The sequence below is a fragment of the Clarias gariepinus genome, chromosome 27 (genome assembly GCF_024256425.1).
Source record: "Clarias gariepinus isolate MV-2021 ecotype Netherlands chromosome 27, CGAR_prim_01v2, whole genome shotgun sequence".
NCBI lineage: Eukaryota > Metazoa > Chordata > Actinopteri > Siluriformes > Clariidae > Clarias > Clarias gariepinus.
Genome location: NC_071126.1, coordinates 14,812,308 through 14,956,486, shown reverse-complemented (window position 1 = coordinate 14,956,486; position 144,179 = coordinate 14,812,308). Strand labels below are relative to the sequence as shown.

The following is a 144,179-nucleotide window of genomic DNA, read 5'->3' as shown; positions in this document are numbered from 1 at the left end:
CTTTGTTTTGAGGTCAGAGAGACGTGCGTGCGTGTGTGCGTGTGTGTGCTGTGGTGAGTCATTTCACTTTGACACAGCGAACAGAGTACCTTCTTATTAGATGTTTCTTTAAAAAATTACTATTTAATTACCATTAAACCATAAATACTTTTATGAATATACTTTTTTAGGTTTGTGCGTCTCAGTTTGCAGCTCATTCAATGCAAATGCAAAATCATTTTATTTAAATATATATCTAAAATATGTAATGTGTTTTCTTCAAAGCAGAACCGTTCCTCTAGCCATGTAAGTCATGTGTAATTCTGACCAGTACTAAAGTAAAGACCTAGAACTGAGATTGAACAGGCCTTTTTTTTTTTTTTCTAACCAGCATAATAATTTTGCTTAAACCCAATGCCCAAATCCCAGCCACTGGATACAGCGCCGGCCGCAAGCCTGGATAAAATTGGAGGGTTGCATCAGTAAGGTCACAAACCTGTGCCAAGCTGTGTGCGGATCAGATGATCCTCCCAACAGGAGCTGCCGAAAGACTAAAAATTTTGCTAATAACTTTGCTTTAGAAGAATTCCTTACCCTGCCTGACTGCAAGTGTGGTGGTGTAGACCAGAAACAGCAGGATGTAGTTGAGAAAGCACTGGAACACGGGTGTGGTGGCGTGGTAATCAGTGGCCAGGTACTTGCTGGTCAGTCCGATCCCGCAGATGAGCAAAGACAGGACCTGACCCAGCGCCAGTGTGAGAAGGAGCTCTCTGTGGATAAGAACAAACACACAACATGGTCAATACTGCACAAAACAAGAGCACAAAACCATGCATCCATGCTAATTATAATATACTACTACTGCTGCTGCTAATAATAATAAAAATAGTAACAATTATAATAATCTATTTTCACAGAAACATGTCGCTCAGTATCCCTACTCTCTTGAAAAAAAATCACATCAATCAAAATTATGTAGCCCCTTCAAAACTGGCCCCCCAACTCACTTCAAAGTCGATCAATTGAAAATGAAGAGACATCTAGAGCGTGCAGGGAGTGAATCATAAAAAAACTATTTCAATCTGTCCCTCACTGATTCTCACACAATTGGGCGCAGACACCCACACAACGTATGCCACAATCTTTAGCCAGGTCTCCTGAGTGCACCAAGAAAGAATGGAGAAGATTGATCAAGCAGCTGGGGGGGATATGAGAGTTTGATTGGGATCCGAAACGAAATGGATCTTCTCATAGAAAACAATTCACTTTTCACGCTTAATATTTTGCCTAAAATACGTCGACAAAACAACTTTGGAAATAGTGCCATTCTTCCCCTAACTTTTGGTGTACTGGGAGCAAACTTCTAGCTAGGACACATGTCTACGTAGGTGTAAATGCCGCTGCTAGGACAACTGGGCTAAACCATGCCCCTTCCACTCACACACACTCAGCCATCAGCCAAAATTTAGCCTGATATCTAGAAAGATTTCTGAATCATTTCCACCATTTTGCGCTCCTACTCATAATTTCTCCAGAATATGTCTCTATTATTATTATTATCAACCTTTTTTATATACATATTGTCCTTGAATTCACATCATACTTACCTATTTAAGAAGTAATTGCATAAATGTATTTCTGGTCTTAAATTGCTTTACATTGTTTTAATGCAATAAGAATTATTATGTATAATTTATTATGTACATTTTATACAAAATGTATAATGTATATTTTACTATAGTGACACATTTCGATAAATTTTTTTTTTATGATATTCAATAAAAAAATTGAAAAAAAAAAACAAAATAAATAAATTGATGGTATGAGTCTATCAGACAAAGCAGCACAGCCAGGTTTTAAGCACCTCTGTGTCACTGCTAGGTTGAGAAGCAACCAAAAATCTGACACTGACAGTGATGAAGAAAACAAGTCACAGATTGTGTGTGAAAAACAACGGTAGAGGTGCATTGAGTAAAAATGGAGACGCAGGTCTTCCTATCACAGCGTTCACATATAACCACAACACAAACTCATAATCAGCTCAATTCATTCAGCTGAAAACAGAACCCTACGCTGAACAGAAGCTATTGTGATGTTTTCACTCTTCCATCAGCAGGTCAACACAGAAATCAAACTTCCTCTGAAGTGGCAGCTTCAGTAAAGTCTGACCCTTTTAAAAGGTACTGTATGTATGTACTGTGTGTGTAAATATGTGTGTGTGCCTGCACAGGAGAGTAAGGCTGAAGAATACGAGAAAGAAGGAAAGAAGCAAAGGATGGAAGGATTGTCAGAAAACGGAAACAAGCCACAGGGGGATGAAGCTCCTTTTCCCCAAGCCAACACGTGGTGCATACTAAAGCAGGTTGCACTGCAGAGCCACACACACACACACACACACACACAGAGCTAGAGGGCATCACAGCAAAGAAAAAAATGTATGTATTTAAATATCATTTGATTGAAAATAGAAATACGAGGCACCTCATCAAACTTGTACCTAATAAACTGGCGACTCTGAATGTTGTTTGTAAAAATAATAAGGTCATATTCAGCCAAACAACAATTATATAAGGTAATGAAAGATTTGTTAATCTCAGTACTAATTTGGATTAAAGTTGTGGTATAGAGTTCAAACCCCACTTTAAGCAGTAGTAGTGGAAGGACTAACAAGTGTAGTAGCAGTAACAATTGTGTTAGTGGTTGCAGTAGTAGAAGTAGTAAAAGTAGTAATATTGATATTAGTAGTGATCGAATCAGTAGCTTTGTTATTAGTACTGTAGTAGCAGTACTGGCAGGTACAGTGTAGAAGACGTTGCGTAGTTATAATAATAGTGATAGGAGTAGTAACAGCAGTAACAGTAGCAGCAGCTCCAATAATATTACTAACAGGAATAGTACAGTAGTAGTAATCGCAGCGACAGAAGCACCAGCAGTAGAATGAGTAGTAGTAGTAGTAGTAGTACCAAAAGTATTAGTAATAAGAATAATGTTAGTAACAGCAGCAGCAATATCAGCAAAAGCAGAATTTGTAGTAGTGTAAGTGGCAGCACCAGTGACAGCAGTATTAGTAACAGAAGTAGTAGTAATAATAGCAGTAACAGTAGCATCAATAATAGTAATAGCAGCACACACATTATTAGTAGTAGTATACAGTAAGTGGCAGAAGCAATAGTAGTAGAAGTAGTGGCAGCAGCATTAGTAGTGGAAAACAGCAATAATGTTAGAGTAGAGTAATAGCAGCAGATGCAGTAATAATAGTAGTATACAAAGGTGGCAGCAGTAGTGGTAGCAGAAACAGTAGCAGCAGCAGTAATGGCAACAGCAATAGTGTTAGTGACAGAGGTGGCAGCAGCAGTAAGAGCAGCAGCAGTAATAGTGATAGCAAAAGTGGTTGTAACAGAGGTGGCAGCAGCAGTCGTAGTAGCAGTAAGAGCGGCAGCAGTAAGAGCGGCAGCAGTAATAGTGATAGCAAAAGTAGTCGTAACAGAGGTGGCAGCAGCAGTCGTAGTAGCAGTAAGAGCGGCAGCAGTAAGAGCGGCAGCAGTAATAGTGATAGCAAAAGTAGTCGTACCAGAGGTGGCAGCAGCAGTCGTAGTAGCAGTAAGAGCAGCAGCAGTAATAGTGATAGCAAAAGTGGTTGTAACAGAGGTGGCAGCAGCAGTCGTAGTAGCAGTAAGAGCGGCAGCAGTAAGAGCGGCAGCAGTAATAGTGATAGCAAAAGTAGTCGTAACAGAGGTGGCAGCAGCAGTCGTAGTAGCAGTAAAAGGGGCAGCAGTAAGAGCGGCAGCAGTAATAGTGATAGCAAAAGTAGTCGTACCAGAGGTGGCAGCAGCAGTCGTAGTAGCAGTAAGAGCAGCAGCAGTAATAGTGATAGCAAAAGTGGTTGTAACAGAGGTGGCAGCAGCAGTCGTGGTAGCAGTAAGAGGGGCAGCAGTAAGTTACTAGCAGTTACTACTAACAATTTTAGTAGTAACTGTAGTAGTAACAGCAATATATTAACTAAGAAGGAGGACAAAGAAGTGGAGGAGATCGAGGAGGAGAAGGAGGAAAAGTAGTAGTAATAGGACAAGTAGTACTGTAGGTTATTATTGTTTTTATTATCAGATACACAAATGAACCTACAAAATTGTCCCTAAAGGCAATTTTCTTTTACTATAGAGCCATTGTGCTGGTTTAGGATCAGGGCTGACAGCTGCCTCACTCTGTCTATGTCTCTTCCAATTTCACAAAATGTGAGAGGTACAGCCGGCATGTCTCCACAGCTCCCTCAATATGATGACACTACCAGAAATAGCAGAGCTCAGTGAGGTAACCTGAAAAAGCCGATATGGATCCAGTTAAACTCAACCCGGATATCTCGTCCTGGCATTGACACGTTTACTACTATTAATTTTACAGAAACCTGAAGTCTAATTTCAGCATGTTTCCCCAAGGATCAGTGTAGGCGAGAACAGCCAGTTTCCTCAAGTCAATGCAATAGACCAACAAAAAAAAAAAACTAAAATACAAATGTCTCAATTAAAATAAAAACTAAGACATATGATTACATTTATTATACCATAACAGCTTGAAGTTGTACCAAAAATATTATCAACCATAAGTAAAGAGGGAAAAAATATAAAAATCTACTATTCATGCATTTAAACACCATTCAGTGTAAAAGCAGACCTCAAGAAGGAAGAAAACTAAATGTCTCCTCACATTGAAGGCTAAACAACTGTGTGTACTATCGAGATAAACATGCAAAAACAATTAAATAAATAAATTTTTAGATACATGTAAAAATAATGGCAAATTGCACATAGCAGGTGGAAAAAGATGAAGGTTATGCCAGTCCTTGCCTCAGGCATCCATCCTCTCCAGCTGCAGTTACCAGAGACCAACCTGACACTTTCAAACACTGCTACAGAAATTGTGTGCCGCTGGCCTTGGAGAACCATCCACGTGGTGAAATCTTGACATTTTTGAAATTTTCCACTACAAATGCAGCTCTGAAAACTTTCCTGGACTCATATATGATGTGTTCATCAACCAGAAGAAAAAAATGTAACTTTTCTACATTTGGTCACCCGTGCAAAGTGGAAGCAAAGAACATTATGTTTGCGAATTCTAATAAAATTCCATTAAAGGACACCACCACACAAAAGCATAAACTATGAGGGGTGTTCAGGTCAAACTGAGACTTTTGAACCCAGTGCACAATAACAAAATGTGGTTATTAGAGTAAAAACTCACTTTATTTCTCTATATAATTCTCCTGCTACACTATGAATGCACCTATTCCAGTGTTTTACTAGTGCTTGGATGCAATCAAGGTAAAAAGTTTTCTCAGTATGCACGAGCCATGTTCGGACTATATGTATCATGTCTGGCAGACAGGCCTCCCAGGAACTCCTTTAATGACCCAAACATGTAGAAATGGCTTGGACCGGGGTCAGGCTTTGAGCAATCTCAGTCGATATTGTTATTTACTTTTAAAACGCTTGCACCAGTCAAATATTTGACTGCAGTTACAGTAAGAGTCTCATAACTGTACTCTGCTTTGAGTCTTCTGTAAATGTCAATCTTTTTTTTACGCCTTCATTCATGAGAAAGTTATGGTTTGACTTGGATACACATCAGATATAATAATTTAATTAGCATTTATTTCAAAGTATAATAAAATCTAAAAGAATACATAATGCAACTTAACACATAACAATAAAAGTGAACTATTAGACATTTTAATCTTTTTCTAACTATACGCAGGATTCGTTTTATAGACAACACAATGATAGGATATTCAGTAACCCCACTCATCCAATCACAGTAGTAGTCATTACATATTTAATATCCCTTATTTATTCGTTTGATTGTTTATTCGTTAAGGAGCATACATTAACAGTTATGTTTAAAATAATCTTAATCTGATCTAACGTAATCTTTAATGTGACAGGAAATAAAATCCCCAGGGTTAGGGTGGTCACCCACGTCTATATTAATCTATTTATGGGGGGAAAAAACATGTAAATAATGAAAACTGTGTAATCATGCTAATAATTAATCACACCGGTCTTTCTACTCTATTCTCTGAGGTAAATTTCAGTCGCGACATCTAATGAACAAGAGCCTTATCGTTGTCTGTTAATCTTTGTTATGCTAACAGTGCTAAAACAACTGCTGATTAATTAAGCAACGTTTGGTTTGTTGGCTAAATATCCATTTTTTTTTTTTTATTAGCATTCGAACACAGACACTTCCTCACAACAGTACACGTTCACAGACTGTTATTTAAACAGCTTACAAACTAAATGTGTGTTTTGCTATCGCATGTAATTAGCAACTTGAACACAGCCTGATATTGATATCTGGGTAATGAAATTGCTTTTAGCTAGCAAGCTAGCAATTAAAACATCTTTACTGCTTGCACACTTACTGTTCCTGCAGTTGTGCTTATTAAAGTGCCCTTATTCCCCTTATTTGATCTCTGCAGGAAAACCTAGCCAAGCAAAACAATAGAATATTTCCATGTTTTTTTTTTTTTTTTAAGGAATAATTTTCGTTGTTTCTTTCCAAAAAATTGAGGTCTCAGTTCAAGGAAAGTTTATTTTTCAGGTATGTCAAGACATTTAAATGCCTAATTCAAGGATAAGGTAAAATATGTAAAGTACTCTCCCTGGCCAAAAGGTCCACACGCTAATATTTCATTTAACCACCTTAAATATTTATTACAGTTCCCAGAACCACTGTTTCACAATCTGAGTCCTGGAATATGACTGTGCCATCAAGGAAGAAAAACTTCATAGATGTGATACCCTGGTCATTTAAGGCCATCTTCTGACTTGCCACATGATGTTCCTGAGTCTAGACCACAGATCATAACACAGCCTCCAGAGTCTTGTACAGTGGCTACTATGCATGATGGTTATGCATCACTTGATGCACTTCCCTTCTTTCCCTGACACACACAACGCTCTGGAATGCTGTTGATTTTGATTATGATGCAACTTCCACTAAGCGTTTACGTTATCTACAATCATGATCATTCATGATTTTTTTTCATAAACACCAGTTTAGTTCTATCCTTCAAAGTTTTAATAACATTTTGACCAGTTCTACTGTAGAACAGTAATTTGACCCCAGTAACAGGCAGAAAAAACAAGTTTGTTATATTTTTTTAATCTGATTTTTCCATTTCTCCATTCACATCTAACGGGTTTTCCCAGGCTGCCACAGAAATAATTTATTTCCTGAAATTTGCTCACTGCACTATTTAGGATTAATTGGAGCTATTGGTTTTCCAGCTCTCTGATGATTTGGGCTGTAATTGAGTGCTGGGAAATTCTGCGATAAGGGGATTACTCTGATGGAGCAGATATCATAGGGTGTAAAAGGCATTTTTTTCAGACTACTGTGGAAGGCATATTTGCTTATTCTCTCACAGGCACATGCAATAACAGAACTTTGCTCTCAGCATTGCTGGGTGCCATCAAAAAGAATAGCAGGAGTAATTACCTTCATTACATTAAACGCCTGCAAAGCAGAACAAAACAATAGTGCGGGAATAAAAAGGATCGAGCGTTGTCTGTGAGGCGGCTACAAAGGTTTCTGTTGTTCAGTGAAAAAGTAAAAGTTTAAACCAGTAGCCATTGTTTCTAATAGTAATGGAGGAGATGTGTGGAGTGAGCAATGACATTGATGGATCAGGCAGGATAAAACAGTCTTACATCAGATGCTATTTACTTTAATACGAGTCTGTCTCAATCCACCAGAATCACTGGCTGTTATGCAGAAGTTACATCAGATGGTAGAACAAGGACATGCAATAAAAAGCAGCCAATAATGCCTTGGTGTAAATAATCATCTGAGGTTGTACTGTTATAAATCTATGATACGACTTGATACGGACATGCCACATAATGCTTTGCAGTTATTTTGCTAGTTTTGATGATGATAACGGTTGTTTATGAGAAAATGGTGTAGACAAATACAGGGGTTGGACAATGAAACTGAAACGCCTGGTTTTAGACCACAATAATTCAATAGTATGGTGTAGGGCCTCCTTTTGTGGCCAATACAGCATTAATTCATCTTGGAAATGACAGATACAAGTCCTGCACAGTGACCAGAGGGATTTTAAGCCATTCTTCTAGCAAAATAGTGGCCAGGTCACTACGTCATGCTGGTGGAGGAAAACGTTTTCTGACTCGCTCCTTCAAAACACCCCAAAGTGGCTCCATGATATTTAAATCTGGTGACAGTGCAGGCCATGGGAGATGTTCAACTTCACTTTTATGTTCATCAAACAACTCTGTCACCAGTCTTGCTGTGTGTATTGGTGTATTATTATCCTGATACACAGCACTGCCTTCAGAATACAATGTTTGAACCACTGGGTGCACACGGTCCTCCAGAGTGGCTCGGTAGTGCTTGACAGTGACACGACCATCTAGCACAAGTATTGGGCCTAGGGAATGGCATGATATTGCAGCCCAAACCATCACTGATCCAGCCCCATGCTTCACTCTGGGCATGCAACTCTTCTTTGAAACTTCTCCACACCGTAAATCTCCCGGATGTGAGAAGTGAATTTACATTTTAAAAACAGTAAAGGTGGACAAATCAGAGAACAATACATGTTTCACATTGTCCACAGTCCAAAGTTTTCACTGCTGGCATCATTGAAACCGAGGTTTGGCATTGGCACGAGTGACCAAAGGTTTGGCTATGACAGCCCGGTCATGTACATTGACCCTGTTGAGCTTCTGATGAACAGTTTTGATGAAAACAGGTGAGTTGAGGTGCACATTTAATTCTGCAGTGAGTTGGACAGCTGTGGTTTAATGTTTTTTTGGATACAAGGACATCCCTTTCAGACTGCTTCCTCTGTTACTCCTGTTGGATGTGGTTCGTCCTGCTTGGTGGTTTGCTGACATTACCCTGGATACCGTGGCTCTTGTTGCATCACAAAGACTTGCTGGCTTGGTCACAGATGCACCAACAATTTTTCCTTTTTTGATATGTCACCCATACTGTTGTGTGCATTGCAATGTTTTAAGCAAAACTGTGCTATTACTCTGCTAATTAAACCTTCACACTCTGCTCTTACTGGTGAAACGTGCAATCGATGAAAATTGTTGGAATTGAAAACCTCCAACATTAATTTGGCCAGTGTTTTAGTTTAATTGTCCAATCCCAGTACGTTTACTATAGTATCTACAGATTAGTCCGAAAGAAATCCTCTCAACAACCAGGGTGGGCAATTTTAAATAAAATATAATATTATACCTGAAGGCATTGAAATATTACACAATATGTATTAAGATATACAGTATGGGTCTGCTGCCTGTCAGAAAAACAATAGCATTATCATTTTTAAAACCCTATAAGTTTAATGATAATTTTATTTTTATCTTGTGAATTTTAGAAGATTAAATTGTCACGTCAACCCGACTCCATTAAAGCATTCAAGTTCACCTCACTTTTAATGATGCGCACACACACAATATAGTCAGACTCCGAACCACAGTATGATGAGAAATACGGTTCACTGTGCATTTTTCCTGATGTGCCAAGCTTTTCTATTGCTACTGTTATCCTGTTTTTTGACTTTGCTTTCATTCTCTCTCTCGCGCTTGCTGATTGCCTGACCTCTCTGCTCACTCTGCCTTTGCTTCACGCTTTGAAAGTGCTTTCAAATAAAGTCCCATTTTTCAACTGCATCTGTTTTTGGTGAAACACAAATCAGGGTATATGATAATAAACTCCAGTGTATCCAGAGTCATTATGAATCTTAAAAGATGATATCTCAATGTGCAAAATATCCCAAACTCAAAAAAAGGCATTCTGGCCTTGTGTGGCCTATTGGACTAGAATTAGGTCTGTAATGTACTTAATTCTATTTTATTTGTTTAACCTGAACATAGCATTATTTACTATTATTTATTTGTTCTACTTACTGTACATAATTTAAATATACAGTGTATATACACTTATATATATATATATATACAGTGGAACCTCGGATTACGAGCTTAATTCGTTCCGGAAGTGGGCTCGTATTCCAAAACACTCTTAAACCAAATTTAATTTTCCCATAGGAAATAATGGAAACTTAAATTATTCGTTTTACAGCCCAAAAAAATAAATACATAAATATAATTAATACAAAATATAAAGTAAAAATAAAAAAATTTACCTGTACTTTACCTTAAAAAAATGTAAAATTAAACCCCGACAGATAAGGGTTTTCGTTTGTGCATGCAGAGTGTATGTGTGTAAAATGTGCGCGTGCGCGCACACACACACACACACACACACACATTAACGGATAGACCGTTTTTAAAACCATTTAAAAATTAGCAAGGAACATTCCTAGTCACACTCGCGTGAGTGCATACTAACGGGATTACTACTGTAAAGTAAAACAACAACAACAACAAAAATTAAACAGCTCCTCACCTTTGAAAACAATCGCGACAGAGAGGAGTTTGTGTGTTTATTTGGCAACCTGAGAGGATGGGGGATGAAGGGGGGCTCGCTCGCGTTTACAGCTCAGGTTGCCAAACAAACACACAAACTCCCTGCCTTACACAGACACAAACACGCGCACGCAAAAACACTGCAGGCACTAAGACCCAGCAGGGGAGACGATAGGTCTCGGCTTTACAGCTCCCCTTCTCTCAGGTTGCCAAATAAACACACAAACTCTTCTCTGTCGCGACTGTTTTCAAAGGTGAGGAGCTGTTTAATTTTTGTTGTTGTTGTTTTACTTTACAGTAGTAATCCCGTTAGTATGCACTCACGCGAGTGTGACTAGCGATGTTCCTTTCTAATTTTTAAACGGTTTTAAAAACGGTCTCTCCGTTAATGTGTGTGTGTGTGTGTGTGTGTGTGTGTGCGCGCGCACACGCACATCTCACACACACACACACACACACAGCGCGTGTGTGTATTCACCCAGCAGGAGAGACGATTACCTACAATTCTGCTGCAAGAGAGAGAAAAACCGTTGGCTCACTTGTGATGACGTAACGCTCGTTGTTAAAACAAGAAGCGCATGCGTGAAACATGATACTCGGTGCTCGTTAACTAAGACAATGCTCGTTTTTCAAGTAAAAAATTATTAAAAATTGTTGCTCGTCTTGCAAAACACTCGTAAACCACGTTACTCGTAATCCGAGGTTCCACTGTATATATATATATATATATATATATATATATATATATATATCAAACCACTAAATTGACTGCGAATGAAGGTGTACCTCTGATAGCCACAGTAAATTATTTGAAAAGAAAAAAGTTCAATGAGTGGAACACCTGATCCTTGAAAATGGACGATTAACTTGCAAAAGAGAAGCATCTGTCTGTGGGAACTTCACACACAATCACTCATAAACTCTACTTACACATTATAGAAACACAGTCGGGAGTTATTGGCACATTTTATATACAGTCTTGACCCCAATCCAAGCCGTTTCTATTATGTTTAGTCCAAATATTGGAAAATGTGAAGCAGGCAGTCAGATCATGGTTCTGGTCTCCTGAGAAAACTTTTCACCTCTATGGTATCCAAGCACTGGGGTAAGGGTAGTTTTTACTGTTAATCAAAAGTCCTGGTTTGACATGAACACCTCTCTATATGTTTTTTTTTTTAGTGCCGATAAGTATATTTTGCTCTAATTAACCATAATGTCAATATTATATTTACCCTACGAGCCTTTTCGGCAAATTACTTAAAAGTATTTATTCTAGCCCTAAATAATGCAAACCCTCATCCATATTTCTACATTTTAATGTCTCACTGATGGAAAATGCAGTGCTGTACATGCAGATGTAAAGTCTTGCCTAAGAATATGGATGACAAATGTTTATGCTGGCAAATATTTTTTAATTCCAATCTAATTTTGTAACCCTAATTGACTGCTTACTGTCTCAAGGTAACAACTGATTTATCTAGCTATATGTAGCCAAAAAAAAAAACGTGAATAAATGTGTAAAGGAATAGTGATGGTTGGGCAGAAATGAAACAGGACAATCTATATTAATTATCTTTTCTGTCAAACGTGTTCCCAAAATATTAAAAGAAATATTGATTTTCGAGGTGGCAAAATGAACTGTACATGGACTGTTTTTTAAGTTACCCTGAACCCTCTTGAAACACCTTGTAGATGGCTAGCTATCATAATCATGTCAGTACAAAGGCAATCTATAAATGCTTGGTCATATAACAATATCATCTCACTCCCTTCCTTATTCTCTATACCATTTAAACCCCAGAGGATGCAGGGAACACCCTAAATTAGGTGCCAGTCATTTCAGGGCACATAAGCACATGCACTCAAGCGCTCACTCACACACACACTATGGGCAATTTGGAAATGGAAATTAGCCAACCCTGCATGTCTTTGGACTGTGGGTGGAAACCCACCAAGCACGATGGCAACCTACATTCGAACCCTCAGCCCTGGAGGTGCGAGGCCTCACTGCTATCCACTACGCCACCACGTTACCCATATCATGTCATACATCATTAAAAAAATTTATTATGGCTTAATATCATACTGCTAGAAAATGCCACATACTGTCTTATTCAGTATTCATATTTTTAGTATTCATATTTTTACATATCTTAGTAGCTTCCTCTGTGACATGTGAAAAAACATTATCCTGCGTCTTAACCTAAAATACCCCTCGTATATTAGCGTTAGAAATGTTCAAGGACGTGCGCTTCTACAGTATTTCACAGGCTGATAATAAAGTGTAAATGAAGTATTTAGAATTTTTAGGCACTGGTGTGTTCCGTTTTCCCACAGCAGTTCTGTTTAGTCATACTAAATATTGATGCACCTTACATATCTGCTGCTTTTTCCACATCCAGGAAGGGTCTAGACCTGCCTGTGCGATCTTATTGTACAACACAACTAGAGAGGTGAAAACATTTGCATTTAGATGAAAACCAATTTGCTTTCCGCTGAAGCAATTACGGTTAAAATGAAATATGGACGCACTTTTGGTTTTTCTCTGCCTGTGACATGATGCCCAGGAAGGGGGGTGGGGGGGTGGGGGGTGTTTATGGTGTCCTACCTGGATAAATGTTTAAATAAATTTGGATTTCGGCTTCTGTAAATACATTTAGTTTTAACGATTAGGAGAAAAATCTTTTAACAAATGTCGGGGTGGAAAGTAATGGATTATATTTACTCGTGTTACTGTAGTTGTGTGCGCATCTGTGTACTTTTTAAAGTAGTGTTTAAAATATGCAATTTTACTTTTACTTTTTCCAAACTGCTGTTAAAATCACAAGAAAGAAAGTTTGTGCTTGTCCAATATATATATTTATGTAGTCTTGAGGAATAGTTTTCCAGGCTTCCTGAAGGACTTTTTTGACTCTCACTGTCAGTCCAGTCCCTGACCAATTTCAGAGGAATGTCTGTTGTTTGTGACCTGTGAATCCTTAAAACATAAAAAACTCATCTATCTTATAGGAGAACCAATGAGAAACAGGTGGAGATGATGGTAGATGATCAGGCAGGTGGTAAGTATATATTTTTTAATGTATCTTTAGTCACTTTGTGGTCTGGCGCAATAAAACATTTTGTTCAAAATTCTTTCATTTAATCTTCATCATAATTTTTTTAATGAATCATTTAATTTTTATTTAATATGAAGAAATAAAGGTGAGTCAATTTTTAAGACGTTGGATGCACCTGTATACAGTGCCCCCAAAAAAGGGGCGTGGCTTTGCAGTAGCTTATTTACATAGACACTGAAATGGCGCATTTGGAGGAGGAGCGAAAGAAAGGGTATAAAAAGCATTTCACACTTGTATTAACTTGCTAAAAAATATTAAAATCCATTTAAGGGTTATTATAAATTGATTAAATAAATATTCTTTTTATGTTAATATTAATATGTTAATATTGTTTAACTAAGTACAAGCTTTACTGACTGATTCAGTGGCATTTATGGAAGGAGTCTCTGGTATAAGTGCTTGGTTATCAGAACAGGAAAACCTTTTGGACAGAGGATATCCTCTTCCTATCCCTGTTTATTAGTAAAAGAATAAAGAGAGAGAGAGAGAGAGAGAGAGAGAGAGAGAGAGAGGTGCTGGTGAGAGAATGACTGTTTATTGCAGCTATAACATAAACAATAAGAGGAATAAACTTGTCTCTCAGATGTTCCACAACATTAAATTTAACTATGGACCATTAAAATGTGTGGCGTTCTGTACAAACTGTAATTGTCGGTAAATCACTGTAGTAGAAGCAGAATAACAGAATCCAGACCACGCTGTTATAGAGAAACTGCACTTCACTTGCGTATCACTGAGGCAATGATGAATTTATCGAACACGACAGAGTGACCGACTGGGTTATTTTTAAACAAGTCTTAAAGCAGAAAATGACTGTATTGCATAATGAGCTGGAATTCATTTCAGTTTTGTGCTCATTGTTAACCTTTTTGCAGAGCCGCCGTGTCACAGTCGCGCCTTTGAGTAAAGGACAGGGCTTTGTGCTTTGTGAGCTAAATGTCTACCTGGAAAAAAGATTTATTTTGGTGCTATTTAGGGAAGACTCATCGGCTGAGCGTGTATTTTAAATTCTTTAAAAGCAACAAATTTGATGAATCACATGATTTACTTTTTAATTACTGATTTAATTTCTTTTTTTCCCTTCTAAATCCCTTTTAGGTGGCATGGTGGTGTAGTGGTTAGCACTGTCGCCTTGCACCACTGGGGTCCAGGTTCGATTCCCATCTCTGTGTGCATGGAGTGTGCATGTTCTCCCCGTGCTTGGTGGGTTACTTCCGGGTTCTCCGGTTTCCTTCCACAGTCCAAAGACCCCCCAAGCTTTTATTTTTCTCCCACTGCCACATTTCCTAACTGAAACCACCAGGACAAGTTTATCAATAGCAATCCTTCAAGCAGCACAATCTCTCGGTAATCTATTCCATCAGTCCCTTTCTTCGAGAAAGTAAATTACAATGTCCACACAGCTTAATTACGAAGCTGATTTGGGCTCTTGGGGATGAGATAGATATTGGGAGAAAAAAACGTGATAAAAGACCTTTTTCCCACTCTCTTTTCTCATCCCAAGCTCTTTGCTTCCTGTCAAATCGGGAGGCCCAGAGCAAAGACGATTTTCCCCTAAATTACTCTAATCCAGATCAATACAGATCAGCGGGATGAACTACGGAGACTCGGCTGATGGAGTGAGTATAGGCCACATTAAGGGGTGATTTCATTTCCATTCCAAGCAGGTGTTCATCATGAAACCTTCTTTCTCTTACCTCCCTTCATGATTTTGCTAGAAAGAAAACAGCAGGAGTAGAAACCGAAGAGGATACAGCGGTTTGAAGAAATCCAGTTGGCACTTTGTAAGCCTGATGGATGGGGCCCATGTTTATTACCATTTGAATCATCGACTGTTAATTACGTAGTTTCGCCCCTTCAATAGATCTGAAAGATGTAATCCAATAAACATTAAGATATTTATTTTCTATGCAGAAATCCATTCACCCACTTCTAGAGATATACAGCTTTCAGACAGGACATAAAACATTGTCCAAGGGGCGTCAAGTTAGTCGGCGACTTTTGATTGTAGAACAGTAGAACTGTCTTTATTTCTCTATATAATCCCCTGCTACACTAGTGCACCTATCCCAGTGTTTCACTGGTGCTTGATTACCATCAAGTGGTCTTTATTCAGTGCGCCAGAGCCATAATCAGTCTGCCTGTTTCATGTCTGTAACGCTGGCCTCCCAGGAACTCCTTTAATGACCGACTTGGAGCGAGTTCAGGACTGTACGGGGGATGTGGCAATAAGACATGTGCAAGTGGTGTTTGTGTGTACACTTCCCACAGACAGATTCGTCTCTTCTGACGATTTTTAAGGATCAGGCGTTCCGGACATACGATGCAGGACGCATGGACATTCAGTCAAGTCCCAGTTTGACCTGAACATGCTTTGTTTATCAGTATTAAACCTTGATTCGTCTCAACCAAAAACAGTCTGTGTCAGTATAATGAACCGACTTGTAGTGGGATTTTTGATAATTCAATTCCCAAAAATATTGAATTTCACTAAGCTACAGCCAGAATTAATAGACCACAATTTAATTTTCCTACATTTGAATAAAATTATAAAGGAGATTCCCATGTAGTTTTAAAGCGATTACTTTAAAGGGGCTGCCCCTGTTTAGTGTGATCCTACTCTCATATTGCCACTCCATGCCCAAAGATGTCAGAGCGATAATAGGAATATGGAAGAAGGCATCTTAGTAGGGGTGTGTACAGTATCACAAATATAATAATGAGCCTCAAAAAAAAAAAAAAACATGAGGAAAATCATCCGTGCGTGTAGGAGTAAGCCTGCTACACCTGTCTCTTCTAGATCCCTTCGTATGGTGCCAGGAGATGCCAGGTGCCCTGCCAGGTGCCCTCACCGGCCAGCTTTGGCAGCACATGCACAAAAACACACAGTCAGGGGCATCACACAGGCTAAACAATGTTTTACATGGAAGTAGGTCACGTCCCAACGGAGCTTGTCGGCTTACTCCATTCTCATTTGCACAGATAAATGCTATTCAAACGGCCCACGAAAAGGTTTCCCATAAAGCTTTATGGATTATGTTTTAGAGAGCAACTTGGCTACGTGTCACGCAGACGGAACTGTTAAACCAAGTCCCACTGCAGGCATGGCCTCAGCACCACCTGGGTCTGCCGTGCTTCCACTACAACACATAATCACCCAGATAAACACCCGCTAATACAGTGTCTAGCCTCAGCTTTCTTATCTCAGATCTCTCTATCTCTATCTCTATCTCCCTTATGCACACACACACACAAACACACACATGCACAGTAGGTAACCTGTTTTTTATTCATTTATTTTTTTCATATCTTACACATCGAGTAGACACCAAGCTCTTTCTCTTAGATGAGATCAGCATGCCAGCGTTCACGTTTACTATTCACATTCTTATAATGCATGTATTCATGTGCAGTGAAAAGGACAACAATAGCTTAGAAAGGGATAGTAAAGTTCTGCGCCATGCCAAAGAAAAAGCGCAGAATCTCAACTATTTAAGCGATGATGTCATCGTGTCTGAAAAGACTAAGCACCTATTAATTGCAATGCAGTAGGGCTAAGCATTGGCACATCCACTTCAACTGTCAACTAATTTACATTTTATCTCGTAAAATTTTCGGGGACTTTCTGTGTCCTTTTAATGTCCGATCTAAATTTGGTGCCTTACTACACATTGGTAATATGGTGGTGAAGTGGACCCAGAAACCCTGATTTAATCCTAAAACTTAGTTACTGCTTGGTCAAGTGGGTTTCTTGTGGGTTCTCTGTTCTGGTTCACTCACTAACTCACTTATTAATCATCCATACCGCTTTATCTTGTATACAGGAATGAGAGTTACACCCTGGACAAGGTGCCAAAGCATCGCCGGATGCATAGCCATCGCATCTGGGAACGCCAATTTGCCTAATCTGCATGTCTTTGAACTGTTTGAGGAAACCAGAGTACCTGGAGGAACCCCACCAAGCACTGGGAGAAAATGCGCACAGACCCCGAGGCTGGAATCGTACCCAGAAGCTGGAGGTGCAAGGTAACAGTGCTAACCACTAAGCCACTGTGCCAACTTTGCTCTGGTTTCATCTCCCAAAAATTACTCAGTCACTCACTCGTCATCTAGCAGGGGCCTGGAGCCTATCCCAAAAGACCTAGGGCATGAGGCATTGTACTCCCTGGACAGAGTGCCAGTAAATCACAGGACACACACACAACAGGCAATTTGGAAACAAGTCTTTGGGAGGAAACTGGAGTACCCGGAGAAAACCCACCAAGTACGGGGAGAACATACAAACTCCATGCACACAGAGACGGTAATCGAACCCGGACCCTGGACGTGCAAGGCAACGGTGCTAACCACTAAGCCACCATGCCGCCTCTTAATAGTCTTAATAATAAGAGTGTGTACTGTATGTGTGTGCTCCCTCCTAGTGATCCCATGACTCCATTGGATACACCATGACCATGATGGTTACTAAAAGCAGATTTAAGAATTAAAAAAAGAATGAACCTATTTCATGTCATCCTCTTTTCTATTACATGAGTATGTTCTTTAATATTACTCGCTTCTGCGTCCACTTTCCTTAGGACATTCCAGTTTCTCTACTAAGTGGGTGAGTCTCCCTGTGAGGTCGCTGGAAGCCGGTTCACAGCGCTCCTGTCCGCCTCACACGGTGCAGCGCTTCATTTCGCTAATTCACCAAGGGATTAAGAGAGCACAAAGTGAATTTACACACAGGAGGAGAAAAGCCTCTTTAATCTGCGTTCTGTCCGGCCCTGATCGGTTCGAAACTCCAGCGCGGCCCAAGCGTAAAATCCTCTCTCACAGCAATGTGGGGGGATTTTAAGGCAGGCTCGGGAAGCGTGCAGAAAGCCTGTGAGCGCATTAGAAATGCCACAGAAACAGAAAACACTACAGTCACCAAGGCCTGTTCAAAAGCACTCGCAGAATGTGGCTATGATGTTATTTTTGTTGCCCTGTTCTCAGTCGCAAGGCCAATATACTGTATGGCTCAGTTAAAGCAACAAAAAAGACAAAAGGGATTGTAGAGTCTTTTGAAAGCTGTAGCTGTTACTTATATAAGTTTGGTTCTTTAATGAGTATGAAACAGCAGCTCCAGCAGTAGTTCCAAAAGGGAAACCATATGTTTTATAAGAATGGGTTCTAATACTAATACTAATTTGTACACTTTGTCTGGCCAAGGAAACAGTCACACTAAGATTTCATGAACCGCTTCAAAGAAATATAAAACTTGCACAACGTCTGAACTTTTGGTGTAAAGGGACAAAAAAAAGGGATTTTTTTTCTGACTGCATTTCTCTTGTGAAGTTGATGGTCCAGCACTATACTATATTCCAGTTATCCCCTTCGTTGTTTTCTTTGCTTGATGCAGGCCCATAATTGGAAGCTTCTGTAACCAGTGATGGGGGACGTTGCTTTTTAAACAACTAATTACATTACAAAAGTACTGTCTTTAATCAGTTACTTAACCTGACTGGTCGAACTCTCTCAGAGGGGAAAGATGAGAGGTCCTTAGTAGTAGCTTAATGTGGGACCCCCTAGTGACGGGGAGGAATTGGACATGACTAAATTAGGGCGAAAATCGGGGGGAAAAATAAAAAAAGGAGGCATATCTAAGGTCTGTCATCACGTTGCTATACCTAAGCTAAAAAAATGGTTTAATTACTGTAACTGATTAATTACAAAGCACATGATTATAATTAAATTGTAATTAATTGTGCAGACAAAGACACATTGCAGTTGAGCAAATAAGACTTAAATTAGGAAGAAAATTGTGGGAAAAAAAGGTAACTAGTTACCTAGTAATAAAAACTCCTTTGTGATTCCTTATGCATGTTGTTTTAGTCAAGACCTTTATAATTATTCTACCATCATCACTCAGCGAAGTTTGGCCCATAATTTGTTAACTACTAATACCCCTATCTAACCTACGCGGTTTCGCGCGGTGGCCGTACTGTAAGTATGGTCCATCATGATTTGGATGTGATTACTTTTACATCTTTCCGCACGTCGGCCCTTGCATAGTCAAATCGCACAGGTGAGATAGGAGTATAACAGCAGGAATAACAGAGGGGGCAGGTTATCGGAGGCGGCGCTTGTAGGGCGACTTTCACACGCACACGCACTAATGGATTGGAAATCACTGCTGTCTGGCTTACAGATTAAGTCTGAATAACAGATTACATTTTTTTTTTTTAAATAACTAAATAACTGACCTAACGCATTAGATTACTCGTGACATTAAAAAAGTAATCCAAGTACTCTAACGCCTTACTTTGTAATGTGTTACCCCCAACACTGTCTGTAACAGACAGGTAGTGCATTATGCATTATTTTATGCATTTACTATAGTAATAATAGTAATAATGCATAATGCATGCTCCTATTATTATTATTATTATTATTATTGTTATCATTTTAATGAGCTTACTTTTGAGATAAATCACTCCATCCTGTCTATGATTATTTCTCTATAACAGCACGCCCTAGCACGAGTTCTAAATGCTATATCATTATATTTCCACCGACACGCAGCAATTACCACCACGAAGACTTTGACAGTGTAAGATGTAAATTAGTCCTAAAAGTGCATCGTCCTACAGAGAGCTTTACTTGCTCAGGACCTTGATCAAATATTCAGCAGTGTGTTGAGCTGAGACAGGTATCAGGCGTTTGAGCACTGAACAGAATTAATGGCCATTCCAGTAGGACATCCCATACACACTCGTACCAGCAAAGCATCACATCCTTGTTCTATATGCGTGCTGGCGAACTGCTCGACTACTGTGAAAAGGTGTACTGCCTGTGCATAACTCAGCTTCTTTTCACACACACAGGAAATAAATTCATTCCGTGCATATATGAGCCTCCAATAACGAACTGGACTCCATTTTAACTTAAACACATCTTCTGTTATACTGACCTTCCAGTCTCACACAGTATGATGCAGATTAATCCCTGCTATCTGATATCAGAAATGAAGATGGGTTTCTAGTTGAGTAGGGTTGGGTACCGAAAACCCAAGCTTAGCTTGCTAAATTAAACAATTTTCGTTAAAATGCCTAAAACTAAATGGTCGAAAGTGTAGCTATATTTCACCGCGACATGCAGCAAATGTTTTACAGCAGTTGCGTGTAAGGAGAGAAACACGTCAAATCTAATAAAACATTTGAGGGCACACGGAATAAAGTTAAAAGCAGAGGGATGCACCGTGTTTTACAGCCTGCAGACAACAGCTGGCACTAGGTGTGGATGAACCCCAGTACCAGTCATATCAACCGTAGCAAAAAGGAGTCCACCGATTATGATGACGACAGCAGGATTTTCCGCAGGTTAGTCGTAGGCTAATGTAATGTTAAAAGCAAAATGCAAATCTTGCATTCATGCGAACAAATGGTCAAACGATTTGTAAAATACTAATATAAAATGGATTCTGTTTATAATTATGGCCTTCCAGCTAGTACTAGTAGTATTACAACAGTACTTATATGATCATATATACTTTAAACATCTAATCTATTGTTCAATTTTAAGCATAAAATTTTTTGTTCAATAAAAATGTATTCTTGAGTCATCCACCATCATTTTGTGGCTTTTGTAAAGTATCGGCACCATTTTGGCACCGGTACCGTTTTAAAAGTATTAATTTGGCACCAGTATCAAAAAGACCCCAAACGATACCCAACCCTACTGTTGAGTCTGGTTCCTCTCAAGGTTTCTTCCTAGTACCATTTCAGGGAGTTTTTCCTTGCCACTGTCGCCGTCATCCTCGGCTCGCTCATCATGGACAATCTTATCATTTTGATTCATACACATTCACATTTCATACAAACTTAAATAATTCTTTTGATTGTGTAAAGATGCTTTGCGACAATGTCAATGGTTAAAAGCGCTATACAAATAAAATTGAACTGAATTTACACCCACCCTAACAGCAAAGAGAGACATGTACGCCCTGCAAGGCAACGATTTAAACACAGCTGTGAGAAATTTCACTAGAGAAATTTAAAAAAATCATGATTTGGGGATCACTTAAACTCTTGGTGAGGTTGCATGGTTAGTACACCATGCCCCAGTACTAGCACACTACTCTTCTACGTCTCCTAGAGTTCTAATCTGTTATATAAAACTTATAAAATTAACATTGTTTGCGTTCTTACTTCATCAACGACGGCTGTGCAGTTCAGAGGAAGAAATTAGCAAGTTTTTCATGCATATGCAGAGACAGATGGCCTTCATGACCATGCATTCAAACCAAGAGTGTACTACTTCTATAGGACTGTTATACTAAACTAGTACATTAATACATTTTCTGTGGTATTGTAGGAATCTAGTAGAGAAAGTCCCTGAGTTATAAACGAGTTCACATTCCGGAAGCATGTTCGTAAGTCGAATTCATTCGTAAGTCTGACAAAGTGAGCATTTTCGCGTGGTGGCCATAAGTATGGTTTAGAGTTTTTGCAGTTTGTTAAAAATTTACATGTTTAACATGTAAACATGTAAAATTAGGATTACAATATTCACCATCGGGCCAGCTTTACAGGACAGCCATTTTCTATCATCGTACTCCCAGACTGATTTACTGAAACCGGTGAGACTGACTCACCACAACCCCACATGTACACACATACAATTTACTGGACTGTGGACATTTTATACATTCACTTACAAACTGAAAATATAGTATATAATTGTAACTATTGGTATCTGGTGCACTGCAGTGTCTATTTTTTGTACAATGTGAGCTTCTTCCGCGATTTGTTTGCATCTGTGAATGTGTATCTGTGGAAATTCGTAACTCGAATGTTCATAAGTTGGGGACTTACTGTTATATCCTGTTATATCAGTCTAGTACAGCACTATGTCTAATACAGTACTCTTATTTCTTTAGTATTGTGTGCTGATGTAGTACATGACTAACTGTAGCCCTCTGGAGCTGTACTCTGCCTTACGATTTCAAACCTCAGGATCAGTCAATCAAACGCCAATCAGTCACAGCGCCACAAGTTCATTATTGTCTTTTATCATCCGCTGTAATTATACAGACAGAGGCATACAATCTGAAGACAACTGTTAACTTGAAAAGCCTTGTCAAAATGACAAGTAAAAGAAATCCTTAAAAAAAAAAAGACAAAGCAAAATGGATGTCTTTTTCTAAAGCACAACAATGCGACCGTTCGCTTCTTCAGATTTAATTAATGATTTGCCTCCACATGCAATAGGGAGCACAAAGGATGCGGGTTCTAGCCAAGGCACAGCAGCATGACTGACAGCGTGGACACTTGCTGAGAGACAAGCGCATAAAACTTTCATCGAGGATATGTGTGTGCGTGTTTGTGCACTAAAATATATGACTTATGTGCTTTAAGAGGTGCAAAAAAAGAAGAAATAAAATTTCCCTTATGAACATCATTACATCCTTCACTTAATGAAGCAAGATTCAAAGCATTCGTCTGTGTGGGTTCTTTATAAGGGATCAAATCTTTAAAGCACCTCCAGGCTTTTAGTGATGATTTTTTTAATTTGGTTTTACTCTCTGGTTTACAGTCCTGCTGGCCTGCAGGGTCCTTCAACAAACTTCAAATAAATTAAAATTGCTGCAGTGCGGCCTGTATGGACGGGTATAATAGATGCATCATTCATAAAGTAGTATTCATTATTATGGCACTGTGCAAAAGTTTGGGCACTCTAAGAGGTCCAGAGTCTCAGATTCCATTTACAAGGTTTTAGACCTTAATCAGCTTGTTAGACCTGATGCATGGCAAAATCCTGCAGGAAGATTTAGCAGACTCAGGAGTGGTGGTGTTCGTCAACATTCCACAAGACCTTCATAAAAGTGTCAGCAGAAGACAACCTTACCTGCGTCTCCATCATAAAATCCAACGTCAGAAGTATGCAACAGAACATCTACAGAAGACTGATGTGTTTTGGAAACAATTGCTGTGGACTGATGAAGTTAAAATAGAACTCTTTAGCCACAATCAGCAAAGGCATGTTTGGAGAAAAAAGGAGCAGCATTTTATGAAAAATACACCTTGCCAACTTTTAAGCATGGGGCTGGATCTATCATGCTTTGGGGTTGTGTTGCAGCCAGTAGCACATGAATGGATTCCACTAAATACCAGCAAATCCTGGAAGCAAACATCACGCCATCTGTACAAAAGCTAAAGCTGAAGAGAGGATGCCTTCTACACCAGGACAATGATCGTAAACATACCTGGAAATCCACTATGGAATACCTCGAGAGACGCGAGCTGAAGGTTTTGGAATGGCCATCGCAGTTACCTGATTTAAACATCATTGAAAATTTGGGTAGATCTTAAAAGAGCTGTGCATGCAAGACAACCAAAGAATATTACAGAACTAGAAGCCTTTTGCAAGGAAGAATGGGAGAAAATCCCAAGTACAGGAACTGAAAGACTTTTAGCTGGCTATAAAAAGCGTTTGCAAGCTCTTCTGCCAAAAGAGGTGTTACTAAGTACTGATTATGTAGGGTGCCCAAACTTTTGCACAGTGCCACAATAATGCTTAATTTTTTTTATCTTTGTACAATTTATGACATAAAAAGTAACTATGCATCAATGTTTGCTGAAAATATTGTGCATTTTTTCCATTTCCAAAAGAGACTGTGTTAACATCTTTTCGAAATCTGTTATTTATCAAGGGGTGCCCAAACTTTTGCATAAGACTATATAGTAAGATGCAAAAGGTAGCATAATTGCATAATTGTATGTGTTTTTGTGCAAAAAAATAAAAGCAAATCATTTGACCGTAGCAGGTCAAACATGTGGACAATACTAAACACCAATAGGTTGTAAATTTAACTTAAGCAGCAATAACTTGAAGTAATCATTTCCTGTATGACTTCATCAGTCTCTCACTTCGCTTTGCCCATTCTTCTTTACAACATTGCTCCAAGTCATTGAGATTTTTGGGCATTCACTTATGCGCAGCTCTCTCGCCACAGCATTTCAATTTGATTGAGGTCTGGACTTTGACTACGCCATTCCTAAACCTCAAATTCTTTATTTTTGCTGTTCTGATGTAGGTCTCCAGTTGGTATCTTAAACACTGTGGACTTTTCTCCAGCACATCCCACAGATGCTTAATTAGATCAAGATCTGTGGAATTTGGAGAAAACACTTCATCTCTAAAGGCTCTCAGGAACTCTTTTGTTGCGCCATGCTCGAGTGCTGATGCCCACTGTAGGTGCTTTAGTGATGGACAGAGGTCGGCATTGGCACTTTGACTGGTCAACAGCTACTCAGCCCCATATACTGCAAGCTGCAGCGCATATTTTTTGAGAACAGCCAGCATTAACTTATTCATCAATCTTTGCTACAGTCACCCCTCTGGCTACAGTACTCCCCACCCACATCAGTGAGCCTTGGCTGCCTATGACCCTTCCATCAGGTTCACTTGGGCATCTTTTTCTTGATACTAACCAGTGCATATCAGAAAACACCACACAAGACCTGCTGTTTTGAAGATGCTCTGAGCCAGTCATCTAGACATCACAATTTGTCCTTTGTCAAAGTCACTCAAATCCTTATATAAACTTAGAGAAATGGCTTTTCCCTTGCTGTCTAAAGCCTCCTACAGTTTGTATACATCTATTATTCACTAATACTGTATCACTCTGGGAAACATGCATTTTTAATGCAAGAGGTCAGAGGAGAATAGCCAGACTGGTTTGGGGTGATAGAAAGGCAACAGTAACTTAAATAAGATCTCATTTCAACCAAGGTATGTTGAAGAGCATCTCGGAACACACAACACAACAAGACTTGAAGCAGATGGGCTACAGCAGCAGAAGATCACACCACCAATCACCTAAAAACAGGTGCCTGAAGCTACAGTTCTTATTGGTTCACCAAAATTTAACAATGGAAGATTGAAAAAAAACATTGCCTGGTTGCTCTGATGAGTCTCCATTTCTACTGCGACATTTAGATATTAGGGTCAGAATTTGGCATAAACCAAATGAAAGTGTGGCTCCATCCTCAATGGTTCATGCTGCTGGTGCTGTAATAATATGGGGGATAATTTCATGGCAGACTTTGAGCCCCTCAGTACCATTTGAGAATCGTTTACCAATTTAGCTTCGTTAATGCCACATCCTACCTGTGACCACAGGATAATGTGGCATGCCACAAAGCTAAAATCATCCTTAACTGGTTTCTCGAACATGACAATGAGCTCACTGTACTTAAACGGCCTCCACAGTCACCAGACCTCGGTTTAATAGAGCGCCTTTGGGATGTGGTGGAACAGGAGCAACTGCATGATGTCATCATGTCAATATGCACCAAAATCTCTAAGGAATGCTTCCAGCATGTTGTTGAATCTATAGCACAAAAAAAATAAAGGGAAGTTCTGAAGGCAAAAAGGGTTTTAACCTAGTACTAGATAAAATTTAAATTAGAATTGGTGTACCTAATGAAGTATAGGGTAGATAGATGGATGGATGGATGAATGGATGGAGCCGTAAGTCATTATATTATGATTAGTAGTAATGGTTTTATACAATATCTCTTTGGGATTAATAAAGTTCTATCTATCTATCTTTCTATCTGTCTATCTGTCTGTCTGTCTGTCGGTCTATCTAGTTTTCGAATTAATACCATGGTGTCCATATTGCAGTTTTACTCTTGCTTATTTTTTTTTTAAGTAACTGATTTGTGCTTGATAGGTGTCCTGGTATAGTTTTGTAATCTCTATTAAGAAAACAGAGTTTTTAATTAAAGATTATGTAGATACATTATGGGGACATAATAAAGTACATTGGAGTTGCCTTCAGGTCAGTGCTATGAATATTAAGACAGTAACAAGGATATTAATAGTTAGTACATTGCATTTACTGTTAATTAGGTGTCATACAGCAGAACATGACACCGACATCGTCATTGACATGACATTACAGTAAACGGCTTGATTCACATCAGGACACTGAGGATTCAGTTTGACTGGTACATCATTTGTTAATACAGCAAAACAGATATTAAAAAGGCATACATCAAAGAATAAACAAGAATAAATATGTTATGTGTTTCATCTAGAGGCAGTAGGGTGGCTTAGTGGTTAGCTCTGTCGCCTTACACCTCCAGCGTCTGTGTTCGATTCCTGTCCAGATTCGATTCGATTTCCGCCTCTGTGTGTGCATGGAGTTTGCATGTTCTCCCCATGCTTGGTGGGTTCCCTCCTAGTACTACAGTTTCCTCCCTCAGTACAAAGATGTGCAGATTGTGCTAACTGCATAATGCATAAATTCCACAAATTTAATAAATAAACCACAACGTTTTTAATTTCACATTTGTGTGAAATGTATTACTGTACATTTGTGGAATTATTACGCTAAAAGTGCAGATTTGTATTATTTAGATTTATTATGTCTGTGGGTTGTTATTACACTGATGAATGTTATACAGGATATTTAGATGATTCAGCCTATAATTTATTCATATAGCAGGCAAGATGAATTTTCATAGTAGATTACCTTAATTATGCATTCCTTCAATATACTGTACATTACATACAAAGATCACTAAATTGTTTTTATCCCCAATATTTAATGTAAAACTGTGGCACTTGGCACTGTTACCTCGCTTCTCCAGGGTCGTGTGTGGACTTGTGGCATGTTCTCCCCGTGCAGGGATGGTTTCCTTCATGCACTATAGGCGGAATGGTGTTTCCAAATTGCCCAGTTTGTACAGAGATTTCTACAGAGCCTGAATTGAACACAATAGTTGTGTCTGGTGATACAGGAACATGTGTTTCACCTTTATTTCGAATCGATGATTTTATTGTTCTGATACGTTACTGTTTCTATAGCAACCACTAAATCACGAGGACTTGTAAAGCAGGCGGCCTGTATATTCTAAAGTGGAAGTAAATTGTCTTGCAAGACTCTCGACCATGTTAAATGAATAAAAAGAACACTGTATCGTTCATTAATGCATGTTTAATCTATAACTGTACACCACACCATCATGTGGTACTTTCCAATAACAACACTCTTCTGTGTGATGTATTCCTTGTCTAAAATGGACTCCACAGAGAGCCACAGGGAGCACAACCAACATATGGAGTACTTAAACCATCAACGGCACACTGTGTACCCTGTCTAGGGCGATGAGCTGACCTTTACACGCTCGGCTATACAAAGGAGGATTTCGGATCAGCAGGGTGTGTGATCCGTGTCCAGAAACAGGTGTGATGGCTATAAAGTTTAAGAGAACAGAATTTTTGGGTCAATGGGCAAACATCTGATCTGTAAGCAACCCAAAAGCAAAGAAATGTTCAGATATGCAGGACAGGTCTAGGATCGCTCTACATCCACAACAGTTTGGATTGCGACACTCAGTCGAATCAGTGTCACACGTATAGGTTTTCATATTCAACAGCACTACCTTAATTGTTGATTCAGTTATTCGTTCACTAGATATGAAACACTTAATTAGCCGTTCTCTCATCATGATGTATGGCGTTTATCAAATCACAATCAACTCCCAAGCGAGAACTCGACGTGAGTGAACTTACGACGAGAAAGACGCAAGAAAGTGAAATCAACACTCACACTCAAGTCCTACATAAATGCATTCAAATAAAGCTTGATGAATATATTTCATCCAAATTAGATTGAGTGATACTGGCGTGCATGGCTATAAATAAAGTTTGGTTTCATTTGTTCAACTAAAATGTGTCTCTGTCTGCTTAATTAATTACAATTTAATCATAATCATGTGCTTTGTAATTAATCAGTTACAGTAATTAAACCATGTGGTTTTTTTGAGCTTAGGTATAGCAACGTGAAGAGAGACATTAGATATGCTTTTTTTTCGACCAAGTTTTTTATTTAGGGTTAGACAATCTGAAGAAATATGGACTATTAAAATAGTATAAATTGGAGAACGTAGTATGAATAGGAGTTTAGTCCCAATCCTTTGTTCTCGTCACATGGTGTGTGTATAGAATTGCTCTCAATTTCCTTGTTAAACATACTGTAGGAAACCTGCTTGTGGCATGCGATCATTAGGTAGCACCTGGTAGAAAAAGCATCACTCTGATATTAGGGCACAAAGGATCAAGTCAATGAGAAAAGCCTGCATCCTAGAGAAAGAAAGAGCAGCATGCGGCCTATGGTTTTTATTGTTCATTTTTTTTACCATGCATCTACACCAAGCGTGCAAGTGATCTCTATTCATTGATTCCGACCACATTTCTTCCACAGAGTTGACGGCTTAGGACCTTCCATCCAGCTTTCAATAATTTGGTGAAAGATTCTTAACCCAGTTCTAGTGATTTAAAAATTCCTTAGTTGTTTTCTTTGCAAGATGCAGACAAATTATTTGATCCGCCTGAAATTGCAACTTTTTTTGACTGTGTTTGTGTGTATATGGTGGCATGGTGGCTTAGTGGTTAACACTGTTGCCTTGCACCTCCAGGTCCTGGGTTTGATTCCTGTGTTGGGTCTGTGTGCCTAAAGTTTGCATGTTCTCCCTGTGCTTGGTGGGTTTTCCCTGGGTTTTCCGGTTTCCGCCCACAGTCCAACAAGCTTAGGCTAATTGGCAGTTTAAATTGCTGGACGGATTGTGTGTGTGTGTGTGTGTGTGTGTGTATGGATGAATTGGAATTAGGGCTGTGTATCATAGGTAGACTATTAATTCAATTTAAATCCATTTTTAAGCATTTGGATTTTTGATTCAATTAAATTTAATAGCACTAATGTTTATTGTCTTGATATTTCTTACAGGCTTTAAATTATTAAAACCTACTACTGTAAACGCTGAACACTGGGATGCTAATAAACATTTAAACCCTGTGTAGTTTGTCTTATTCATTGTTTAAATGTCATGTCTTATTTAAAAAAAAAAAAGTTATCTTTTCCAATTTTTTTTTCAACTCAACTGTCTATTACAGGGTTAGAGTTACTTGAAAAACTTAACAAGTAGTCGACTTTATCTTAAATCATGTGTGATAGCCTTTCAATCTCATTTAGTTTGAGGTTATTAATGTCGCCCTGGGAGGCCGTGAACCCCTGCTGAAAAGTGGTACTCTCTTGATATAGCCTGATGTCTTTACTCCATGAATAATTCATCTGCTATCAAACCTTAATGCAGATTTGAGGCATTTTAACTTCATGAATAATCCAATTCACCGTACCTGCAATTATCTAAAAGAAACGCATACTGATTGTTGAATTTTAAAACTTAAAAAAAAATTTTTTTTAATATAATAATTTTAGATGAGTCCACAGGGCAGTGAAAAAAATCAGGATGTTAGATGTAGGATGCTTGGTATGAGAGAGTTCGAAAGTGTATTAAATTTGAGCAGTAATAAGCCAAGGACAATAAGTTTCTGAGTTGTTATTGACAGGTTGACGGTGCCATTATTCTTCCTTATTACACTTCATTTCCTGCTCCAGTGCCTGCGATTTCCTCAGACAAACACTTTTCTGCCAGCGAGGACTAGTAGACCGGCGTTTCCCACCCATTCAACTACTTTTTTTTTTTTTTTTAAACTTCGCACATTCAGCTGGAAAATTGAGCTGTGACCATGTACCTTAAAGGTGATACAGCTTATTATTTTTACGCACTGTGTGACACATCTCAAGAAATCTTCAGTACTACACTTAAAATTCTGCATTTTATAATTTTATAACTTTCCATGTGTCTCCAATTTAGAGTCCGATTTTCACCCGCTACTCATTATTATTCATAAGGCCTCATCAATATTCATTAGGTTACTTTCATTATCTAACATCAGTAAATTAGGTACCTAATAGACATGTGCGCAGTCATACTGAACAGTGTGGATTTACACTGCTATCCTGAGAGAAAGAGAAAAAAAACGTAACCTCAAAACCACTGTGTTGGTTCCCAGGCGCAGCGTTGACCCCTAGTTTGCTAGCTGTGTGTACGGTATGGTAATTTCAGGCAAGGACTTATCAAAAAAAATTTTTTATTTACAGATAACACTAGGAAGAAAAGCATCTGAAATGAAATTGTAACACATACACATTTTCACACTGCAGTTTAGAAACATCACACTTGTATACAAAAACTCGAAACTCGTTCGTAGGTCCAATTTGTTCGTATGTCCAATAAACGTTGTCTAGGTTCAAGGATATAAATGCAATTGGCTATACACAGTATATTACAGTACAGTGCTCTTAAGAATCCGATGTTTGAACAATTCATGTTAAAAGAATGAGCAATGCATGTTCGTATCAGCAAAAGTTTGTAACTTAAATGTTTGTATGTTTGTATGTAAGGGCCTTGCTTAAGGGCTCAAAAATGGCAACTTGTTGGTTTGAACTTAGGACCTTCTGACCAGTAGTCCAACACCTTAACATCGTAACCACTGAGCTACTCTGCTACTGCTTCACAAAGCTCAACAAACGGTGCTTTTTTACCAGAAGATCTTTTATGACAAAACTAAAAAAAAAAAAGGGTCAATAAAGAGCTTGTTAAAATTAAGTAAGTAAGTACGATTCATCATGATTCACCCCAAGTTTTGGCACTGTGATTAGGTTTTCATCTTTCCGAGCGTCAGTTCTCGCCTAGTCAAATCGCATAGGTGAGATAGGGGTATAACAACAGGAATAAGAGGGGGGGGGGGGGGGGGGGGGGGTACACACACGCTAATGGATTGGGAATGACGGCTGTCTGGCTCTTGAATTTTAGTACTGTGATTGTAAATTCGTTTAATGTTTCACTTGTATTTTATAAGGTTTTGCCAGCAGTGGTACAGCGCAACAGGGTGCTGGGATGTAAAAATGTAATTTGTTAAAACGTTTTCATTATTTATTAAAGAACATTATGATTATCATATCCTTCTGCATTTAATTCTTATAATAACGCAAAAACACATCGACATCTGCTGACGCAGTTGCACGTCCTGACAATGTTTAATTTTTTATGGTCATTCAGTTTCGTTTATTTCCTTAATAAATCTACTACAAAATTAAAGAACACAAAATATAAAATTAAAGAACACAAAATATAAAATTAAAGAACACAAAATATAAGATGACAAAAAAAACTATATGCGTAGATTTTCTAATTACACATGATAAAATCTAAAGGCTCCTGTGGTAATGTTTACTTTGCTTAAATTCGATCCTAATAAGATTTAATTTAATTAAAATTCTACATTTGTACTATAATTTTAGTTTACTAGTTGTTGCTGTGATTATGAATTTGTTTAACTACAATGTTTCACTTGCTTTTATCCGCTACTGCGTGCAGCTCCAAAGGAGCTGCGGCTTATTAATTCTTGAGAGAATGAACTGATGCCCGAGGTGTCAGTCTGTAGTTATATAGCGCCACTTAGCGGTAAAAGCCAGCAAACGCACAAACTCAAATGCTGTCACCGTGAGGCGTGGCGTTAAAACCAGAATACCGCTTGAGTACCATCTGTATATATGTCTTGTTATGGGTTGTAACAGTCACAGTTACCTTCCTCTTACCTTCCGTCGCTATCGCAAAAAAACGTTTCGATAGCCTTCCTACGTTCACAAACACAAAAAACGCATGCAGCCTAGAATGTTAGACCGGTGAAGTTACATTATTCATCAAAAACACCACATCAACAAAAAGAAAATGCTGTGAGTAAGCACAGACAAAGTGTTACACTGGGAGAACAAAAGGGAATTAAAATGGCTGCAGGTCAGGCATGAGTCTAGCGATATTGATGATTACTCAAAACTCTTGAGCCTGCCTGTGGAACAAACTCACTATAAAGCACTTTAAGGAGCCAGAGCTCAAGTAAAACATTCAATCAGCTGTTTTTAGACAAGGAGGCCATAAAAAATGAAAATGCAGACCCCTGTGGTGCACTTAATAAAGGAAACAAATCTGGAATACATTTCATGGAAATGTCAGAAAAGGCAAAAGTATTTCATTTTTCCTAGCGAAAAAGAGTTTGGTGTTGTATTTTCACAGCTGCCATCACAAGCTGTTTTCCCGTGCATGATGCAGGATTTTCAGTACTAATCCTGACCAACCAGACCAGCTTTATCTATTACATTTTGCTAAAGTATAATTTAGTGTTTTAAATCTGAACCAAAATTAGATCATAATTGAACCAAATATACTGTATTTAATGCAGCTTTACCGGTAAAATCTGGCCCAACCGGTCCATCCTATACCTGAGATATGATCTGTTTCTAATTCATCCATAGGTAAAAGTAACCCGGTGCAGTCCGGTACTGCGAACCACTAAAACATTCAGTGACAGTACGCAGTTCAGTAAGTCTCCTATATACGCACATTCAAGTTACAAACTCTCAAAGATACAAAAGTTCCTTCAAAGAAGTTAGATCACATGTCCGGCGTACATTGTCACAGCGTGCATCCTCTGCAAGTGCAGTACAAGTCCAGGATGTCCTGAAGTAAGTGTAAAAGCAGCGGTGATGAAGCTGGTAATACTAAGAAGCACCAAGCAATAATGAAAGTAACTGAGAGAATGGAGTCAGGTGAAAAGATGGCAGACATTGCTTGTTCTTTTGACATAAATAGTTATATACTGTGTATGGCCAATTGTGTTAGTACTAGAGGACTTATTGTACCTTTAAAGAGGAGAGAGCAGCTGCCCGACAAAACCTACATTTTAAACCAGTCACGGAAGCACTTTCAGCAAGAAAACACATTTTGATATTGTCACTTTAGTAATTGTTGTCGTAAAGACCATTTCTGTTGTTCTGTTCATGGCTAACAAAAACTACAAAGTCAGCTAGCTTCTAACACAAGGTAGAATCCTAAATTTCTCTCTAACGCCTGATCAAGTGCACTACAGTGGACTGTGAGATTTTTGCAAGATGAGCAAAATTTTGCAATTAATTTTAACTTCATAAACGAGCGAAGGCTTCATATACAACTAATACGCATACGCTTTGTCTGGCGAGCGTCACAAGATCACACAGCTGAGCCAATTCTCTCTCTTATTTGAGAGGAGGGAGGGGGCTACTGCGCAAGACAAGTGGAGGGAGAAAGGAGGGAGCAGGAGTAAGTGCAGGTTAATTTGTTTTATTTTGACTTTATATTTGGTATTAATTATTTTTATATTAATATTTTGGGTTGTGGAGCATTTCTATTATTTCTCATAAAGGGAATTCACTTTGATATACAAGTGTTTTGATATACAAGCAGGCTTCCGGAACAAATTATGCTTGCAATCAAGGGTTTAACTGTACTCAGTGTGTAGAACAAGAAATTCTACACCGTACAATACATAGCGCATCAACTTTCCATTTTATGTTATTTGAGATTTAACCCTGGAGCAGCACAATAAGTGAAGACATCAAGAGAAATAAACCATAAACAGATTGAGAGTAGTGTACACCACCTCCATGGTTTATTCCCCTCACCTTTCGGCATAAAGTACCAGGAAAATATTTGGTGTCACAATGTATTAAATCTTAGGAGTGAATAATATTCTTTACAGTAGATAGTGCACTAAAATATTACATTGTGCATTATAAATAGGTTACATAACTGATTTACATGACAACAGCACAAGACACAGCTCAAAATTAATTTAAAATTAAATTAATAAAATTAAACTCAGATTAATGTACCTTCACTTGTTCAGTGATTTGATTAAAAAACATCACCACACAATCAAAAAAAAGCTTTACAGAAATCTAAATATTAATATATTTAGTTAAAATCTCTACTGAACAAGCCAGAGGTGACAGTAGCGAGAAAAAATGTCCTAAGCTAACATTCTTGAGAGAACTAAATTGGGAAACCCGTCCTCTACTAAATGACACATGATAGTGTGATTTTCATTATTACTGGATTGATATACATGTGGCAGAGTGGTGTACAACAACCACTAAACCACAGTGCAGGCCCAAACAACTAATATGGAAAGATTTCTCAACGTGTCTCCTGGAGTATTTGGTTTCCTCCCTCCTACCAAAAACACGTTAGTACATAGATTTAATCTAATTTGCCCCTAGTGGTGAAAGAATGTCTTTAATGTGGGTTAATGTGATGCACTGGCCTCCTATCCAGGCAGTAATACTGCCTCATGCTCAGTAGGTGCATTTTCATGGACCTCAATTTGCTGGTAAAATCAGAATGAGTCAGAATAAAAATTTATCATATTAACATCTCAGTTGGAACAGTTTGACCTGATCTGGGGATGATTTAATGAATTTTCAATGGGAATGAGGGAGGTGGTGAAAATATTTGATAGAACGTTAAACAGATAAATACGAGCCATGTAAACTCGTGATCTAGTCATTTCTTTCCTGTTGGGATATTAATTCTGGCCACTTGGGGTTAATATTTGCTTTCTTGACGAGTTTTCTGGAGGGAAATTTTGCTTTCATTCCTGATGGAAGTTAACTCTATGAGAACGACCATCCACTGGGTCTCTGACTGTGGAAGAGGCACTGATTGGCTGCCTTTCATACAAAGTAAAGCATCTAACCAATCATAGATGAAATTAAATTATTATAGCCAATCATAACGCAGAAGGGGGAACCTGACCTCCAGGCCAGAGAAAAAACATCTGTGTGAACGATATGAACACTGTCTAGGGCGAGGCGGTGCACACACACTTCCAACACTTACATCACGCATACCGTGGTAAATCAATATGTTAATGTAGGTTAGTTTCTTTCAGGAGAAATAAATTCACAGATGACAACAAGATACTATTGTTCGTCTTTTTTATTTCAGTACTGTATATTTTGGAGTACATTACTGTACTTTAATGAGGCGGCACAGTGGTTTAGTGGTTAGCACTGTCGCCTTGTACCGCCAGGGTCCGGGTTCGGTTCCTGACCACATTCGATTCCCGTCTCTGAGTTCCTCCAGGTACTCTGGTTTCCTCCCAAAGTCCAAAGATATGAAGGTTAGGCTAGTTGACATTCCCAAATTGCCTGTAGAGTGTATGTGAGTGTATGTGCCCTGCAATGTATTGGCACCCTGTCCAGGTTGTACCCCGCCTTGTGCCCTAAGTCTCCTGGGACAGGTTCCAGGCCCCCCGCGACCATAAATAAGCGGTATAGACGATAAGTGAATGTACTTTACAGAATATCTTGTCATTTTATTGCTATTATTTCCTTAGGTAAAACTAATCCAGTCTGAATAAGGCACTGAATCGCAACAAAATGAACATCTTAAATCTTTATTTGCTTAAACTCCCAGTGGAGGACTGAAGGTGCTTGTGAGTCTGTATGAAGTCCGTATGAAACAACAGCTCAAAGCGAAATTTCCAGAGTGCCATGGTGCAGGGTGCTGAGCTGACAGGAAGACAGTCAGTAGGCAATTCTACTAGTCTACCTACTTTAGAAGATTTATATTTAATTAAAACGCTAGCAGATCCTTCTTCGACTTCAATGAAAAAACATCACACAGAGGTACAAAAAGCTTAGGGCTTCACACGTTCACAAGTCAGAGAATATTTAAAATCAAGCACATACATCCAAACCTTTTAGCATGATGCCATAAGAGACTCTAAAGCACTATGACAATACTTGAGAGTGACTATAGGAATGCATAATGTACATGCTTTAAATCCTCCTGGAGTCCATTTAACAGATTTCCTCTTCAAGTTATGCTAATGGGAACGCCAGTGCATTAGCACGTCTGTCATTAGCATCAGACGCGTATTAATGCTCATCTGCATCTACTACACGCCTGTCCCACTCCGACAGAAAGCGTATTCAATCTGTAGCTGCAAAGTGAAGAAGTCTTTCATGTCTCCCCGAGAGGCGGTCTATCTTGGTAATGATGCTAAAAATTATTTGACACGCCATGACCTCACATCCTGCGAGACAGAAATAGACCATTAATGAGTCTCTGAGAGACTTCACACTCAAGCTGGTGGATGCTGTCTAACTTTTCCGGTCCTTAAAGAATAGCATCTTTTGTTTAATGATCAGTATTCAATATTGATTTGTCAGTATCTATACGTCACAATAAGCCACAGATCCAGCACGTCCGCAAAAAAAATGTGTGAATGCAGTAAGAATTTGTACAACTTATGCAGTAAAAACTGGTTGCGGCGTAGTAATGTCTCATTTGACATGGAGCTGCTTTGTCTTTGTTATTACATGAGGACGTGGTCGAAATGAAATATTGTCTTGCTTTTCATCTTATCTCTTATCATCTGATCTCATCTTTTCATGTGAGGAGAAAAAAGAAAAAAAAAAACATGTAGGTTTTAAATGCATGATTGATATCGTTGGTATCCGGTTTACTTTTTCGAAATAGCTTTCTCTGACTGGAAACATACATATACATATACTCGAAACTTAGTCTGTATTCGGTTCGGTTTATTCATTCGTATGCTGAAAATGCTTTGTATATGCCAAAAATGATTATTTTTCTAAAATTTTTGTTCTTAAGGTGGAAATTCGTAAGGAAGGACATGTGGGGACATGGGGTCTTGAACTAGGAACTGGAATGCAGTTATGCAGCTGTACATTATAGATACTTGCGAAAAAATTATTTAGTGGGACGTAAAATGAGTAATAGAACACATCAAGATGTTTTGGGAAATTTTTGTCTGTTTGTTTGTGCAGGCATCAAGTAAAAACTACTAAACTAATTTTAATGGGGTTTTCATGGGTATTTTTGGCCAAGTTTAAGGTAACATATAGGCTTTGTTTCATCGCAATTGGCCCACGGGAAGAGAAGAAAAGCTACTTCAAAATTTAAATGTAAAACGCCCTTACATTAAGGGAAAAAAATTTTGAAAAACCTTGAAAAAATGATTAGTTCATCTTAAAATTTACCAGATGACGCTGGGTTTATTACACGTTTATGAATGTGCAGTTGAAATCTACGCGATCCCACACCTTCATTCCACACACTTCAGGGTAACAGGTTAAAATTTTACTCATTCCAATATTCAACAGATCGCGCTTTACCTTTTTCAAAACACGCTTATGAGTGTGCAATTAAATTCTACGCGAATAACGTTGCAGACACATCTAGTACTAAATATAAGCATACTTGGAACACCGCTAATGCAATCAAACTGGTGAATCAGAACTACAGTAACAGAATACTTTCTGAACGTAGGAGCTAGTGTGCTATGTACTGTATCAGACACATCGTATAATGAATTTTATCGCTATGCCGTTACTTACTCTAATCTACCTAAGTTAGCTTACTTTAGCATGCATATTATAAGGTTTAGCTGCTGTTAAATAAATCAGTGTAAATACAGTAATGCTACTGTTTAAGGTTTTAGCGTGAGGGACTTATCACGTCGTCACAGATGGTTAGCTGTCAACATCAAGCGTAATTACAGTGCAATTAAAGTTACATGGAGTATTTTCTTACCAATTTTCCATCTAGCTAAACAATATTACTGATATTTCTTGCTTACTTCTACTGTCATTCCGCCTTTACGTCGCCTGCACATTGTCATGACACAAAATACACAATGTAGACATGACGCAAATAAGATATAATGACTATGTGCTAGCAAAATACTTAGCCTTAATTACAATGACAAGTGCTCAGTGCACATACATCTCAGTTGCCTAGCAACAGTGTTCTCAGGACGAACACTGAGTACATCGTGTTGTTGTCTTTTGATGTTGGCTGCACAATATCAGAATAAATTGCTCACATATTAAAATCGTACTTATAACAAATATAAACTTATGATACTATTTATTATTTTATACTAATAAATTAAATTAATTAAATTGTCTAATACAGTAGTAATTGAAGCCGAGCATTTAGATGTTGATATTCAGCACAGTTCCACTTGACACATAGATATCTACACAATGCACACACATATAACAGTCTTGTAAGTTGATTATAAAGTTCACTTAGCGCCAGACAAACAAATCCTGATGAGTTCAAAAACTGTAACGTCTCAGGAGATAATATTGAGACAAATACAAACCAAACACATTTATAATGCGGACAAGTGCTTTTTAATGAGTCTATGACAAGACACGTTCACTCAAGACTCGAGAGTCCAGCAATTCATCAAGAAACCAGCAGAATCTTACATAAGTGTCTTTGATTATCTAGCGAGTGTCCATTCTTAGGGTTGTTACACAATAGGAACGAGGCGAATAAATGATGAGACAAAGTGAAAATTTCAGAGGCGAATAAAATGCATCGTACACTCTTATCAAAGACAAGTGAAAAGTAATACAAGCTCTAAAAATGCATGCTATGAAATCGAATTCCACATTTTATTTCCATCGCCTCGACACCCTCACCTCACCCTACCCTCTCTTCTCTTTATGATTTCTAATTTTTTCACCGCCTCGACTACAACACATAAGAACAGTAACTACACTGCACCCAGACACACTCAAAATGCAGTGTATAATGCAATTAAATATAGCATCTCTCTGTTATAACAGAACAGTAACATAAAAAAAATGTATGTCTATATTCTTTGTGTTTTTTGTCATTTTTATTGTAAATTAACTGCATTACATGAAACAAACAGCTCACAATGTTGAATTTTTTTTATAAATGACATTCCAACAAGCTGCATTGTGATCGTTCAGAGGTTTTCCTGTCAAATGAGAAAAGCTGATACAATTCACCTGGGGTGAAAAAAAAGGCACATTTTGCTCAGAGAAATTCTGTCACTGTTGTGAAATGTTCTATTGTGAGATTATTGTTGATGTGAAAATAATCACTCTGGAAATTTGCCTCTGGTGTGTAAAGACCTTTATAGGGAAGTACTGTAGACGCTATAAGCTATTTAACAATTAAAGGCTATAATTTAGAAACGCTTGCTATGAATGGAAAATCTTTAATCTTAGGAATCTGTTTTTAAGCTTCACAAATACAGTATAAATAACAACTGAGAATGTACGTTCTTTTGTACATCTATGTGACATACTGTACAGTATATAAACTTTCCGGCAAAAATTAGAAATCAATAGTGACCCAAACAGAGCAAACACGTCAAGACATTAAAACATTATTTTGTTTTAAAGGATAAAGTCCATCAACTTGAGCTTTTTTAAATTAAAATCTTCCCGGAAATTTATTCTGTTAATAAATTATGTTCTTATGTAAACAAGCTGATCATATCATTGGAGTGGAACAGGTGATACTGCATCATAAAATATGAGAAATCTATTGGAAATTCATGATATACAATCCTGATTTACCAGGGGAAAGGGGTGGGACTGTAAGTTTTGTAAAGTTTTGCATATTACTGCAGTCTCAAGACATGTTTCTTCCTTTTCCATTATAATATTCATTATTATAAAATGTCTTCATAGTTTTAAATACACTGATAAGATTTACGAACCAGCGCAACCAAGACTGTTCATAAAGCTGTTAAATGAGTTCCTACTGTACATACTTTAGTGTACTGTATGTAGGGAGTGCATATGTTAAATCGAAATCTGCCAAACTATATAGCCGTGGTCAAAATTTTAGGTAATGATACAAACGTTAATTTTCACAAAGTCTGCTGCTTCAGTGTTTTAAAATCTTTTTGTCAGATGTTTCTATTGGGATACTGAATTATAACTACAAGCATTCATAAATGTCAGTGGTCAGTCCTGTGCCATGTCAACAGTAAAGCATCCTGAGACCATTCATGCGTGGGGTCGCTTCTCAGCCAAGGGAGTGAGCTCGATCCCAATTTTGCCTAAGAACACAGCCATGAATAAAGAATGGTACGAAAACATTCCCTGAGAGCAACTTCTCTTAACCAGATTAAAAAAAGAACAGTACATTTATTCATGACTAAATATTATAGATGTGTAACTATTAAAGAATCTTTGCAAAACAAATCGCTCTGAAATAATCATAGCATAATAAATGGTGCAATTAACAGCAGTGGAAGCACCATCACCGAATAAATTAATAATAAATCTGCAACCTGATAGATAATTGAAGTTGTGTAAAGGGTTTTTAGGGCGTACTATTAAACATTATTTAAGATAATATGGCAATTACATATGTAGGTGATTACACATACACTGTTTATTAGTTGCTTGTGAAAGTTGTCACATGGCAGAGACAACAACAGGGCCAAAAAAACAAAATGAGCAAAACTGAATACAGTAAATGCTTGGTAGGTCAAACAGTAAGTATAGCGCTAAACAAATACTTAGCAGTGAATGAGTGACTGTGACGAGTGTGAGTTTATAGGCTGTGGTGATTAAAGGAGTGAGTCAAGGACTGTGAGCATGACAATGACTGTGGTGTTTCGACGTGTGGGTGTTGTCACAAGGATCCATGTTTACAAATCAATGTGTTTAAACTGATTTTAAAACAGGATAGGATAGGATCATTTTCATAATTTAACCAATCTCTAATATTAAAAGTCCATCAACTTGATGAAGCTCTTCCTGGAAATGTATTCTGCCCCCAGATCACCGTCACTGATGTGCCACGGTCTTTTAACAAAGACAAGCTGATCATATCATTGAAGTGGACCAAGTGCTACTGCATCATAAAATATGAGAGCCAATCATGTTCCGATATGGAAATTCATTACATACAATCCTGATTTACAGGGAAAAGTGATGGGAGTGTTAATTTGAAGAATTTGCATATAATCAGCATCTCTAAGATAAGATGAGATAAGATGAGATAAGTCTGAATTCGTCCCACAGCCGGGAAATTTCTAACTAGACACTTTTCTTCCTTTTCCATTATGATTTTCCTTTCTTTTTTAAATGTCTTCATAGTTTTAAATACACAGATGAAATTTACGATCCAGCGCAACCAAGACTAATGGCCATTACAAGCTGTTCATTCGGCTTGTCCTGACCTCCGTAATGTCCATAAATGGGCAATTTCAATTCAGTACTAAATTTGGTCCAGAGCTGGTGTGTGTCTTTTGTGTGATTTCATCCCCTCACACACAAAATCGCTTTGTCCTTCCTGTTGCAGCATTCATGACCCCATGAGAAGAGGACTGGGGATTTTTTTTTTTTTTCGGGGAATCACTGCCTGACAAATACAGCCATTCATTAACCACGTGCACTATGTGTGTGTTGAACAAGTCTTTACTGAGTCATGGGGCATGAGGGGTACTGGGTTCACTCTGTCGGTCTCTGTCTCCTCTTTTCTCTGTTCAATTCCATCTCTCTTGGTCATTTCCTGCCTTTATCTCTCCTCCCTTACTGCCTTTTTCCATTTTCCTTATAGAATCCTCTATAATCTGGTCAAGGCTTTTTTTCCACACTCACAGATTTCATATTTTTCTCTGAGGAGCTATGAGCAGGTGGATGACCCGGTGGTCGCTCCAAAGGCCTGACCCACTTAACCAAGCCCAGGCCTCATTAGCGACTCGCCACTGGTGTATAGGGGCATTTTGACAGGGGCACTGGGGCTAAAGAGAAAGCCAATCAGCTGAGAATATTTGTGCAGTTTAAGGCTACACTGGTGAGCTAATTAAATCCAGACAGCCATGGGTTCTACTGACTTGTTCCCTCCACAGGTCTCTCTTCATGACCGAAGCCATGAGCACCACCTCGGCTAGAACACGGCTAACACCGTCTCAAAGGCCCATCTGCATGTCTGCAGTCACTGCTCTGCTTTTTTGTTCATACTGGGAAAAATACTGTTTCATGTTAGTTCTTGCCCTTTGTCATATCATGCACAACTAATCAGTAAACCAATCAGTATCATCCACTGAAAAGACAAAAAAATCCTGCTTTTATAATCCTCCATTATCATAAAACTCATTTTATTTCTCTATATAATCCCCTGCTACACTAATGCACCTATCCCAGCGTTTCACTAGAGCTTGGATACCAGCAAGGTAAAAAGTTTTCTCAGCGCATCAGACGGTCTGCTTCACATTTTGGGGTTGCTTTACAAGAATAATTTCAAAGTAATAAAAAGTAATGCTACTTTAGTATTCTACTAATTGAATACAAGAAAAACACATTAACCAGCCGGACGTAGCTCGGCATGATGTGTGTGCTCTCAGGCTCTTTGACGTTTTGATTAACGTTCACCCTCCTGTCACACACAAATGAGGAAGTGTTTATGAATATTAATATACAAGGCTATTAAACGCCTCTGAATCTCATCCATCTCAAAAAATGAGTACTAACATACAGGAGGACATATGGTCTATACTAATAAACAGCTCTAAATGAGCTTCCCCCATATTACCCCCCAATAAGGCAATCTGTCATTGTGTGAAAAGTACAAATGCTCCATTGGTCTCGTTCTGGCTCGGACACTAAAAAGATTGAGGGAAAGCTCTAAGTGTGTGTGTTTCTGTTCTGAATAACCCTCAGAGCCGTGGTGAAGGGTTCAAATAGGCTCTCTACCATCAATGCCCTGATTATGTGCCGATGTTCCTCGCTTTACGTCACTCTTTGGAGGACAGAAAAACACCACTAGGGAAAAATCAGTGCTGGAAAATCGGCCTCAAGCCATCTGCAGACACTGACTCGTAGCATGTAATTCAGTTATTCATCTTCAGTAAGCACATCATCCTGGTCCGTGGATCTTGAGCAAATTCTGAGAATGCTGCATATCTTGGAAGCTTTGATTTTATTTGGTGATCAGTGCGATGTAAAATGGGCGGTACGGTGGCATAGTGGTTAGCACTGTCGCCTTGCACCTGCAGGGTACGGGTTCGATTCCCACCTTGGGCATGGAGTTTACACCTTCTCCCCGTGCTTAGGGGGTTTCCTCCGGGAACTCCGGTTCCCTCCCACAGTCCCCAATTGCCCGTGTATGTGTGTACCCTGTAATGGATAGGCACCCCATCCAGGGTGTACCCCACCTAATACATCAACTCTTTGGAGATAGGCTCCAGGCCCCCGTGACCCTGTACACAAGATAAAGCTGTACTGTATAGATGATGAGTTAGTGAGTCATCTAAAATGTTTAAAAAAAATTGAAATATCTTTTTACATAATATCTCCAAAATACTCCAAACAAATATATTCCTTATATATACTGAGACAAAAAATAGTGTAGTATGTTATTTAAACTTTAAAGGAAAATATAACAAGTCAACAAGTTAGTGTTAGCTTTCTGATGAATAATCCATAGCGCTTATATAAATGTGTCCTCCAGGAACCACACTAGTGGTCAAAATAGTTTCTGAACGTTAGCATATGATTAGACTTGGATTTATAATGTGTTACTGTATCACACACCTGCTGTTATAATCTTTTCATGCTGCTGAGGGCTTAGCAAAGCTACAGGATCTAAGCATATCTGGGTGCTAGATAGCATTTAGCTTAATTAAGTGAGGTACAGTGGTACTTCAACATACAACTAATAAAATAAAACAAAAAAAATAAATAAAATTGTCACCTTAAGAGAAGAAAATGTGCCTCGGCATGTGAAGCATTTTCGGTATACGAGCGACAGAACAAAGTCAAGCTGAACGCCTGCTAAGTTGCGCGTACGTCCGAAACCGCTTACAACTTTTTTTGCGTCAGTGGAAAGCCAAGTGAAGCAAGTTTACATATTTTTTTGTGTTTTTTTTTTTTCCTCCGAAGCGGATTAAATTCATATGTGGAGGTACCACTGTATTAAATGACATAATTTACGTATGTAAATTATATATTACAGTTACTACTACAACCGTCACTAACAAACCAGCTTTAAAATAGGACTGAGTTGATGGTGTAGGGATTAAAACATTGAAAACAGCATCAATACCTTCAAGGTTAGGACAGGGAGAACAGCTGCCATTTTATTCTAGTGAGGCGTGTCAGATGAAGGCTTTCCTGTAAAAGACAGCCCAGCCTTTTTTAATTACCAGGCAAAGCACAATGTTTCTTACTCCATCTGTCTCTATTAATCGTCTACTCTTTTTATAACTCATCTCACTGCTGCTTTTTTTTTTTTTTTTTTTTTTTACAGAACTTTATTTAAAAACTCATCTCATGGAATTTAATGCTTCTTTACTTTAGCTTTATATTCTTCGGTCCTACACACCGAACGTGTTATCAAAGTAGCCATACAGAACAACTGGCATTCACCAGACCTTTTTGCACAAGCAACAGAATATCGATAAAAAACATAACAATGTTGTTGGAGGCAAAGGAGAAAGCGCCTATTGTGTGTGTGTGAAATAGTCAATACAGGATGTCAGAGCAAAACCTGTGTAGTGTAGTCAGTACCGGTGAACTGAAGTGCCGCATGACTAACTTACAAGCCTTTTTAACTGCTCGGGCTGTAGCGATAAAAAGCCGACAGTCAGCAGGGATCTCGATGTGCCAGAGTGCTGCAGGGACTTTTTATAGCCATGGCGGCTCTTTCATTCAAACCTCACGATGATACGCAGATGATAGCCGGAGACCTCTGCATCTAAAACATACATCAAAATGTCTGTCGGGTATTGTGCCATTCCGCACGATGCAATCCCTCTGGACGGAATTTTGCAAGAAGCTATAATGAAATACACGGTTTCTCTTTGAGACGCGCCATCGCTCATATCAAAGGCGATCCAGCTGCCACCCGGTGGCATATGCACAGACAAATTGCACCCACAGTGTCCTTCATTCGGCGGCAAAGCTGACACTTTGACGTGCCACTCTCGACTTCATTTTGATTAATCATTTTCCACTGGAAGCAATCCAGCATCAAGTAAAACCATCCTGTTTGACTCTGTGCGCTGAAAGGATGATTAATTGAGAACCCAAATATTTTATGAATTATCAAATATTTTATGTTTAGCCCAAAGACAGCTCCTCTTGTCTCTTTTTATTAGATGAGCACCATAATCAAAGCGATGGAGCAGTACAGGACTGAGATGCAGTGTTTGGCACACAGACTGACCTCTTGCTTATTAGTTTCAGTCAGTCCTCCAAACATGTGTTGCTGCTTCTCTCAGACAGCTCCAGCGATTTGTGTTTGATCATCTGCTGAGCTGCGAGGCAGGAGTAGCAACACAGCAACTGCAGGGTAACTGAGTACCGAGACATGAGACATGCCTTGCATTTTAACACTGTTTTTATCACATCAGATTGTACGTCCTCACGTTTCGTTCTTAGGGGGAAAAAATCCCTAATCAGGGGAGGATGTAACAACAGATCCTAAATACACCTTCGTCTTGTATTTCCATCTGGAAGATTTTAACATTGCTTTTTTACTTTTTTAGATCGCAGACTAATTATTACGTACTGTAAGAGCTCAGTGATTCTAATTAAGATATCAGGGCCTATAGATTTTACATATCTTTTTTTACCCTTTTAATATTTTTTTTAAAATCTCCCATGATTTATATATTAAAATTTTTTTCTTCAAAATCAGTTTAAGGTCTAGGAAAGAGATCCATTAACCACTTTTTATTCTTCAATTTTTTTTTCTGCCTTTTCTTCAGTACAGCAATACTCTGTTCCGAAAACATGTTCATAAGTCCAATTTGTTCGTAAGTCCGACAAACATTGTCTAGGTACTGGGATACTAACAGAATTGGCTATACAGTATAAAACTAGCATATTCCATGTTCTTGCCCTTGTTTAGAATCGCGCTGATGGTGGTACAATTCATCTTTTTCACTTCGCTCAATTCTCTCAATTATTTTCATTTTTGTCTCCGCCGTTGTTGCTTGCCGCTCTTAGCAGTACCAGTGTCATCGACGCTGCTTTTACACTTGCTTCTCGACATCCTGGGATGACAATGTACGCTGTTTTTTTCCGTGAAAAAACGTGCGCAAATGCATGTCCATGTCTTCGAAGGTTTGTAACTCGAACGTTTATATGTATTTAAAAAGTCTTTGTAACTTTGGCAGATTTATTCATAGCTGGACAAAAAAAAAAATCCTACTATCGTATCCTATGGTAGTAGGATCCACTTGAGTTTGACTTTTGAAATTTACATACAAAGATGCTCAATAATATGAAATTTCAAATCATATAACAGATGATGAGTCAATGCAATTTCACAAACGGATTAAGCTGTCAAGTGTAAATCCCTTATTTATCAACCACATTGTTTTGCCAAGGTTGAATAAAAATTAATCTGTGTTTTAGAAAACATCTGTTGCAGCTGTTTGTTCGTTGCCACAGCACAAATGTATCTGCGTCTTAGTTCTAATACACCTCACTCAGCTCATGTGAAGTCTGATAATTACTTGCTAATTACTTGTCCTAAACTCAAATGTATATTAAGTCATAGACCTGCATCAACATGTGCATTTAACTTAAGAATAAAACAAACAAAAAAAATAAGAAAGAGCATTTCAGCACATCAAGGAAAAAGGAGCATTCCAGTGAAACGCACTGATTAAGACACTTGGATTAAATTGCTTATAAATGTCTTATGAAGCTCGTCAAGACAAATGCGCATTAAGATGCAAACAAAACTGCAAGGCTCATTAAAGTCTTGAGGATTTTACAATGAAGACTGAGTACCAAACTTAATTGCAGCTTGTCCCCTGCTGAGTCAAGCCATGTGAGTCCTTCTGACTGAATCCCTAATTACAGCCAATGATTAAACAGCCAGTCACATCGCTGAGGAAATTTGTTTAATATCCCTCAATATGAGCAGAAATAGGGATCGGGACAAAAAGATATCTGCACCGCTCAGCCTGCTCTTAGATCTCACTACTCACTACTCACCAGCCCGACACTCCTGCTTCCTTTCACACAACAAATAACCACAGTGCTGCTAAATTCTACACAGAAGATGACGATTAACGTTGAATAACGACCCTTTCTAACAGTCCGCCATGAAGTTCTTTACCACAGGAAGGTCTTCAGTATCCGGGTAACAAGCTGCTTATTAACATAATCTGCTTATTAACATATAGAAACTATAAACAGTAAAATTTTCTATGTATAGCTAAATTTTCTATATTTGTACAGCTAAGTTTTTAAATATTTTTTATTTTGTTTTCCTTTTCATAGCTAAAGCTTTTCGATATTTTATTTTTTATTTTATTTCATAATTTATTTCTTATTGATAATCTTTTTTTTTAAGGTCATATAAGTATTTTACTGCATATCATACTTTGTATGACTGTGTATGTGACAAATAAAATTTTAATTTTTAAAATTAAACATATAGAAATAGCAAACTAAATAAAATTTGTAATTCTGTCTATATAAATAAAAGCAGGGTTTTTTTCTGTACATTGGTCAGAACTCGCTCTTGCAATGACATCTTTATGTTTCAAACATTAGAGAACCCGAAACTAGTCTGCGAAAATTTTCTGTCTGTATGTCTGTATGTCTGTCCAGCCAGGTTTTGTCTCAGCATCACACAAAACTGGCTGAACAGAATTTAATGTAACTTTTCCAGTCCTTAAGTAATTGCCTGAAGTTAAACCTGCGCCATAAATGAAATCAAAATGTTAAGTGGAAGGGACGTCATGAGCAGTTATGTGCCAGATCAGAAACCGCATGTTTGAGAAACTGTGGGCGTGTCTTAAATTGACCGCTGGGCAGAAATTTATTGAAACTTACATATCTGCCTGATGGAAGCAAAGTCAGGAAATTACGTCACCTTATGTTACCAAACCCGCATAGAAATAATATATTTATTTCAACAAGAGAGATAATCAATCAGATCAGGTGCTTACACAGTTAATACTTATCTAATGGACAGATTATTAAAGGTTTACACCACACCTCTTATTCCCATTAAAATGTATACAGAGCAGGACTGTTGCAACATAATGGACTTTTATTCCAGTTATATTCCAGTATCAAAGTTTTCCTTCTATTACTGAAATAGTGGTGTTCCTGTAGATGCACCTAGTGACTGCTTATAGCACAACAGTCCCAGACAGGAGTCAGAGGTTAGGGTTAGGGTTAGGGTTAGGGACAGGAGTTCCTGTTCGCACAATTTATCTCAACTTGATTCATGTGAATTCAAACTTACCATTATCACGGTACCATATTGTTATTATTTTTTGTGATGATGCATATTATCAGATTGATTTAGCTCATGTAACATGTAAAATTTTTCGGGGTATTTTAAAAGATGAATTAAAAGACAAACAGCGGCTTCGTCTAAGAGAGCAAATTCCAGAGTTGCCTCTATTTCCTCACGCTGCTCACATGAATGGCTTCGATAGTCCAGAACGACCACAAAAGCCTCACTATGTCTTTTCCTCCATGAATTCAAAGCATTCCACATATTATCTACCAGGTTGCCAGGCTGGGAGGATTTTTTTATGTATTAAATGGCAGCAGTGACTCAGTGCCCAAGCTTTCAAACTAGTGAATGGATCTCGCCAGACTCCTTAAACCTCAGTTAATAGCAGCGGATTAAACTCAGGTGTGAAATGTAACAGAGATAATATTGTCTCAAATAAGCTTTGACACCCTGCACTCACCACTATATAAACATTGTTTACACAGAGTTTTATAGATTAAATACCACACTTGATGTTTAATCATTAGATTTCTCTTTTAACACACCTGAAGGTTTAAGTTCAGTATACCTTCTGTCACACGGCAAGCATGGTGCCATAGTGGTTAGCACAGTCACCTTGCACCTCCAGGGTCTGTGTGCGTGGAGTTTGCATGTTCTCCCTGTGCTGTTGGGTTTCCTCTGGGTACTGAGGTTTCTTCCATGCAGATTAGGCTAGTTGGCGTCCCCAATATTGCCTGTAGTGTAAGTGTGTGCCCTGGGCCGGATTGGTACCCTGTACAGTACAGTGTGTTCCCCTACTCGTTCCCTAAGTCAATGAAATGAATAAATTATAAGACCAAAAAGCAAGACAAAAGACTGAAGTTTTTTCACAGGTTGGAAATCTTTTGGTATTTTTTTTTCCTCTAGGCTCTTTGTGAAGATAACAGTTAAACTTTCTAAACAGTATCCATTTCAAACTTCTTCTTTAAGCTGAAACCAGCTGGACAACTTAGAAACATCTCCCACTAAAAGAATTATGATCAACCTCACGGCTACATATTAAAAAATGTGAACAAAACACTTTCATTCAGCTTGTAGATATAAAAATCTCTCTCTCTCTCTCTCTCTCTCTGATCATATTTTCTCTGTGCAATAGAGGGAAAAAAAGTATGCCGGCTTTTATTGATTGCTACCTGCACAGCTACAATTACTGAGATACCCCGTGTCATTATCACACAATAGACCATCCATACATCATATAATGAGGTGAGTGAGGAAAATCTGGCAAGTCTGTAATTGAAACAAAAGATTTCCAATGAAGGAAATGGCACTTCCGTTTTCTACTGTACACCATAATTGCCTCTTTGCCATCAGCGCTACTTTACCCAAGAGATAGCGCTGAGGAAGACTGCACTGCCTGTAATGGATTCAGAGAAGAAGACTTTTTTTTTTTTTTTTTTTACTCAGTCTTTCACCAGTCAGGCGGTGGATTAATAAAATGTGTGATATCTTACATTTCTGAATCCTGTCTCCGAACACCAGAAGATCTTGGATCAAAGGTTTGTGAAAACGCTGCAATGTCTTGGACAGATAAGCGTCCCGCGTTTCAGCCTGAGCTATCAGGCGAGTAAAGTTCTTGATTTTTTCAACTGTGAAAGGTTTTTTAATGTTACGTTTACATACTTGTCCATTTTAAAAAGAAATATAGCCTCGCTATATGAGATGACGTGGTTTTGGAGTTTGAGCCAAGGTTCGAGGACCATCAGCAGCACCGAAGGTCACAGAGAGACTCAAAGTCATCACAAGCAGAAATCTGACATATCTAAGTGCTTACTAAATGATGATCAATAAAAGAATCAGTATGAGCTGACCGAGCACCGAGCTGATTAAACACTCTTTAAAAAAGGACGATAGAAAATTATATCCTCTCCAAAATGAAGAAACTGTAACCCTGTTTAATCAAGAGACAAAAAAAGAGGGGGACGGTGAACAGGTAAATGCAAAACCACAACTATCCGAAGAACCAGGTTTACTTCTTATGAGCTGTTACTGTAATGCACATATGTACAGTGTTACCACAAAGGCTCCACTTGCATGACTTTTCACACTGAAATTTTGGCTTACAAGCGACCAAACTGAGCCTAGCTAAACCCCGGCTAAATTGCGCGAGTGTTTTGTGGGTTTTTTGCAATTTGTGCAAAATTTTATGAAGATATAATACAATGGGTCCCAAAAATGTTAGCAAGGACGGTAGAAAAAAAGGGAGCCAGAAAAAAGGGGGATTTGTTTTTTTATTAGTTCTGGGGGCGAATTCTTAAGGCGGAAATTCAAAGCATGATATGAATTTTCCTATAAGATAAAAATGCAAATGCAGATAATCAGTTTAAAAATATTACTTATATTACAAAAAAAATGTGTGAAAAACTACATAGCTTTTGAAAGCATGCTGAAGGCAATGTTGGGATCATGGGTTGACTCTTTCGAAACTTGTTTCGCTTTGTTTTCCACTGACACAGAGTCTTATGGACGTATGCGCACTTTAGCCAGCATTCAATTCGATTCGTTAGTTGGTTCGTATATACTGAAAATTGTTTCCATGTCAAGGCAAATTCCTTGTAAAATTTTTATCATTAAGGCGAAAATTTATAGGGAGAGCATTCATATGCACATTCATATGTAACATTATATCAGTGTCCAAATCAGTAGACACAGGACCATTAAAACACAAAAAAGGCATTTTAGACAGGTCTCTAGTGTGAATGCTAAAAAAAATGTGGGAAAAAAACCCATTCATTGCTTTTTGTTCTTTTTCCATTATTGTATTGACTGGGACTGGAACAAGCCAATTAGATACCGCCCACCCCTCCTCCCCCCCTCGTTTGACCTCATATAAGAGCCCTGGCTTGTTGCTCAGCTGCAATCTGCTCTTCTAAGAGTATAACATTCATAACAGCATGTTCAGAGGTGGAGTGAAATAAAGGACGTCTGGGGTATAAAACATGCATTATCTGAGAGGCATTTCAGCTAAAATATTAACACACACACTCAAGCGGGCTCTAAAACCTGTGTTCACTTTTTAAAGACATAAAAAAATAAGAAACCTTTAAAGATTCCTCAGGTCAAATGTTACATTTTAAACATTTAGCTTTACTTGGTGACTAATTCTTACCCTCTCTCTCCCTTTCCTGCCTCCCTTGCCCCTTAATCTCTCTCTCTCTCTCTCTCTCTCTCTCGCTACATATGGCACTTCTAAGACACCAGTGGTCCTGACCCCTTCTGCTCTCCGGAGCTGCCTGATCCATCCTCGTGCCCATCGTCTGTTTGAAGTTGTTGCATGGAGACCACTCACCTCTGCTGAGTACCCATGTGAGTCCATGTGGTCTGATTTAAGATGTGATAACTGAGGACGGTTCCACTTATGAAGATGGCTTTGGACTTTATTGATGCTGACTGTTTCTCTGTGGAAGTGTGTTACTGCAAATGCTTGAATGGGTTTAGGACTAAAACTACAGCTGGTAAGGTGAACAAAATAGATTTTACTTTAACTTAACCACCTTTCCTGTCATGCAATTACTCTTTCGACCTCAGAGCACAGAGATTCTTTTTTACACTTACACTACCTGGTATCACCCAAATGAGAAAGGGTGGACAAACTAATAAATGAACTGACAAAGAACAGGTGAACACAAGCAACAGATCAATGACAGAACACTGTCATGAAAACTGCACATGATAAAACAAAACCTTGAGGAGTGAAAAAACCTAAAGTTTTTTCGAAAATATTATTTGCCTTTTGCGCGTCATTCCACTTCTAAATGGCAAAAAGCAGACATTAGCGACTTAAGTTACGGATTCTAGTCCTCGCCGTCACTAGGGGGCTCCCACTGAGTCGGGAGGGCTGAAGACTATCATGTGTTTCCTCCGAACCATGTGACGTCAGCCGACCGCATCTTTTCAAACTGCTTGCTCATGCACCGTTGCGGGCGGTGTAACACACTGGGAGGACAGCGCTATCCGCTCCTTCCGCTTGCTTGAGCTCACAGACGCCCCTGATTGTCTGTAGAGCCGTAATTAATGTGGGAGCACGAAGTACCTCTCACCCCTCTCCTCCGAGAGAGCTCGGCCAATCAACTCTCTCTAGACCTCCGACTGCGAGAGGTAACAGCATCACCCGGGAATCAAACTCAAGAACCCCTCGATGAAAGGGCGAGCACTTTACCACTGGGCCACTCAGGGGCGATCAACGTTACATCATCATTCTAAGTCAAAGAGCGATACTTAGATACTGAATTCCCACCGATGTTAACCTGCCATTAATGTACGCTAGTTTACTAGCCGCTAGCAAGAGGTAAATAGACACCAAAAGCTTTAAAAACAGATGTGTCCACAATTATAGGTTGCCATTTTTAAGCCTAATATTTGTCTCCTTTTTTTGTAGACTAGAATGTCTCCATCTGTATGCATGCCAAATGCCAAGAAGTCACAATTCCGAAGAAATTTCCGACTTTCCAATCTTGTTGAATCTGAGTCCGGACTGTCTCAGAGGGGCGTTCAAGTCAAACAGGGACTTGTGATGACATTCCTTGTGAATGAAGGCACAAAACCGACTGACATTTGCAGAAATCTTCAAGCAGATTACGGTTATGAGACTCTTAGCTGCAGTAAGGTGTAACCCCTCAGGTAACTGAAATTCCTAATTTTTGAAAATTCACAAATAACTTGTCGGCATCCTAACAAAGAGACACATTTGTCAGTGAAAACTGTACACACAATCATTTACTAACACGACTTTTACAGGAACTCGGCTGGACCTCGCTTCAGGCCGCTTCTACATGTTCGGGTCATTAAAGGAGTTCCTGGGAGGCCAGCGTCTCAGAGGTAAAGCAGGAAGTCATAAATCATGGATCTGGCCTTCTACTTTAAGCGCATTATTGTAGTAGGGGATTATACAGAGAAATAAAAGGAGTATTTAATCTCAGAACTGTGTTCTGCACAATCAGAAGTCAGTAATTCAATTTAAGGAAAGGGTCAGATATCCACTGATCGTCCTCAGCATTCCGAAAGACGTCTTCATGCTGTTCTGTTGAGAAGAGCAACCTTGTTTAAGCCACTAATGGAAAGTCGACAAACCATTAATAATGTATTAATGGTTAAACTTTACTTGCTCATACGTTTATTTTGTACATTCTGTATGCCTGTTTTATAAGCCTTTACAAATTCCTATAAATATCTGTTCACGTAAATCTAGGTACTGTAACAGTATGGAAATGCTCTTCTTCCTTTAACGTGGCATTTTACGCAGCTAGTATAGATCATTTTAATGAAGTCAAATAATGAATTCAGAACAGCTACCGTTTATCAGCAAGAGAGATCTTACAAAGCATTCCTCTATTTAGTGGCTGAGGAGGTTTCCTTCACTACACGCTTCGCTATACAACTTCACAAACGACCGGCAATAATCGCCTCCGTAGCGTCGTTACGTCCTTTTAAACAGCCGTTTCGCTGCTCTCATTCAGAGTACATTACATATACTAATATGCTATTCTGTACAGTGGGTTTAAAGAAGTTAAATAAATGTCACGCGGCTTCTCAGGGGCTCGCACGCAGCAGGATCAGTGGTAATACGCCAGCCCAGGAGGGAATATGAACAGCTCTCAATGTGTAATATATAACAGCTTTTTAACAGGGCTTTCATGCAGATATACTGCAACCAGAGTACAGGATTAGCACTAAGAACCATTCAGTGTGGAGAACTGATGCGACTCGTCACTGAAGTGCCATACGCTTGGACGTGAATCGCGGCCGCTTAGTGGCTCCGGACCACCAGGGGGGTGATGTGGTGGGGGGCCTTGAGGTTGAAAATAGATATGGCACAAAGCATGTTTCAGTACGGCTTGGTGAAAAGGTTTGCATATCAGGTGGTCTGCTTCTAGTGTGAAAATAATAGAGAAGGTCAAGTCATGCCGTGCTGAATTTTGGGCAATGCGATTTTTTCACACCATTTCAAGAAGATCATGTTGTGTTTCATGTTCATAAGTTGAAGCCTGGGTTTAGATTTTCTGCTCTGATTCTGAAAAGAAATACGGTAAGTCAGTGGTACTTCTTCAAGAACTGTCATAGTAGGTCACACCATCATTCAAGGAGATAACTGGTCAACAGAATATGTATTTGCTAAAAATGAATGAGTGCCCCTGGACCTGTACGAGTGTGACTGTGCATTCAGAGTTTTCCGGTGTGATCCCTCACCCAGCCTTTGCAAATCAATTCATGAACAATTCACCTCTATGATGTACCTTCTAGAAGTTAAAGGCACATAAAGTGTGAACACTCGATTCAAAAAGCAAGCTAATTTACACTGCATGGTTATTTTAGTGAAGTGCATTAGTCCTGGGTTGCCAAGTTACATGGAGCTCTGCCATTTATCGTTATTAGTCCGTCCAAATACCACTACTTGGCACTGAGATCTAATTTCTCCCGACAGGGTCTCTTTTTTCTTTTTTACCTTCTTCATCTATTACCTTCGCTACCACATTTAAATAACTTCTCATCCAAAACTAAAAAAAAAGTAGGCACAGGTAAACCTCACGGTGCATGTAGCTCACAAGATGGCACCCCTGTCCCAACACGCCACACACCATGATGCATCTTCAACTTCTTTATAGAAACTGCAATTAATGTTCAAATTTATCTGACAGATCTCCAGATGGTCAGTGAAATGTTCTCTAATGCACCTACTAGTTTCTTTTTTTTAGTTTTTACCAGTGTTGATCGTCCGCCACAAAAAAAATCTAAATGACATAAGAGACACTCTCCTCGAGACCACCAACTAGCAGAAGAGACGCATCTGTCAGTGGGAGCTGTACACACAATCATTCACTAGCATCACTTGCAAATTTTAGGAACTGGACTGGGAGTTTTTGCCACATCCCCCCCATACAGATCTGACCTGATCTCCAGGCCATTTCCACACGTTTTTGCCATTAAAGGAGTTCCTGGGAGGCCAGTGTTTTGGACAGAAAAGAAGCAGTCTGATCATGGCTCTGGTGTACTGAGAAAACTTTTCACCTTGGTATCCAAGCACTATTTTATCACTGCGATAAATGGGACATATTATGTTATACTCTCACACCTCTGGTATGTTATTGTGTGCAATCAAATGTCTGAGTTGGATCTGATCTCTCCTTATAGCATTTGTCTATACAATCTCTGTTAAATAGAGTTTAATACAGAAACAGCAGTATACATATTAGAATGGGTACATTAATATAAACTTGTGGTTTGAAATAAAGAATTTCTGCTGGGATAGAAAACTTTAAGCAGTAATATTTGTGAACTCAGTAGCACTGTGGTCTTTATAGAAATAATTCTAACAGCTCTGGTTAGTACACAGGCATAAACCCCACTCTATGAAACCATCCATTCTGCCTGGAGGACCACCCTCAGTGATTAATGCCTGGCCCAGAGCGGATTCCTCTCTGTTCTCGGATGAGCCGGAGGGAATCTGAGCTCGCCACAAACATTCCACCGTACACCACATTGTTACGCAGATAAAGGAGGGAATAAAGCCGGGCTTGAAAAGCTCCAGCAGATGGTAAGGACAGAGAACGTGAGCGGTCTGAGTCAGGGGCACCAGCTGTCACCCATTGTGGCTTCGTCAGAACACACACACACAAACAAGACCCACATGCACACACCCGTACACACAGCTGGAATTTGATTCTTCATTACACCATCGGTTCGCTTACACTTTCTATGCCACTTTGTCAGAAGAAAAGAAGCGCTCGTCTATGGTAGGACAGAAATGTGCTCCATCACACTGACACACTGTAATCCTGTGCTTTGTAATTGCACTGCATACACTTCTGATACACTCCCCATTAACAAATCCCTCTATCTTTCTCTGTCTCTCTCTCTCTCTTTCTCTCTTAGAAAGACAGTCCAAGCAGACATGTCCTCCAGCTTATTATCTTCTTTCTGTTAAAATTTTCAGCTCATGATTTGCTCACCTTTAGTGTGGAATTCTTAAAGCGCATGACTTATGATAACACACACATACACATGAGACAAAAGATGAGAGATGGGGAAAAAAATTCACAAAAAAAAAATTGCAAAACAAGATTCCAGGTTTTAGCAAGATGATACACAGGATTAAAATGCTTTTTCAGATGCTCACACACACACACACACACACACACAGCACAGGTGCATCAAGAAACAACCTGTTTATATTGCCTAGGCTGTACCATTGTAACATTTCTTTTGCAACACACAATACTGATCTAAAAATGAATCTCTCTCTCTCTCTCACACACACACACACACACACACACAGGTGCATCAGGAAACAACCTGTTTATATTGCCTAGGCTGTAACCTTGTAACATTTCTTTTTGCAACACACAATAACAATTCTGGAAACAAATCACACACACGCACGCACGCACGCACACATGCACGCACGCGCGAGTCTTTAGTCATGCATCACGCATGGGAGATTGAAGAAAGAGCCCACGTCTTGCTCGCGCGTGCACGCACGAGCTCGTGGATGAGCAGCGCGCGCGGGGGGCACGAGCGCTGCGCGTTCTCCGCTCACCTGGTGAAGACTCTGCGCATCCTGTGCAGCAGGCTGGGGGATGCTGGAGCTGCGGCTGCAGGTCCGGACTCCGTGTTAGGAGACACATGATTGTGGAGCTCGGGCTGAATCATTCTCTCTCTGTGCTGGAAATGTGTGTGTGTGTGTGTGTGTGAGTCAGTAAGCGCAGGGCATGGCGATCTGTTTTGTTTCTGTTTTCTTTTCTTTAGCTCTCCATCCTGCTGCTGAGAAAGAAAAGAAAAATCAGGTGTTCATATCCAGGATGCGAACGTAGGACGTGTGTGTGTGTGTGTGTGAACGCCACCGCCGGACTGAAAGACTGCCGCTGCTCTGCTCCAAGACGATGAGCTTTCAATTAAAGTCTTACGGATCTCAGCCACCAGGGGGAGCACTTTCACTGTGACTGTCACTTGGTGCTGTTACACGAAATTAACCAACACAGTCAGGTGTTTAACTCTAAGTTCATTCTAGAAGGTGTCCCAAAAGCCTCTAAACCTAATATGACATAAGATTATATAACATTCTACAACACAACATTCTATAACCTAACACAACACAATATAACATCTTCTTCCATATACTGACGAATCATAATTTAAGGTTTATGTTTATTTCATATTTTACTTCTTTTACGTGTCATTTATATGAAAAAATATAAAGTGTTTGAAATTGGTGTTTATATAATATTTTTGGGTGGCTGGAACGCAATATCCGTGTATTAAGCTATATCACACGAGATGAGGTGTTGTACTGTTGGATACAGCATGACAGTGGTACGGTCGTTGAACCAAAGTGGCAGTCCAAGTGCCAAAGGCATCACTACCGTGCTATATCCAGCAATGCATTATGATCTCGAGTCTGATGTTGCTTTCATACAACAATACCATGAAAACCATTAATTTGGTTCTTTAGTTTCTTTATTTAACCAGTTATTTTGCTCCACCAACACATCCTTCCTCGACTGGAGGAGCTGGCGACCAACAGTGTTAAATTCTTACTAGATACTACATACAGTATGTAGCCAAAAGGTGAGGAGAATAAACCATGGAGGCAGTGGACAGTCCGGTGGAAGTTTTTCACTTATTTAGCATACCGTATATCCTCCTATATAGTGTTTAAAGGAGTTAAAAGAACACTGATGGTTCAGATTTGATTCAGAACGACGTAGAAGCAATTATCCATCCATCCATCTTCAACTTATCCAAAGTCAGGTCGCGGGTGAGAAGCAATTATTAAGGAGTAAAAGTGTTGTTTTAAGATGACATTACGGTATCAGATGCAGGCAGTTGCTCAGTACAAACCTCCTTTTATCTATGTTACATATAGTTAAATGTTCCAGTGCTGTTACCGTCCATTATCACCACTTGTGAAATGTCTCTCGTTCAATCAGATTGCTCAGTCAGAACTAACATAATTCACCATTTATGTCAATTCAATGAATTGCTAGTGGATCAAGGAATTATTACTTCATAAATTCTTTATAACCAGTGAAACTCAATTACTTTAATGGACTTGTTAAAACAACCATTTTTAGATGTTACTTAAAATTCTTATATGTCTAATTTATTTATTTAATTCCGTAAAGCTGCTTTTGATTAGAGAAATAGATTGAAGAGTCAAATGAAAATTATTTGTATTTATATTAATGTATTTATTTGTTTGTTCATTTATTTATCTAAATATGACCTTATTTATGTATTTACTTCCTAACGTACTTGTTTGCTTGTACATATTAAGTACTATATACTTGTATATATCCTCATGTTCATGCTTGTTTATTGACTTATGTACTTGCTTGTTTAGTTATTCTATTACTTGGGCTACGTTAATTACTTATTGATTTACTTATATACTTAAATATGTATTTACTTACTCATTTACGTACTGACTTACTTATTTAATTGCTTACTTACTTAATCATTTATTTACATACTTGCTTACATATTGATTTAATTACTTATACACACTTATTTACTTATGTACTTATTTACAATGATCCGCCACAACACTAAAACCACCAGATGTATTGAATAACACCAGTTATCAATTATATACCAGTAAGTTAGTGAAACGACGCTCATTTATGTCTATTGGGACCAAAGGTCATCCTGTCTGGTCTGATCTCACAGAAAAGCTAATGTAGCACAAATTACTGAAAAGTCAATGCTGGCTATAATAGAAAAGCCCCAGAACTCCCGGTACATCACAACTTCACCTGGTCTACAAATTTCCCAGATCTTAATCCAATCTATGGAATGCGCTAGACGGACAAGTCCAATCCATGGAGGCCACACAGTACAAACCCACAAGATGCAAAGGATCTGCTACTAATTTTCTAATACCAGATGCCATAGCACACCCCAGAGGTCTTGGGAAATCATGCTCAGTGGGGTCAGAGCTGCCCTAGCAGTACGCAATAAAACCTAAATGATATTGGGCATAATGTTTTGCGTTTTATTGCTATGGCTGATTGGTGTACACGCTTATTTACTTATTTATCATTCCTCTATATCATTCGCAGTTGATAAGGAACAGGCCATAGATAAGTACCATGGTGTGCTGTAACTGTGGAATAATGGGCTACTGTATAATGCCTTCTTTTACCAATTTTACTGGAAACCTATTGTCTTTGTTTAAAATCCAGGATGTGCCACCGTTGAAATAAAAGCCTCATCATCATGTCCACTGACTTATGTCACACAAACTTTAACCAAGAAAAAAGTTAATTCAAGATGAGGTTGGATCCCGGCATACCCGTGGAAGGGAAAACAAAACACTAGTTCACTTTAAGTAAGCTGACACACCATTAATTTGCAACCCGAGAGACCACAAGTCTAAACTGTGCAGCTTGCTTGTGAGACAGGGGACAGACGAGTCAAGGTTAACATTGGGAAAATGCCAATATTTGATCTCATGTGCCCTCAACACAGTTCTGTTAATGAGGCTGCTGCACCTCAGACGCAGTTCTGTTTTCTAAATGGGATTCTTGCCAGGTTAGCGTCATGCCAGTTAAATATAATTTCTGAATAGTGTAGTAAGATTTTATTTGAAAAAAAAAAGTGGTAGATTGAGACTTAAGTTAAATATTGAATGAGATAGCTAGTGTCACAAAGCAAGACGGTGGACATAAAATGCAATACACAGACATATTACTTTTTTTATTCTTCAGGACATGAGGAGAAGAAGCTACACCAAATAAAAGACATTAGCAGGGTGTTAGGTGTTTTTTTAAAAGCCTTTTTTCAGAAGATTTGTTACAAAATTTGACAGAGAATAACTCCTATAGATTTCACTGTGATGTTCCACATATTTTAGCTACAAGACTGGACGCCTAGCATAAAATTACAGAAAAAAATAGCAAACTGTTTAGATACACAAAGGTTTTTTATAAATGAGCCAGTGGTCCACTGAGGCTGATATTGGAGAAGCTAAATATCACTGAGATCGCTGGGGAGCGGGATAGTTTTTCAAAGATTTATATCTAATTCCTAATGCTGTTTAAAATAAATACACATATTTATACCGCCCAGCCAAAGAAGTCATCTCCTGGATTTACCTAAGCACATAGCTACAGTAAGAGCCTTCTACTGCATAATTACTGAAGTGTTTAATATGGTTTGGCAACAAGTAATTTAACCCTAACTGATGCAGTGAGCAGCTTCTCATTTCTTAAACAATCATGTCAGAAGACATATCCTGTGTTTGTGGCAAAGATGTTACTCTGTTTCAAAAAGTTCATATTATTGTCCTGCATTAAGCAAAGAAAACTACTTTCTAAAGCTAAAATGCATTATTAAAACCTGGCAGGATAATGGTCAACCATCATCTTCAAGGTAGAAATGTGTTTGGAAAAGCATCCTTAATAAGCATGATGGGATATCAGTTAAGGCCTTAGTGAAATCAAATAAAAAAATAAAAAAAAAAACACCCAGTAGAACTTATAACTGTTTTATAGTGAAAGCAAGAACATTTTTGAATGCACAATACGAAGAGAACTCACAGGGTTTGGGACTAAACAGCTGTGTAGCCTTAAGAAAAACACTTATCAGTAAAGCTTTTTGGGAGCTTAAAGAATGGACTGTGGATCACTGGAAAAAGGTCATGTAGTCTGATGAGTCCAGATTTACTCTGCATCCTGGTACAAACAGGGACAAATGATGTGATGCACCCATCTTACCTAGTGATTACTGTACAAGCCTGTGTGTGGGACAGTGTTATGATCTGGGGTTGCTTCATGTTGTCAGGTCTAGGATTAGCAATGTTATGTGCCCCAAAAATGCGATCAGGTTATCACATATAAGGATTTTGTTTCTTTCCCGATGGCACGGGTATATTCCAAGATGATGCTAGGATTCATCGGGCTCAAATTATGAAAGAGTGAGAGCACGAGACATCATCTTCACACATGGACTGGCCACAACAGCGTCCAGATCTTAAACCCATTGAAAATCTTTGGGCTTTACTCAACTCAGTAATCCGTTTCTCCCATCATTAATACAAGATCTTGGAGAAAAATGGAAGCAACTGAAATAAACTGAAATAAATGTTCTGACATTGCATAAGATCATTTAAATGATGCCATTGCCATAATCAAAGCAAAATGTGGTCCAATAAAATACTAAAATGTGTATTATTTTTTCTCTTTTTGCTGAGCAGTGCATTATACTTATGGAGCAAAACTTTGCATGTTTTATCTTTTATGTTTTGCCTTTTTAAATATTATTATTATTATTATTATTATTATTATTATTATTACAGCTACTACTACTAGTAATAATAATAAGAAGAAGAACATAAATACCAAAACATGCCATTTTTGCATATACAGTAAGTACATAAGTATTTATGTGTATTATTATTATTGTTGTTGTTGTTGTTGTTGTTATTGTAATTTAACACTGCTGCAGCATTTTTTTTTTCAATGCCATTGTTGCCTTAGCCATAAAAACAAGCCTGTGTGTGTTGAGATGCATTCTGGCAGGAGCTTTAATTGAAGGTCATGTGTAGGATACAAAGGTCGTTTCCACAGCGCCGAGATGCCTACCGCCTCTCTGTTGCCATGGAAACACTCATGCATCAGCGTTTTGACCCATGCAGTGCTCATGCTCTCAGTCTAAACACAAAAAACCTGTGGCGGGGGTGCATGTTTTTATACCATGATAGGGACCATGGTGTGTTTCCAACAATAATGGAAATATAAATATTTTGGTTTAAAAAGAAAAACAAACAAAAAACTAAAGAGAGGAAATGTTTCCTTTAAGTTACTGAGGTTAAGGTCAGGCTTAGGTTTGGGGTTAGATGAAGTAAAGCATTAGGTTAGGTGAATTATTTGTAGCGTTGCATTAACTAGCTTTTTACTTAGCTCAAGCATTTATGTCAGGAGAAGGTCTTTAATAGAATAGTAAGATAAAGTGTGAGAATTGTGCGACCTTTTATTATATTAGAGGCTTTAATACAGAACCATGGACAGGTCATGAGATAAATTTTTGTTTCCTTTGTACATGTGAGGGACTTTTTTAAATGTGGGCATGAGGTATAAAATGAACTATTATATTTTGTGTATCTTGTGATTTGTGCATTGATTGAAAGGTAATATACTCATGGATCACTCTTATACGCTCCTGTGAGCAGCGGGCTAAACAATGTCATTGAATCGAAATATGCGTGCACACACACACACACACACACACACACACTAATCAGTGCTGGTGTGTATACCAACATTTCCCCCACATGATTAAACTCGTGTATTGATCTTTGTCCTGAAGCAGCGCCTCAGTGTCAATGCCTCAGTGCCAAGTGGGCGAATGAATGCTCTAGCATGTTCTCATTCAATTCATGAAGGAAAGAAAAGCAGTGAATGCAGAAAGATGTTCTTGTGCATTTTAGTTTTTTTATGTACTATGGTTATTTTTAAAAAAGAAAGAAAGGAATATAATTATCTAACATGCAAGTGCCAAAGCTACTGTAAGGTAATTAAGGCTACACAGCAAAATTCACAGAGCTGCATTAACGCCCCAGTGTATTTACTGTACATATAGGGCCTGCTGGACTCAAATTTAAATAATGGTTTCTAATTTTAGAAGTAACTTAATGGCTGAAATGTCAATTAAATCTATCTGAAATTAAATTAAATTAAAAAATCACTGAAGGGGATTGAATTTATTACCAACCCACTGTATGTTTATATTCTTGTGGGCATAAAGTAGTTTCAGCATAAAGTATAATGAAACTATATAATTTTTTTCACACTTCAGGAAAAGAAAAACAGTATGATCTATATTATATGAATGTTATATTAATAATGCTATAAAATAATATAATAATATTATCATATAAGTATATATACATAACTATATATACTCTATACCCCTCATTTTTTCACATTAAATTTGAGAACCAAAATCTTGGCAAAAATGAAAAAAAAAAAAAAGATAATAGGAAATTATATAAAAAAGAAAGGGGAGGCTCAAGTTTTCTAGTATGTTTAATCATTCGAAATGATATTTTACAAGAATAATATTATAATGAATCAAAATTTTATTTCAATTGAAAATAAAATAACGTTTATTTACAATTGATTAAAACTTAATTATAAAGTAAACATGATCATTTCTTTTAATTTAATCTTTAACACTTTCAAAAAACAGACACGGCAGATGTGAATCCACAAGCTTGCACATGTGTGTGTTTAATAAAATGAAACCAAGGCAATATCCAGTAGCCTTTACTGATAATTGTGTGGCTGAGTGAAACATTATCAATCGGCAAACAGCAGGCTGTCCGAGAGGAAACGATGCATCAGGGTGCCATTAATCTTATAAACCAAGCGGGTGGCGTTAGTGAGACATCGCTGCTCTGCTGAGACAAAAAAAAGCAGCTCTTGAGTGTGTGCTATAAATAGGCCCTCAGATCAATAAAACAGAAACAAGTGAGTCCTTACGTTTATTTATGTGTGTTAATGGGAGCCTGTCTTGACACAAACAGCTCAATAAGCATTCAGCTCGGGCTAATCGATACGTCCCGCTCTAACACGCCGTTCTTTGTATATTCTGCATTGTAAAAGTGAGCATCATTTACGCAGAGGATCAACTCCAGAGCTCAGCTACCTCTTTACAATGTGTCAGTGTGAGGAATGATGCAGGTGATGAAGGTGTACAAACTTTCTGTCAGTGGGCTTCATGCTGCACTGACATGATGAACGGTTTCAATTTTCCACTTACCTTGCAATCTCATAAGAAATGATATGAATTTTCCACTTAGCTCAGCGACTGCAATGTGTTTCTCTCGCAGTCTCTCTACACTTTCTCTCAGGTTTCGCTTCCGGAACCTTCCAGAACGGTGCAGATTACAGGAACACAGCTTCTGCTTAAACATCTCACCATTTCACCATAGGAAATGTTTGGAATTAAGACCATGTTTGGTCCAATTTAACAAATAAAAAGTGCTGTGTGTTGCCAATTTGAGAAATATGTTTCATTCAAATTTATATAAAGACGTGCAAGGAATAAATATTTCACTTGAACCTTGTCAGCTGAAATGCATTACAACATTTTCTGTTAAATTCTCAATTCTGATTGGTCATAAGATTCATTTTCTAACTGTGTGTAAATGTCAATATGAAGCTTACTGATTTGTTCGGTTTTAGAAAAGAAAGAGTCTGAAGTGTCAGGACTTTATAGGAATTAGCTAGGAAGTCTCAGGGTAAGGGTGTGCAAACTTTTGCATTCAAACGAAACGGTTGTTCAAAAGTAACATTAATGTCATGTGTGGTTTATGCTCATATCCAATGATATTAAAGAAAATAATCAATAGGTTGATTCATTTCAAAGTTATACTGAAATTATGTAAAACTTTAAATTTAGATTCTATTTCTAATATCAGTGGTGGGCAATGTACACAAATCCTGTACTTGATCAAAAAATAGAGATATCCTGGCTAAAATAGTACTCAAGTAAAAGTAGAAGTCCTCCATTTACTTTTGTACTCGAGCAAAAGTAAGCTCACGGTAAAAGAAACTCCCTCTCTCTCTCTTATTCCAATTCGTTGCTGCCTGCACACATCTCTGCTTCTGATTTCAAACACCTGCTACATGATCAAATATTTCACTGAGAGAAAGCTAATCAAGCAATTATGCATAATCAACTGGTGGCGATATTCCCAGTTCAAATACTACACATCACTGCTGTTATGTAACGCAACTACATGCACAAACGTAGTGAAGTAGAAAGTACAGATATTGGTGGTAGGATCTAGTGGAGTAAAAGTAAAAAATATCTACTAATAAAAACACTCAAGTAAAGTATAGATACGTGAAAAGTATCACAGTAAGTAGGAATGTTAATGATTTTACTTACCGTTCACCTCTGTATGAGATGAGAAAGATAGGAAATGATATATACAGGAGTAAGTGGTAGCCTAAGCCAAATGGTTAAAGAAAAAAATACATAAAATGTATATAAAAATGTAAAGTGGTAGTGCTTAGTATAGTGCCGTGGCTGTATAAGGTGGTTTTATTAGATCTGGAATCACAGTTTTGGTGTTTATGTGACTTCTGATTGTATGGGAAAGTAATTACGTTTCATTGTGATAGGGGTGAATATTTATGCAATTGCAATAATATTAATTCCTAAAACATGCTACAAGCTGTATCGATTCCCATCATGAGGGGTTATTTTGTGAAGATCCAGGACATTTAAGTCCATTTCTGTCTACACCACATAGAACATAAGATCACCTAAAATATCACTTTAACCACATCTGCATGTTAATTTATTTTCTCTGCATTTCTGTTCTGCATAATACCGTTTACACATTATTCTCTCGCTTGCACAAACACACACATGCACACTTACACTTCACTTAACAGACTGCTGAAGAATGAAATCGTTTACAGCAACACCTGGCTCTGTCCATGACTGTGGACTCGGCACTGATTAGAGGAACACAGCACTGTGCCAGAGTGAAGATTTTCTGCCCAGCTCTGAATAAACAGGAAAGTAAACATGCACAACATCTCACTGCTTCATCATGGGATTTATTTTATTCACAGACTGAAGGCAGAATCCAATTTACAGCATAAAACCAACAGAGGATGAACATATTACTGCAAACAGAGGGGATCTGGTTATTGGTATAAGTATTAAATAAAGTCCTTCTGCTCACATGCTAGCTGCTGGTGCTCTAACATGTTGTGTGAATAATCTATATTCAGTTTTATCTTTTGGTTGCTATTCTTCTTCTTCTTATTATTATTATTATTATTATTATTATTATTATTATGCTATCTCTGAGAGATATACAGTGGGGAAAATATTTATTTGATCCTATGTAGATTTTGTAAGTTTGCTTACATATTACAAAAAGAAAAGAAAAAACACATAATACAAAGGTTATAAATTAATTTGCATTATATTGAGGAAAATTATTATTCGATCCCCAAGCAAAGCATTACCAAGTACTTGGTGTATAAACCTTTGTTAGCAAGCACAGAGGTAAGACGTTTCTTTAACTGGTTGCCAGGTTTGCACATGGCTCATGGATTTTGGTTCACTATTCTTTACAGATCTTCTCTAAATCCTTAAGTTTTCTTGCCTGTCGCTTGGCAACTTAAAGTTTCAGCTCCCTCCATAAATCTTCTATGATGAAGGTTTGAAGACCACTCCATGACCTTAATGTACTACTTCTTGAGCCACCTTTTTGTTCCCTTGGCGATATGTTTTGGATCATTGTCATACTGGAAGACCCATCCATGTACCATCTTTAGAGGGTTCTCATCCAAAATTTGACAATACATGGCCCCGTCCATTAGCCTCTCAATGCGGCAAAGTCGGCCCTGTACCTTTAGCAGAGAAACAGCCCCAGAGCATGACGTTTCCACCTCCATGCTTGACTGTAGAGATGGTGTTCTTAGTGTCATAGTCAGCATTTTTCTTCCTCCAAAAATAGCAAGTCGAGTTAATAAAAAAAAAAAAAAAAAAGCTCAATTTTGGTTCAGGCAAACATCACTGCCTTCTGAGGAGAGGGACCTTGCAACGCTTCAATCCATGTTACCAATGGTTTGTTTGGTGACTGTGGTCCCAACTGCCTCGATCATTAACAAACTCGTCCTGTGTAGTTCTGAACTGATCCCTCACTCCTTTTATGATCATCCCTCATAAGGCGGACTCTTGCATGGAGCTCCAGACCGAGGCCGTTTGATGGTTATTTTGTATTTCACTCCAACAGTTGTTCCTTTTCTCCAAGCTTCTAGCTAATTTTTTTGTACCCCATTCCAGCCTTGTACAGGTCAACAAGCTTGTCCCTGACGTCCTTTGATGGCTCCTTGGTCTTGCCCATGGTGGTGAGGTTTGGATAGAAGATTTTGTTAGAAGCACCTTCTTTAATTATTCTGTGTACCACATGAGCACATAATCAGTTGAATAAGAGAATCAAACACTTTTTACTCACTGAAATGCAACTCAATTTATGGCATTTATATAATTTGGTTATCTAGATTTTTGAGTGATACAGTAATCTGTCTCTATCTTTTAAAATAAACCTATAATAAAAAATTATATATTATTATTTCTTTGTAAGTGGGCGAATTTACACAATCTGCATGGGATTAAATAATTATTTATGTACGCCTGATTATGTTGAGTTTGAGCTGAACTTTTTTTATTACACCGAAAGCGTCGGCACTGCTGAGCAGATGTCTTCTAAATAATCAAATCTGGCTTCGATTAGATCATCTTCTGTAAGCGTGTACTGAATGAATGCTCCAGTGGATAAGAAAAACCCAACAAGTCCAAGAGAAGTGCAGAAGCTTCTCTTCACTGAGCTCCCAAAAGCAGCTGCTAGATACTATAATGTATCAGAACTTCTGTATTTGTTTCTGCACAGTATACTTGTACATTTGAATGCTGTTCTGCTATAATGTTCTGCTATAATCAGAATAGAGATTTCAACAACTAGGAACATAAATACCAGCACAAAGACGTCTCTCGTAAATCTGGGCAGATTTGAACAAACACTGTTTATAACGCAAAGTGTGCTAAAGAAAGCCTAGTGCTGACATGTACAAGAGATTAATCAGGCTAAAGTGTCCAGGTATTGACGCTGTCTCCTGAGCGGACCAGTGTACAGTACATACGTCAGCAACAATGACCTCTAATTGGATTAAGAACTGTCTAACACGTTATTAAAGTTTACAGAATAAAAACATTAATGTACAGTACTTGATGAGAGAGCACCTTAATGCTTCATGGAGTTTCAATCACAACGAATGGACAGTGGAAATTGAAAGTTTTAGTAGTAAAAATAAGAACACAATGGATTGAGATTGGGATAAACAGCTATGTGGCCATAGGAAAACCACTTGTTAGTGAGACTAATCAGTCAAAAGGCTAATCAGTTTGCTAGAAAGCATAAAGATTGGACTTTATGGAAAAAGGTTATGTGGTCTGAGGTTATGAGTCCAGATTTATGATTATGATTTGGAGTTGCTTCAGTCGATCAGGTCTACAGTAGGTATATGTGGCATTAAAATAAAGTCAGCTGACGACCTGAATGACCAGGTTATCACATCTATATGTAACACAGACATATTCCAGGACTCAAATTATGAAAGAAAAAAACTGGCCACCACAATGTAATCAAAAGGTGAACCAAAACTAAACTAAAGGTGGGTGAAGAAAATGCTATTCTTAAAAAAAAAAAAAAAAAAAAAAAAATCCCCAGAGATGTGCTTGTACATGATTTAATGCAGCTTATAATTGTTAAGCAGTTTATTTAGGATTTAAATTAATTGATGTGCAACGATTTCCAACTGTACAGTAACTACCGTTTGTCTGCCTTTTGAGTCCAGTTCCTCTACTATTCCTGTACCCCATGCCCCCCCCCCCCTGCCAGTCACATCTGGATTGTACATTATGGATAGAAAGCAGTACAGCTGGATGTCTGTATAGCTGCTTTGTGGCAATCCCTATCGATAGCATTAGTTTATTATGAATTTTTCGTACATTGTGTAATATTTGAGTTGGATTTATTTAAAGGTTCCATTTATTTCGAAATGTTTTTTCAGTGCAAAGGAAAAAAGACATTCTGGCAAATGATAGCATCTTGAACATTGTCACATATGTACTGTTTCCGGCCTCCGAGTGGTTCGCGAGTTTAATTCCCGGGTGATGCTGTAACTTCTCGCAGAAAGAGTGTACAGCACTGTCCTCCGAGTGTGTTACGCCGCCCCCAACGTTTCGTGAGCGAGCAGTTCGAAAAGATGCAGTCGACTGACGTCACGTGGTTTGGAGGAACCATATGATAGTCTGTAGCCTTAATGTGGGAGCCCAGTAGTGATGGGGAGGAATTGAACACAACTAAATTAGGAAGAAAATTGGAGATAAAATTCAAATTTTGTAAATCATATGTACTATTTCGTATAATAAGATTACAATAAAACAAATACAAGACTTTTACGTTTATGTCTAGACATAATTTACTATTTAAACATTAGCTTCTTTCTAAAAGAAACAAAAAATTAACATTGATATTTTTAAGGCTTAACTTTTTTTTTTTTTTTTTTTAGCAAAAACAGGTTTAATAATCTCACATTTCAGGTCTTGTAATCTTAATGATTTTCACTACATTTTAAATACACTTAACTCGCCAAGATGTCACTTTCTGCTGCATTAAATGTAATTCAATGTCAGAACTCAATCTTCCTTCAGGTTTTTCAGTAACATTTATTAAGCATTCACACTGGACACTATTACATCACCCCCTTTTATACGATGAGCCATGACTAATAAATACACTGTTCGGTTTAAGACTTCCAACAAATGGCAACGTCCTTGTCGTTTACAAGCCTCCGAGGTTAGCATTACGGTGTAAAAATCTGTGCAGTGTCTCCTTCACAACATCCGCATCTAAGGGTTCGTCTCACAGGAATGCCGATTAGGAGATGGGCGATGTGACGATGCTGTAAAGTGACCGTGATAGTGAGAAGACTGGATCCAGATCCAGTAATAAAGACATTACAGATACTCTTACAACCACCTACTCTAGTGTTACAGACACGAGTCTGGATGACGAACCGTTTCCGCAAACAATTTTATAACGAACATTAAAAAAATAATAATAATAATAAATTGCATATTGGGGTGCAAATTTTTTTTTCTCCTCATGTATGCATCATACATTTTCACCACACATAATCATAGACATGTATTTAAATTTTAAAGAAAAAAAAGAAAATTTGACTTATTTAAAAGGTAAACTGAAGGACGGAGTTTTTGGATTGAAAATAAACAGAACAGTATGTGATAACAAAGATTTCAATAATAAATCATAAGTCAAGTTTTGATTTTTTTATACAATCAGTGGCCTGAACACAGACACACTCACATGCACACACACCGTCTCATCGACGACTCATTGATTCGTTGCAAACTGCAGTAGATTATTTCAATTAAGTCATTTATGAGTTTCCCTGCGACGCATGCTCCCGAGATGATGTGACTGGTTTTCCCATCGTAATGTTCCTCTTTGTCAGTGTGCGGTCCTGGCAACATCTCTTCCCCAAAGAAAACACACACACACACACACACACACAATGGAACGAAGCATGAAAGGAAAAATTTACACCATATTGCTAACCGAGTCTCTGGAGTCGCTCGAGGATGAACGGACGTTCTATTCCATGTACACGCACAGCAGGGCAGGCTTAGCTCATACGCACACTTACAAATACATGTATTTACTCATTCAAACACACACAGAGCCTGGGGGTACAGGGTCAGCGCATGGCCGTGTGTGTCGTGAAGGAGAGATGCTGATGCGGCGTCAGGATGCTGATGCTCAGCATCTTGTAAACATAGAGAGAAAGAGAGAAAGTCTCTCTTGTAGGATTCTTTCAGTTCGGGTTTTTTTTTTTTTGAAGGACTCTGTCACTTCCCAAGGCGCTGCTCGCAGACCGCGTATTGCCTGAGAGCGCAGAGGAAGTCGTCGTAAGAGACATCTTTGTGGGAAGGTAAAGAGCTGTGAGGAAGAGAGAGAGGAAAACAGACAGACCGATGAGTGATCAGAATGTTTCAAGCTTATTGTACAGAGTCACACACCTTCTAAGTCACAGCATGTTATGAAAGTGTCAGCAGTTTAATCTTGACTACATGAGCCTCAGTGGACGTTATTTTATGAAATCTAGGCCAGAAAGAAATCAGCCTCAGTGTCGCGTCTTTACAGCGTTTCGATTTTCTTGCACCTCCCTGGCGATTGTGTTTTCAATGTCATCGAAATTAAATCATCCATTTTAAACCGTTTCTTAACAGAAAAAATTAAACTGATGGCTTTGAAACAAACCTGCTTTATTTATTTATTTATTTCCTAAAAGAACAGAAGGCTAGCTCTCATAAATCTTAATACTGGATCAGTAACTGATTTATTATCATCAAAAAAACAACAAAAATAACATGCTCTTACAGCAATATTTTGTGTTACACTGTTTATCTTTAAATATCCGATATACATTTTTACATAATGTTTGTATCCAAAAACGATACGAATTCTGCACTAGTGCAAATAAAAACAAGGAGACAATTTGTCTCGAGTCTCTAACAACTGAATGATGTAAGCCATCCTGTTCTTTATTTCGGATGTCAGTCACGCTCAAAGTTTGGAAATACACCATCAGGCATTATAATAAACAAAGACTTGAACACCAATGTCCATATTAATCCAGGAAGTGAAAATATTGTATTCTGTACAGGATTTAATAAAAAAAAATTTTTTAAAGTGATGCATCGCCATCAAGTGGATATTCAGGGAAATACAGACAACAGTATGGATTACACCTAAAAGCACTGAAGGACACATGTAGCTTTAAAAAGAGGATAGAATGGTATGGGTTTATCATGGGGTTCATCAGTGTTAGATATGAAGCATTTTAGCCTGTGACAAATCAATAAATGACTTATCGTAGTGTCTGGATGCAATCTTTGTGTGAAAACCTGACTACCTGACAACCTACCCATTAAACTGATCTCCACCGATTTGCTCTTATATAGAAAATTCAGACTTTCTGCTCTTTAAAAACAGCAACAAATGCCGTCTTTCTCTCTTTCCCTCAACCATTTCCCCATGCTTGGTCAATTAAAGGAGTTCCTGGGAGCCCAGCGTTTTAAATGTAAAACAAGCGTGAGAAATCTTTCTAGTGAATTAGTGATTATATAGAGAAATAAAAATAGGTTTACTCTCATAACCATGTTCTGCGTCCTGGTTTGACTTATATTTCCAAATCCATTTTCTATCCTGCTGTTTATAAAGTGTATGCATAGTTTTTAAACACTACTTTATTATTGTCAGCTGTGGAAAAATAGCTCCAGGCTATCATGTTTAAACAGAAATGTATATGTATATGATTTGACTGGATTCAAATCCCATGTGATACTCACATGAACTCTGTTAGTCTGATGTGCCAGGGCAGGAAGCCGAGCGTGCTCTCCACCGGGCCGAACTTTAGGACCAGCTCAGGGTCTGGGATGTTCTTAAAGTCTGGGGGAAAAAAATTATAATAATATGGCCGTGTATAAGATGAAGAGAGACAAAAAAAAAAATTATAATAATAATAATAAAAATAATCTGGCAAGGTCGAGTTCAAACGCTGACGTCAGTAAGCCGACGCGTCGCTTTGTCCTTGTGCAGCGTTAACCCTTTCGGTTGTATCCTGTCTGTATTGTAAGTGGCTCCATATAAAAGCAGGAGGTAAATGTGACGGTAAACGTATCTGAAGGTCTACAGCGGATGGAATTAGGAGCGTAATCATTTTAATCTTCTTTAAGAACAGACGTAAATACCTTTGTGTCCCACCATCAGAGCTGTAACTGTGTTTACTATCAGAATCCTTTAGTTTATGCGTGTTATGCTCCTTGCATTGTGGGATATCTGCACAAAAGCATCTGAGCAAAATGTTCTGCTGGAGCATTCGGATTGATGGAACGACAGGTAGATACTTTATTTATCCTGAAGGAAATTCCAGATATCCAGCAGCAATGGAGACAGTAACAGGTCTTTTAATGTGATTGCATGCTGTATATCTTTATAACATTTATATATAAAATTATATATATTTTTTTCCCCTATATTTCTAATTTGCAAAATTCTCTCATTTCTTATTTAAAATGTTTAGTTCATCAGCGATCGTATAAGCATTTCACTTCATATCATACTGTTTATGACTGTTTGTGACAAATTAAAATTTGAATATGAATTTGAATATAGTCAAAAGTCACATGATAATGTCAGAACTGACTAAAGTAACTAGTGCATTGCTAATTTCTTTCTCAAGCTCAGTGGATAAACTCTCAGCCCTCTGATCAGACCCTTAAAGTCCTAAAGGCTTTACTAGGCCTGTTAAATATTCATCAGATGAAAATACAGAATGTTTATTAAAAAAAGGATGAAACCTATATTTCTTGCTAGACTTTATCTAGTATTAAAAGATAATGTCAATATATTAATAAGTGTTACGTTTCAGTTTTAGAGCATCCGTGTTTTCTACTTCGACGCTGCCTTCTGCTAATCTTATTTTTTATTATTATTATTATTTTGGGGGGATTTTTTCAATTTTCTCCCCTAATCTAGTCGTGGCCAATTCCTCCCCGTCACTAGGGGTCTCCCACATTAAGGCTACCACTACCACTCAGCCGGGAGGGCCGAAGACTATCCCGTGTTTCCTCTGAACCGCGTGACGTCAGCCGACCGCATCTTTTCAAACTGCTTGCTCACGCACCATTAGGGGCGTAGTGACACACTCGGAGGAAAGCGCTAGCCGCCCCTTCCGCGTGCGTGAGCTCACAGATGCCCCTGATTGGCTGTAGAGCCGTGATTAATGTGGGAGCGCAAGTACCTCTCATCCCTCCCCGCTGAGAGAGCTCGGCCAATCAGCTCTCTCTGTGCCTCCGGTCATGAGAGGTAACAGCATCACCCGGGGTTCGAGCCAGCAATCTCCGGATGAAAGGGCGAGCGCTTTACCACTGTGCCACTCGGAGGCCCTGCTAATCTTAACCAACATCATCATCATGCAAAACAATGACCTTCACACTAAAGCCGTTCGATATTTTTCCACCAGGTGCCGTTGAAACGTCAGATCCGGACACTTATCTCTGAACACGGTAAGAAACCTGATGGATGGCATGGTGTTGCGCGCGTGTGTGTGTATTTGCTCTGAAACATACTGCATGGTGTATTGGTTTGTAATGACCCCTGACCTCGCAGTAAGGAGTCCAACACAGTGACGTCGATGTCTTTGAGTGTGCGCTCTTTCTGCTCCACGGCTTTACACAGCTGCTGCGCCGCTCGCACGATACTGAGCTTCCCGTCGTCTGGAGACAAGACCTTCACCACCGTCTGGCACCTTGACACTACAAACACACACACACACACACGTGTATCACTGCATTTAGTACAGCAGCCAATATTTGCGTTTATAATAAAAATAATCTGTTTATGAACTTTCTTTTCAATTGGATTTTGCTCATCAAAGAATGTAACATAGTATTCAATTTAGACTTTAACTCATTCACAATCAACATATACTCAGTTTCATGGCTGAACATTTCAATGATAATTCATCCAGCACGATAAACGCTGGTTAGCATTGTGTTTCTGGTCACATGGTTTGAACACATTTTGCATACATTTGTATAAATTAAGGTTGGGCAATAGTTTAAAAAAAAGGAAAAGGAACTTAGCTTGTTTAACGTGTAACTTAACCCGTATGCATAGCAGGACCTAAATATTTTATGCCTTTAGAGCACCAAAAACATTTTTGTGCCTTATTTCATGTATACAAGTCAATAATGTATACATGAAATAATTAATTAATTTAAACTCTGATCGATGGATGATTTAGATCATACTCACAAAGGGAAATTTTAACATTTTCCTGATTCTGTCTTTTTTTTCTTTCATTATCTCATTAATATATCTTTGTTATGTATAATAAATAAGCATCAGTGAACCAAACACATTCAGGGTCTCTATCCGAGAGCGTTAAAACTTTCAAATTCAACTGTAAACTTGAACTTTAAATCAGACTCAATTAGTGTAACTCTTTAAATGACCAGAAAAATGACAATAAATCCCTTCACTGTGGGTATGAAGGATGGGAATCATTAGAGGCGACCTGATACGATAAGATCACGATACCCAGGTGCCAAGTCAATCTGTATTGTGAATCTGTATTGTCAATCTGTCCCTGATGTTTTATTTTTTTGGAGAGAAGGGCTTCTTTGCTGTCCTTCTTGACACCAGGCCATCTTCCTCACTGTGTGTGCAGATGCGCTCACACCTGCCAGCTGCCATTCCTGAGCAAGCTCTGCACTGGTGGCACTTCGATCCCTCTGAATCCTCTTTAGGAGACGATCCTGGCGCTTGCTAGATTTTCTTAGACGCCCCTGAAGCCTTTTTAACAAGAATTTAACCTCTTTCCTTGAAGTTCTTGATGATCCTATAAATTGTTGATTTAGGTGCAATCTTAGTAGCCACAATATCCTTGCCTGTAAAGCCATTTTTATGCAACGCAATGATGGCTGCACGCGTTTCTTTGCAGGTCACCATGGTTAACAATGGAAGAACAATGATTTCAAGCATCACCCTCCTTTTAACATGTCAAGTCTGCCATTCTAACCCAATCAGCCTGACATAATGATCTCCAGCCTTGTGCTCGTCACCATTCTTACCTGAGTTAACAAGACGATTACTGAAATTATCTTAGCAGGTCCTTTAATGACAGCAATGAAATGCAGTGGAAAGGTTTTTTGGGATTAAGTTAATTTTCATGGCAAAAGAAGGACTATGCAATTCATCTGATTCCGCAAATTGCTATTATAAAAACTTAAGCAGCAACTTTTCCAATATCCAATATTTATGTAATTCTCAAAACTTTTGGCCACGACTGTACAGTATATAGATAAAATGTTTTTATTAAAAAAGTATATTTTAGAAGTACACATATTGCCACACAAAAGAATCATAACCGAATCGATTTCTTCCCCCATCGCTACTGATTATTATTACTAGCGGTTTCATTGACATGGGCAGTTGAAATGTTTCCTTTACCTCATTTTTTCCCCTCAGTTCAGCGGCAATCATTTCAAAATCATTATCTAGGAGGTTGCACTAGGACAGAAAAGAGTTTCCTCTCCCAGTCACACCATTCAGATTCTCAACAAAAGGTTAAAAGCATCAAAAGCACCACATTAAACATTTTTCACAGACACGCCCATCAGCCATTTTTTTTAGAAGCCATCAGAGGCATGATGCATGAGGTGAGTCCTTACAAGCTTTTCAGGAGGAACCTGTTCCAGCAATTCGGGGAGTTGGCCCTCACCTTGTTCCTGTGTTTCTGGGCCATTATTCAGGAGCTCGGCCGAGTGCTTGCAGCTGTCCGAGCCCAGGAGCTCCTTTTGTTGCTTCACAATCTCCTCCATCAGTCTGGAATTGTTCCGACTAAACACACCTAAAGGACAAAGGCGGGATCAGTGCTGTAATATTAAACGCTCAGACTTCATTCAAGAATACAAGAAGAGTGGAAACTACACAGTGAAGCACTAGTAGCTGACTTTCATTTAGTGAAAGGAGATAAACTGGTGTAGAAGCCATTAGATTTTAGCATCAGTAACTGAGACCCATAAAAACACAGACGGATTTAAATCTCTAATAATGCACCGAGCCACAGAAAGTGTGTAAGCAAGTGTTCTGCTTTATTTTTATTCCTCATGACGCACTTCTGTGCAATGGGCTCCAATGCTGAGCTTGTTGAATTGCCTAATCAGGGTTAAAGTTGAAGCCAACTGCAGTTCAGTCCTACACACAGACACACAGCATGTTGAAATATTCCCAAACTGAAGACTATTTCTACATCCTGATTTGTGTAAAACAGGCCTTTTTAAACCGCAGAATAAAAATATAAACTCAGTGACAAACACTTAACAATGACAGATTCCTTGATCAACAGATTTTCATGCACCACCGTCTTTAGAGATTACACAGAGTGGTGCAGAAAATAAATACAAAAAAACCCATCCAGTTGTGTGAGGAACAGACTGACCATTCATGAGAGGAGAACAGACAGATTATGGAATGGGAACTCGAAAACCGATCTTTACAACCACGGTGAGCGGAAAAGCATCTCAGAATGCACAACATGTCAAAACGTTCAATTGTACAATCAAAAAATAAAAGGAAAATGTTGAGCTTTTTTTGTTGTTACCTTTGCCCCACACACATCATACTTTAATTTTCAATAAGGTGATCACAGTCCAGGCCGTTAAGTAACGTAAGTAAGTAAGGATTTAAAGACCTAACACAGTCCATTAGTAGTGGTGTGTTTGGAAAGGATCTCAACTCGCATGCATGGACACGTTGTCAACTACAGCTTCGCATTAACTACAAGAGGGCAATAAAATGTTGATAACATCTTGCTGTAAACACGTTTATGGATGGCGACGGGTCAGTAAAAGGTGCTTCACATATTTAAGGACGATTTCATTTCCAATCGAATTAACTCAACAGGAATGTATTCTGGAACATTAAATCACTTTCTATGTAATTAAACCTCTTAGAGTGAAAAAAAATATTTTTCATTAACAAAAATAAATATGTTTTTGGTGGTCAGCCAAGTTTGCATATAATCCCAAAGTTTTATTTGATTACCTGATACATTAGTCCTCATTTAGGAATTTACCACATGACACACATTTCTAACATTTCTGAAAGTTAAGGGAGCAATCAACAGCTTATAGATAAATATTCACATTATATTAGATGAATTTGATTTGTGATTACGTTCTTATTTTACTACATATTTTCTATATTCATTAACATCATCACTATTATTATTATTATTCATTATTAATCTTCAGAAAGCAATTCACGGAAGACTGGGTGTGAAACAGGAATACACCCTGAATTGGGTGGGATGGACATTCACCTCTGGTGTGTTTTGGGAGGACGGAAGGAAATCCAAAAGAGAACATGTGAAACTTTACACAGACACTAAACCGCGCTCAGATCCAACTTAGGGCCAGGAAGTTTCTGCATGATTGTTACAGCGTATAAAATATGATATACGAGATAAAAATGTGATATTTTGAAACCCCGGAAAAAAAAGGCTCCCAACATTTACAGTAAGGCTTTTATGCATGTAAGTCTTTCGTCTGCTCCTATTGAGGGGACAATCCCATCCGCGCACACAGGCAGACACAGACAGACACACACGGCACTGGTTTTACTTGGCACTAAATCCAGTGGCTGGGGTTTGGGCATTCGGTGGGAATTGAACCGTGGAATTCTGCATGAAAGGTGGGAAACCTACCTCTACCTTGAGCTTTCTTATACACTTGTATTACAACAGGGTTGGTCTGCTTTTTTGCTGCTACAACAGCTTCCACTTGTCTGTCAACAAGGTTTTGGAGTGTTTCTGTGGGAATTCGCACCCAATCATTTTGTAGAGCATTTATGAGGTCAGGCACTGATGTTGGACAAAAAGGCCTGCCTTGTAATCTCCGTTCCAGTTTATCCCAAATGTGTTTGTTGAGGTCAGGGATCTGTGCTCGGGCCGGTCAAGTTCTTCCACACCGAACTCATCAAACCATGTCTTTATAGTGCTTGCTTTGTACACTGGGACACAGTGATATTGGAACAGAAAGGGGCCTTCGCTAAACTGTCGTCACAAAGTTGGATGCATAGTGTCGTTCAAGATTTCTTGGTATGCTGATGCATTAGGATTGAACTTCACTGAGGATAAGGGGCGTGACTGAAACACCTGAATTTAATCATCAAAAGGTTTGGCCGAATACTTTTGATATAAAATTGTAGTAGAGGTGTTACTAATAATAAGCAGAATATTATTATTACTACTGCATTCAGTTCCCTTAGACAAGGCCATAGGACTTATAAGGTTGCTTGCTGAGGAAACTCTGGAAAATACACAAAAGAAGAAGTGTGATGAGAGAAGAGCACCTGACTGTCTCAGACACGGCCCGCGTCTCAAATCGAGCAGCGCGTTCACGATGTAGCGCGCAGCAGCTTTACCTCCACACTCACCCGAGCGTGCTCATATAGGCAACATTGTGGCGTTTGGGATGCGGCTCTTCCCTCGTTCATTTATTCCTATATCATCTCACAGTATTAACACAAAGCACTTTACCTTCGTTATCGTACACGCTGACATAAGAGATGCCGAGCGCCATACACCACACCACCACGTTAGCGATGTCGGTGTACTGTGCCTCTTCCTCCGCGACCAGCAGCCCGATGTGCAGCGGCAGCTTCTCCAGAGCCTTCCCGTCCGTCAGCACCCGACACCGGCGGCTCGCTCGCCTCCCCGCCCCGGTCCCGGCCCCGAGCTTCCTCTGGTTAGCAGCGCCGAGAGCGAGCGGGAGCAGCACGGCGGCCGCGGCTCGTCTCCATAGCAGCCAGGTGCGCTTCCACGCGCGCGCCTGGAACCAGGACACGGCCGCGCGCTGAAGCTGGAGGAAGACGTGCAGAACTCGCCATACCCAGTTATAAACTAGCGCCATCATTTCATTTATATAAAAAAATATATATAGAGAGAGTGTTAAAATTTCCTAAATAGATTCCAAGTTTGTCAGGGACTCCACCAAGCCGGCATCGCTAAATCGGTGTTTTACAAACAGCTCGCGCTAATCGAGCCGGTAACGAGCCATTCGGTTACTGCCAACACCTCAGACTGCTGGCCGCCATCTTGTTCAACCTTTACACTCTGAACTCGCCGAGTTACGTGGAGCGTTTTGATTGGTCATCTACCGGAAATTCAAATGTCGTATCCAAAAAAGAAAAATGAGGCAAGACGAACACTTCCTGTTTCTTAAAATCAGACAATAATCTGTAACGTAATAAAAAAGACGAGATTGTGGCGTGGATTTAAGTGCAAAACAAACACGAAAAAATTAGCTAACTAACTAACTAACTATGCTTATTCTGATTAAACATAAACAACAACAATAACAATAATAATAATAATAATGATGACATTTATATCCTCCCCTGAATTCGGTGAAGTGCGGATACAAAAACGTGTTTATTTAGCTAATACAGTAACATACTGAGCAACATTTTATAATTTTTTATTTTCTATAAGAATAAAAGGTAAATAAGTAAATAAAAATATGACCAGTAAATAAAATAAACACATAATAGTTTATATAAAACAAATTTAAGTATCTAATAATGTAACGTTGATTAGTGCGGATTTAAATAGTGAAACAGTGTTAAAGTGCCTCGATTAAGATCTGTGTCGCCATCTGGTGGTTCTCTGTGTTACTGTCGGAGAAATCTGGACTCTGGACTTCAAAATACTCATTTATTGTCTGTACACCCGGTCACGCCCATCACAGGAGACTCAGGGCACGAGGCGGGGTACACCCTGTACAAGGTGCCAATAAATCACAGGGCACACACTTATACAGGCACGCTTATTCATAAACTAAGGTCAAATTCCATCCATCCATCTACAAACCTCTGTGTTCCAACTAGAAACTGTGGAGGCCAATGGTGATAATGGCATTTATTCTCATTTTGCGACCGTAGTGGGACCTCCGATCAACATTAACACGGACATTCACATATTACGGGCAATTTGGGAACGCCAATTAGCCTAATCTGCATGTATTTGAAGTGTTTGAGGAAACAAGAATACCCAGTGGAAACCCACCAAGCATGTGGAGAACACCCAAACTCTATGCACACAGACCCTCGGCGCAAGGCGACAGTGCTAACCACTGTTATCAATAATAATATTAATAGAGTTACACTTTAAAATGAATCACTGTACACACATTCTGATACATGATGACAGAAATAAATAATAATCCCTAAACATCCTATAGTCTGCAGTATGTGCTGTATAAAAGGTGAAGTGTACCTTGTATTTCTAATATTTATTAAACCCGCTGTTTAAAGCACAAGCACATTAAAAGTCATAGTCATCATAGTCCTCATTGTCTGTGTTTACTATCTGGCTCTCTGTTAAGACCTCTTTGTTCTGCTCCTCACACATCTCTTGAGCCATGATGTATGCTTGCCACATGTCCAGTGATGAACTGACAGGTTCAGTGCAGAATTCTGTGCTCATATCCACATCCCGAGCCAGCAATGCACTTTTGGTTTTGAGGAGCTCGCACGTGCAGTTCCACAGGTTTCCCTCTAGATACAGAGTCCTCAGTCTGGGCAGCAGGCTCATGGCCGGTAGCGAGGAGAGCATGTTGTTGCGCAGGTTCAGCACTTGAAGGCGCTTCAGGGGCTTCAGCTCACGCTCCTGAATGGTGGCAATGCGATTACTTTTCAGATCCAGGCGCACTAGTGATTCAGGGAGCCTAGACAGAGTACAGAGATCAGTGATAGTCACTAATAATATACTGTTGAGTGGAATCTGTAAAGATTTTGCACAAGACAGCAACATTTTATGTGCAAGTAATGCCATCGCTTCAGTGTTTAATTTCACCTGAATCCCAATTCCCTGAATCTCAATAGACTTCTGCGGTAATCATAAAGACTGTTCTGTGCTCATTCCAGGACTTTTCTTCACAATATACTCATACTGAACATCCTATTTAATGGTAACCACTGGATACAACTTAAACCAATAGATATAAATAACCTCAAAATTAACCTTCACCAGCATAATTTAGTGATCTGGCAACATTATACCTTGACTGTCTAGATCACCATCTAAAAAGTGATTTAAAGGATTCTTCTTCTTACATTGTAGTCAGTCTAGATAATAAAATTAACTAACCCGTCTGGGACGGTGAAGAGAAGGTTCTGTTCCAGAGCCAGGTTGGTGAGGTGGACGCAGTCCCTCAGAGCATTGGGTTCAAACTGTCGGATGGTGTTGTTCTCCAGAAAAAGATGTTTCAGGTGCCTCAGACCAGACAGCTGCTGATGAGTCACTTCCTGTATCTGATTCTGCCCACAGTCAACCTTCTCAAGTTTAGCCGACACCCTGCTGGGCAGCACTCGCAGCTGGTTACCTGCCAACTCCAACACCGTGAGATTGGGCAACCGAAGCCCGCCATCTACAGACACCAGTCTGTTGTAGCAAGCAGACAGAGTGGTAAGGTCACGCATCTGAGCCAGATCACGACTCTTTAACGATCTGATCTGGTTTCTGTCCAGATTCAGGGCAATTAGGGCTTGTGGGAGGTTATGAGGAACTTTGGTCAGAAGGTTTGCTGACAAGTCCAAAGTCTTTAAAGCTTGCAGTGATGAGAAGAACGCTGATGGCAGTGATGAGATCTTATTATTTGCCATACTAAACCAATTCAATGCTGGCAACCTGAGAGATCCCTGTATGGTCTCGATTTTATTACCATTCAGATAGAGAGACTCCAGCTTGAGCAGTGCTGAGAGGGTGTTGGCGCGCAGCGTGGTAATCAGGTTATTCTGCAGATTTAGCACACGAAGTCTCCTCAGGCTGTGCAGAGGAGACTCCTGCAGCGCGTGGATCTGGTTATGACTAATTTGGAGGATCTCAAGGCTGGAGGGAAGGCCACGAGGGACGTGGCGCAGCTTGTTTTTCTGGAGATCCAATGATTTTAGATGCTTTTGTGCTCTGAATGTATTGCCGTCGACCTGCTCCACCCCACATGATGACAGGATGATTTCCTCCAGACTTTTCAAGCCAGACAGTTCTCTACTCTGAGGTGAAAAAGGGTTTTAAATGAGGAATTAGTAATTTGACGAAAAAACATCTACAGTAATAAATAAGAGGAGATAATGAAGAAAGTTTAAAAATCTAAATTATTTAAAAGAAAATATTTATCCTAAAACTTTTATGGTTCTAAAGAGAATGTTGCAGGGTTCACAAAACCTTAAGATTAATCTTACAGGTAAAGGGGTTATTACAAAGTTTATAAAGATCTAGCCGATCTTATACACTACAAACTTCAAACACACACACACACCTTTGCATTTGACAAAAACTGATTTGAATTTAAAAGAGAGTCATTTTCCTTTTACCTTATTGACCTTTTCATGTCTTACGCTCAATAAAGAATTGTACCCTTTTTTTTTTGGTTATGTTATATGGCATTCACATACAGCTGGAGATCCACATCAGTTGGGGCGATATGAATTTTCTTAATCTCTAAGTGATCGACTGGAGTGTTGTGAGTGTAAATTATACCAACCAAGTGGCACAACACAGCTGCCACTGTCAGACCTGGATTTTTGATTGTGTACATTTCTTAGTGTAAAAACTCCCTTTATGTCTCTATACACTGTATAATCTTCTGCTACACTAATGCAGGGTTAATGCCCTCATACACATACATAAAGCAGGCGTAGCTTAGTAGTTAGGATGCTGACCAAAAGGTCCTAGATTCAAACCCCATCATTACTATGTTGCCACTGTCGGGCCCTTGAGCAAGGCCCTTAACCCTTATTTGTTCAGATGTATAATGAGATAAAGGTTGCACTGGTTAAGAGTGTCTGTCAAATGCCATAAATGTAATGCACTTATCCCAGCTTTTCACTAGTGCTTCAATACCATCCAGGTAAAAAGATTTCTCATTATTCCAGAGCCTTGACATTCATGTCGGAAACACCGGCCTCCCAGGAACTCCTTTAATGTCCCAAATGGTTTGGAGCGAGGTCAGGACTGTACAGTGGATATGACAATACCTTCCAGCCGAGTTGTAATGTTGCTGGTGTTGGTGAATGATCTTCTATACAGTTGCCACAGACAGATGCATCTCTTCTGCAAGTTGGCGACAAGTTATCTGTCTTTTTTCAAGGGTCACGCCTTCCATAATGAATGGTCAGAGGGGGTTTACTCCATTCTTTAAAAAGTTTGCACCATTTATCTATTTTTTTACTGCAGATGTTTTTTTTTTACATGGGTTGTATTTAAGGAGTTGTATGTAAAAAAAATGTAATATAGAGTTCAGTAGAGTGTTTTCTGTAGTTAAAGGCATCCTTGGCACAAAATATATTTTGAGAATAAGGTACATTCTGTACAGTTACAATAAAGCTGTTCTGTATGTAATTACGAAAACAAAGATATCTAGGTTTAATATTAACCAAATAATAACTAAGTACTGTAATACCACTATAACAGTAAATGTATTTTTATACCTTTTTCTGTCTGATATAGGAAAAGGGAAAAAATAGTGTATCCTGAGAATGAGATGTGTTTGTGGTGTGGTATAGCACTTTTCTTTAAAATGAACGCCTCTGAAAAAGGGATAATGCTTTTAAAGAAATTTAATTGAACTGAATATTAGTTCTATGTAATTAACCACGTGGGATAAATTTGAATGCTTTCCTATGTGTTTTTCCCACAAAGACTAAAGTGCAGGCTTTAATCATAATCTATTGGAACAGCTTTTATATCCCGTTATGAAATTATTAACAAGCTTCAGATCAGTTCCAGACTTTGTGGTAGACCATTACAACTCTTTACGTTGAACCCTTATGGAAAATACCACAAGAAAACCACTAGTAATCAACAGAAGCATGTGACAGAGTGACAGATATCAAGCATTACCTTTATCTCCTTTATGTGGTTATATCCCAAGTTCAGTTTCCTCACGTCTCCTGCGATGCCAGAGGGTATAGACTGCACCCTAAAACACTGCACAGATGCTGCTGGCTCACACACACACTTCTCTGGGCATGCATGGCAGCACCAGGAGCTAAGACTATAGAGCAGAGTGCAAAGGAGAATATTAAGCATCCACATCATGGGGACATGACTCGGGTCACGTCAGTGTTGAAACAGCTTTCTAAGCCTCAGAGGCTTAAATAGCCGATAAAAACTCCTCCAGTTCATCTGGAACAATGGCTCAGATCATTATCTCGGTACGAAAACACTGACAAGGAACTGGGATCTCAGCTTTAGATTGTCCCGTCTGTTTGCAGACGTGAGAAACTTGCTGATAACCTGTTTACAGCCCGATGCAATTTCCTCTGCTGAAGAACTTTTACTAGATAAGTTCCCTCAGTTGGGTCACTAAAACGACAATAATTGTTTTGAATCCTATTCTAAGGCACGTAAGTGTTTAAAGTAATAAGAATGGTGTTAGGACAACCTGAGTTTAAAATGTACAAAATGTATTTATTTAAATCCAGGTTTAGATTTTTTTAACATTGCATTATCCGCTCATTGTGGCCAAAATGGTGACAATTAAATCCATGCTTTACCCCCTTAATCACCCAAACCCTCTCAGATGTAGTGTTTTGGAACTTTAAATCTGAATTTGTATAGAATGTATGTTTTCTACACCTGCTTATTAAAATTATTCAACTGAATTTTAAATCCTGCACAAAATATGAAAACATTAATTAAAAAATACTTTTAAAAAAGCATTTCACTGCATATCATACTGTGTATGGCTTTGTATGTGACAAATAAAATGTGAATTTGAAAATGTAAATTTGAGGCCTACAAATTTAAATTAATGCCGTGTATATTTGTGTAAATTTAAAATCAAGATTGTAATTGAAAAACTTTGTACAAATTCAATTTTTCAATTATACAAATTATTTTTTTCTTTTTTTGAAAAAAGTCCTAATTAAAAAAATACATGGCTTATAAGTCACTATACAGAATCACAATAAATGTATGAAATGTTAAAGACTGAAGGTTTCAACAATGATTAAAATATTTATTCTATTAAAAAATAAATAAAATAAAAGCAGTCAAAATGTACAGATTAAAAAAATTGAAAGTTTTTTTTTATTTCATGAGCTGTTCTTAACGCTTCTGAAAGGTGTAGAGAGTCATGTGACTAGGGCTCAAGAAGAATGGCAATAAAAACCAGTTCAAGAAATAAAAGCTCCAGAGTGCTCGGAAGCACTCTGTAAAGTTAATAAGGCTATTTCTCTGTGTTTCCCCTTTGTATGCCCCAGGACCACTAGATCTCTGTATAGATAAAAAGTGAATTAAATAACAAGAAAACTATAAGCTTAACCATATGCAGCAACATGTACAGCACACCAGGCCATGCCACAACCGCAAACAAAGGACTGGAAGCTTTCCTTATTACACAGCATTATAGGCACTGGGCTACATGCAACAGAAACCAGTCGAATGTCTGTTGTAGTTTCACTTTGCAATAACAGTTTCAGTCAGTTGCCACCCAGATGTTTTAGTTTCTAGGCCTTGGCCACAAGGCCGACTGGATTCAGGTTATTAACTTCAGATTCTGTTTTAACTTCAGATTTGTGTATAAAATGTAAGTGGAATTTTGCATTTGTCATCTTACATGAATATATGATATGTTTAAACACAGCAGAGGCCACCAAGCATAAATGTAATAAAAGCAATAAAAGTGAAAAGAATGAATAAACTAATGAATTAATTTTACCAAAGGCCTAAAAAGAAGGTTGCCATATTTAGGAGAAAATTATCCTAAATATAAATGTGTTTTTGGAAATGAAATATATTACTAATTTAAGTCCATTCTGTAAGCTAAAGAATGAACTTAGCAAGAGATAAAGAGTCTGCAGGTCTGTTTTTTATATATCCTGTATGAATAAAAACATCTGTAGGGTAAATGGCGAAAGGGACTCCATAAGGGACTCTTTAGCTGTAGTCTTGCCCAATAGGTTGGAGGACAGTTCATTAGAACTTTCTGGCATATCCAGTTACTCTAAGGCTTCCTCAATATATTTGTCTTTATTCGTGACAACCACAGCTCCATCTTTGTAATATGCTTTTAGGATAATTGAGTCGTTCTTGTCCAGCCCTTGGCTACCCATTTGACTTGATATAAAATATAAAGTACATCCATGCATGTGCATTCGTCGTATATAATAATTTTTCCCAGTTCTTTAAACTGACCCATGTCCAGAGAGTGGAGAAAAGAGAAAAACTAACCACAGGTGACAATTTCTTTACACACAGCTTGTTGCCACCTGCCCCAGTTTTATCAGGACTGTTAATTGTTTTTTAATAAACTATCTGTCCTGAAAAATGTCATATTCCAGACGACACATGATGTCCTGTTTTTCATATGGCTGTTTTTATATGCAGCTATATTTATAGATCTATATTGCATAACTATCACACAAGCAATCCAGAATTGGTTGCCATGACAACAAACACCTGAAGATCCATAATTCTTAAAAAAAAAATTAACTTCAGACATGGAATATGAGATTTTAACTGGCCACTTATCTATTACACTACTCAAATCCTGTGCAAAAGGAATTACTTCTGCATTTTATTCATTTAGTCATTATTAAGTAAAGTTTATTCATTATCCAATAATTGTTTGATTATTGATGTCCAGGCAGGTCTGTGTCTTTTTTCTGTCTCTGTTGCTTGCTTATTGCTTCAGAATCAGTCAGCTTTTTTCTAACTTCCCTCTGTTCAGCTGTGACACAGAATTAGCTAAAATTAATATGCATATTTTTTGCAAATTAAATCAAACTAAGTTGATAGTAACATTTTATTTATTTGTTTGTTTAAATGTTATAAATATTGTTGTTAATCAAAATATTTTTTAATTCCTAAAAAATTAATATTAAATTAATAATAAATCTTTTATTATGGGCCAAGTCCCCCCTGATCATAGAATAAAATAGAATTACCCTTTCTTGGGATTAAATGCAGACATTAACCAGACTCCAGGTGGAGTAGAGCTTTCCAAGGCAAGTTGAAAAAGCAATCTATAGAGTATACCATCTCATGCAAGAGTACAGCATTTCAAGAGTACAGGGCCGTGAGCCATTTAGAGAGATGTGACAGATATCTTAATGGTGTGCCACCAATCTTGCGCAGAACTTAAATATTTACAAAATTCATACCATACTGACCAAATGAACAGGCACTTCATGAAGATTTGAACTAGCCCTGGGTGAAATGTCCGGCATTTACAGTGCCCAAGATATTAAATGTGCACAGATATTTAAAAATTATCAGATCAGAACCTAGAATAATTTACTCCTCATGTAGAAAGTAAAATCATTTCACTCATCTCTTCTGCAAAAACATTAACTTCTGTAATAGATCCTGTACCTACATTTTCTCATACCAACAGTATCAGCAATAACCGAACCTCTGTTAAGAATAGTTAACTCAACAGTGGGTATTTTACAAAATCTTTTAAGTGAGCAGTTATTAAACCACTAATGGTTAGCACTGTTGCTAAATTCAACAGTTAAATTCCCACCACTGTGTGCATGGGGTTTGCACGTTCTCCCTGTGCTTGGTAGGTTTCCTCCAGGTACTCCGATTTCCTCCCCCAGTCCGAAGACATCCAGGTTAGGCTAAATGCCAGTCCCCAAATTGCTCGTAGTGTGCAAGTGTGTGTGTGTGTTTGTATGTGTGTACCCTGCAATGGACTGGCACCCTGTCTATGATATAGGCTCCAGGTGACCCTGTATACAGGATAAAGTAGTATAGGCAATAAATGACCGAGTGAGTAAACCACAAATTATGAAACCTGATCTAGAACCCTGTCAGATCCTACAGGCCAACACCAAACCTCCCCTTTATCTTATGATAGTAGCGCAGCAGCTATGTTTCTATCTACATAGAAATAGCATTGGTGTTCCACAAGGTTTAGTTATAGGCCCACTGAAAGTTGGGCAATGTGTAAAGGACATAAAAGACTGGATGTTAATTAATTTCCTTCTGCTTAATCCTGAAAGACAGAAGTTTTGGTACTAGAACATGCAGCTAGAAGTAAGCCTTCTGATCATACAGTAACTCTCGGTTTATAAAGCTACTGTAGGAGCCTATTATCAAAGCTTTCATTAGACTTCTAAAAAATGCTCAGGGTGATTTTACATCTAAATGAGGTGAATGTCTAAATATAACTTCAGACCCTTTTAATCACACTCCTCAGCATGCTCTGCAGAGACACCTTGTGTCCAACTGCTGCTCGATTCTCATTCAAATCAGTGTCAGAGCCAGGGCTGAGGCATGGCGGTCAGATTAGCTTCCTTTATACCCAGATACAAAGAGAGCAACAGGCTCATGATGCAGCACTGTGTCCTTTAGAGTATCATTGATAAATCTGTCCTGATACACAGCAGATGGCACACCAGAAACCTTGTTGGCTTTACAGATTGATAATCCTACAGATGAGCCTACAGATTGCTGGTTTATAAAGAAAGATTTCTTGCTAGTGCATTGTGTGTGAAGATTTTTTAATATCTTCGAAACGATGATAAAATACATTCATCCATGTTAAAACCATTACATATACAACAATAAAACATTTTACATCAAAACAACATATTACTAGTGAAATTTTACTGTTCTTTGTTTGAAAGAACGAAAGCAATAAGTTAGTGTCCAAATGCAGCATCAGGCGTTAAACCTGGACTGATATTTGGCATAAAATATATACCAGAAAAAAAATGAAAAGAAGTTAAAAAAAATTTATAACGTTGTCCCTAATCATGCAGTTATCATGTATGACTTCAACATTTACACACAGGAAAGTTTTTGTAATTTATAAGACACAGAATTCACTGTGTAATAAAAAGTAATGTGTGAACTTCACATGCCTTTTGCAATCATTCTAGTGACTAAAGCACTTGTGCAATTCCAAAACAAGTTAATTTACAGTTATACAGTTCATTAGTAAACTGTGAGCAGAGGATAAATGTTTAACATCCCTAATTATTACACATTCAAAAACTAATTAAACAAATGAACACTGATCAAAGGTGAAAAACAACCTATATTATACACGTTTCATGCTCACATGCTGGTCTCTACAAACACGACTGGTGTTGGGGATGGCCTCTGCTCAGGCTGAGCACTTGGTTTTTCCTCTACTGTGCTCATTTTCTGGGTGATATCCTCCAACAGAAGAACATTCGCACTTTTCCACTTTCTGTACTTATTGGCATCTAACGCTGAATCAGCCAAGACCTGCTCAATAGTCTGGAGGTCAGCCTCTTTAGACTGGAAAACATACACACACACACACATCACAATGGCGTACTGCCTATCACATGACATGAGACATAGCATAGTGTGCATACTGTATATGGATTTGCACAAGTCCCCTTTATTAACTGATAAACACTGACACCTTCTGGCAAATTGTAAAATTGCACTTTTAATTCTTGCAGTTGATTCAAGATTCTATTTAAACATTATTAATCTCAATGGGAAATTATTTAATGATAAATGCATAAGCATTTATGAAAAAAATATTTATATTTTTTAAACTCGTATTTAACTAATCTCTAACCAAAAATAATGAGTTCAAGTTAAAAATGAGTTATAGAAATAGAAATAGATATGAGGGAACAGGGAAGTTTTTTTCTACCTTATGTTTTATTAAGAAAAAAATTGGATATAAATATAAAATCACCTAATGTAGGTGATTACATTGCTGCGTGTAGTGTGCACATTATGCAATGCGTCTGGAAGGTATTAGATGTAAGGTATAAGGTGTGTGTGTGTGTGTGTGTGTGTGTGTGTCTTCACATTTTCCACATTATATTATAGTCTTATTTCAAAATTAATTAAATTCATTATTTTCTACAACATTCTACTACCTATACCTCATAATGACAAAGTGCAAAAAGTTTGTTTAAGAGAGGAGAACTTTCTAGAAGAATAACCATCTCTGCAGCACTCCATCAATCAGGCCTGTATGGTCTCCTCAGTAAAAAACAGACCGCCTGGAGTTTGCCAAAATGCACCTGAAGGATACTTAGCACATGAGATTTTATTTTATTTTTTTAAACTTGAAGCACCAATTACAGCCTCAAGTCTTTTTGAGTAAGATGCTACAATTTGGTTGTTTTTCTGAAAGGTTCTCCTCTCACCACAAAGAAAGATTTAATAAAGAAAGATTTAATATAATTTGCTTACCAAATCTTAATTACAGTAACTTACAGTCTTACATGCAAGTCTTTGTGCTTGATTTATAGTCTGATATCAGACTATGAACAAGTCCTTTAATAAAAACATTTATGGATTTTTTAAAATATATTAATATACACCCCCCCCCCAAAAAAAAAAGTTATTACTTAGATTTAACTAAGCAAACAGGTAAGAGCTTTCCATTGGATAATTACTGCAGTGTTTAATATGGTACAGCAACAAGTTATTTAACCTGATGCATTGAACAGTTCTTTTTTCCTTGAAAAAGACACATCAGAAGACATATCATGTGGTTGTGGCAAAAATTTAACTCCGTTTCAGAAAGGTCAAATTATTGTTTAAGTAAAGACAATAACTGAGGAGATTGCTAAAATTGAGTTAAGAACTGTTCAACACATTAAAAACATGGTCGGATAAACATGAATAATCTCATCGTGATGGGAGATTACTTAACGGCTTACTAAAACCAAAAAAAAAAAAAAAAAAGCTGTTTAATAGTGAAAGTAAAAGCATTTCAACACACAATGTGAAAAGAACTGAAGGCATTGGGACTGAACAGCTGTGTAGATTTAAGAAAACCACTTGAGACTAATCAGGGGACAAAAAAGGCTTTGAATAGCTAGGGAGCATAAAGGATGTCCGAGCATCGAAAAAAGGTCATGTGGTCTTATGTGGTCCAGGGTGCATCAGGGTAAGAGGAGAGGCGGATGACGAGATGAACCCATCATACCTAGTAACATACACCATAGTAGTAACGTACAAGCTTGTGTGGGTAGTGTTAGGATCTGGGTTTGCTTTAGTTAATCAGGTCTAGGTTCAGTAACATTATGTGGCCAAAAAAACTGGACTGAAATAAACGTTGTGACATTGCATACAATAATTAAAATAATGCCACAGCCATAATAGCAGGCCTGGGTAATGTATTCAACAGTCAGAATCAGTAAAAATTAAATAAAATGAAAAGTCCAACAATATAAAACGCTGTGCATGTCAATTTAAATTGTGTGATGTAACTTCGGTAGGAATTCTGCTACATTGCTTTTGGCCCTTTTCAGTGGTTTTAATTTAGAGGAAATGTTATGCCTTGTGACTCATAGCAGTAGTCTTGTACAAAATTTTAAGGCCCTCATACGCTCACTGAGTTCTGCAGGTGTGAAATAGTTTAAAGCACCGGGTAAAAGAAATTATAACAGCATTATGAGTAAGTAGGTGATAAGTCTTTTCCGCGCTTTGGGCGAAGAGTCAGCGTCCTTCAAACCACAACCAAAGTTGAATCATTCGCACTCATGGCTTAGATATTTTAAACTGATTTGGATAAAATATTTTAAGAGCAAGAAACGTAGCTCACATCTTATCCTACCTTTAAGGTACTGTTGAGAGCTCGGACCAGGTGCAGCTTCTCGTTGATGGTGTCGTTTTTGCAGCGTCTGATGAAGGACGATTTGTAGTCGCGCTTAGTCACTGGCTGCAGGTCTCCGCATGGGGACAGGCTGGCGTGTTTGAGGTGCAGGTACAGCATCTCCAGCTCGTCAGATGGCGGCCCTGGGGGAACAACCGAATAACTGTTATATTAGTTTTTTTCTGAGTGCTGTGTGAAAGGTCAAAGCATGCTAAAATGAAGATTTTATGGGAGTCTAGTTTTTCAGATGGGTGTAGAGAACAAAAGGCTATAAAATACAAGACATAAAAAAATAACATAATGTACATAATAAAGGGTACACTTTGTATTAAATGTTAAAGGAAAAAAGATAAGGCACAAAATATAGAATACAAAAAGTATTAAATGTAGAATATATAATAATATAATGTAATATAATAAAAGGAGAAAATATAGTGTACAAAGGTCTATAAAATTAGCTACGGTAATAAATCAAATAAAAGTCAGGAAACAAATAGATTAAAGCTAAATAAAATTAATTTGGTGAATTTTTCTCAACATTTTTCCATCAGTTTCTGACTTTAACTATGTACAAAAAATAAATAAAAATGAACAAGAATATGGCAAAGTAAAAATGTTGCATCCAAATAACAAATAAATAAAAGGGTTAACTGATTGGTCAAAATAACTTCCTTTTGTCAGGTTGTACCGAGACGTTAAGGCAGATGTCCACTTACGTTCGTCACCATGGCAATCCTGCAGCCGGCCGATGTCGCTGACGCACGTCGGGCCCTGAGAGTCAGAGCTGAGTTCCAGCCACGACTCGCTGTCAGAACTCACACACTCTGAGGTGTTACACACTGGAGACACAAGGGGGAGCATTTCCTGGCAAGGGGACGAGCTGCACCGTGGTGGAGGAAGACATCCCTGCATCTCACACACAGACACAGACATGTTACGCATGTTTATATGCGGACAACTAGATAATGCGTTAAGGTGTAATACTGTACCGGCCTCAGTCCCTGAAAGACAAATTAAACTTCCGAATCAAATCGTCTCACATAAAACAGCTCTGAAATCTATTGTGTGAATCACTTCCTTTTTAAAATACATCTTCACACATGTATCAGATTGCAGATAATGCAACGAGATACATTTTACAAGAAAGGCGAGAGTCCAAAGTGCAGATGTAAAACGTGTGAGATATGTTATGTGAGGTGCGTTCAAGTTAAACCGCGATTTTGATTGTGCAGGATGACGGAACAAAGTTATGAGAATAAAAAACAGATTAGACGCAAAGCACCCAGTATGAGCATGTGCACATCATGTGCACGCTTTGCGTCTGAAACGCTGGCCTCCCAGGAACCCCTTTTAATGGCCCACAGGAAAAAGGGGGAATATACAGTACAATAGAAATAGAAGAACATCCAAAACCTGAGGACTCACATTGATTGAGCTTGTGGTTAGCTGCTCGGAGTCTAGACCTCCTATTTCTTCAGCATCATCTTCATCATCGCTGTCTTCACTGTAACACTCTATGCCTATACACAAATATACAACACACACACATACAGGGTTAAAAGGAAACGTCATGACCAGAGACGACAGGAAACGACAGCATGTGTGGCCGAGTTCTATACAGAAATAGGTCTCAATGATGATTCAAGTATGAATGTGTGGGTGTGTATCCTTGCATCAGTCACCTTCAGTAACAACTTCTTTGAGTTCTTTCTTGTTAGAGGCTTCAGTGAGCTTACTTAACCACCTGTTACAGCAAAAAAAGATTATTAAGCAGGAAACTACACAAATAAACCTAGAAGGTTCATCCAGCATATGTGTGTATTAGTGCCATTATGTGTTACGTGTCATTATGAGGGCATGTTCTGAATGTTACCCAAAAAAGATCGCAAGATCTTCTGTTTACTATCTTATGAGTTTCATATATGGTATGTGGTTATAGTGTTTATATGGGTTTTTATATATATATATATATACCCAAATCAAAAATGATCCGAAGTCTGGTTATATTAAAACATCTATTGGACACAATGTCTTATCAGTGCTTTCTGTTGAAGGCTACTTTCGTGCAGACGTGAATGTGAGATCAGCTCATTTGTACCTGCAGTGCAAACAAAAATTGATGCACCACTTCTGATTTGCATGAAATAATGCAGTGATTGGGTCATTTTTTGTCTGGTCTGGGTGTCGAAACAACTAACGGGAGAGCGTAAACAGACGTGTTTGGGTATCTGCAAACAAAACTTGGATCGATACACTGAGGAAGAATCTTTACTGGTGACGAGACATGGATTGATCACTACGAGTATGGAACAGAAACATCCAAAAGTCAAAAGTCAACCATCAGCTGGAAATTTTATACTTAAAGTTTTCTGGGATTCTCCAGGGCCAGAACTGGAACATTATCAGGAAAAAGGTTTAACAATCAACAGTGCTCGTTACAGTGAGGCGCTTATTGAAGCCTAAACTGCAGATTAAAAGCAATGGCGATGTGATCTTGCGTGACGACGCACGTCCGTACACTTCTGCTCACACTATCGACACTCTGCATAAAGTGTTGTTATTGAGGTGTTAAAGCATCCTGGTTCGATATTCGCTTCTGATGAAGAAGTGAAGACTGCGGTGCATTCATGGCTTGCGGCTCAGCTCAAAGCATTTTTTAATGAGGGAATACGGAAGCTTGTTGACAGATGGACAAAGTGTATTAAAAGGTAAGGAGATTTTGTTGAAAAAAATATGTACAGTATTTGTCTTTTCTAAAAAAAATCTACAACCAGAGTTCAGATATTTTTTAACTCCTCGTGTACGTGTTTGTGTTTGTGTGTGTGTGTGTGCATGAAAACTAGTGTGCGCTCTAAACTATAAACACACATTCAGCTCACACTCACTTGTACATATCTTGTGAGTTCTCGGCAGCAAAGAAGAGAGTCACGACCTGCGGGTGGCTGGCCTTTATAGCACTAAAAAAATGTAAGAAAAGAAATGGAGGAAATGATTGCTTACATGCATTGCAAACACATTGCTCAAGCAGCTTAAAGACAGGCTGAGACTGCATGTGTGTGTGGGTATGTACATGTTAACGTGTCAGAAAAAAACGGTATAAAAACTCTGTCTGCTGCGGAAGTGGGATCGCAGGGTCTGAACACTATAGTTAAGTTGTGTTTACCAGACTATTTCCTGTGCTTGAGAAGGTGACAGCATGCTATTAGTGCAGATGTTTCAGAGATTACTGCAGTGTCTTAGCGAGGGGCTTCAGCTACATGAGCGTACCACGCAGGATAAAATGATCCATTTGAAACAATCGCTAAAATCAGATTAATTATGGAGATTTATTCAAAATTAAAAAAATTAAAAATTTATTATTATATCAAGCAGTGACCCCGAGAAATTAATTTTATTAGCAAGTAAATGATTTTTCTAAAATAAAGTTTGTTTAATGGTGATGTTAATAATTCTCCCATTGTTTACATTTTTAATTTGCACTCAAACTTGAAATCAGTTTCCAATAATATTAATTAGGTACGGAGGAAAACAAGAGTCATGCTGTTATTAGCAATAGGATGACACAATTATTACCTTATTAATGAATAATGTTAAATTGTTAACAGTATTCATTAATGCATATTAATTGTAACTTTTTTTTTTTTCATTGCAATTCTCGCCATTCTTGTTTCCTTATATGTTGCATATTATGTAACTGGCTGCTGTAATGATACAATTTCCCTTTGGGATTAATAACGTACTCTCTCTCTCTCTCTCTCTCTATCTATCCATCTATTTGTCTGTCTGTCTGCGTCATAGGATGAGTCACTCTTACAATCTAAAGCTGATTAGTTTTCAATAACAGCATGTCACCACACAGCATGTCAACTTTTAAATGAATTAATAATAATAAATAAATAAATAAATAAACAGTGGAAAATTGCTTTTGTAAACGCATTAGCTGTAACATTTAATACTGTAATACAAGGCTGTAAGACATGTTAGTTTCTGTTGTCACTTACTTAATAATGTCATATGACCTAGAAACGTTTAAAAAAAACTTGTTTTGTTAAACATTACCAATTTAGTAGGAATGTGAATAAACAATGACCAGTCAATAGATGATATTATCACCATATCGATGTGATTACATTTTTATTATGATTCTGTAAGTATTGCAATTTTATAAATATCTCAACTCTATATTAGGTTTTTTGAGATTCTGTTATAATTCTAAACATTCTGTTAGCATATAATTCCCTCCTAACATACAGGATGCCTAGTATAAAATAGTTTAGAGTTTAGAGTGCACCCCCTGTAGGATCATAGAGGAACAGTGATATATACGCTAAATTAAAATTTCATTTTGAAAAATGTATATACGTATATGAATTGCCTCACAAAAGAATCGTGATGGGTAACTGAATATTTTTCCCCTGACTGTTCAACTTAATGAATAAATACAGATACATTTCTTTGTATTAAAAAAAAAATTTGTTCAAGATTAGGTAATAAATATTTAATTTATTGCTATAAATCGAATCCAAACATTGTCTAATTAGTAAAGAGTACAACAGAAATTAGACTGAATTACAGATGTGTACCCTGAGAAACTAACGTTCTGCGGTTCTTCAAAATCTGTGGTTTGGTCGGATATTTTGCTGATTCATACTCACCGAGTGACTAAAGGAAAAGCAAAACCCAAAAAAAGCAAAAGAAAAAGAAAAAAAAACACTCACAACTTCCTTTTGCAGCTGTGTGCCTGGTCCACAGTAAAGTCGCTCAGGTTGATGTAGCCTTCCGCTTTCAGAGCCTGTCAGGACAGGAAGAAGACGTGATCCATAAGATTCAAGCTGGACCTCGGACTCGGAGCAGGCCCTGCAGCTGACTTTTAAACAGCAGCTTGATTGGATTTCAGCCTTTTCATTGGATTATAATTACTTGAAAATTTGACCATCGATCTTTAATCTAATGCATAGCCAAACCCTTAATCAGTGGTGATCAACAGCTCTGTGATGAGAGGCAGTGATTGTCTTTCTTGTGCTAATTACCTACTGCATGTTCTTGACAATTTGAAGCAAATGATAGCTTGGGACAGATATGTAGATATTAGGATAAAAACACCCGCCATAAAATCTTCAATTTAAAGGAAAAGTTAAATGTGAATTTTATTTTGCTTATATTCTAGTTATGTAACTACATGACTAATTCATTGTAACCAATAAGAGGAACTTGGCACTGTCCAAGTGAGTTTGACGCCATCTCAAACTCACTATTAACAAAAAACAACAACAACAAAAAAACACTGACATGTGACTGTGTATAAAACACAATTTCTTTGTTATTATGATGTAGCAGATTAAGACAAAAATATAGAAATGAGAAAATATTTGAGCCAGTGCATTATTGTCTACATAAAATGGTTCCTTGACATTGATAATGATTCAGTGTGCACCCTCAAATGAACTAATGATCGAGCAATGCCAGTGTCCCAACCACACTCGTGCAGCGGTTTCTTTTAGGTAAAACATTTAAACAGCTCATCTATATCATAATGGCCATCGTCCTGAAGTCAAATCACCTTTTTTTTGTCAGGCATATCTCCAATCAGCTAATCATGTGGCAGCAAAGCAATGCATACAATCATGCAGACAAGAACAGGTCAAGAGTGTCAGTTACCGTACATGTCAAATTTAAGAAGGACAAAAAAAAAAACACCTGCATAAAGACTTGGATGAGGTACTGGAGATACAAAACACGGAAGGAAAACTGTAAAAGAAGCATCCGTATAATAAATCTGTGAAATAAAAAAATCTTTTTAACACAGTATGCGCGCTTTTGGTCGGAGACCTTCTTTAAGACATGAACAGACAGCCTTTATTGTAGAGATCAGGTGCGTAAATGCCTTGTTTCAATTTTTTTTTACAAATTTTAGAATAAAGGAAATATGTCATTTCAGCGAATTTGGTTGTTGCTGGTGCCAGAGCGTCTGGATCAAGTACACAGAATGGTGTGAAGAACAAACAACATCCGGCGGACAACATTTGTTAACAAGAGATCTAAGAGGACAACAGCAAGAATAGCTCAAGCTAACAGGAAGACTTAATATAGTAGCTAAATGAGCTTCTCTTTACATTAACAGTGTGCAAAGAAGCATCTAAGAACTTAAGAGAACAGACCTTATTGCGGATATGCACACACACTGTATCACAGTGGTTTTCACACCTGTCAGCCAAGACCAGGAATCTAGAGCGACCATAGATAATGTTTTGCGTCATGATAACATCAAAAGCAATAAAATATATAATTTGTGTGTGTGCGCGCGTGCGTGTGTGTGTGTGTGTGTGTGTGTGTGTGTGTGTGTGTGTGTGTGAATGTGTGGGTAGATAGAAAGATGTGGTCTTTTGGTAAAAGCAGCACCGAAGAAATCCATATGTGCATTACCACAAAGATTTGTGCTGCTTTTCGGCGGATTGTATTATTGCAACAAAAATTGCTTTCAGTTTTCCTTCTTTCTTTATTGTTGAAGTTGCATTTTTGTTAAACTGCCATATATATAACAAGCAGGAAGCTAATTTCCGACACCAAGCACATCTTGGATGATCCGGTACATGTGGAAAATTGTGTTGTTTTTTTTTTGTTTTGTTTTTTACTGAAGTATTACTTTAAAGAATCTTAAAATTAAATATATATTTTTTTTAAATGACCCAGGCTTGACATGTAAACATGTTTCTAGATTTAAATCCCACACCGGACTCACCATTACATTTGTGTACCAGTACAGAGAGCATCCTTTCAGCACGACCCAGTATTTCTTCCATTTGTTCCTCAGGAACGCCCGACTCTCTCTCTTTTTGTAGAGCCAGCCTTGACAGTCCGCCTGTCCCAGGTCCTTCACCGAGACCCTCCTCCGACTCATCGTGGCATCGCCTGTGAGTCAAACACAAACAAACACATAATTCCACAAAGCTTACAGTACAATCTAGTCTTAAGAAGCAATAATTATTAAGCAGACGCTTTATTGAATGAATTCTGTATGACGGTTTGATCTCCTTACCCTGGCAAGTCGCAGTGGGGAAATCTTCTAAAGGAAGCTTGAGGCGAGAACAGAGAAGATCAAAAGTAAGAGAGGACACGAACGGGCCCAGAGCGACACAGCCATCAGCCCACACAGATCACACAGACAGGGTACAGTTTCAAGGTTTCGAGATCTCTCTCTCTCTCTCTCTCACACACACACACACACACAGAGTCACTTCCCCTTCTACATATCATCTCACACCCGAATGCACACCAAGAGTGTTGCTGTGTGACCCTCTGTTTTTTTGTTTTTTTGTGCATGCAACCATGTGACACCTCTTGATGAACACTGAGAGGGTGAACACTTACAGCCTCCTGCACATCACTCACTTCTGCAGCAGCAACACTGAAGAGGTTCTGAAAGACAACATCAAAGCACACTGTAATTCCATTGATGTAACAGCAAACGTTTCAATTTGTAGCTTGAAAGTGTCTGAAGAGCTTTAAAAGTACCGTTTAATTAGAATGTTGTTTGATTAAACTAGACATTAAAGCACCAAACTGCTGTGTTCAGTGCTAATTAGTACAAGGATTAATATTATGACTCCTTACTGATTCAGATTACCTGAAGCCAACACTGGAACATGTGAAGCTTCCAGGAAGTGTATAAAAAAGCTTCCAGAAAGAAGTTAGTTCTCATTTTTTGGGGGAATAAACACGAAATTTGTGGTAAACTTGGACAAACCGAGCACCACGTTTATCGATTCAGGAACGAATCGGTTCCTTGTAAACGAGTCGATTAGATGAATCGACTCTTTTGAATCTTTCTTTCTTTGTTTTTTTTTTTTTTCCAAAATAATAACTTTTTTTTTTTCTAAAAACTTCTTCCTTAACAAATCATTTTGCCAAACAAAACTAAAACAAATACATTTTATAATATAAATCATTAATAGAAATAATTTTTAGGAACTCTATTTACATCTTAGAGTGTGAGTGTAATATGAGTGACTTGAATCGCCTCGCACCTCCAGGGTCCGGGTTCAATTCCCAGGTCTGTGTATGCTCTCCCAGTGCTTGATGGGTTTCCTCCAGGTACTCCGGTTTCCTCCCATGCATATAAGGCTAATTGGCGTTCCCAAATTGCCCATAGTGTGTGAATGAGCATGTGTGTAATATGACGTCTACACATCTTTATCCTGTATACAGGGTTAGGAGGGCATGGAGCCTATCTTTGAAGACTTAGGGCACAAGATATCTGTGTGTGCCCAGTGATGGATTGGGACTCTGCCTCATGCCCTAAGTCTCCACAGATAGGCTCCATGCCCTCCATGACCCTGTATACAGGATAAAGGGGTGTAGATGTCATTAATATACTCACTCACTCACTCACTCATTCACTCACTATACCGCTAATCATGAACAGGGTTGTGGCAGGCCTGGACAGAGTGCCAATCCATCGCATGGCACAATCACACACATATTTACACAATACAAGAAATTTGGAAATGACAACAAGCCGAATCAGCATGTCTTTGGACTGTTAGTGGAAACCGGATTACCCTGAAGAAACCCACTAAGCATGGGAAGAACATGCACACTCCATGCACACAGACCTGAAAGCAGGTCTCACCCTGGAGGTGTGAGGAGACAGTGCTAACCACTACGCCGTCATGCAGCATAACATTCTGACTCTTTTGACATACACACAACAACCCCTTGTGTAACCAATGGTAACAAGATGTCTTTCTGCTCAACTGTGGTTGTAAAGGGAGCTCATTTGACTTAACGTTTCTGTCAGCTTCAAAAAGACCATTTCTCCTCTCCGACCTCTCTCTTCAACAAAGTGGTTTCATGTGCTAACACTCACTAGATGACTGTTGCTTGTTTATACATTCTGTAAAATTTTTCTTCATTAAAAAATCCCAGAAGATCAACTTAAAATGAAATAGCTACTGTACACATGCCAACTTGTCCTCAAGTTCATTCGAACTGCATTTAATATATCACCTTTATTTTAAAGGATATCACGTGTCGATTTTGCATACGCCTTGTTTAAGTGGGTTTCGTCTGGCTTCTGTGGTTTTTTCCCACTCTCCAAAAACATTTAGATAGTCAGACAAGTCATGCTTAATTACTCATGTGTGTCAATATGTATATTAATGTTTGTCCCACGCTAGGTAAATTCCACAGGATTTTTTTTTTCCAAATATATTTATATTTTGAGAATTGTACAGTAGGTTTTATATAACTATATGAAATTATATTTTAAAGTTAATATTTTAAAATCTAAAACAAAGATTTTGCCTAGCAAAGACTAGTATCTTAACTTCACTATTTTGTACCTATTAAAATTTCATTAAAATTTTCCAATTTTATCACATTGTGTACTTAACTCTGCAGTGATTATTTATTGACAAGAACAAGTTATAAAACTCAATTAATTGTTCACAGCCTGTGTTCAATGTTCTATGCATTATAATGATTGCACACTAGATGCCGCCACTGAGCAACAACAACAAAAAAATATTTTCTGATTTACCGCCAGGTGTCGCTTTGGAGTCCCCAAAAAAAGCCAGTCCACTTTATGTTAGGTTTTAATCTTTATTAAATTGTATAGCCACGTAAACTAATGCACCATGTTTTCTAAGTAGTTTACTGGATTAGTCATTTTGCATAGAAGAGCAGCAGCAAATATTGGAAAAAAAAGGTCAAGGCAACTTTAGATTTTTTTTAAACACTTACAAACGAGGATTTAAACATGACAAGAGGTGTGACATTTGACAAACTTTACAGAAACAAACTTTCGTCCTAACAGTGTTAAGTTTCAATTAATTTATTAAATGCATTCAATCAATAGCTCAGAAAAAAAGGCATTAAAAACGTACACAAATTCTCACAAATGTAATCAGTCAGTTAAGACATGTTCGGTGCCTGAGGTTACCTCTGTAGTTTTATACTAGGACTATGAGGAAAGTCAAGAAAGAAAAATCCTAAAGCCTTTTAGTTCAGTTATTTTGTGTACATTTAATTCATTTTCAACAATAAAATGCATTTACTTTGCTGGCGATAAACCCACTGCATTTTAAAGCCAGTTTGAAATGAAACATCACAGCAGTAACATATTTAAAACAAAATCTATAATTAAAACTATGTACAAGTTTAGACATCTTCTTTCATGCTGTGTACACACTCTATAGTGTACTGTACAGTATATAACCAGTGGTAAGACTTTTTAGAAATGAGGTACATAAAATGCACAAAGTATGCACTTAAAATGAGTCTTTGGGGGAACCACAACCAGTACAGATAACATGCTCCGCGAATACTAAGAATAATATATATATATATATATATATATATATATATATATATTCATAGATGTTTCATAAGAATTATTAACTATTTTTTATTTAGTTTGTCATGTTTTATTTATTAATTGATTTATTTTTCATTACAAAACCGTCTCAACTTAAATCTTATTTGCTTCCTAATACAAAATTTTAAATGTAAATATCTGGTTCAAATCACCTCCACTATTTAGTGATTTCACACCGCAGATCTGCTTACATGCTGTATGTGCTTTATGCAGTGTGATCAACTTCCTGTAATCAATCAACATGAATAAAAGTTGATGTGTAGCCGAACACTGAAGTGTAATTGGTGTGAACCAGAACAACGATTAACATTTTGTTCAGTGCAGACTGGAATCATTCTGCCCTCTGGGCTTCATTGTTGAAAATAAGTTTGTAACAGAAAATTATGTTATAAATGAAAATATAAAGATTGAGGCATGTACACAGGGCGTTCAAGTCAAACCGGGACCTCTGATTTGCCTGCATCATATCAGAAACACTGGCCTCCCAGGAACTCCGATAACGGTCCAGACATTTGAAAATGGCTTGAAGCTATGTCAATACTGTAAGAGGGTGCGGCAATAACTCCCATTTTACCATATTTGTAAATGATTGTGTGTACAGTTCCCACAGATAGGAGTCTGGCCTTCTTTAAAGTTTCTGAACCATTCATCAAATGTTAAATGCAAATGACTGTGTTGTGCTTGAAGTCTTTTATAAATGTCAATCAGTTGTACACTAACAGTATGTTACATGGCTCATTTACTTTCACCTGGGTCTCATATCCCCTGATCAGTATTGGGGGACGTTACTTTTTAAAGTAACTAATTACATTACAAAATTACTGTCATTAAAAAGTAATCAGTTACATTACAGCGGTACTTTCTGATAAAAGTAACTAGTTCGAGTACTTTTCCATTGCAGAAAATTAAAACTCCTTTGTGATTCCTCATGCATGTGTTTTAGTCAAGACCTTTATAATTATTCTACCATCATCACTCAGCAAAGTTTGCGCCATAATCTGTTAACTACTAATACCCCTATCTCACCTACGCAGTTTTGCGCGGTGGCCGTAAGAACGGTCCATCATGAATAACCGCGAGTTTTGGCACTGTGATTAGATTTCCATTTTTCCGCGCGTCGGCCCTCGCATGGTCAAACCGCCCAGGTGAGATTGGGGTATAACAACGGGAATAACGGATGGGGGCGGGTTATCAAGGGCGGGGCTTGTAGGACGACTTTCACACACACACTAATGAATTGGGAATCACTGCTGTCTGGTTCACGGATTACATTTTTAAAAAAGTAACTAAATAACTGAGTACTTAAATAGCGGACCTAACGCGTTAGATTACTCGTTACATCAAAAAAGTAATCCAAGTACTTTAACTTTACTCTGTAACGTGTTACACCCAACACTGCCCCTGATTTACTAGTTCTTTGTTGTCTTGATTTTGTTTCTGTTCTGTATTCTCCTATGTGTTTCATTCTTATGGTTTTCACCTTGTGTGTACAGTACCTCTTCAAGGCTCTTGCTTTCTTGATTGTTTGTATGTGTTTGCACTTCGACTAATAAATATTATTTACACTTTCATCTGGCTTTGACTCTAATATGTGACAACATATTAAACTTGGCTAAGTCTATCCCAACAACAGGCAAAAAGTCTGATATCAATATCTATATCTTGGCTGTAGATATTATTCAAAATAACTATCTGTATCTGTAGCTATTTTTTAAATTGCACTTGGAGAGGTATTGTTTTGGTAAATGAATTTAAAGTGGATTAATAGCTCAAAATACTGTATAAACAAAGCTAGTATCCTAGTTTAAACCATTGCAACCTTGGACTGACAGGTACTAAAGATGAGTGAATTAAAGCTGTTCTTAAAGCATCATTGTAAACGTATGGTTCACCTACACTTGGCAGATGTCTCTTGGCAGATTCATGTCTCTTGGTTAAGCGTAAACACTCTGTGAATTTGCCTTTCTCTCCCACAATCAACCATAAATATAAAAACGTAACATTCTGACATTATGAAACAATAATAATACTGAGTGACGATGAATAAAGTCATAAGGGACACACAGTCGTCCGTTCAGCGTTCATCAGTGTGTGAAGAGTTTCAGTCGTGCGAACCAGGCGCTCAGAGGCGAAGGCTCCGAGGACCTCTTGGAGGACCGTGTGGTCCTGCTCTTGCGCCGCGTGGTGTCCCGGTACAGTACGGTGGCGCTGCTATGCAGATCGGCGTTAATGAAGCACTGACTTCCGCGGATATGGTCGACCCCTCGTAAGAGATGCTTCTCACTAACCGCCCGGTATGGCACAGGAAAACACGGGGCTTCCTCAGCGATGGGGGGAATCCGCTCATTGCTCATGTACATGCGTAAAACGTCTTCGCCTGTGACAGAAATGACAATAAGTATCACAATCCACGATCAAGTAGAAAAGTATAGTTGAGAGCTAGGGTATAACATTTATTAGGTCACAGCAGCATTATGTAAAAATATCAAGTGTAATCGGTCAGATGATGTTAATACATTTTGCATAACAGCGGCTCTAACAGCTGCAATCCAAATCATGTGAAGCTGATTCAGGGCTTTCCGGTGTGGTTAATCACACTAACACTCCTGAGCATGACATGAGAGCTGGTTTTTCCTTTGATAAAACATTAATACAATAAAGTTTGATGAATGTCACATTACTTCATGACTTATGCTGACATGAAAAGCATGATTAGTCGGCAAAAGTGTCAATGAAAACCAACCAAATAAATCTTTATATATAGTTACATATCCTGGCTTTAGTGTAAAATTACCTTTTTTTCTTTTTCTAAATATAAATAATTCACGTTTCTATGTATGTCAAATAATCGAGAGCTTTAATTGTGTTTTTTCTAACACGCATATTCAGGCTATATCACATGAGTCGCATGACAGCCGTGCTGATATTCAGCACAACAGCACGACCTCGAGTGTAATATTACTTTTATACAACAGTTCCGCAGACACATTGCATTATCGACAGATTGTCATCTGTTGTTTATTGATCTAGTAATTTTAACAAAGCGTAGTGTAAATAACAGGGGTGATTAACCATAGTTTTAAACTCTTGATGTTAGTATGTAGCCAAAAGCTAAGGAAAATTAAACCTACTCCATATGATACATATAGTTAAATGTCCTAGTGCTGTTACAGTCCATTAACATCACTTCTCGTCCAATCAGATTACTCAGTCGAGACTGTGGTATGATTTATTTAATCCCCATATTATACAGGATATTTTATATTTAACATTTTTCATCATATTAACACTAATATAACCTCCACCTGCTCAGGCACAGGTTTGGACTGGATTTGGAGTGACTTTTATGCCGCTTCAGGTTATTTTACCTTTTTTTTTTTTTCAAAATGATTTCATCTACAAATACAGGGAATGTAGAGCAGGTGTGCTCCATGTGGCAGGGTGCGAAGAGGACGCTCAGAGAGACGTTTCTGTGTGCTGTTTGCTTTTACCTTTCCTTCCAAAAGCCCAGGGGGAATCAGACAGGCCTACACATGAGTCTGCAGGCATAGACACAGGCCGCGGTTTCCCTGCACCACGCACACACACACACACACACACACGCACGCCGCACACACACACAAAGCCGTAATTAGCCCCTATTAGAAGGGTAACAAACACATAAATCACAATGCTATCACTGTGCTGATACCAGGCGAATTTTCCATGCACATTAAGATATAATCAAACGCTTTCAGCGGCCACGTGTTATAGTGTGTGCGTTAATTCAAGCTTGAGATTTATTGAAATGATACGTCAGTGTGTGACATATGTTTGTGTTTGTACAGATTAAGAATGCATTAAGATAAATGTTCATGTAAATAAGTGGAAATAAAGTATATATTTTACATACAAATACATATTTTTAGCCTACATTAGGAGATAAAATAAGACAAATAAAAAGCTAATTCTTAAAACAATCATTTGACTGACCTGTATTATTATTATTATTATTATTTAAAATTTTAAAGCACATGGTATTTTTGTGGTGTCGGAAGGTATTAGATGTTAAATAGACTCTGAGGTATACGCTATTTATGTGTCTTTAAAGCTTGGCTCTGACCTCTGGAGGCCGTGCGCTGGCGAAGTCGGGCCTGCGGGATGGCGGGCTCAGGAGGAGCGACGCTGACGTTAGGTTTGCTGATGTAATCTATAAGATTAGAACGCCGTCTAGAAGCTCGGTCCAGAGACGAGTTAGGGGAATCAGGAGCTTTTTGCCTCATTCTGGTCTGAGGACACGTGCCGTCCTTCACCTCCCTGTACAGTCACAGAGAGTAAATGATTTAGCAGACTTACCTTTTTTCTGTAACCTGTATATTATAATCTAAATCTAACACACAAAATTTGCATCACAGCATTACTGTAGACTTACTTACACAACAATAAGTGTAACTAACGGCCTACTAACACAGTATTGGTGCTTTTATACATATAATACCGAAAACATGCCAGTCCAAGAAGCTACTTCTAAAGTTAATAAAACACAGAAGTGACCAATCTTGCTCCACTCAAAATTTCAAGTTCCAAACTTCTGTCGTTTTTGAAAAGACGATTTTATATGTGCCCAAAAAATGGCAATTTTTCAGTGTTATAATGTCTAGCTTCAAAGAATAATAATTAAAAATACAAATAAGTTATATTTCTTTATGAGTATTGATACTAAAATTGGTGTAAGCTTCTGGAAGAATTTAACCTGTAAAAAAGTTTGCTTGAACTAAAGCAAAATTAAGGATGTTTTTCCCAAATAAATCTACAGCGTCTGTGATCGAGTCAAATTCATGTTGCAATATCTTAACTAATTAAATTAGGCAGGTTTCATCTGAATAAAAATTAAGTTTATTGAAAGGCTTAAATAATAATAATAAAAAAAAAACGTATAAAATCGTATTTCTTATTTATCTGATAAAAACATAAATGTGTATGCATATTTACAAAAAAACAAGCATGAATTGAGAGAAAAGAAGCAGTAATTATTATGAAAAATAGTGTTATATGATCCTAACTGAAAATACACTTCTTCACCTATGTAGGACACTTTTTAGCACCAATACCGTGTTTTGGCCATTAGTATAGTGATAGTAGAATAAAATAGAATAGAATAGAAAAGTCTTTATTGTAATTGCAACAAGTACAACGAAATTTAAAGGGCCATCCCTCAATGCAACCTAATAGTAGTGATAGTGTGTGTGTGTATATATATATATATACACACACACACACACACACATATATATGTGTGTGTGTGTGTGTGTGTGTGTGTGTCCCTCACTGTCAATTACCTGTCCTCACCTGTCATGAAGCAGTCACTCACCGTGGCATGTAGGGCGCAGCTGGAGGTGGTGGTAAATACAGATCAAAAATGGCTGGCTTCTCTTTCTGAGCAAAACTTTCTACACTGGATGAGTAAGCAGCATGGCCAGGAGGAATGCTCTACAAGTAACACAAAACATGCTTTAGACAAAGATTTTTGAAAGATGAATGTTAAAGACAAATATTTAATTAATATTATTTAATTTTGACTGGTAATGTATTTTATTCCTTTATTCCAGATAAGCTGACCTTCATGTCTTACAATACCAACTGACTGTTATTGCTGTTGCTTAATTACGTGTGTAATTTTATAGTTTTAAAATGTTCAATATTGTTCTAGAATGTGGAAAATAAATCCTAAGTTTTGACTGGTACTATACACAGTGCTCTTCTTTTAATACCATTAATACAGTCTTGATTTACTCAGGACATAATTGTTGTTCAAGGTTTTTACAAAAGCTTACACCAATCAGTCATCACATTACAAAGCAAAACATTATCTTCAGGACTGTGGAGGATCCCCTTGTGCCATTGGGGTGAACCCTCTGGACCCTCAGGGCATAACTCCACAAGACCTCTGAGGGTGTGCTTTGGTGCCTATCACCAGGACATTGGGAGATGCTATTATAAGGAAATAATTAACTCTGTGATGCTACCAGTAATTCTGCGTCACGTCAGGCCACATGACACCACCTTGATGTGTGGTCTAACACCACACCCTCCCTGGTTTTATTGGTTAACACTGCAGGATGTCAATCGTGGCAGAGATGCATCCACGTGTGTTTGTGTGTTCTGAGTTTGTCTGTGTGTGTGCGCATTGAGATTCTGAGAAGCATGATTCTCAGTACATTTTATCCCGCAATAGATTTGTTCTACCACCAGTCTGTATAACAAATACAAAAAAAGTCTTTACATGAATGTAACAAAACAAAAAAAAAGACAGGCACTAGTGATCCCGCTTAAATGGGATGTGATGCAAAGTCTGACCTTTTCAAAAAGGCGTGTGAGGAACGAGGGTGTATAGGGAGCGTTAAACTGAGCTTAACAAAATCAATAGACTCCTGACATTTAGAGCCGAAACTTAATCGGGTTTAAACACACATCCTGAATTGTAGGAACCCGCCATCGCTCCAACGCACACTCCCATTGTGTACTCACATTATGAGTCACACGTAAAGCCAGTGTGTGTATACTCATACTGTATGTGTGTGAGGTATGAGTATTAAGGGTCTCCTTGTCTTTTGTCAGGGATGTTAACAAAGCCCTTCATTAGCATCCACCCTGGAACAAGGTTCTATATCTAGTTCTATTCTTGTGGCAAGATAAACAACTAAATACAACTGTATACATTAAAATAGCACATGATGAAACAACTGGCAATTAGAAAAGACATTAATTCTGTTGTGCTTATATCAAAACATACATACACATACTGAAAATATTACATTCAGCATTTCTGACCTACTTTGGGTAGTGAAACTAGTGGAGCCCGAAAAGGCCTGCTGTGGCTGTTTCTCAAAAATACTTGTGGGAAAAACAAGTGAAACATACTTGTGTGGGCATTTTGGGTTTAGAATGGGTTTTTGCACCCATTATTGTGCAGGCTTTTCTGGTGCATGTCAATGACCTGCGGTACCACGCAGTGACCTGGCCTATTAGGTTGTTTTTACAAGCAACATGGGTGTATGGTTTAAGAAAGTAGTGCACAAAGTCTGTTTTGAGACCAACTGTTAGGAAAAGGGAACTATTTATAGTATTTACATACACAGTTCCCTAGTAACCCTTTCAACTGAAGTGTAATGTGACTATCAGTCTGACTCTTAAACCTAGCAACCAAATAACGCAACAAGTCACACTTCGTTATCTACTTTCATTTCTTAACAACCTATTTCATAGGAAATAGTTACTAGGGAAGTTATTGAGTGATGAAGTGGTGTTAAAAATGAAAAGAACTTATTGTTTTGCATCATATTTCTCAGTAGCTCACATGCTTTTTAACTTGTACACCAGAAGAGGGCACACCTGCAGTTCAAGCATTGTGCAATATCGGACATACAAAAATCAGCCATAACAACAACACTACTTTCATGTGAACTAAACAACACTGACCACCCAAAGGCACCAGAACACCCAGGCCCACTAAGCACTGAACAAGACGCGGCCCACAAATTCCCACATGTGATCAATCTGATCGAGCTCCCATGAGATGCGTTAGACAAAGACAAAGTCTGATCCATGGAAGTGCCACCCTGCAACCCATAGCACCCAAAGGATCCAGTGCCATGTCTTGGTGTCAGACACCACAGCACAGCCCAGAGGCCATGTGGAGCCACAGCATGAGGGTCCAGAACCACTATGTTGGCACAAGGGGAACCAAAAACCTGGGTGGGTTTAATGTCAATTCTTTTAATGTTTTAAGAGCAGAGAGACGTGGTATTGTCTTGCAAAAACAATATGTTAGGACTGTGGCACTAGAAATGTTAAAAAAGTTAACCTGAGACAATGTGCGTTCTGTTATCATTAATTATGAATGAAAAACTGACCATTGATTGTTAAAGAAAAAAAAGTGGGAAATTTGCAACCTTATTAGTTACACTGCAACACCACAACCGGTAAATTTCCCAGACAAACCTAAACAATGGTAGCCTGATGTTCCCTGTATTATCTACTCTCACAACTTCCTATTTGCATTTATTTCCTATTGATCTTTGTTTTTAAAAACAGATGCAAATTTTGTCTTTTTTTCTTATCTTGCAATGACGTGATGTGAATAAATTATACAGTAGCCAGAATAGATTTTGCATACTTATGTTTAAGAGAAACATGAAACGGGACAAGAGAGAGCAATAAAATTTATTAGAGATAAACCTGGAGGAGCATACAAGCAGACCTTCTGTAAACCTTCTGTAAACATGCTGTGTTTTGTGGAGTGTGTAGTGTAGTATTGATTTTCATTATTTGTTCTTTTCTGGCATGTTTTTTTTCAGTGTGTGAGGAAAATAAAGAAACCCACATGGACATAAAGAGAAGATACACAGAAACTCCATACAGACTGGAACCTGAGCTGACATGATCTTGATCCGCAACTATTATTAATGATTCTGACCTGCACAGCCGGAGGCCTCCAGCGCAGGTTCTTCAGTGGAGCAGGAGTGAAGCTGCCCGATCCTGAAGGCCTCTTCTTCAGCGTGAGCACCACACTGTGTGGGTTCTCCTTCATTTTGGACACGAGGTTCTTCAGATGCCAGCCCACCTGAAATACACCGCAGCACCTGTTTAGAGTCTCATAGATCAATCACAATATGAAAAACCTTCCACAAATCAAGCAAGAATTGTGTTTTTGTTTCAGTCATGATGTCAAGAAAGTTGCAAATAGACTGCAATGTAATCAGTTCCAGTAGATTTGATACTTTAGGCTTTTTTAGGCTTAAGACTAAAGTGGCAAACAAATAAAAGAAGTTGTTCAGTATTTATTTATTCCTTTTCTTTATTGCTTAACCTGTACAGGGAGAGTATCTCAGGAGACTTCGAGCACAAGGAGAGGTGCACACAGGACAGGGTGCCATTATAGGTCACAAACACACTCATTCACACACTACGGGCAGATCTAAAACATCAATTAGTCTATGGATTGTGGGAGGAAACGAGAGTACCCAGAGGAAACACACCAAGCACAGGGAGTACATGCAAAAACCACACACACACCCAAGTCTGGAATCGAACCCTCAACCCTGGAGGTGTCAGGCCACAGTGGTAACCAGTATGCCACAGTGCCACCTAGTTGTGTCAACACAATATCTCAAACAGATTTAGTGACAAAATTTTGACCATGCAACTCCAAAAACAATAGCAGTCGCCATCTGGATCACCTTTTTCTTAAGTATACTGTGTGTTACATCACACAATCCACACAGAATGTCTGCCCTGATATCTTAAGGTGGAGTTGCACATTAGAAGAGATTCACATGATAATATAAACTCAAAAAGGAAGGATGGACTATCAGTGATAAGCCCGATGAAGAAGGTTACCTTTCTTATTTTGTACTTTTGTAGAACCAAGTACAACAGCACCAATTATGGCTTCATAGAAAAAAAATCTAAATCTAGGCCTGATTTCTTTTTAACCAAGACAGTAAGATTTACCAAGCCTATGTTTGACACCCATAGTGAAATGATTTGATTTGATTTGAGTTGATATTGAGCTGGTATAAATGACACAATTTTTTGGTATTTGAACGAAGCACGATACATAACAAATATGAAACATGAATTTAGTTACTTATCTAGATTTAAGTGTGTATGTGTGTAATAGTTTCACCACATATGGCATCAATCACACACTGATATAAGGCATGGTATAATAATACAAATTATAAAAAAACATTAAAATCACTCATTATAATTATAACATTATAATATCCTGTATACAGGGTCGCAGGAGGCCTAGTACCTATCCCAGGAGACTAACAAACTCTTATACACTCACTCAATCACTACGACAATTTGGGATCGCCAGAAAGCCTAATCTGCATGTCTTTGGACTGTGGGAGAAAAAACGGAGAAAACCCACCAAGCACGGAAAGAACATGCAAACTCCATGCACACACACCCCGAGGTGGGAATCGAGCCCGGACCCTGGAGGTGCAAGGAGACAGTGCTAACCACTAAGCCACCGTGCCACCCCAAAACAGTATTCTAACAATTTTATTTTCAAACTATTAGATTTAATCCCTTATATCTAGTAGTAAAACTAGCTGTCACTATACACTCACTCAGTCACTCACTCACTTTCTATACCACTTTATCCTGTATTCAGGGTCGTGGGGACCTGGAGCCTATCCCAGGAGACTTAGGGCACGTGGCAGGGTACATCCTGGACAGGGTGCCAATCCATTGCAGGGCACACACACACACACACACTCATACATTCATTTACACATTACGGGCAATTTGGGAATGCCTATTAGCCTAACCTGCATATCTTTGCCACTATACAGTTCTGTGAAAAAGTTTTGAGCCATCGTCTATTCCTTCATATTGACTTAAATTAAATGATGTAGATCATTAAATGCAGAGTGCAACGGGCTGCAAAGTGCCTAAAGATACATAAAAAAATTGGTTGTTTAGCAATCTAACAAGCTTCAGAAGCAACCTTATTTCCCCTCTCGTCTGTTTCAACCACTGAGCATTCAGCATGACAAGTATACTAATCTCCGCATGATCATCTGTCATCATCTGCACCTGTTTCCTTCTGGTTCATGCCTTAAGATCGAGGTTTTATGCTTTTTATAGGTTACAACGTGTCTTATCAAACAAAAAAACATTCTTCTGAACCTGTTTAGGTAGGAGGGACTGGACTGAAAACGAGAGACAAAAACTTGCCAAAAATGAGACCCGAAAGTCCTTCAGGAAGCCTGGAGAACTAATCCTCAAGACTACAGTAAAAATAAACCAAAAAATCTGGCTCAACAAAATTGAAAAACAAAATAGAAGAAATGTGGTTAGATTCAAGACTTTTGCACAGTATTATATATACAAACTTTTCTGAAACATAAATTTTGACATAAACTGTGCTATACTTAAGTTAGTGACTATAAGATTTCACTTGTTATCTAAGTGAACCTAAAGTAACTCTACTAAATGTTATTTTAAACCAACATGTGATAAAGAAACAGTGATAAAACAGACATTTCACAGAATCATCTTATCAGTTCAGTAGACATTTTCTTTCTTGGACCTCCTTTTGTTTATCAGCCTGAGAAGGTTTTGAGTGACTGACCACTGTCTGCTGGTTGACCTGCACCACTTCATCGCCAGCATGGATGCGCTGAGTTCTGTCTGCTGGAGACTGCACAGAGGGAACAAGGCTCCGGATAAGACTGAGATAATGACTAGACGGCTACAAAACGACTTAATCGTCAAAGGAAGAACATCACTCACATTTTCTGTGGTTCCGGTGATGACATGCAGTCCATCGTATGTAGATTTAATGTACATGCCCTATGAAAAAGCACAACATAAACCAATTCAACTGATGTTGTGTTAATAATGTGCTCTCTGTGATCTATGTAAAGCGTGGGAATCATGATGTAGGTGTGTGTTGTGTCAGGAGCCACTCACTAATCCCTCTTCTGGTTTGACATCAGTGATGTGGACCTGCTCCAGACAGGTAGTGCGGCTCTTCATGGGATCAAAGGCCGTCCTCCGGGTCGCCTCACAGACTCCAGTTAAAACTCGAGCCTGAGAGAAACATCCACCTTTATGATAAACCATTTAAATGGAGCATTGTAAACTTCCACATGTAGATTATTGTTCATCAGTTTCGAAGCTGACATTTACTAGTAGTTCAGAGATCAGGATTTGTAACAAAAGTAATGTTTCCCAAACTGGCAGTTTTTTGTGGCTAATGCTAAGTGTTGCTATGGTTTAATTATAATCTTCTAGAGACATTTCTTTCAACACATCTAAATGTTTTGAGAAAAAAAAAGGCTTCCTGGTTTTTCAGTTTTGTTTTGTTTTTTCTTGACCTTAACTGCTGTGTGCTAGTTACCTAATTAGCGAGCCTCAGTCAATACTTAGCGTATTTCAATAGCAATAGGTTAGGTGTAAAGGAAGTAAATGTTAAAGTGGCTTAATGAGACATAGCGCAAAGCTGATTTACCGTTTACCACCTAAAGTCCATTTTTTTGATAACCACAGCAATTTGGCAAAAACTTAACAAATAATGGATGTATACTCTTAAGTTGTTTGTGTTGTGGAACATCTACGTGAGGCGTTAGCTCCTGTTATCACTTACAGTGCTGTGAAAAAGTATTTTCCCCCTTCCTGATTTTATTAAAGGTTAAATATGACTTAAAAATATGCAAAAAAGCTGTCCAAACCTGCCTGGCCCTATGTGAAAAAGTAATTGCCCTCTTGCTAAGTGATTTTTGGAAAGCAGAGTTAAATTTCACTTGCCACACCCAGGCCTGATTACTGCCCGATTTGTTGAATCAAGAAATCACTTAAATAGAACCTGACAAACTGAAGCACACTAAAACATCTAAAAAAACTAGATCTAAAGAATTTCAGAATAGATAATAAACAAAGTAACTGACATGTATCAGCCTGGAAAGGGCTACCAAGCCATTTATAAGGCTTTGGGACCACAGTGACAGACAAGCTTGGAACATTGGTGAACCTTCGCAGGAGTGGTCGACCTACTAAAACTGGCGAATCATCCTGAACAACATCTAAAGAAGTGCATAACCTCACTAGCCTCAGTTAAGATGAGTGTTCATGATTCAACAATAAGAAAGCGACTAGGCCAAAATGGCAAAAAAACACTGCTGACCAAAAAGAATATAAAAAGGCATTTTTTGAAGACAATAAATAAATTAATAAATAACATTAACAATAATAATAATAACAATTGAGATACTTTCCAAAAAGAATATTCAAATACTTTGTGGCACCGTACATTATAATATACTTATGTGTTTACTTCCAACCATGCTAATTCATAACACTTGATGTACAAAAAGTGTCCTTTATATTATACTGCAATTGTTTAGAAAACATGCTCCATTTATTAGTCTATTTTACCGCTTATATTTGTTCATACTCCTTAAGAGGTTAAGTCCGGATTAATTCTAACACATTTCTGCACCCAATGTGTATGTGCGTAAAACTACAAAATGTTTCTCCCTTCCCCAAAGCCTGATTTGTGCAGCGTCATTTTCTTTAAGGCCCTGTCATTATTGCTGTTCTCCTGCCCCACCACACTCTATGGTCACGAGCCACTGCTGAGACACATTGTTTCGGGAAGTCGACATTGCTTTGTTTGGCTCCGTGGGACGCTGCAGCTAGAGTTCATCCGAACAATAGTCTGCAATTCTCCGCCTTTCTGGATCTATTTAAAAATGCACAATCAGTCAGACGTGTAAAAGTAACGTGCACCTGGAATCCCTGGAATGTTGAGCAGGATCAAAGGTTATCCACGGTGGGAAAGTTGAACTAAATTCAAATCGAGCGCCGTGTCCATGGAGGACGTGCGGGCCTTCAGAGGCTAAGTTACTTAACACAGGATGCTCAGGCACAAGACTGTGGAAAACATCCGACCTCTCTGCTGATTAAACAATAGAGCCGGACACACTTTCGAGTCTAGCTTCAGTGTATCAAGAACAGCAGATGATTCTTTTAATACGGATCGGCAATGATTTATATGCCGCATAATACGCAAGCGATGGATTGATATTAGCCTGAAAAACACGAGTGTATCCCTTGAGAAAGAAAGACATGTTTCACTTACCACTTCTAGTATCTTCTCCTCCATTTCATACACAGCACAGTCCTGGAATTAGAGACAGATTTGGTATTGAACCTTCATGTCACTGGATAGCTCCCACAGGATGAAAAAAGAGATGATAAGAAGACACACATTTTCAAATGCAAACAACTGAACACATGCAACTTTAGATCTCCAGTGTTTGGATGCAAAATAAACTCAACTTGCAAATTAAGTTAAAGCATAAAATTTTTTTGGTAACAGCTTAAAAAGTGAATTCAAATTTAAAAAAGTCAAAATCAGGTTGTAATATTTTAACAAGTTTGCATTTTAGAATAATACACTTTTTCAGGTTTATGTCTTTTTTAACGTGGAATCTAAATTAACCAAGTTTCATCTGAAATTTTTATCAAATTGAGATAATTAAATTGAACAGATTTGAATTCAAACGAGTTGCGGACACTACATTAAAGTGCTTGAAACTGTAATCAATTAGCAAATGTCTTTCTTTTTTGTATATTGACATAAATGTGTATGCATATTTACAGAAATAAAAATCATTATTATGTATTATAGTATTATGAAATCTCTGATAGGTGAGACTCTTTTAAGCACCAATACCATGTTTTGGAGAATGACATGTCAGCATGCACTGTTTGGACTTGTTTGAAGTGTTTGGAGAGTTTAGAGCATGATGATTTGAATGATTTTCAAATGATTCGAAAGTTCAGTAGGATACATCATATGGTTCAATGCAATAACACAAGACTTGGTTTTTCTCTTGTTTGCTCATAACGTCGCACTTTCAAACAGTATTACACAGTATGTCATGTACCATCAATGCTTTGTTACAGAAACTGTTAAAATCTTTCCTAAAACTAACTTGGTTGATTGAATATTTTTCCATATTGTGTGCTTGTGCTGTAAAAAGTAAATAAATAACTTATAGCATATGGCCAAAACTTCGAACATTGTGGACACTTATCCCCTTATCTTTCACTAGATTGTGTAGCATGGGGTTGGAGATAAGGCCTGACATTGTTATTGGATGTGGAGGTCTGGGGCTCAGTCAGACTAACAGTTTACCCAAAGGTGTTAAGTGGGTTTGAGGGCTCTGTGCAGGCCACTCAAGTTCTTCAATCCAAACCTTGTTTTTTCAATTATTGTTTGCTGGAAAACGTTTGGGCCTTTTGTTACAGATGAAGGAAAATTGTAATACTACAACATACATGCTTCATGATGTTTCAAAGGTTGTGGCAATAGTTTCAAGATGGACTACATACAGTATGGGTGTGAAAGTCAGGTGTCCAAAAGCCTTTGACTATACACTGATCAGTCATAACATTAACACCACTTAATGTCAGGTGAACTGAATAACACTAATAATCAGGAAAATGAGAACAGGAAAAACTAAGGCTCATTTCTGCCTGCAGAGACCAAAGACAAACATGTCTGATCTAATCTCACAGAAAAATTAATGCAGCACAGCTCGATAAAAAGGTGTCATAACACACAGCTTGCTGTGTATGGGGTTTATCAGGGCCTCCACATTCCCCCGATCTCAATCCGATTAAGTGTCCTTGGGATGTGCTGGAGAAACACGTCTAATTCTGGGAGACACTACCTTGCATCTTACAGCACTTAAAGGATCTGCTGCTAATGTCCTGATGACAGACACCACATCACACCTTTAGTGGCCTTGTGGAGTCATGCCGTAAGAGGCCAGAGCTATTTTAAGGGGAACCTAAAACCTGGATGGTTTTTATCTAAATGGTTTCAATGTTATGGTTAATCAGTGTATATTGCATTTACTGCATTTAATTTTGTCAGGCTGTTATGTTAAAGACTATAAGCGATGTCCTCATGTACACAGTGTTTATAGAGAGAGTGCAGGCTGCAGACCTTCTGCACAGTGGTGGTGAGCTCTAAACACAGCTGGATGATCCTGTTCTTAATGGAGGTGAAGTCACTGATGCCTGTCAGAGGCGTCCTGAAAGAGGAGAGACCATACAAGGTTTAATCAGTACTAAAGCACAGCAATTCTGCTTCGACTTAGGCTTATGGAATGCGTCGTATCAAGTCTGAGCAAGCAGAGTTGCAAATGCCTGTGATTTAAAACAGAAAATGTGGATTATGTTAAACACACTTAAAGAGGTTTAACCTCTGGACTCAGTGAAAGAGGTATGATCTGTGCATCTGTAGACATGGCCCCTGTGCCTATCAATCTAATTAGAGAGCCTCGTCTTATGGCACTTTAAAGGAGGTGTGACTTTTGTCCTTGTCAGTCTTAGTAAAAGTGTCACGGCCTCTGTGACTGTTAGACTAGGAGATGTGACCTATATGTGTCAGTCACAGTTAAATAAGCATGGCCTTTGCATCTGTCAATACGAATACCATGGAATTCAGTTCTGTTCTCTTCATTTCATTTCTTTATAGTGATATAGTGGACGAAAGTATTTGACCAAACCTGAAATGTCTTTGTATCCACATACATATAGGTTAAAATAGAGTTGGTCCCCCTTTAGCAACTATTACAGGTTCCACTCTTCTTGGAAGGCTGTCCACAGGATTTTGGAGTGTTTGTGGAAATTCATGTCCATTTATTCTGTAAAGCATTTATGAGGTCAGGCCCTGATGTTGGACGAGAAGGCCTGGCTCGAAATCTTCCTGTCCAGTTCATCCCAAAGGTGCTCACTGGGGTTGAGGTCAGGGCTCTTCCTGCGGGCTGGTCAGGTCCTTCCACATAGAACTCATTAAACCATGTCTTTATGTTCCTTGCTTTGTGCAGTGGGACAACAAAGTTGGATGCATAGTGTTAGCATTGGGATTGCCCTTCATTTGGGATAAAAGGCGTGATTAAAACACCTGAATTCAACAACTAACAGGTTTGACCAAATACATTTGTCCATATAGTGTACATCACGAGAACTACAAATGAATCTGACTATCAGCATGCATTTCTCATGTACCTGTCCAGCCAGGCCAGCATGCCCTTTGCTGATCCTATAAGCTCCACAACTGCTGTCAGGAACTCATTGGGTGGTTTGTTTAAAGTGCTGCTGTCATTCGAAGGGCTTTTCCTCCTCTCCGAAGCACAGTTCTGCAGGTTATTAGAAGCCGCTCTCATCCGACCAACAAGAGCCTTCAGATTTTCAGTCTCCACCCCGTAGTTCTGAAAAAGTGTTACAATGAGATCAAACATATTATGACTAATAATTGCATAATCTTCTCAGTATCGCATACCAGACTTATCAGTGTCTAAAACCTTTCTTTCATGAAATTCCTTTGGGCACTCAAGCTCACATTAGCAGAATAAAAGCAAACACAGTTGGCGGTTAATAATGCGGTGAGACAGCAGAGTCAGCAGCTGGACATTCACATGACCTTCAACCTTAAAAAATTAATCACAAGATTTTTGGGATGCTGGGGAAATGTTGCACAAATTCAGTGTAATTACTCAGTGTGTTGCATAACAGCATCAAAAAGCAATATGTAAGAAATAAACCACGATGTTATGGGAAAATAATGAATTATGGTATGGTCTGATGCAACAGGGATACAACTCCAATTTATATATATTTTTATATCCATAATTTCTATTATAAAAAATCCATTTATAGCTATTTGTAATGGTATGGAACATGTCACTTCTGATATAACAGTCTGTCATATACTATACTGTATCTCCCTGTGTATTAGCAATCGTAATACTTTGTTAACCATTAATTTACCGGTAATTTAAACCAGCTGGACCTATCATAGGAGATGTTTTAAAAAAAACAACCCTGTGACCAATCAGATTTTAGAATTTAACAGAAAGCACTATAGAATGTCATACTCACTAAATAAATTTAAAATGTCACGGTTGGGCAAAGGGTGTCCTTGAACCTTGGCCATTGGAATTAGAGGGTTTAGGAAATTTGGTAAAAGCTGTGCAATAGGTTTATCCAGATCATGCAGAAGCAGGAGTAAAAAAATATGGAACAGCTGATCAGTACAGTACCACCGATGTAATCTGAGCCTGGGTCTTTGCATGTAAATGTCTAATCAGTGTTCTCGTGATGAGTTCAAATGAAATTATCATGTTTCCAACAAACTTGGACGTATCTGGAATACTTCCTGCTGACGAATTGAGGCTAATGAATGCAGAGTAAGCAAAAATGAAGAAAGAACGATTATTTAAATATCATTGAATCCTCTGCATGCTGAGAATGCCAGTGTTGATAGACAGCAAGAAAGAAATCATCACCTGGCAGAAAACAAAAATCAGCTTTGGCAGTCATCCTGATGGATTCCAGAGTAAAGCAAACATGTTAGATAAGGTCTGTCTGTAGTAGCAAAAAGGCATGAGACTGAGTTTTTACAGGGAAAGTCACGTATTATTTCCAGAAAATAAAAGTCTATAAATAGGAATATTTATATATATATTTATATATACACACTGTATGCAACATAGCTTGTGCTTTTTCTAATAAATATGTCTTCAGTTAAAAAGGGACTTTAGTTTCTAGACTCAAATCTTAAATAATTACTTTTTTTGACAATTTTTCAGATCACCCTCTCTTTCTCTGTCTGGTACTAAAAGCAGACAGTTCGTTCGTTTGTTTTGCATTCATTTTTATTAATGTAAATCAGCTTTTTTTTCTTCCTCGAGTCATAGTTTCTGACCCCTGCTTTACACTAATACAAAAACAGAGATAACTGGTGACTTCTGGAGGGCCGCATTTCTTGGTGTACACAATGACCGTCTTCCTTTTCAAAAATACCAGCAACATCTTTTCCTGCAGAGACTAAGGATATTAAATGTCTTCTGTACCATCACCCTACATTGTACAGAGAATTTCTGGTAGGGAAACTTCAATCTTGGGAATGCAAGGCCAAATAACGTAAAACATTACTGGGGTCACTCTTCCCCGCCATCAAGGACGCTTAGTGAAGCACTGCACAGTTCTGCTGAACATTATGGCACCAAGATCGTCCCAATCACACCCTTAATGTCCTGGGAATTTACTATGCACTGTATGGTAAATTAGCTTAGCTTTATGTAATGTGTGTATATAATGGAGGGAATGAGATGGTCACATTTAGGTTTCATTAAGCTACTCTTGAAATGGTATCTGTGCTGCTGTTATTTAAATTTCTGTCTATGATAAAAAAAAATAAAAATGAATATATATATATATATATATATATATATATATATATATATATATATATATATATAAATTTAATTTAATTAAATTTTTGTAATTTGAGCCAATCGTTAGTTGAAAAAAAAAAAAGAAATCTATTCATATGAACAAAATTTAATTCAAAAATGAAAACGATATCAATTCAGTAAAATCACTTTAGTAAAAATTTTACATTTAACAAAAAAATATTTCTAATGTTCTTAAGAATCAGCCATGAAAGGTTTATAGGCGTCTGAGTGAATGAAATGACAGACATGTAGATCTGAGAAAGTGTCTCTCAACACACTGTCCAGAGAAAGAAAAGAGATAAAACATTCTGCTCTGTCTGGCTGTAATCACTGTTTAGGAAAAGGCTTTCGGGCACACAAAAAAAATTTTTTTTTGTCAAAATTGTTTGGGTTATACAAGAGTGAATGTAGTGTGATTTTTCTTTTTTTAAACTATAGCTCCATCTCCCACGGTTTTGGCACAATGACTATATCAGGCTATAGTTAAGTATCAATAATGTTTTTTTTTTTTCATTAAATTATTTGTGCATATTTTAAGTTTTGTACCATTATTTTTCTGCTCCATCACGGTGCTTACATTACAGTATCCCACACAGTATTATTAAGTATATATAACATAGTGTCTGAACAACACCCCATCTGCACAATGCCCTATTTCACAGAATGTATCAGTATCATGTGTGTCTGCATGAGTGCCTGCGTCCGAGTGTCTTTAACCACATCATAGCTGCGCTCATGTCCAGTATAATAGTATAACAGCACAACCTTATTGCCCTTATACAACAGTGACAGTAATTTAACTGGTATTGCTTAAGTGAATTAGTGTGTAACTTGTGCTGTCAAGTGTTTAAATGTCAAATCTTATACAAAGTAATAATCTTTTATTTCTAGCCAGCCTTTTGCACCATCCGCTTATGAACTGAAAAGAAAAAGAACCGATACTCTTACAAAACACGAGTATTTGCAGAAGATGGAAGCGGTTTCTATTTTTTTGCAAAAGCTTTCTTATATTTTTAAAAACTGTGTTAATTTAAAAAATTTATTGTTCCAAGTTTACCTAAATATGTAAATAAATAAAGTGTGAATTCATAATTTTTCCCCAAAAATATATTTTTTAACTTAAGCTGCCCTATCTGGGTACATGGCTTTACTTTGTTTTTCTGTTTTACAGCTTCCTACCTTAAGTTATTTAAAATGCCCTCATAAAGCAAAACATTTATTTCGTTAAATAAAATAAAAAGGGAAATAGAAAAGGTGGAGGTCCTAATAATTCTGAAGCATGGCGCAGCTATATTTGGCCTGCAGCTGTGGAGAAGTGGTGCACTTTTCCCACTCTCACATGAGCAACAAGCAGAAAGTCATCTGACGCCAGCAGACGGAAACTGCAGAAACAATGGTTTGACACGCTTTCCTGCCGTTGGATACTGTGTGTTTGGGCCAGTATATATGTGTTTGTGTGAGAGCAGGGTGGAGGGCTGCTGGACAGGTGGGTGGGTCACATCTGTTTCCTGCTCTCCAACAGTTATCTTTCAGAACGTTCCTCCACCTCGTTCCTGTCACTGTTCTATCCGGACTGTGTAATCTCTATTTCAGCTCCATATGTAATGCTATCAGCTAATTTCCTTTAGTCTCATACGTAGTACAGACACAGACTTATGGGAAATGGTTATTCACGTGACAAACGTTTTTGTCAAGGCAGCCAATGATTTCATATAATGATGCTGATTTTAGCTTCATTTGGACAGTGATAGTGGTTTATGTGAATCTGATATGGTTTGAAATGAAACAAGCACCACTGTTTTAATCTTTACAGTCCACCCTAGACTACACACATTACTCCTTTTACATCTATTCTATTCTGGGTCCATTCTGTACAGTCGTACAATAGAGAGTTGACGCTGATTAGGCTCTATTCACACACCATTCACAACACAAAGCACAAAGAGATAGAGAACAGTGAGGCAAACAAAACTTAATCAGCGCTAATGCCAATGAATTATGACAACCATTAAATTGTGAGGTTCTCTTTGCACTTGGAGTCTCTTAATTATCTTTAAAATCAGACCAAAGAAGATCTATTCTCTTTAATGTTAGGAAAGACATGACATGGCCAGTAAGTAATACTTTTAATAGTGTCCTAACTACTGGTGACATGTAAAAACTACTAATATAAAGTCATAACCTCTGGACTTTTATAAACTCCACCTGTTTTACCATTGTCTCGACAAAAGAAAAAGGGACACTCTAATCATATTTTTTTTCTGAATATGAAAACACTTGGAAAATATTTGCATAGTAACCTGCTATTTTTATCACACGCACTATGACTCATGATCAAATGTTAATTATAATACCTAAGACTAGTGACAGGCTTGGTGTAAGGCCAATGTTGAATATTGATTTCAGTATCATTCAAATCCTACCCTACACTATTATTTTTTTAAAATCTTATGACAAACATATACTTGCACTTAATAAATAACAAGAATAGTAACTACTGACATAAAATCGTAAGTATTGATATAAAGTCATAAATACTGATATAAAGTCAAAACCTCTTGTTTAATGTCATAACTGCGAATATAAAGTCATAACATCTGGTTTAAAGTCATAACCACTGATATTAAGTCATAAAATCTGGTTTAATTTCATAACTACTGATATAAAGTCATAACATCTGGTTTAAAGTCATAACCACTGATATTAAGTCATAAAATCTGGTTTAATTTCATAACTACTGATATAAAGTCATAACATCTGGTTTAAAGTCATAACTACTGATATTAAGTCATAAAATCTGGTGACAGAAGTCATATGCTGATTTAAAATCATAGAAGTTGGTGACGGAAAGCAATAACTTCTTCTTTCAAGTTATATTCCCATTTGCACTAATTACTACTGATTTAAAGTCATAAAAGTTTCAAATGACTCATACCAATTAGTGACTGATATAGATTTTATGTAGCCTGTTTAAACTAGGTAGACAGTCATAACATGGGGTCCTAGTTTACGTAATTGGCTATTTCTGCCCACTAGCCATTCACTTGATAATCTGTCATATTCTGTATACTTGACCTAGCAGATGTCCGCCATAAACTATCTTGTTCTTACTGAGAGGACAGAAATGGGTGCAGTCCTTCCCACACAGAGCACAGGGCGAGCTGAAACTTTACTAATTGAAAAACAAACACAGAAAAGGTTCAGGCTACATAAGAGTAGTAAATTAAACTTAGTCATGCATTTGGTTATGTTTGGTTAAATAATCCACCAGTGTACTTAGTAAATTATATAGTATATTATATAGTAATATACTACCAGTATATATTTTTTTGTTCATTCTTTTTTTATTCATGTTGGGATTTTTGTAAACCCACACCTGTTTTAATATTGTCTGGACAAAAGGAAGACCGACATTCTAATTCTATTTGCTTGAATATGATTATATTACATTTGGTAAATATTTGCATAGTAATATCTGCTATTTTTATCATATTCACTATCATTCCTAATCAAATATTAATTATAATACGTAAGACTAATAATTAGTGTAAGCCAAGTATTGGAAATTCAAATCCTACCCTATACCATTATTTAAAAATAGACTTATGCCAAACATACACTTGCATTTAATAAATAACAAGAATATCAACTACTGACATGAAGTTGTAAGTATTAATCTAAAGTCATAACATGTAGTTGAATGCCATAACTATTTTACTATATAAAGTCATGACATTACATATATGTATATTGTATATGGTTTATATACAGCAATAACAACTCCCCTGGTGTTCTTCAAATGCTCGAGGTCTGTTTTTCATAAATCCTGAACACAAAGCTCCAGTAAAACAGCAAAAAAGAGTGTGCTGAGTGGAGGATGTGTCTGGGAAATCCCTTCTTTCCTGTTCACCTTCTCCACCTACCAATTAGACCCCACAGCTGGCACAGAGCTCTATTTATGATTCAGAAAACACCACTCGTGTCTATGTTTCAGGCTGCCGTGCTTCTAATTCCGCCATAATTTAGCACATTGGCCTATATTTAACTTACTAATGCTGTAAAAGTGCCGTAATTACGAGCTCCACAAAGCTTTCTTTCTCCTACAAATATACTGTAGTCTTTATAGTAAATAGACTTCAATGATGCCTCAATTCGATGTACAAGCGTGTGAATTACAGTCAATTCTCTCCACAGGTGTCCTTGATCAACAAGGGTGGAGCTAAAATAAATTTGATCCGTCATCTGCAAACTCGATCATATGACAGCATCATAAGCTGCCATTTTGCTTTTCTGGCTCAACGTCTTGATTGCAATATTGTAATCAAAGCAACATAAGCTAAGCTAGCTAGTTTATAGTAGTTTAAAACTTGGCTATTTCAATTACAAAGTAAAATAGGCAAATTTATCAAATAATAATTTATCTAAATATACTTAGCTTGCATTTGGACTACTGTAGGTCAGTGATTTTAATTAAGAAGAAAAATAACCTAGTTAGCATTCTAGCAATATAATAGTTTCAACTGTGTAATAAAATAACCCACACTACCTTAGCTTGTTTTGCTAGTTAATTTAGCTAATGTTTTTAATCACACAGTAAGTTAGCATAATCAATTAGCAATATCTTGCTAATTACTGTGGGTGTAACACATTTAATTGCATAGAAAATTGGTTCATCTATCATTAGCAATACCTTGCCTAGACTGTTTTTATGACATAGTATATTAGTTTACCCAAATTAGTCATTAGCTTATTAGCATATCTATTGTTTTTCATTAAAATATTAAAATCTAAATATTTTTTACGCAGCTAAGTAGTTAACTAATGTAGATGAAGGTGAGCTAATAATAGCAATAGTTAGCTAATGTTCTTTGAAGCAATTTATGAAAGTCAAATTAAATAAGTAGAAAAAATTCCTCATAGTGAAATTAACAGTTTAAAAAAACTGGTACTGGGGTTGCACAAGACCTCAGTGAATGGAGAAGTTATAGCTGTCCATGTGTGCAAGAGAACAAGTAGAAGGGAAATTAAGTCAGGACATGGGTTTAAAATGTTCTACCATGGTGTGGATGGAAAGAGAAATGGAGTGATAAATATGAGAGTATATGTCCTGGGAGTGCAGTGTAGGATAGCGGAAGAAAGAGATTTCTGGAGTGAGTTAGATGATGTGGGGGAAGCATGTACCCAAGAAGAAGGACTGGTGATTGGATCAGATAACAATGGTCATGCTGGTAAAGGGAGCAGAGGTGATAAGAGGTGATGGGTTGGTATGGTTTTAAGGAATGTGGAAAAGCAGATAGTGGTAAATTTTGCAAAAAGGATGAAGATGGTGGTGGGAAATTTTTTTTATAGAGGAAGCAGGAGAACAGCGTGAAATATATGAGTGGTGGCAGGTGCAAACAAGTGGACTACTGTATGTTCCTTGCAGAAGATGCAACCTGAAAGACATTAAGGATTGTAGTGTGGTAGCAGGTGTGGATTATTTAGATGGACAACATTGGATGGTGGTCTGAAGGATGACTTTAGAGGTGATAAACAGATAAATCAGGTGGTGAAGGCTAAAGGAGAAAGACTGCTATGTTCAGCTTAGCGTGGAGGGGAGAAAGGTGCTGGGTGGTGGCTAAGGCATGCTGTATGACTGGGCAATCACTCTGGAGTGTTGAGGCAGTCACCTAGGAAGGTACTTGGTGTGACATCTGGAACAGAGGAAGCATGAAAGAGACTTGGTGGTGAAATGTTGGTGTCATAGAGAGAGATGAAGACAACAGACTGGGGTACAAGGTAATGGGCAAGGCGAAGAGAGATTTGAAGAAAGCTAAGAAAATGGTATATATAGAGTTTTAAGAAAAAATGCACACAAATAAAGGAGAAAAGGGCATGTATTAATTTGCCAGACAGAGGGAACAAGCTGCAGGTTAGGGTGAGCAAGAATGCAGAATCATGGTGAAGTTCATCAGCCAAGACAGGAGTTCGATATGAAGTGGTATTGTATATGAAGGTCTGGGAGTGGTATAGTATTTGTATGAGGACATTTTGAAAGTGATGACGTGTGTGATAGCAATTATGGAATGGCTCAAGGTAGAAATGGAATTGCACCAAGGGTTAACTCTTTATCATTTTCTTGTTTTTAGATTTGGTGTTGGACAGGTTGACAGACAATGTCCGACAGGAGTTTACATACACTCTGATGTTTGCACATGACATTATGAGCTGAAATAAGACTAAGAAACAGATTGAGATGAGCCTGTAGAGCTGGACATACACACTGGAAAAATGGAGAATGGAAATCAGTAAGAGAGCACATTAGGGATACCTTGGAGACAACTTGAGAGAGGTGAGATTGAGATGGTTTAGGCTTGTGCTGAAGATGGAGCACCCAGGAAGAGCGAAAAAAGGAAGGTCAAGGAGGAAATGTATGGATGCGGTAAGAGAGGGCCTGCAGGTGGTTGGTGTAACAGAGGAAGATGCAGAGGATTGAGTAAGATGGAGAAAGATGATGTGCTTGATAGCCCTAATGACCCCTGAGTTGATCACTCAGATTTTATGTCTTTTATACAGTAAGAATAAAGACAGGGTAAAAGTTCAACATGAGGTCGAGCATCATAAATTTTTTTACATTTTGCCTTTTTTTGTCATGAATACCATGTGTGGGCTTTTCATGTACAGTAGACTGACATAAAAACACATCATCATTTTGAAATGCTCCATTTGGTCGGACAGGAGACTCAGTTAAAAGCTGACTGATTGATTGGACAGATCACATTTTATATGTTCGAAACTTGGTTTTTATACAAACCAGAGCACAGAGAAGATCCACAGCTTCAAGGATGAGTTCCTGATGTCCAACGCGGCTAACTGCAAGCTCCTCCAGGTCCTGGTGTGAGATTTTCAATAGCTGCTGCCCGTCAATCTTCTTCTTTTCAAAGTTTGGGATGTAGTACTGGAGACTGTCATCCAGTCCTGAGACAGATAGGGAGGGAGACATAACACAAAGAGTGTCTTTCAGTAAAAGTGTTAAAGGACTTGCCTAGTTCGACAGCGTGAGAGTGTTAGAGCAAACACAGAGGCTATAAGTCAATAAAAGATATTTGCTTTGGCCCGATGAGCTCCCTGCTGGAATATTTTTTACCCTTCTGAGAATGGTGTTTCACTAAAACCCTTGAAAATGCAGCGGTTGACACTCATGAGATCATTCATAAACATACAGAGACGCACATGTAAATTTTAAGAAAAAAATGAACGCCAGGACTGCTACTATACACACAAAATGCAAGTCAGAGAAGTACAGATATGATCTTAACCATGGAAGTAGGTTAGCGTCCATGGTTACCCACCCTTAAGGCCATAAATCAACCACCACGTCCCCACCCCACTCTCTCCAGAAAGACACTGATGTTGGCGCTATGTCTACTTGTAGTTGCAGTGTCTACCCTCGCTATACAATGTTAGCCAACTTTGGGCACTTTTTGTTAACAACTCCGCCAATGTTCACACAATCCTGGTCCAACATTTACAAGGTAGAATAAAGGTGAAATCGGTCAGCCCTGGTGCCTCTCCATTTACCCAATGGATAAAAACGACATTACATCAGTTTGATAAGTTTTCGGTCACAGCCCTTGCATATCTGCCTTGAGTGAATAACGTTAGAGGGGTTTATTTAGTAAGCTCAAATTTTTATTTATTATTATTATTTTTTTAACAACTTTTAATAGAATTAAAATACCAAGAAGGTCAGGTAGACAAAGGCATTAATCTTTCTCTCTCCTTCTTGGGAAAAAGATTGATGTGATGCTCACAGTAAGACGCCTTAAATGCCCTTTTTTATCATCTCTCACATCTGTTCACTGCTGTTGTTTTTCTCAGTGTGTGTTTTGGGGGAGGGTGACGATGCAGATATTCACTCTGCTGACCCTAAAGCTAGTGACCAAACTCCACTTACTGGCCCCATTTATTCACAGTCTAGACAGAGGCATGCACGTGCCCCGTGGTGATGAGCGAGCGAGATCTCCTCTCTGCTACTGGAATAACAGTGAATAGTGGTTTCAATGCCCACAATTAATAATAAAGAGTTACACTGTCACTGTGCCAGAATCATGATCTGAAAACCAGGGCATCTACTATATGTGGTTAAAATGGGGTACAAGCTATTTAATTCCGTCACTGAAATACTTCATTCACATGTACATTCAAGGGTGTAACAGCATTTTCATATACTGTATGTTAGAAAATGTTTTGGTGGAAAATCACAAAGAACTACTAATTGTATGGTCTTTGATTTAACATAGCTGTAAGCTGACATCAAAAGTGGCCTTATTGAACGATTGGTGCTATACAATCTTGCTATTAAACCGCAAACCTGTTGATCTGTGACGGGTTGGAGAATTTAAATATATCAAGGACAATACAGACTGATCCTTTTGACATGTCCAATTCCCGCTAGTTTAGTTAGTCTAGTTAGGGCACACCTCCATCAACAACAGTTACCAACCAGGGAGAGCACAAGGCTAACAACTGCTTCCTCCAACGTTGAGTACGTGACCTGCTCATGCACCATTAGGACATGAATCAATGTCCTCGGAGGAAAAGAGCTATCTTCCCTCTTCCGCTTGCGAAAGCTCACATATTCCTATGATTGCGTAGTGTCACTATAATTGCTGTGGGAGTGTGAATATGCCCTGTTCCAATCCTGAGAGAGAGAGAGAGTATCCCTCTAGTCTCCTGGCTACGGATGATAGGGGAACTGTTTCTGTTTCTGTTATGCTGATACTTAAAGATTCTTTACTTAAACCTATATCTGTATGCTGTTTGAGATCATATGAATAACAACGACAATAATAATAATAATAATAACAAAGCATCCTATAATTGAGCAGAATTGGTTACTATTATCACTAATTATAACTTATTATAACTAGCTAATTATCACCTGGGATCCAAAGCGTAGCTTGGGAACAAAGAGGTTTCAAAACGCCAGTCAAATGCAAGCCACCCATCATACAAACTGAACATATTTACAGGTAAACATGCAGAACTTTGGCCAAGATAAGGAAACTCAGAGAAAACTTATGTAAACACAAGAAGAACATGTGAAACTTTTCGCGGCAGTAAGTCAAAGTCAAGATTGAACCAAGGACTTTGCAGATATTAGACCAAACTCTACCTGCTCTAACACCACGCCTACAGCTTTTCTCTAGTTTAGCTTTTAGGATTTATTTAAACCGCTAATATTTCATTCAAATCTAATGCTGTTAGTGTGCAATAGATCCATGCATTTATTATATTTAAACTAAACAAATGCTTACTATGTGTAAAAGTCCATAAATACCCCAGAACATCCTTTAATATCTCTAATGTCTGGGAAAGTAGATTATGTTTGATTAATGTGCTTAAGCAGTTGGGTACTGTCCTTTTCTCCTCCTGGTAAATGATTAACAGAATGTTTCTGAGCATTAACCCTGAAGCTGTGTCTAATCTAAAATCAATAAACATTTTTTAATAGATATAATTATTATTAAATATTTTAAGCTACTTTGTCCATCTACAGTATGTATACGATACAAATGATTTCACACATGCATGTTCTGTTAATGTGAGTAACATTTTTATTTAAACGTCCAACTTGTGAAAGTCTGTGGCTGTTCAGGACTACCCTGAGGTCTTGGAACATTTTCAATCCTTGAAAGGAACAATAAACATTCCTCAGAACCGGAAAAGCTTTAGAGAGACAGCGCAACTGCCTTTTGTGCTACACGATTTTCCCACTGACCGAGAATGAGAAGAAATGCTCGCATCTTTACTGTACGTTTCAGAGCAGAACAACAAAGATCTGTGTACTTTATTTTATAATAGATATTTTCAATCCTTTTTTCTTTTTTTTTTTGTATTCGTACTGAGCATTAAACCTTGTCACAAGGCAGCTTTACAGTAATGCAGACGTATATTCTGATCCATAATGAGCAAGCCTGGGGCAATAGCTGTCATGTCATTGAGGAGAAAGCTTTAGAGGAACCAGTTCACAAAAATAATGTCTATGTAACAGTTACAGGTAAAGCTGATCCTCAAGTTTTCTGCAATGGAAAAATCTTAATACTGTATTTTTTTTTTTGTTTTGTTTTAAATAAATTCCAACAGAGAGATAAAAAAGAAGGTGGGAAAGTAAATGGCTCTTTTGATTGTACCCACTATCATAATTGAAAACATCTAATATGTTTTTTGGATGTTCCACAATTTTACATGTAAGTTATTGTTTCATTATGTCATTGTTTAATGACTAAAAAAAATATTATGTATATTGCATGATATAAGAGGAATAAAACAACTTGAGAAATGCTTTAAAAAATAACTTCAGGTACAAACCATGCAGTTTGTACTATAAGAGCTACAGTACCATTCTTACCACTCAGTTTGTATAATCAGACTGATGCTATTTAACAATTTCTAGTTTGTGTGAATTGAGGCAGTTTACTTTTGTGAAACATTCTTCTACTTCATATTTTGCTTGATTCTTCAATAAGACAGTATAATGAAAGGTGAAAAAATCATCTTCTGGTTGTAACAGTTGGTCAGATTTTGAAAGAAAAGGTTTGCATCATTAGACTAAGCAGAGCTGCATTAGGTGGCTCGGTGGCAATTTGCTGTCGGTTCGATTCCTGCCTCAGTCAAAAAGCACCCAGATTAATTGACATTCCCAAAATTGCCTATAGTGTGTGTGAATGACTATGTAAGTGTGTGTCCGTGCCCTGTGATAAATTGGCACCCTGTCCAGGGTGTACCCTGCTTTGTGCCTGAGATATCCTGAGATGGACTCCATGTCCCCACAACCCTGTATTCAGAATAAAGCGGTATAGATGATAAGTGAGAATTGCATTAAACTCATCTTTGCACAAAGTTTATTTATTCCTGGTTTATGCTCACATGCACTAAACGCTCCATGTTAAACAGTTTACGTGGTGAAACTATAACTGTCAGACCTCGTGCTGCTGCTTGAGTACTGTGCCACCATATTAGAAGGAATGTTCCCAAGCGAACAGCATCAACGGCATGACATATTTGTGCACATTTTCTCATGCTCTGACAGGCTTTGATGTCTAATCCAAACTCGTGAGCCCAATCCAAGCTGAGCTGTGCAGGGACCCGAAGACGGATAAACATGTTGTCGTTTTTGCAATGATCTCTTGGGAAAGTATGATCAGGAGGTCTAGCAGCCGACACATGTCAAGTGTATATCTTTGAAACTAGAAATAGGTATACAGTTGGTTAAAACTTTTTGAAATGTTGCTTACTCAAATGATAAGCACAGAATCATTAGTAATATAATATTGAAAAGAATACAAAACAATAAAATCTCAGAAATGTCTCAATACACACTGTGTGTGATGCCAGGAACAGCTTAGCTTTATGAAATTCATTTATCAGTGTGGTGTGGAAAGTAATGTAATACATAATACAATTTTTACACTTAAGGATTACTTTTATCTAATACAATTGATTATTACTTCCTTCTCTATACATTTTTAAACAGCATTACATGTCTCTATAATAATATACACTACATTGCCAAAAAAAGACAACATACAGTATGGATTTAAATAAGCAAGCAGTTAAAAGCCTTCAGTTAGATAAGTACTGTTTTGATTAATATATTAAAGCTGGCAACAATTATTTTAACCCTAACTGATGGAGTGAGTAGCTTCTCATTTCTTAAACAATCGTCTTCTAAGTCGTATCCCGTATTCATGGAAAAGATGCTACTGTGTTTTTTTTTTTATTATTGTCACTCTGCCAGGTTGCCACTGCTGGACCCTTGAACAAGGCCCTTGTGGCTGACCCTGTGCTCTGACCCCAGCCTACTGACAAAAAGGTGGGACATGCAAAAAATAAAGAATTTCACTGTGCAGTAATGTACATGCGACAAATAAAGGATGAACCTAACTGTAAAACACATTATTAAAAGCTGGAAGGATAATGCAGAACTGTCAACTTTGTAAAAGAAATGTGGCTGGAAGAATGAGTATGATCAGAGAGTATTTAAATGCTTGGTGAAGAAAATTGACAGTAGAAATAACAGCTTCATTTAAACAGCTGTATGGCCATAAGAAAACTTTATGTTCGTTTAAGTTATTAAAAAAATAACTTTGATAGGGAACATCAGACAATAAAAAACGTCATGTGGTCTCTTGAGTCCAGACTGAATCACTGTTTCAGAGCGATGGGTGCATCAGGGTGAGAAGGAAACTGCATGAAGTGATGCATGCATCATGCATAGTGCCCACTGTACAAAGGTCTGCAGGTAGTATTATGATCTGGTTGATGACCTGAATGTACTGAATGACCAGGTTATGACATCTACGTTTTGAGTTTTTAATATTAAATGGCATGTTCAAATTTTGGCTCAAGTTGTGAAAAGGTTCTGGGAGCATGAAGAATCATTCTCACATGTGGATTCACCCTCACTGAAAGTATTTTTGATGTGCAGAACAAGACTTTATTATTAAAATAAATTTTATGAAGTTGCATAAGGATGATGAAATAATGCCATGGCGAATTAATGCCAAAATCAAAAGGCTGAAGGTGGTCCAACAAAAATATTTGTGTATGCTGCTTCTCATTGGCCGATCAATGTACTGTCGTTGTCAAGTCTGTTAGCATCAATAAAATACAACTGGTAATTTTTCTAACAAAAAAAAAAATATCCATCACTATAATCTTTGTGCAGCGATACACTTTGGTGTTTTGTTTTTTCCTTTATCAAGGTAGTTTGTTTTGTAACAGCTAGCTATTAGCATTCAGTGAGGTTGCATAATCAGACTTATGCTAGCTGGGGTTTACCAGAGTGGGAATGTAGCTGTTGTTAGTTAGCCTAGCATAGGCCTTTCTAACCTTCATGAACAGAACCTTCCATCAGGTGATTAGTAAGAGAGGGTTTTCTTCTACATTTACTTTCTCATTTGCTTGATTTACACACTAAAACTGACTGAAATGCAAACCATTTTCACACACACTATATCTGTCATTGAAAGAAACTCGCCTAGAGTCCATTTGTTTTTGCTAACTATGCTGCTCAAACGAACAGATATTTAAAGAGCAATGAGACAGTTTAAGTGTATTATAAAGCAGTTCTAATGGTTCCACTGCTCTTGTCTCTCCTTTTCTGAGGATAGAGAATGCAGCTGTTGTACCATGGGCTGCAAAGAGGGGCTAACATTGCCCTTTGCCCTCTCTTTCGCCCCCATCTCTTTCTGTCCCTTTGATTTGGAGAAAGCGAATCCACCCCACACATAGAGGCTCTATTCACTCGTCTGTCTCCGCAGCAGAAGACACAATTAAAAGGAAAAACAGAAAAATGTTAAGAATCCTTTCCCTATATAATCCCATAACTCACAGACATCATTTTATATGCTCAAAACTTTATTTTCAGCATGAAAATGACATGTTGATATTTTAGCTTAATGCTATTTCCTGGTGCTGATTTGCATTTTAAAGTGATGAGAACATAGAAGGAGACAAAGGCCATCTTGGTGAATGCAAGAAAACACATGCCATCTGTCACCCCACATGGCAAACGATCAGAATTCAGTCATTTTGGGTGTATGAGAGTTTACTTTGTGGCTTTCTCCAGCTGTTTTTGCCCTCGTGTTCAAAAACAAGACACAAACTTGGGGTTCTAATTCATTTTCTACTAACCCAAGGGATGACTGAAACCAAAACAATTATGTCTTTAAAAGCAACTGAAGTACTCATGCAGTGCTTGAATTGCAATTGGTAATTGCCTGATCTGACAAAAAAAAAAAAAAAAAAAAACAGGACAAAAAAAGATCTATTCTGTTTCTTACACTGAAAAGATTTTTCAGATTTCATGCAGAGTCTGGATGGTGCGCTGGACAACATAAATAGCATCAATGACCATTTTAGTTCCTAGAGCTATAAATAATTTTTCAATGTTTTTGTCTAATTAGCCTTAAGCTTGAACATCTTATCGAATTCGGAGCATTGAAAATAAAAGCGTCCATTAAAATTGACATTTAAAGTTTAAATAACACATTTTGGACAGACTGCCCCTGAATTCAAAAGAAGCGCTTATCTTGCAAAAATTGCAAATATTACATGCAAGCAGTTTGCATTTCCTGCAAAGGCTGTTGTATATTTTAAACAAATTCTTCAGTTTTATACAATTTAAAGGTATTAAGTTTACTTAAATTATTTTAAAAGTGTGAATCGATTCTGAATCAAATTGGTTCCCCAAAATATTAATTAATCAAACTGACCAACAATTAAATGGCGAAATCGATTTAATTGCAAAGATCTACTGTTTACTACATTCTAATCTGTATTGTTGTAAATTAATCAGTGTTTATTGTTTTGTACATGACGCTAAATAAGAACATTTCATTGTAGTGCTGAAGGCAACCGTACTTGAATAAAAGCACCTGCCAGAATAATCATATGATTTTTTTTCCCTTTGTCACTGGGTATCAGGTTACCCTGCTCATTATTGAGCCGTGACTGGTATGATGTCATTAAACATTTAAAACATGAACAGAAGACTAACTTTATCAGAAAATAAAAACTCTATAGTGGGATATTCCTGAGCTGCTATGGGTCAGCCTGAAAAGCCTGTGACATCAGTGTCAGGTTGGAAATGGTGTGACATCTATACACCTTTAATTCCAAAATTGTACATGTCACAGCTTTATTATATGTATTATACACACAAATAGTGATGAAGGTATTTCGCTTTTAGGAAGTCTGTACATCCGTCTGAGATTCTTTTTTTACATAATATTGGAAAAATGAGTGATCATAACAAGCACATCTCCTGGTTCGGTTTTAGAACCTATCCAAACAGGTTAAAGGTCACAGTTCTAAAAGGACCAAGCTTGTTTCACTTCTAAATTAAATGCTTTTAAATAGTGTGCAGTGTTTTTATCCTTCCCTAAAAAGGGAAGCAGTTGCAGGTTGTTTTGTTTTGCTGCCAAAATTCTGGCACATCCCGCAGTGGACAAAATGTTCTATCAAATTAGAACATAATATAATATTTAAAAAAAGATGTACATTTACCATTCACCATTTTATTCACCATTCACCAGGAATAATTAAAATCTCTAGTGAAAAAATGCTAATTAATAATAATTATAATAATTATTATAATAATAAATGTATAAAGCAACATTTAAAACACAGTTCAAAGGGTTTAAAAATACCAACCAGGCCTACTGTAACAGATTAGTAGTAGACATGATGTTGTCCGTCCTTTCCCAATGACTGGTGTCAACATGAACAGGACTAGAGAATCCCAAACATGAGCTCAGCATTTATTACTACATAACCCTCTGACCTCAATTAAGGCCACCGGGGAGGAAAGCACTGGAGCTGACAAATCAACCAGCACCTGCTGTAAAAACAACTGCAGTCTGAGCTTCAGACTGGAAGAGTTTTCTATAGAACTATAAACAACATAAGACTACCCACCATATCTTACAGTAGTTTTAACAATATGTCAGTAAAGACGTCAGGTCTTACACTGAGGAAAACAAAAAGTTTACATATGCTTCAAGTTAAACCCTTTTGAAATTATTTCAACCATGTACTGTTTAAGAAAACTTTGGTCTAGGTAAATACTTTCCTCAAAGGTTTAGAAAGTTAGGAAGGCGTTATAACAAAGTCCAGAATTAAACCGTTACCAAATACTGTAGATCCATTGGTTTCTATTTGCATTAGTGAAGCATGGAGCGTGTGTTTTGGCTCCAGGCCTTTTTTTACTGAGCCAAACGAAACTGACAGTTTACACACTTGTTCCGTCGAACATGATGTTTGGAATGTCGGCATACTTGAATCTACAACCGTTGTTTGTCTTATGTGTACAAGGCTTGTCGCGGCAGTGCTATCCTACTTATATACACCAATCAACCATTAGAAGCTGAAGTAAATAATACTGATACCATCATTATGTTAGGACCTGTCAAGCGGCTGGATATATTAAGCAGAATCTGAAAAGTCATTTCTTTAAATCGGTGTGCTGGAAGCCGAAAAAAAGGCAAGTGTACGGATTTGAGCGACTTTGATAGGAGCAAATATTTTGGTGGCTAGGGCTGTGAGTTAAAACCTCTGCAAAGTGGGCTGCTCCTGGTCTGGTTAAGAACCATCGACAATATGTATCTAAAACTTTTCCATCAGGGGGTCACCACAGTGGACCATCTCATTCACATACAACATGCCACAGGTTTTACAATGCATGCCATTCCTGATTCAAGCGTCCCATTTTTCTAACCAGGCTTGGGACCGGCACTGCATGCAGTGGCTGGGTAGTATGGGGTGTGGCAACCCACCGATGGCAGGGCTCAAACCCGGATCCTCAGATCCTCAAATCAACAACATACTGTGGTGCCTGAGCCACCACTCCCCTCATTCAAAAAAAATATATGTATATATAATATATTTCATTAAAGTTACTGACCCCAACTTTTAATCACCACTAATGTCAATGGATTAAGCATGTAGTGTATTTAAAAAACAAAGCTTACTATTTATTTACCTGGTAAGGATGTTGGCTGCTTAGCTGATTCTCACTTTTTAAGAAGTCATGGGCTTCAAAGCAGTTTCAACCAGACCACTTACTTAGTTCAGAGAGCCTTTTTCATCAGCACTCTGGTTATGTGCTTCCTACATTTCCACGCCATGACATTGTGTTTGATGTGTTGTGGTGAACTTGAGGTCTCTTAAACTTTGAAGTCACAGTTGCAGGCAAAACTTTGAACTTAACTACTTATTGAACATCCTCCAGAAGTGCCTTAAGTGCAGAGAGGGTACTTAGTCAACGTCATAACAGCAGTCCAGACATGAGAACGACTCCTCAAAGAGTGGAGTAGTAGGAGAAAAAGGAGAGAATCTCACAATTTCGCTATGGATTGGCTGAAAGCATGGATGAGAGCTAGTGTAAGTATGTAAGTATGTATCCCAGTGTAAGTGTGTAAGTATGTATCCAATTATGTAAACATTAAAGCACTTTTTGTAAGTCGCTCTGGATAAGAGCGTCTGCCAAATGCCTAAATGTAAATGTAAATGTAAATGTGAGAGCTATTAGTTATAGCAACCTTAACCAACCAGAACCTTTCAGCTACTGTTAACTACTAGCATGAGGCTAATCTATAACTATGCAGATCCCTGCTTAAGCACAAATCAAATCAAAACTCAAATCAAAACTTATACGTCAGCAGAACATCCATATTAAATGTCTGTTTAGGGACATCCTAGGAATGTTTTAAGAGTTTACCAGGTTAAGACCGAGGTGTGAACTTTTTTGTTCTTGAAACAAGTGGAAAATCCTGTTTGTGATAATCAAGACATACAAGTCTGTTGCGGTGGGTAGACAGAAGTTTAAAAAGTTGAGTATTTCTTAAAAAAGAGTATTTCTCCAGTTTTATCTTTAAAAAAAGACCACAATTAAAAATATGCAAAAATCTAAATATATGTATAAATAAAATTAATATTATGAAGGGCCAAACCGGGATTTGCAAGCGAGTTTTGGGAAAATAAAGGCATAAAACTGATTTTACTGACATTTACAGGAGACTATAAGCACAGCACGGTGTGAAACATTTAGCCGCTGTAAAGCATCTGAATATTTTAAACGTTGTAAAGAAGGCTATACTGTAGGTCCATGAATTACGATCTCGGCCAAGGTGGCTTAGAGCCCACTGCAGTCGTTTCCATTAACATTCAGCGAGTAGAACAGTCTACTTCGAAAGGGACACATGTCTGTGGGAACTGTACACACAATCATTCACCAAATGGTTTGTGCCATTCCTGAGTTCCTGGGAGGCCAGCGTGTTGGACATGAAGCAGGCAGTCCGATCATGGTCCCGGGGCACTGAGAAAACTTTCTTTTTGATGGTATCTTGAAATCTTGATAGTATCCAAGCACTAGTAAAACGCTGGAATAAGTGCATCAGGGGATTAAACAGGGGATTAAACTGATCCCCCTGATCAGAGGATTAAACTTATTAGTGTAAAGAAATAAATGGAGTTTTTTATGTGTTGGTATTCTCCAAAATCAAAAGTCCTGATTTGATTTGACTTGAACGCCTCTCATATTATTATTATTGTCATTATTATTGTAGGGAATAAAAATAGAACAGCTAAATTAAGCTCCTTAGCTTTGATTTGGGAAATTTTTATGAGTAATTTTCTTAACTGCACCTTCCAGGTGAAAAGTGTGGGCATGCCTGAACACGATCAGTGCAACCTGAACTGCAGAATGACACACTCCTGTTCAGTGTTTTCCCATCAGATTTTTAGATCTTTTGTGTGAAACTGGCATGAATACCTGCATACCATAAACAAATCATTGTGGGTAAAGATCATGTGTACACCGTATGGTTTCATCTAATATGGCAATCCCCTTTAATACTCCTTCTCCTGGCTGACTGAAGGAGGTTCCCCTATAAATCTTAATCTACCTAGGCTTTTCTCTGAAGGGCCCAGACATTTCTTCGTTTCATAGTTGCCTCTGGCTAATTTCTTGGCAGTCTAGACTTTGATTTCAGTAAACCCGCTTTGTTATAATATTAAAAACACCTCAAAGATAAACTGGGATTTATATAAAATAACCAAACTTGTTTGGTCCTGACTGCAGACCCTGTGCCTCTGACACACCAGACCAAAGTTCGTTGAAACTGCTGATTATATGACGATTACCCAAAGCTTCAGATCATACGCAAACACACGGTTTGGAAGATAACGCAGCGTAAATGTTTAGAAAATCAAACAAAACTGCTGTAAATCACTATGTACTGCCTAAGCTTGAAGGCATATTGTCTTGTACAGTATATGACAGCTATAAAAAAAAAACTCTACTGTCTTTAATGTCAAATAACATATAATAAGCTGCGTTATTACATACAAATGGAGAAAATGTTAGAAATGTGGAATAAAATAAATTTTGCGCACTTTACAGTAACTTAATATTCATCAGCAAGGCTAAGTATGCTAAATAGTAAGTATGATTATGGCTTGCTATGGATACAGTATTTACACAAACCTATATTTATCTTTACTTACATTATAAAACTATAAAACTTACATTATGAATCTGAGCAATTGAGGGTTAAGGTCATTGCTCAAGGGCCATCTTGGTGGTGGCGTCCAGACCATAGTCCAATGCCCTAACCACAAAGCTCCTCCTGCCCCAGTTTATGTATAATTTGTAGCTATTGCAATGCTATCCTCTACACCACAATATTTATTATCTTTTTTTACCATTGGTAGGTTTCTCGTCTGCCATGTGGAAGACCTAGGTTAAATTCAAATCCTATTCCCAAAACCCTATCCACCGGATGCCCTGCCGGTCACATGCACGGATGAAATGAAAGAGATGCATCAGTCAGAGCATCCGGTATAAAACTTATGCCAAATTGTGTGCGGATTGGATGGCCACTGTGGAGACCCCTTGAAGGGAACAGGCAAAAGACTAACAAACCAATGGTAACAATGTCATCCATTATTCTAATAAGGGATCAAAGGCAGAATTAGCTAGATATTTGTACTTAGTTAAATCATATCAGAGACAGTCCTACACTAATGCCGTAGGTCATTTATCTGTAAGCTTATGTTAGGTACTTGGCTCAAACAAATCGACTATTTTTGATTTGCTTGATAATGGAAACTAACACAATTCCAAAATTGCCTCTGACTGCAAATGGCTCATATTAAAAAAGTATACACACTATGCGGGCGAAAAATCTGTGCACATTTCCAAACAACCAAAACAACTTGAACTCCAAAATGAACTTTGTGATCATTCCAGTCCAGATATATTCCCACTGTTCCCACCAGTGCACAAAGCAAGGTCCATAAAGACACGGATGAGTGAGTTTGGTGTGGAAGAATTTGACTGGCCTGCACAGAAGACCGTTGGGGTGAGTTAGAGCGGAGACTACGGGCCAGGCCTTCTGGTCCAACATCAGTGTCAGACCTCACAAATGCGCTTCTGATAGAATGGCCAAAAATTCCCATAAACACACTCCTAATCTCCTAAACCTAAAGTCTTCTTAAAAGAGTTGAAGCTGTTATAGGTGGAAAGAATAGGCCAACATCATATTCAACTCTATGGATTAAGAATTAGATGTTACTGAAATTTAGATGTATGGGAAGGATTCCGACTAGGTTTTGGAGCATAGTAGGGATTAGCCACAAGAGCATTAGTGTGCTCTGGCACACAGTTTTCTTTTTAAATCATTACAAAGGTGTTCAGTGTGGTTGAGGTTAGTGCTCTGTGCAGGCCACTTGAGTTCTTCCATTCCAAATCTGGCAAGCCATGTCTTCATGGACCTTGCTTTGTGCAAAGAAACACTGTCATGCTGGAACATGTTTGAGTCTCTTAGTTCCAGTGAAGGAAAATACAGCATACAAAGACATCCTATACAAGTGTGTCTTTCAAACTTTGTGAACCTGTTTAAAGAAGAACCACATATGGGTGTGATGGTCAGGTGTCCATATAGTTTATTAACAAACCGATTTGTCCAACCAGAGTGATCTGCTAAACATTGTGGGGGATCAGATTTATCGTTGTTTGACTTTGCTAAACAATGCACTGTGTTGACTGTGTAGGCGGTGGATATATCAGATATACCAGAGGTCTCTGTTCATCTCTTCACTCCACAATGATATCTGTGGTACAGTAATGACGAGTAGTATTTATGGTTGAATAAACATAGGAGGATCCCTGACAACGGAAAAACTTTCTCCAAATACTAGCTCCTCTTTTTGTGAAAAATAAATCTATACTACATAATATGAAGCCCCAGAATGTTTTTTTATTTCCCCCAGACAGAAAGATTACACATTATGAACTTACCTAGCATTGGTGCTCACTCAATAGGTAACTAAAACAAAGACTATATGGGATTTAAACAATGGTACATCCACTATACAGTCTCTTATTAAAGCACTAATGTATTGGCAGAAGCTTAATATTGTCCTGGCTTTAACAGGTCATGTGTATATACTGTAGTTCAATACTGGCTTTAATAAATTAAAACATTCATTTGAAAAAAAAAAATAAAAAATTACTTATAGATATAATAGTATATAGATACTACTATATATCTATAAAAATGGTTTTAAATGCATTTTTTTTGTAAGTTATATAGATCTTACTTACAAAATAAAAAATTTACTTACTTACTCAGTCATCGCCTATACCACTTAATCCTGTATACAGGATCACAGTGGGCCTGAACCCTATTCCAGGGCACGAGGCAGGGTACAAAAAACACCCTGGATGGGGTGCCAATCCATCGCAGGGCACACACACATGTTCATTCAGACACTATGATTTTTTAGCAATTTTGAGAGTCTTTGGACTCTGGGAGGAAAGCTGAGTACGCAGAGGAAACCCACCAAGCACATGGAGAACATGCACACAGACCCAAGATAGGAATCAAACCCTCGACCCTGGAGGTGTCAGGACAGAGTTCTAACCACTAAGCCACCTAAAGTTTACTATCTCCATCCATCCATCTAGGAACCTCTGTAGTCTAACTAGGGATCGTGGAGGAAAATGGTGACCATAGTATTTATTCACATTTTCACAACCGTGGTAAAACCCCCAGTCAACATTCACACACTGATCTGCATGTCTTAGCAGTGTGGGAGAAAACCGGAGGAAATCCACGAAAAAACATGGAACTCCATGTCCGAGGCGGGAATCGAAACCTTCATCCTGGAGGTGCAAAGCAGAAGTGCTGAACACTAAGCCACCAAACTGTGTACATTTTTATTGTGCTATAAACCTATTTCATTCACAATTTTTTTTAAAGATAGAATAAAACAATCCAAATGTAATATTTATCAATAGTTTTGATTTTGTTTTATACTCTTGCTTAAATAATACATGTTACCCTTCTTTTCTCATAGTGATTTTAAGAAAGCCTTTAATATACTCCTTGTAACGTCAGAATTTCCCATTGGAATTAATAAAGTACTCCATCTATTATATTATAGCAGAGCTTGGGGGGGTTCCGCTGCGCATGCGCACTGCTCTCCCGCATGTGCTGAACGGGGGTTTGTTAACCAGCCTGTTGAGCTCGCGCACAGTTTATGCCTTAAAAATACTTAGGTTTATTAAGCGAGATAATAACCTTCCAACATGTGATCACCCTAACTCATAAAAGCACGTCTGTTTTTGTTTTGTTTTGAACAATTTACGGAATAATAATAACTATTATTATAAAGTTCTGTTCCAGTCACTCCTACCTCTCATCCAGTCCACAACCTGAGTTGGAGTCCACTTTGTTATGGGTTCCATTGTTCCTTTTTTGTTTTATTCTCATGCAGATAAAAGACAATCACTTAAGTGAAGTGTATTCCTCACGCAGGTTTTCCAGTGTCATTGTAGAGATGTGGATGAGCCCGGTGTGTGTGTATGTGTGTGTGTGTGTGAGAGAGAGAGAGAGCAGTGTGTTTTGCCGCCAGTGGGGTTGCACTCTGAAGCTCAGGAGCAGTGATGGGCGGAGGATCGGGTTACACTCTCCACACCACGTTATTGCTCCCAAAACCGCTATTTGGGAAGCGACCAAGCACTCACACGGTCACACTCAAACCTGTTTACTCGTTAATTCTGCAGTTTTCAACCAATATGGGTGTGATCGTTACCTCTAGTGATGTACTTTATTCTACTGTTAATGACTAGGGCTTTTCGTAAACATTTCCCACAGTTTCACTAAGGTTTTTTTTAAGCAAGATATAGCCTACTAAGGTTTGGACTTGACCAGTCACATTTCAAAAACTTAATTGTCTATACTGCTTTATCCTGTATCCACACT

General features: G+C 38.0%; 4 protein-coding genes across 4 annotated transcripts in view; all 4 read right to left on the bottom strand.

Annotated features, from left to right (window-relative positions):
- The window catches only part of slc35f1 (solute carrier family 35 member F1), a 140,964-nt gene extending 83,760 nt beyond the window's left edge, over positions 1-57,204 (bottom strand). Inside the window, exons 1-2 of the mRNA XM_053489551.1 lie at positions 56,915-57,204; positions 574-749 (exon numbers count right to left, since the gene is read on the bottom strand). Coding sequence (XP_053345526.1) covers positions 574-749; positions 56,915-57,027 — 289 coding nt within the window. The 5' untranslated portion in view covers positions 57,028-57,204. The remainder of the gene's footprint in view (positions 1-573; positions 750-56,914) is intronic.
- A 12,418-nt stretch (positions 57,205-69,622) lies between these two features.
- nus1 (NUS1 dehydrodolichyl diphosphate synthase subunit) lies at positions 69,623-79,681 on the bottom strand. The gene is made up of 5 exons (XM_053488521.1): positions 79,101-79,681; positions 76,281-76,409; positions 74,158-74,310; positions 72,343-72,442; positions 69,623-70,930 (listed from the first exon to the last, which is right to left on the bottom strand). The coding sequence occupies exons 1-5, from the start codon at positions 79,474-79,476 to the stop codon at positions 70,840-70,842; spliced, it is 849 nt and encodes a 282-aa protein (XP_053344496.1). The 5' UTR covers positions 79,477-79,681; the 3' UTR covers positions 69,623-70,839.
- A 1,204-nt stretch (positions 79,682-80,885) lies between these two features.
- Positions 80,886-84,659, bottom strand: LOC128514769 (nephrocan-like). The gene is made up of 3 exons (XM_053488620.1): positions 84,462-84,659; positions 81,711-82,612; positions 80,886-81,288 (listed from the first exon to the last, which is right to left on the bottom strand). The coding sequence occupies exons 1-3, from the start codon at positions 84,657-84,659 to the stop codon at positions 80,886-80,888; spliced, it is 1,503 nt and encodes a 500-aa protein (XP_053344595.1).
- Positions 84,660-89,069: 4,410 nt separating this feature from the next.
- cnksr3 (cnksr family member 3) lies at positions 89,070-143,782 on the bottom strand. The gene is made up of 23 exons (XM_053488445.1): positions 143,611-143,782; positions 128,156-128,319; positions 119,132-119,334; positions 118,065-118,152; positions 116,187-116,228; positions 114,017-114,136; positions 113,837-113,896; positions 113,676-113,744; positions 111,003-111,149; positions 107,898-108,016; positions 106,650-106,843; positions 106,039-106,116; positions 104,638-104,924; positions 99,541-99,588; positions 99,209-99,245; positions 98,912-99,081; positions 96,891-96,964; positions 95,058-95,129; positions 93,855-93,916; positions 93,598-93,692; positions 92,889-93,084; positions 92,134-92,315; positions 89,070-89,840 (listed from the first exon to the last, which is right to left on the bottom strand). Exons 1-23 carry the CDS (start codon positions 143,660-143,662, stop codon positions 89,634-89,636), a joined length of 2,766 nt encoding a protein of 921 aa, XP_053344420.1. The 5' UTR covers positions 143,663-143,782; the 3' UTR covers positions 89,070-89,633.
- Positions 143,783-144,179: the final 397 nt, after the last annotated feature.

What these genes read in the sequence shown, in the direction of transcription:
- cnksr3 (XM_053488445.1), bottom strand. Translation starts at nt 143,662, where the DNA reads ATGGAACCCATAACAAAGTGGACTCCAACTCAGGTTGTGGACTGGATG. An exon ending in TGGATCTTCTCTGTGCTCTG is followed by an intron (nt 119,335 to 128,155) that starts GTTTGTATAAAA and finishes ACACTTTTTCAG; the next exon opens with AACTACGGGGTGGAGACTGA. An exon ending in AACTCACAAGATATGTACAA is followed by an intron (nt 93,917 to 95,057) that starts GTGAGTGTGAGC and finishes TTGCTGTAACAG; the next exon opens with GTGGTTAAGTAAGCTCACTG.
- nus1 (XM_053488521.1), bottom strand. Translation starts at nt 79,476, where the DNA reads ATGATGGCGCTAGTTTATAACTGGGTATGGCGAGTTCTGCACGTCTTC. An exon ending in CCCAGAAACACAGGAACAAG is followed by an intron (nt 74,311 to 76,280) that starts GTGAGGGCCAAC and finishes GTGTGTTTGTAG; the next exon opens with TGTCAAGGTGCCAGACGGTG. An exon ending in GTTGGACTCCTTACTGCGAG is followed by an intron (nt 72,443 to 74,157) that starts GTCAGGGGTCAT and finishes TTTTTCCCCCAG; the next exon opens with ACTTTAAGAACATCCCAGAC.
- LOC128514769 (XM_053488620.1), bottom strand. Translation starts at nt 84,659, where the DNA reads ATGATGTGGATGCTTAATATTCTCCTTTGCACTCTGCTCTATAGTCTT. An exon ending in ACCACATAAAGGAGATAAAG is followed by an intron (nt 82,613 to 84,461) that starts GTAATGCTTGAT and finishes TTTTCACCTCAG; the next exon opens with AGTAGAGAACTGTCTGGCTT. An exon ending in CTCTTCACCGTCCCAGACGG is followed by an intron (nt 81,289 to 81,710) that starts GTTAGTTAATTT and finishes TACTCTGTCTAG; the next exon opens with GCTCCCTGAATCACTAGTGC.